This window comes from Ovis canadensis, chromosome 22, assembly GCF_042477335.2.
Source record: "Ovis canadensis isolate MfBH-ARS-UI-01 breed Bighorn chromosome 22, ARS-UI_OviCan_v2, whole genome shotgun sequence".
Lineage (NCBI taxonomy): Eukaryota > Metazoa > Chordata > Mammalia > Artiodactyla > Bovidae > Ovis > Ovis canadensis.
The window spans coordinates 38,704,942-38,847,593 of record NC_091266.1 but is presented as its reverse complement, the minus strand read 5'-3'; the positions used below and the strand labels follow the sequence as shown (position 1 = coordinate 38,847,593).

At 45.8% G+C, this 142,652-nt stretch overlaps 4 protein-coding genes, 1 long non-coding RNA gene and 1 pseudogene across 8 annotated transcripts; 3 read left to right on the top strand and 3 right to left on the bottom strand.

Moving 5' to 3' along the window:
• The first annotated feature begins 14,382 nt into the window (after nt 1-14,382).
• On the top strand, nt 14,383-21,081 carry CYP17A1 (cytochrome P450 family 17 subfamily A member 1). The gene is made up of 8 exons (XM_069566968.1): nt 14,383-14,896; nt 16,972-17,110; nt 17,311-17,540; nt 18,367-18,453; nt 18,842-19,057; nt 19,372-19,541; nt 20,034-20,137; nt 20,649-21,081. Exons 1-8 carry the CDS (start codon nt 14,600-14,602, stop codon nt 20,933-20,935), a joined length of 1,530 nt encoding a protein of 509 aa, XP_069423069.1. The 5' UTR covers nt 14,383-14,599; the 3' UTR covers nt 20,936-21,081.
• Nucleotides 21,082-27,682: 6,601 nt separating this feature from the next.
• WBP1L (WW domain binding protein 1 like) lies at nt 27,683-87,372 on the bottom strand. 2 transcript variants are annotated; one of them, XM_069566961.1, is made up of 4 exons: nt 87,137-87,372; nt 41,028-41,130; nt 32,677-32,838; nt 27,683-31,364 (listed from the first exon to the last, which is right to left on the bottom strand). In XM_069566961.1, exons 1-4 carry the CDS (start codon nt 87,224-87,226, stop codon nt 30,610-30,612), a joined length of 1,110 nt encoding a protein of 369 aa, XP_069423062.1. In that variant the 5' UTR covers nt 87,227-87,372; the 3' UTR covers nt 27,683-30,609. The 2 variants fall into 2 exon arrangements, with proteins under 2 accessions (XP_069423062.1, XP_069423063.1); XM_069566962.1 differs by lacking the exon at nt 87,137-87,372 and adding an exon at nt 63,455-63,730.
• LOC138428014 (small nucleolar RNA SNORA70) lies at nt 76,113-76,231 on the top strand (annotated as a pseudogene).
• A 4,735-nt stretch (nt 87,373-92,107) lies between the features above and the next one.
• Nucleotides 92,108-110,219, bottom strand: SFXN2 (sideroflexin 2). 3 transcript variants are annotated; one of them, XM_069566965.1, is made up of 12 exons: nt 109,978-110,219; nt 101,808-101,969; nt 101,457-101,627; nt 100,265-100,363; nt 99,455-99,530; nt 99,049-99,134; nt 97,717-97,777; nt 97,300-97,366; nt 96,665-96,714; nt 96,317-96,366; nt 94,253-94,300; nt 92,108-93,394 (listed from the first exon to the last, which is right to left on the bottom strand). In XM_069566965.1, exons 2-12 carry the CDS (start codon nt 101,966-101,968, stop codon nt 93,295-93,297), a joined length of 969 nt encoding a protein of 322 aa, XP_069423066.1. In that variant the 5' UTR covers nt 101,969; nt 109,978-110,219; the 3' UTR covers nt 92,108-93,294. The 3 variants fall into 3 exon arrangements, with proteins under 3 accessions (XP_069423066.1, XP_069423067.1, XP_069423065.1); XM_069566966.1 differs by lacking the exon at nt 109,978-110,219 and adding an exon at nt 102,289-102,683; XM_069566964.1 differs by lacking the exon at nt 109,978-110,219 and having other exon boundaries at nt 101,808-101,977.
• Nucleotides 110,110-140,485, top strand: ARL3 (ARF like GTPase 3). The gene is made up of 6 exons (XM_069566967.1): nt 110,110-110,396; nt 116,555-116,698; nt 120,051-120,167; nt 129,302-129,352; nt 130,930-131,115; nt 140,210-140,485. Exons 1-6 carry the CDS (start codon nt 110,394-110,396, stop codon nt 140,255-140,257), a joined length of 549 nt encoding a protein of 182 aa, XP_069423068.1. The 5' UTR covers nt 110,110-110,393; the 3' UTR covers nt 140,258-140,485.
• Nucleotides 136,756-142,361, bottom strand: LOC138427513 (uncharacterized). The gene is made up of 2 exons (XR_011252039.1): nt 138,651-142,361; nt 136,756-137,527 (listed from the first exon to the last, which is right to left on the bottom strand). It is a non-coding gene; the product is annotated as an uncharacterized lncRNA (long non-coding RNA).
• Between the last annotated feature and the right edge of the window lie 291 nt (nt 142,362-142,652).

The following is a 142,652-nucleotide window of genomic DNA, read 5'->3' as shown; positions in this document are numbered from 1 at the left end:
GCATGAAGACTGGGGGGAGGTGCCCCCTGCTGAGAGAGCAGCAGGGAAGAGGCTCAGAACACTGGATTAACCTGCCAGTCTTTCACCCCTGGACACTTACGAGGAAAAAAAGTTCTCCCTTGAGGTATCCTGGCAATCCCTCATCACTGGCTTCTTCTGCCATAGAATAAATGCACTGAGAAGTATGCCATCTTCAGCAAAAGTAAGTAAAGTTGCTCAGTCATGTCCAACTCTTTGCAACCCCATGGACTGTAGCCTACCAGGCTCCTCCCTCCATGGGATTCTCCAGGCAAGATAACTGGAGTGGGTTGCCATTGCCTTCTCCAGGGGATCTTCCCAACCCAGGGATCAAACCCTGGTCTCCTACATTCCAGGCAGACGCTTTAACCTCTGAGCCACCAGGGAAGCATGGTGCAAAGCTGAGGGACAAAGTAGCAGGGAGCATGTGACAAAGCAAGCGGCACTCAGAGAGCAGGAAGGCAGTTCTACTATAGTGTCTGCACAGCTGGCCAGGAGGGCAAGTCCTTTCCTTCTGTATTAGCTGTATCATTGCCCCTCCTGTTTGAAAGCAGAGATTGCAAACTGCTGGCCCATGGGCCCACTACTGAGTTCTATGTCCACGTGGTACCTTTGTTTTACAATTAAAAAAAAATGAAATTAACTGTCAATATCTTAAAATGAAAAGGATTCATACAGAAATTCTGATTTCCAGCTTTTGAAAATCCCAGGGCCATATTAGATAAGGTCACAAACATACATGGCCTCTAGCTCCACCTCAGCCTCCCCAAAACCCCTACTGTCCAAAAACCCCATCTGCTTGACTCAAGCATGTCACTGCCTAGTCCCTGTGGGCAACTGATGAGCTCCTCCTGCTCTCAAGTTCAGTAATACCCCATTCATCCTCTCACTCTGAGGTTAAGGCCTGCTCAGAGGCCCAAATATGAATGGCAGACATCTGAACTCTCTAGACCGAGGCTCCAGCTACATCTTACACGTGCCACGCAAAACAGCTACCTAGACAAAAAGGAGGGTCCCTCTTCTCTGACTGAGGAGATCTCTAGCCAGTCAGGAAAACCTCCAGCCATAGCACTCAGGAAATGAGACAGAGAGCCAAGTTCTGCCTCGTGCCTGTGTTTATCAAGCATCTGGCTAGGCGTTTTTATCCAAGTTACATATTCCTCTCTTTGTACAGGAAACCAGGAAACCGAGATTCAGAGTGATCACACAGCTAGAACAAGTTTTCTGGATCTAAAGCCTGAATTTTAGTGGGAGAAAAATCTGAATGATTAGCAGTTATCCTAAACTTTCATGCTGGATGCTGACAGGCACAAAAATGACAGATAAGACATAGACTTTGCCTTTGAGGAACTTTGCAATTAGTAAACTGTTAGGGTAAAAAAAAAAAAAAAGCTTCTGTTTGAGTTCTTATTGCTGAAAATCTTCCTAAAATATTCAGGTTCATTTTGTGCCTCAAATACAGTCTAATCAACAGAATTCATTCCTTTTTTTTTTTTCCCTCCAATAATGTGGAAAAACCTCAGGGTCATAATTTGAAGCAATGATGGTTATATATACAACACACACATATATATATAGTCAGTTTATATAATACACAGTTTTACAGGTCTCAAAAGTTTTTCAACAGTCAGTCTCGCCTTTGAGCCTGCCAGCCAGTACCCAACAAGAGATCAGAAGTGCTACCACCCTTATCTTACAAAGGAGGAACTGACACCTAGCCTAAGGCTGCAGATGACAGAATTGAGACTGTCAAAACTCGGATCTTCTGACTTTCGGTTCAGTATTCTTTCCATGACTGGGCTCTAGCTCATCAAAGTCATTGCTTTACCTTGAACATGGCTCCTGATGAAATCAAATAATCACTTTGCCCAAAAAGAGGTGCAGTTTTCAAGGGGATATGAAATATTGAAGGTACATGTTAACTTGTTGCTGATGTACTTTGAGAAAGATTCACTACAGTTTCACTGGACAGTGAAGGACACGTGGGGTCTCAGAGCCCTTCTTCACTTTAAGCAAAATTCTAAATTTAACCTCGTTTTTTCCTCAGTAGTTCCACCCCACTGCACCAGGCTTTTGTTGGGGGCAAAAGAAATATTAATAAAAATGAGACTTACCAGTCGTGTGTCTGACTGTCTAGAGACCAGTGCTCAGTCACTCACTCACATCTGACTCTTTGCGGCCCTATGGACTGTAGCCTGCGGCTCTCTGTCCATGGGATTCTCCAGGCAAGAATAGTGGAGTAGGTTACCATGCCCTCCTCCACTAGAGACCAGTACCAGAGATTTATTGCCAGTAGAAAGTTCAAGGAAACCACTGGCTTCTACCTCAACAAAGGGTTACATTAAAAATGTTACCCCTGAGCGAACGGATACAAGACTTCTTAAAATCTTCAGACTCCAGAGGCTTTCTTCAAAAGGTTGAATAAACTTAAAGAACTTTCTGAATTTTAAGACCTGACATCTAAAGATTAAAAGAGACATCAGATGATTTAGAAGAAGGGGAATTTAGTATCCCCCTTTTCTGTTATCAAAGATAGATTATAACACAGGTCAAGAAGCAATAGTTAGAACTGGGCATGGAACAATGGACTGGTACAAAATTGGGAAAGGAGTACATCAAGGTTGAATATTGTTACCCTGCTTATTTAACTTCTAAGCAGAGTACATCATGCGGAATGCCCTCCCGGATGAAGCACAAGCTGGAACCACGAGTGCTGGGAGAAATACCAACAACCTCAGATATACAGATGACACCACCTAAATGGCAGAAAAGTGAAGAGGAACTAAAGAGTCTCTTGATGAAGGTGAAAGAGGAGAATGAAAAAGCTGGCTTAAAACTCAACATTCAAAAAACGAAGATCATGGCATCCAGCCCCACTCCTTCATGACAAACAGTTGGGGAAACAATGGAAACAGGGAGATTTTATTTTCTTGAGCTCCAAAATCACTATGAATGGTGACTGCAGCCATGAAATTAAAAGACGCTTGCTCCTTGGAAGAAAAGCAATGACAAACCTGGACACCGTATTAAAAAGCAGAGACATCACTTTGCTTACAAAGGTCCATATAGTCAAAGCTATGGTTTTTCCAGTAGTCATGTATGGATATGAGAGCTGGACAATAAAAAAGCTGAGTGCCAATGAACTGATGCCTTTGAATTGTGTTGCTGGAGGAGACTCTTGAGAATCTCTTGGACTGCAAGGAGATCCAACTAGTCAACCCTAGGGAATCAATCCTGAATATTCATTGGAAAGACTGATGCTGAAGCTGAAGCTCCAATACTTTGGCCACATGATGGGAAGAGCCGACTCATTGGAAAAGACCTTGATGCTGGGAAAGACTGAAGGCAGGAGGAGACGGGGATGACAGAGGATGAGTCGGTTGGATGGCATCACCGACTCAATGGAGAGAGACAGAGTCAATGGACAGAGTTTGAGCAAACTCCAGGAAAGGGTGAAGGACAGGGAAGCCTGCAGAGCTGCAGTTCATGGGTTCATATAGTGTCAGACACAACTGAGTGACTGAACAACAATAAGGGCCACAGCAACAGGCATCCAGCTTGAAATATGGGTTGTTTTTAAAATAACTGTAGCTTAATTGTTCTTTAGGTCTCCCCAGGAGGCTCAACGGTAAAGAATCTGCCTGTCAAGCGGGAGATGCAGGTTCCATCCCTGGGTTGGGAAGATCTGGAGAAGGAATGGCAGCCCATCCCAGAATTCCTGCCTGGAAAGTCACATGGACAGAGGAGACTGGGGGGTTATAGTTAGTGGGATCACAACATTGGACATGACTGAGTAACTAAATAACCCTTGTTCTTTAAGCTGTATAAAGTTATTGATATTTGGGCAATTCTGAGATTCTACCCTTCTGGGGGTGGTTGTTCAGATTTTTCAGAGATAAAATGTCAGTTCTAAAGGGGTTTGATCTTATCTACTGGCCATAAAAAGTGAGCTCTAAACCTGTCCTTGAGAAGGCACAATTCCTGCTGATTGGGGCAACCAAGATGATAAGATTCTAAACTTCTGGGCAGATAATGCATATTGCTTAGAAAGCAGCAGGAAAAAGTACCCCTGTTTCCTTCCTCTTTATTAAAACACCTCAGCTTACCCTCCCTGAAGCCTGTGGCTTGTGACTGCCTCCTGAGCAGAGTGCCACACACTATGCAGTGGTAGTTTTCCGCCCATCCTGTCTCCACCTTGGCTCATCAGCCCTTGGTACCCGCAGGATCAATCCCAGACAAGCCAAACCCACAGATGCAGAACCTACGTGTGCTGAAAGCCAAGTGTACACAGTTATTTTACATGGAGGACTTGAGCAGCCTAAGATATTGGTTACCTGCAGGACTTGTGGAACCAAACTCTTGTGAACACTGAGGGACAACTGTACTGACATTTGGAGTCAGATAATTCAGGGACGACAGAGGAAGAGATGCTTGGATGGCATCACTGATGCAATGGACATGAGTTTGGGAGGGCTCTGGGAGTTGGTGTTGAACAGGGAGGCCTGGTGTGCTGCAGCTCATGGGGTCGCAAAGAGTCGGACACGACTGGGCAACTGAACTAACTAAACTGAATTCTTTGCTGCAGCAACCCTACTGTGCATTATAGGATGTTCAGCAGCAATCCTGGCCACTATTCACTAGATGCCAGTATCAACACCCCACTCCACCCCTGGCTACTTGTTGCGACAATCAACAACGTCCAAACACTGCTAAAAGTCCCCTGGGGAGAGGGGCAAATTGCCCTCAGTTTAGAACCACCATTCCAGCCAAACTGAACCACACAACTCAGTGCAGAATCGTGTTTCATCCAGTCTTTGTCACCTGATTGTCTTTTGGGTTCCCCAACCATTCTGTAAATTCCCTAAGAGAAGGATGAAGTCAATCTCACAAGTGCACCTATTCAGCAAAGGATTAGACACACAAAAACCTTCAGAAAATACTCATCCTTGTGACTTGATGATGAAGTATCCCCATGGGCTGTTCCTCTCCCATGTTCCCCATGCCTCTAAGCTACGCTGTACAAGCAGCAGCATGAAGGGATCCTCCAAGGATTAGGCCAGGGCTGAGGCGACATAATTTCTCATGATTACTTGAGACCGACCCACGGCTCCCTGGGCTCACAGTGACCCAGAGCAATCTGAGCCTGGTTCATCAACCCGGAATCTTACTTCCAAGGCAAGGAAATGATTGCATGTTCATATTTGCCTATTTTTGTTGGCAGCCCATCCCAGCCTATCTGAAGCTTCCTCATCACAGTCCAGAACCACATCCCAGAACCACACCCCAAAGAGTGGGAGGTCATAGGTATTCACACCACTGCCTGGGGGGTGACCCAAGGATTTCCAAACCCTTGAAGAAAACCATAGGATAGGCTGTGCAATATTTGAAACCAAGAATGAGATCATGCATCACAGTTCAGTACAAACTCCTGAGAACATGTATGTTAACCAAGAGACCAAACAATAAAGAATACTCTGAATCCCTTGATGCAATGCCCAAGGGAACCAATGTCTTCTATGCACCTCAGTCACAGCAAACAATTCACCACTTGCAAAAAAAGAAGTCACTGTGTCACACTCCAGCTGCTGGTCTTCAAAGCCTGTCTCCCTCTCTCCTGAGATGTGTATTTTCTGCCACTGTCCCTCCTAGCTCTTTCAGTTAAAAGAACAAGACAGGTCAAGCAAGTGACTTCGGATTGAATCTCCATTTTCGGCAACAGATGCCTCTCCTGAGGTAGGTCCAGGTTCAAGTCCAGTTGAGCCCTTTCCAGAGGAGCAATGGCTACAGAGCAAGCACAGAAATGGCTAAACCAGGTCAAATTTGCAGGGCGTTTCAACTCACTGTCAACAACAAACAGATCAACAAACAGAATCAAGATTAGTGTCAAGGACGAACTGTCACCCAGGCCTTAGGGAGTCAGGGCAGGGGAAGGAATTTTATAGCACAGTTTGTTTTTTATTCCCAAGTAGCCGCATATTACTCTCTTCCTAGACTAAAATTTACCTCTTCAAGGAAAAGGGGGGAGGGGTGGATCAAACTCCTGGGATATTATGGAGGAAGTGAATGTTTTCTTTGGCCCCATTCTGGATAAAAGTTTCAAAATCAGTCTTCTTTTCCACTGAGTTACTGTCCAGTCTTCTGGTTTCTCTTTGCTTTGATAACAGGAATGTGATAAAAAAACAAACAAACAAACCCATTTCTCTAAAAAAGCAGCTTCTTGCAACAGAGATGGTTGGTGGGGGGGTGGGGAGTGGGTGTTTAAAAAAGTCACCTTAAAAGCTTGGATGAGAACCACCCTTTCTGTTAGGTGACAGCAGGGAAGTGAGGTGTTCTATGGAGCTCTTGCTTGGAGTATTCACAGATTCTTACAAATCAGTTCCAATATGAATTTCAGCTTCCACCTCTGGTAGTACAAACAAGTGCTACCCTGGTGTCTGCTGCATTATATAAAGCCAGTTACCTTCCAGCAGGGTCTCGCTTACTATGTCCTAAACCTGGTATCAAGGATAAAAAGCCCACACAGGAGGGTAATGGTGACTGGGAAACTCAATCCTAGATGAGGAAGACGGCCGTGGGGAAGCAGTCTGACAGCAGATTTGCTGCAGAAACTCCCCCTATGACGTGCAACAGCAGGACAACACTGAGGACGTCTGCCTCCAGAGTTGCCACCACTGCACCAGAGCTCTGTGATCTCCAAGAGTTAACTTCTTAGTTTCAGTTGCATCATAGGAGAAAGGAGATAAGAACTCCTACCTCATGGGTGGCTGTCATGATGAAATAATCCAAGTATCATGTCTGGCAGTGTAGGGGTTAAATTAGAAGTGAGCAAATTCCCTCAGCCCTCTCCCTGGGCATGCCCTCCCCACTTGTGGCTCCCTCACAGCACTTTCAGTGTTGTCCTTGGAGTCCCGAGGATTTCTGACTGTGTCCAGGGAGTAACTAGGCTTCAACACTCTGGCTACTCTGTCATATTCAGCATCAGGCCACGCAAGGGCCTAACACAGAACTTCGCTGTGGTCTAGTGGTTAAGAATCCACCTGCCAGTGCAAGAGACATGGGTTTGATCCCTGTTCCAGGAAGGTCTCACATGATGCGGGGCAGCTAAGTCCCTGCACCACAACTATTGAGCCTGTGCTCTAGAAAGCCACGCACCACAGCGAAGAGTAGCCCCAGCTCAGCCCCACTGGAGAAAGCCCGCACAGCAACCAAGACCCAGTGCAGCTAATAAACAAATAAATCTTAAAAAAAAAAAGTAAACGGCCCCCGTGCCTCTAGCCCATACATTCCAACCTGGGAAGGGCACATTGCCCGAAAGAGCCCCAGACCCTCCACAGCTTCACTGGAGATGACTCATTTCAGTACCAGGGATCATCACACTTCATCAATGAGGACATCTCAAGGGATAATGTTCCTACAGAAAGGCAACATTCGAGGTACAGAACATAAATTATAAGTCTTGACGGATCCAGGCTGCATTCTAGCAATTAGAACTTGCACTGGTCCTTCCACACACCTACTGTGCAACAACAGAGACCACCGGACTGTGGAAAGGACCACCTGCAAAAGCCACCTTTCCACCCGTGAACCGTGCCACTCCGCTCCTAATGTCACTCGCCGCCACCTGCGTAAAGTTCCATCATCTGTGAGCTCGTTCTATGCCCCCTACCTGTGAGGATGGAGATCAAGTTTCTACCCCTTTGTATCCACAACATGCTTTGAGTAGAACAGGTGCTCAATACTTTTCAGGTAGAGATGTTGGTCACAAGAATTTCCAGCATTATACAATCAATACCTTCTGAATTAAACATGAAATAGAATTCCTTCAAATCAGCAGACCAAGATCATTCTGTTGTAATCTTGTTCTTTGAAAATCAGTAATCCATCTGCCAGGTATACAGGATAGATTCCCTCTTAACCAGAAAACTCATTTTCTGATCTTGCCAGAGAAGGAAGGGATGGCATGCTCCACTACATGTTATACCTAAAATGTGCCATGTGGTGCCACAGCCCCAAAGTACAGCAGGTGATTCTCTTCAGAACTTCAGCCCCAGTAAGCACAAAACCACTATTCTCTAGTCAACCCTGTAGCTTCCAGGGGTTGGCTTAGCTGTCCTTTAACCGGAAGAACTAACACAGCCTACGGCTTCCCTGGTGGCTCAGTGGTAAAGAATCTGCTTGCCATGCAGGAGACATGGGTTCAATCCCTGGGTTGGGAAGATCCCCTGCAGAAGGGAATGGCTACCCACTCCAGTGTTCTCATCTGGGAAATCCCATGGATAGAGGAGCCTAGTGGGCTACAGTCCATTAGGGCTGCAAGAGTCAGAGGTGCAGGATAAAACTTGGCAACTAAACAACAACAAGGCCTAGCTGCCCTTTACAGACACTGAATTCATGCCACACTCGTTGTTAGATTGAGGCCCCTCATGCTTTCCTTCCTTCTCTGTGTCACAGAGGACACCAATACTTGCTGAAGCAAGGGCCTTGTCTTATCTCAGGCATACCTAACACCAAGACTCATAGATGACAGTTTCTCATCTGCAGGAGAAAACAAAAACAACACTCCCAACCTGATCTGTCTGGAATGCTCCTTCCCAGCTCATATGTCTGGTAAACTCCTACTCATCCTTCGAGACTCAGGTCAAGTATCACTTCTCACGGAACCTTCCATGCCCATCCCACTCCCCAAGCCTGATGCTTTCCCACCCTAAGCTGTCCTAGTCCCTGGGGATCCTCTGTTTCAGGCTTAGCACACTGTCTTATAATTATATCCAAGCTACTAAAGTGCAGGGAAGGGAGTAAGGGGTGTGAGCCAAGTTGAGGCGGAATCTCTCCAAGAGTGGCCAGATATTACCAGGTCTGAACCACCTGGGGAACTTAATAGAAATGATTCTGGGCCCTGGACCCACACCTACTGAATCTATATTCTAACCACTCCACTCCTAGGTGATTTTTATGCATTTGAGAACTACTGCACTAGAGTGACCCCTCCAGTGTTCTCGCCTGGAGAATCCCAGGGCCGGGGGACCCTGGTGGCTGCCGTCTATGGGGTCACACAGAATCGGACACAACTGAAGTGACTTAGCAGCAGCAGCAGCAGCAGCACTAGAGTGATTTCTAGGAATAAGCACGGTGCTTTATTTATCCTCTGTGCCAGGTCCATGTTCATTAAGTGCAGTGGCATTATTCAGTAGATGCAATATGTATGAGAATCTTCCACAGAGTAAAATGCAAACAGGCACTCAGAGACACGTGTCTCATCTGGTACCTGGGCCACTTGGCAAGAAACTTCAGAAAACATGCCTCGGCAGGAGCAATGCATTAATCCAACTCCACTTTCATAGACACTGGTAGATAGCAAGGAAAACACCAGGGTTTGGAATCAAAATGCCTGGGTTGGAAAATTTTAAAACCAAACAAGCAAAAAAAAAAAAAACCCCATAAACAAATAAATGATAATGACTGTTTCCCTAGCTAGCTGATCAACCTTGGACAAGTGGCTTACCTTCTGTAAGCCTCAGCACACACTACCAGAGAAACAGAATCACAATCCACATAAGAAATGTGTGTTACGTGTTTTAAGAGGGAAATAATATATGAAAGCATATATATGTGTGTATGTGTGTGTGTGTGTGTATGTGTATATCGGAGATGGCAATGGCACCCCACTCCAGTATTCTTGCCTGGAAAATCCCATAGGTGGAGGAGCTTGGTAGGCTGCAGTCCATGGGGTTGCTAAGAGTCGGACACGACTGAGCGACTTCGCTTTCATGCATTGGAGAAGGAAATGGCAACCCACTCCAGTGTTCTTGCCTGGAGAATCCCAGGGCCAGGGGAGCCTGGTGGGCTGCTGTCTTTGGGGTCACACAGAGTCGGACACGACTGAAGCGACTTAGCAGCAGCATATATATATATATACATATAAAATGTATGACAAAGACTAACAGCATATCTGTTTTGTGTCATTTTCTTAAAAACAGAATTATCACCAAGTAAGTTTTAGAAGGCTGGCTTTTATAATAGCTCCAATAAAGAACACAGCTTCGCTGTCAGACACAGAAATACTGAAAATATACAAAATTATGTTACCAAAGATACACAGGGTTTTCACAGGCAAGGTATGAATCACAGAAGGCTGGGGCAGAAAGGGTCTCAGGAGGTCCTCAAGTCCAGCCCTCTACCAGGAACCCATTCAGAAACAAGAACATAGATTCACCCCTGCTGTGGCAACCAACCCAGTCCTTCACACCACGCCACCCAGCTCTGCATCCTCTCACTCAACTGTGCGGAGGTTACTGGACGTGAGCTCAGATTATAGTAATTACTATAGTACGGATTACAGTAAGCAATGGCCTCCCAAGTCGCAGTCAACAAACAATGTCCAAATTCCATGGCAAGAACTCCTGCCATTATAGCCTCCACCTCTGTCTAGAAACCCGTCTCTAGCTTCTAGTTTCCTTACGTTTTTACTAAATGCCTATTCTTAGTTAGCCAAAGTGATAGTGTTTTAAATACATTCTTCTGTCAAATTCTCCCAATAACTCTTTCAGTTCAGTTCAGTTCAGTCGCTCAGTCATGTCCGACTCTTTGCGACCCCATGAATTGCAGCATGCCAGGCCTCCCTGTCCATCACCAACTCCCAGAGTTCACTCAGATTCGCGTCCATCAAGTCAGTGATGCCATCCAGCCATCTCATCCTCAGTCTTCCCCTTCTCCTCCTGCCCCCAATCCCTCCCAGCATCAAAGTCTTTTCCAGTGAGTCAACTCTTCACATGAGGTGGCCAAAGTACTGGAGTTTCAGCTTTAGCATCATTCCTTCCAAAGAAATCCCAGGGTTGATCTCCTTCAGAATGGACTTGTTGGATCTCCTTGCAGTCCAAGGGACTCTCAAGAGTCTTCTCCAACACTAAAGTTCAAAAGCATCAATTCTTGGGTGCTCAGCCTTCTTCACAGTCCAACTCTCACATCCATACATGACCACTGGAAAAACCATAGCCTTGACTAGACGGACCTTAGTCGGCAAAGTAATATCTCTGCTTTTTAATATGCTATCTAGGTTGGTCATAACTTTTCTTCCAAGGAGTAAGCGTCTTTTAATGTCATGGCTGCAATCACCATCTGCAGAGATTTTGGAGCCCCCAAAAATAAAGTCTGACACTGTTTCCACTGTTTCTCCATCTATTTCCCATGGAGTGATGGGACCGGATGCCATGATCTTCGTTTTCTGAATGTTGAGCTTTAAGCCAACTTTTTCACTCTCCTCTTTCACTTTCATCAAGAGGCTTTTTAGTTCCTCTTCACTTTCTGCCATAAGGGTGGTGTCATCTGCATATCTGAGGTTATTGATATTTCTCCCGGCAATTTTGATTCCAGTCCAAGCGTTTCTCATGATATAATCTGCATAGAAGTTAAATAAGCAGGGTGACAATATACAGCTTTGATGTACTCCTTTTCCTGTTTGGAACCAGTCTGTTGTTCCGTGTCCAGGGCGGCGACCGGGAGGAGCAACCTAACATCCAAGGAGTGGTGGCTGTGCCGGGGCAGGAGGGCCTAGAGGAGCTATCCCACGTTGAAGGTCAGGAAGGGCGGCGGGAGGAGATACCCCTCATCCAAGATAAGGAGCAGTGGCTGTGCTTTGCTGGAGCAGAAGTGAATAGATACCCCACGCCTAAGGTAAGAGAAACCCAAGTAAGATGGTAGGTGTTGCAAGAGGGCATCAGAGGGCAGACACACTGAAACCATACTCACAGAAAACTAGTCAATCTAATCACACTAGGACCTCAGCCTTGTCTAACTCAATGAAACTAAGCAATGCCTGCAGGGCAACCCAAGACGGGGGGGTCATGGTGTAGAGGTCTGACAGAATGTGGTCCACTGGAGAAGGGAATGGCAAGCCACTTCAGTATTCTTGCCTTGAGAACCCCATGAACAGTATGAAAAGGCAAAATTATAGGATACTGAAAGAGGGACTCCCCAGGTCAGTAGGTGCCCAATATGCTACTAGAGGTCAGTGGAGAAATAACTCCAGAAAGAATGAAGGGATGGAGCCAAAAACTCTTCCAGTAGGTTCTATTATTTTCAAGATGAAGTTCAGAGCAGTTATGCAGCCTCTGAGATCCTGTGGGGGAGCCAAGATACAGAGGCAGGTCTTCTGGCTCCCCAGTCCCACTCTTTCCACTGTACCAGGCAGTTTCCAGCTGCTATCCCCCACCTGCTGACATAGCATGAGATGCTTCCTATTTCCAACACTGCTCAAAATCCTCGCCAGGGCTTACTCTGCCCACAAGTCAAAAGGACAGCCTTTCCTGAGGGACAGAGGAGGTGCTCCAATAGGGTCCCCACTCTCTCTGCCTATCTCTGCATCTAAGGAACTCTGAACAGTAACAAAAGCAGTACTAGAACATGGGGAGCTTTTCAGAAAAGCCTACTTTTAGAAGAATCTCAGGCCACCCAAGGGACACTGTAGCCCTTCTCTAAGCGTGCGGTTAAACCAGCAGTCCCTAGAAGCATATATATTTCTTTTGTAAGACTTCTGGTTTGATCACATCTGTGGCTTTTTCTCACCCAGGAACAGGCAGCAGAAGGGTGTGTGTCTGTCCCCACCCCCGCTTACAGCCACTGCTGATTACAGCTACACATTCCGATACAGACATGCCTCTCAGACCAAAGAGGGGGTGGGGGTGGCCTGAGCTCAGAAGCCCTGGAACAAATAGTTGGCAACAGCTGTGTTCTCAGAAGACCGCAGTTGGTCGCTACTGTTTTCTCATTCCACACTAGGTTCCCGGCTATAATTCAAGTGCCCCTACTTCAAACGGCAGCTCGCAAAGTAATCAAGTCTCTGCCACAGGGGTCTGCTGGCTTGGAAAATTCCATCAGGAAGACCAGAATGTGGTCAGCCCCACCCCCACCCCTCTGAGACATTCAGGACGTCCCTTGGACCCACAGCCCTGACCACAGGTTTAAAAGGAGAAAGTCTCTAAAAGGAGCCCTTCTCTTTAAAAGAAGGTCCCCCACCCCAACTCAGAATCTCTTCAGAAGCAGAGAACTGTGAAGAAATCTCTGCTAACTAACCCAATCAAAATGGAGAAGGGATAAAAGGAGTTTTGATCAGGAATCCTGCTCCGCCTCTCCCCCTCCCGGCCTCACCCTTCAACTGTTTCTTCACTAAGGCTTTGGCAATGGTTTTATGGTGTCTAACGAAAAATCAGAACAGATAATCCAGCAAGATCTCAGGGATACAGGAGGGTTAAGAACCCAGCAGTCAGGGGAGTAAGGAGCAACTAGATAGCAGGAAGAAAAGCCTGGAAAATTCTGTAAGGGAGCTGGCCTGCTGTAACTGCGAGACATTTTCTAAAAGGCTCCCTCCATCCAAAGCAGTAGTGTGATAAGTAAGCTCCCACCCTCTTCCCTTTCCCAATCCCCGGACCACCTGTCTAAGACCAAAAGGAAAGGCATCCTTCAAGAGCATCATTCACACTAACACTGGGAATGAAGGGCTTTTTAAAGTTAAGGTCTTAGAAGCCAATAGTTAAAGAATTGATTAATAAATAAATAAAGAAACATTAAACTTAAAAAGAAAAAGAAGTATATGCCACTGTTATTCCCATTATAGAGGAAGAAAGGGAAACTTAAAACAGGTAAGTAACCATAAAGTTACTATCTGACCCAGCGATTCCACTTCTAGGTATTTACCACCCCCAAAATTGAAAACAGGGACCCAAGTAGATACTATGTTCATGCTGCGGACACGTACACCCATGTCCATAGCAGCATTATTCACAGTAGCCAAAAGTGGAAACAACCTATGTGTCCATTAACTGATGAATGAACAAACAAAAGGTGGTATACCCGCTTAACAGAATGCTGTTCAGTCACAAAAAGGTTATGAAAACAGTTTTGGAAGTAGACAGTGGTGATGGCTGTACAACACTGTGAAGCATATTCAATGCAACTGATTTGTACACTCAAATGGTAAACTTCATGCTAAACCTTTTAAGTCATATAGCTAGAGAGCGGTTAAGCTAGAATTTGAGCCTAAACCCATATGACAATAGGGGCCCTGCTCTAATGCAAGGGTTTCACTCCCCCTGGCAAAAGCAGCAAACCAGGAATAAAGAGAACTGCTTCAAGCCATCATTATCTGTGTGCCTTTATATAAACCTGACCCTGGGAGGCCTCACTTTCCTCAGCTGATAAAATAGGATAGCTGTCTGTTGTTTATGATTTCATAACACAGAGAGTCCCGAGCCGTGATTCCTGACCCAGATATCATTTGCTTCTAGCCCACTCTGGAGACGTTGATGGACAGGGAGCAAGGGACAGGGACTAGCTGTCTGTGCCCTTACCTAGCCCCTCCCTTAGGGGTGTGCCCTGGTGTGGAGCCAGCTCTTGAAACAAGCCTTCTCTCCCTTCCCCATTCTGGAAGACAACTCCTGGCTGTGCTGCAGGATAAACTTCCACAAGGCGAGCAATAACATAAAGTCAAGGAGAAGGTCAGGGGAGCCCTTAAAAAGGCCTTCTTGCACCCTAAGGTGGGTGAAGCCACTCCACAGCTCTTTGTCCTGCCTGCTGCCACCCGGACACAATGTGGGTGCTCTTGGCTGTCTTTCTGCTCACCCTCGCCTATTTATTTTGGCCCAAGACCAAGCACTCTGGTGCCAGGTACCCCAGGAGCCTCCCATCCCTGCCCCTGGTGGGCAGCCTGCCGTTCCTCCCCAGACGTGGCCAGCAACACGAGAACTTCTTCAAGCTGCAGGAAAAATATGGCCCCATCTATTCCTTTCGTTTGGGTTCCAAGACTACTGTGATGATTGGACACCACCAGTTGGCCAGGGAGGTGCTTCTCAAGAAGGGCAAGGAATTCTCTGGGCGTCCCAAAGTGGTAAGTAATGCCTCTCATCCCTCCCCTCACCAGCCCCTGAGCATGTCGAGCTCTTCAGCCAAGGCCATACCTGCAATGCCCCTTCTAGTTCCAGCAACCTGTGATTCTTCCAATAACAGACTGGTGGGGTTATGGGTGGGGAGTGACCCCTCAGACCTCACCCAGGCTCTAAACTAGGCAGGAAGAAGTAAAGGAAGACTTTATTTTCTGGCTTTTTCTGGAGATGGGACAGGGTGGGGGTAGTGGTTTGAGGGGGTCAGGGAAAAAGCTGAAAAAGTGAAAGTGTGAGCCGCTCGGTCTTGACCGCCTCTCTGTGACCCCATGGACTAGCCCACCACACTCCTCGCTCCAGGCAAGCATACTAGGGTGGGTTGCCATTTCCTACTCTGGGCAATCCTCCTGACCCAGGAATCAAACCCAGGTCTCGCCCATTGCGGAGAAGTTCTTTACCATCTCAGCCACTTGGGAAGCCCAAGAGTCTAGCTCTCTGAGCCTGAAATCTGAGCTCTCATATGATTCACTGAAAGAGTGTATGTAAAGCATTTAGGCCAGTGCTGGAAGTTCTCAATAACTAGCCTTGATGAACAGAGTTCACATGGAAAACGGGTTAGTGATTCCTGTCCTCCACAAAGAGTTGTGAGGGGGAAGTACCCTGATTCTTGGAGGGCTGGGATCACTATTTTCTTGGAGCTTCCTGGAGCTGTTCCAGCCCTAGCACTTTCAAGGAGGACGCTGAAGATTCAACCTGTCGAGCTTTCTGTTTGCTCCTGGGGGCAGAAGGCAGTGGGAGCTAGTCATCCAGCAACACTGCCAGCCTCTGACACAGCACCTGGCTGCAGGGTACTCCCCTGAATGTCCTGGGCAAGGCCCCCTGGCTGCTTATCTTTGATCAGACCAAGGCTTGACTCTTCTTTGCTTGGGCCAGTCGGCCTGGTCTGTGGGCCAACTACCCTCTCCCATCTCTGCTGGGCTGGTCTCTCCAGGGCAAAGAGGAAGGAGGCGGCTAGTCTGATGGGGCCTGCAGATCCGGGGATAGAAGAGGGGAGGTCTGGGGGGACCTGTATAGTTTTGGGGGTCCTCTGGGCAGAAGCAGCTTGGCCCAAGTCCCGACCGGGTGGACAAGACATGTGCCTCTCCCGATGTGGCCCTGTAGTGCGTACACGGCTGGCAATGGAAGTGTCACGCGAGTGTATGTTCCTCAGTTCTTTGTCTCATCACAACAAAGATTTGCCGGGATGGACATTAAAGCCCTCGGCGCGTCACAGCTCTCGGGTCTTGGACAAACCGTGTTATAGCTCTTAGGCAAATCAGTGTTATAGCTCTATTTTATTTAGAAGATAGAAGGAGAATCCATCCTTGAAGTGTGAGGGCATGCCAACCCAAAGACTTGAAGAGAAGAGAGTGGAGGAGTCCATGGGGGAGGGAGAGAGCGGGAGAGGGAGTGAGAGAGGGAGAGAGAGAGGGAGAGAGAGAGAAAGAGTGCACGCACACGGGAAAGAGAGAGAGTGCTCTGGCTCTTCCTTTTATATGTTTTTGCCTTCCCCTGGGCCTGCCCCAGGCAAATTGGGCTTAGCAGGAGTGCTGTTTGTTCTACTGAAGTCTTCACTCTGGTCCTCGGACCTACCTTTGCCCTTCCTTGTTTTTTAGCCACCACCATTTTGGACTCCTTTTCCCAATTCTACCTACCTAACAGAAGGGAAAACTAAAGGGGGCTCAGCTGCTGTGCCTTTAGCAGCCCCCATCCCCAGAGGACCCAGGGAAGGGCAGGGGCCTGGTGTGTCCTCAGTCTCTGCTCCTACAAGTTTAGAGAGTCCATCCCATCACAGCTGCCTCACCCTGTCATTGATCTGAACAATCTAACTCAGGGTTCTTTCTTTCGCCTTACTCTGTCTCTCTGTTGGAGCTGGGAGTGTCAGGCCAAAGGTTCTGTCCTACCAAGGCCTTGCCGTCAGGGTGGAGTGAAGCAGGGAGCTCTACAAGGAGGCTGATGACAGGTACCAGCCTCTTTGCCCTCAGTGAGGGCAGGTGGATGGTGCCTGAGTCCTTTGTCCTATGTCCTTTCCTGCTTTCCAAAGGCCACTCTAGACATCCTGTCAGACAACCAAAAGGGCATTGCCTTTGCCGACCATGGTGCCCACTGGCAGCTGCATCGGAAGTTGGTACTGAATGCCTTTGCCCTGTTCAAGGATGGCAACCTGAAGTTAGAGAAGATCAGTGAGTGCCTGGCTGGCCCTGGGCTCAAGGAGCCTGCAGAGGGCTGGGGAAGGGGAGGGTTCTGGGTGCCTCCATTCCACATTTTCTTGGCTACCACTGCCATCTGCTGGACATCTGCTGTCTTAGATTCAGATGGAACTGGTCGAGATGGGGGTGAAGGGATGGCTCAATTCCTCCCTCACATCCCCCTCTCTGCTCAGTTAATCAGGAAGCCAACGTGCTGTGTGATTTCCTGGCTACCCAGCATGGACAGTCCATAGATCTGTCCGAGCCTCTCTCTCTGGCGGTCACCAACATAATCAGCTTTATCTGCTTCAACTTCTCCTTCAAGAATGAGGATCCTGCCCTGAAGGCCATACAAAATGTCAATGATGGCATCCTGGAGGTTCTGAGCAAGGAAGTTCTGTTAGACATATTCCCTGCGCTGAAGGTGAGGATGGGGCCAGGCCCTACGGGCAGACCTCAGCACACCCTGACAGTATCCCCAGTTCTTTCCTCTTACAGTTCACTCCAGACCCGCATTTTTTCCTGACTACCTCAATTACTGTGACCTCTGCCTCCTCTGACTCTTCAAAATCTTGCTGCTTCTCTACAGAAATAGGTTTAGCTTTTACACTGTGCCCTGTGATACTCATGGTAATGCTGGTGGTGGGGTTTAGTCACTCAGTCGTGTCTGACTTTGGCGACCCCACGAACTGTTACCCACCCGACTCCGCTGTCCATGGGATTTCCCAGGCAAGAACACCGGAGTGGGTTGCCACTTCCCTCTACAGGGCACCTTCCCAACCTAGGGATTGAACCCACGTCTCCTGCATTGCAGGCAGAGACTTTACCCACTGAGCAACTGGGAAATGCCATGTGCCAGTACCAAAGCTCCACATTCATGAATCACGCATTCCTTTTGGAAGTGGGCTTTATTATCCCCATGCAGATGAAAATACAGGCTTCAAAAAGTTAAGGAACTTAATCACGCCTTGAGACTCATGTCTGAGTCTCTGTTACTACTGTAACAGAGTTTACTGTACTGAGTTTACTCTGTTACTACTGAGTAAAGTCTCAGTCATTGCTAGATGTTCGATTGAAGGGGGAAGGGGAAGTGGAGGTGACTCCTTTCTCCCTTGTTTGGAATTGTCCTGGTTGTCACTGATGCTCCCATTCCGGGTCCCTCTCCTGCTTTCCATTCTGGCTGAAGGTTGGGGTCAGGGTGGGAACTCACCAGGGACGGCCAGGGAGAATCTAACATTTCTACTTTGCAGATTTTCCCCAGCAAAGCCATGGAAAAGATGAAGGGTTGTGTTGAAACGCGAAATGAATTGCTGAGTGAAATCCTTGAAAAATGTCAGGTAGGTGATGAAGCAGAAGAGATGACGAGTTAGGTGGAAAGTGGCAGGAGAGCAGGGTAGGGTCCGTTTTGGACAGTGTAGCAGCTCCAGCACCTAGCAGAGAGCCTGCCATGTAGTAGGTGCTCAATAAAACCTGACTTAACTAGTAAATAGGAGTAGAGACGTGAGGAACTGAAGAGGACGCTGAAGGGTCCCGTCCACCCTGCAAATTTAAAGAGGGCCCAGTGTTTTCTCCACTCCCACAAGTTCATGGGTCCTGACGAGCCTCCCTCCACTCCCTCATTCCCAAGTGGGAGAAGCCTTTGTGTCTACAGTCTGGGTGAGAGTATGGCAGGGGTTGCAGATGGGGCTCCTTCCTCTTCATCGTCTCCCAATCTCACCCAACCAGGAGAACTTCACCAGCGACTCCATCACTAACTTGCTGCACATACTGATGCAAGCCAAGGTGAATGCAGACAATAACAACACTGGCCCAGAGCAGGATTCAAAGCTGCTTTCAAACAGACACATGCTCGCTACCATAGCGGACATCTTCGGGGCTGGTGTGGAGACCACCACCTCTGTGATAAAGTGGATCGTGGCCTACCTGCTACACCATCCTTCGGTGAGTTTCTCTCCACCCGAGCCTTCCCAAGCACTCTTGACCCCAGGCACTCTCACTTCTGCTCCAGAGGAAGGGAGAGTCAGTACCTCGGGATTTCTTTGCAGGATGCCTGGGCTGAAGCACCCTTTGCCCAAGCAGTGGTTGGCTCTCGTCCTTCGGTGGAGCTGCCCCATCTTCTGCAAGCAAAGCCGGGGTTGTAGAGCCACCACTGGGAAGGGTCTTGCCCTTTTGGGTGTGACAGTAGGATTCTTCTAAGCCCTCGCTTCTCCTGGGCTGATACACCCTGGTAACATCCACCCTGTTCTGGCCCTCAGTTGAAGAAGAGGATCCAGGATAGCATTGACCAGAATATAGGTTTCAATCGCACCCCAACCATCAGTGACCGGAACCGCCTTGTCCTGCTGGAGGCGACCATCCGAGAGGTGCTCCGAATCCGGCCTGTGGCCCCTATGCTGATCCCCCACAAGGCTATCATTGACTCCAGGTGTGCCTTCCCTCCCAGGAACGTCCAACCCACCTGCACCCTCCCCCAGCATCTGACTCTTCCAGCTGGCTGGTCAACCTACAGTCAACCACTGACAACCGATCATCCTACCCATGACCCTACTGACCAGTGTGTCTTCTACCCACTGACACTCACTCACCCATCGACCTGACCTCCCTCAGAAGCTGCCTGCCACCTGGGAGACATGTGCTCCTACCCAATCCAAAACACACACGCAGCAGCTCAATATGCACACCCACAGGCCCTAACAGACACACAAGTGTTGATCCCAAGTGCTAGTCAGGAAGAGAGGGCTGGATTCACATTCAATCTGGCAGAAGCTGAGGAGAAGATGCAGGAGTGGGCATGAGGGAGTGGCATGAGGGAGCAAAGGACTCTTTTCCCCAGGGTAGGGACCACGGAGACTTGGGGCAGAGCAGGTGGGGAAGGACAATACTCCAGACCCTCTTTTCCTCTCCCTCTCTGGGGCAGCATTGGCGACCTTACCATTGACAAGGGCACAGACGTTGTGGTCAACCTGTGGGCACTGCATCACAATGAGAAGGAGTGGCAGCAGCCCGACCTGTTCATGCCCGGTGAGTCCCTGTTCTGTCCTGCCCCCTGGCCACACAGCGCCCTCTGTGCCCACCTCTCCAGCATTGCTTCCCTTCTGCCAAGCTTCCTACTAGAAGACTCCTGACTCCCACTACATGGACCTGTTGACACCCCTAGCCTACCCGACACTTACCCACATTCTTCACAGCTGGGTTTCCCACTCTCCTTCCACCAACTGCAAGCTCCTCTTCTAAGAAGGCCCATAGGCATACGTCTCCTGTGAAGTCAGCCCCCTCTCCTGTTGGATGGTGCCATTTTCATCTGTTTAATACACCTTTTCATCCTTTCTGAATATTCCATCTTCTCTGTGTGATTAAGGGCTACCTGAGAGCAGGGCATTTATCTCTCCTAAGATTGCCGCCCCCCCCAAATAAGGCTGTCCACCTTCCCAGACTGGGGCTCCCCAGGCAGGGCCTTGTCCTTCCCCAGTCCTCTACTGACCCTGGCCTGGCCCCTGGCTGATGCCTCTCCATGGCCTCCCCGTTTCCACAGAGCGCTTCTTGGACCCCACAGGGACACAACTCATCTCGCCATCGTTAAGCTACTTGCCCTTTGGAGCCGGACCCCGCTCCTGTGTAGGTGAGATGCTAGCCCGCCAGGAGCTCTTCCTCTTCATGTCCCGGCTGCTGCAGAGGTTCAACCTGGAGATCCCGGATGATGGGAAGCTACCCTCTCTGGAGGGCAATCCCAGTCTCGTCTTGCAGATCAAACCTTTCAAGGTGAAGATCGAGGTGCGCCAGGCCTGGAAGGAAGCCCAGGCTGAGGGTAGCACCTCATGACTCCACCCTATGTGACTCCCACCCCACACAATTAGAGGAGCTCCCCCACCCTCTCCCACCATTCCTTCTTCCTCCCCGCCCCGTCTGCCTTCTTTCCCAGCCTGTAGCCCTGGTAGTGATGTGCATAAAACAGGTCTTTCTCCAAAGGTCCTTGAACAGCTCCTTCGTTTGTTCACTTGTTTCTTTCAACAAGTATTTTACTGAACACCTACTACGTGCCGCTCACTCACTGTCTCTGGACCCTCAGGCTACTTGGCTTCATGAAACTTAAAATTCTAATGAGGATTGACAAATGAACATTTCAGAGACTCATAAGTGCTTTGGAGTCAATTTGGAGTCAATTATATTCAGTGCTGATGATGTAAGGGGAATGGCCGAGGTGGTGAAGGCTGCTGTGAATGAAACGGTGGGGGAGGCATGAAGACTGGGGGGAGGAGCCCCCTGCTGAGAGAGCAACAGGGAAGAGGTTCTCAAGGTAGGAGAGGCCATGCCGCAGTCTACAGCCTCTGCTCGGGCCAATGAGGGGAGGAATGGTCCCTGATGAAGTCAGACTGCAGGGAGGGCCAGGTCCCATGGAATGTTTCTAAGTGGGAGGAAGGAGTTTCAGTTTCTAGTCCAGATATGAGAGGAAGTCATAGGAGGGTTTATACATTTAGGTGGAAATATCTGATTCATATTTTTAAAAAATCATCCAAGTGGAAACTGGTCTGCAGAGAGATGAGAGTGGGGCTGGGGGAGGAGGTTGTGCTGGCCCCTGAGAGCAAAACGATGGTGGCTTACACCCTGGGGATGGCAGTGGAGATGGCAAGAAGTAGTGGGATTGAGTTTACACTTTGAAAGTAGAGCAGCAGGTCATGTTGGCTTTGATCCAGTGATTGCTGTGTGTACCTCAAAGGTTTGTCTTTGGGAGAGGTGTCTGTAATCCACAAACTCAACCCAGCACTACCCCTCCCTCTTGTCTTGTTCCCCAAAGACTGGCAGGTCTCCTTTTCCTTCTTCTCTACTGGAGTAACCACGACCAGGGAAGGGCTTCCACAGCAGCCTTCTGCTGAAGCACTGAGGCTCTGTCCCCACTCCCCACCCCCAAACCCCAGGACGTCTGTAAATGCCTTACTAGAAAACAGAACTTTCTTCAGACCTTAAAACCAGCATCTTTAAACCTTGGCCGCTCGCCAGTCTGCAAGCAAACGATGTCCTGAGATGCCCTGGGAGAAACTGGCCCTTGCTCTTTAGCCTAGACAGAGGCCCCAACCACAGCTCCCTGGCGCCAGCCAGACCAGGGTCAGATCATCAGTGACCCAATCCTTCTGACTGGAGAAGGGCTCTGGACCGGTTGGCAGGGCAAGCCTGAGACCCTCCTGGCCAAGTTCCAGACAGATGAAATCAAGGGAGCCCCACAAGGAGGGAGGGTCGTTTTCCATCACAGCAGCATCTTCTTCCTTCAAAGAGCTTTGCTAATCCAGGGGTACCTGACTCCTGGCCCCCAACTCAGTCCTAGCCTTCCCTGGCCCATGACCCTGAGGCCTTACTAAAGAGCCCAGAGGAGTCAGTGGGCAGCTGTGGCTGACTCAGCCCCGAGCACAGGCAGCCGAGAGAGATGACACCACCCGTGAGCTTATGAGAATGGGGTTAAACTGGAGATGGCCCCCTCCTTCTCCCGGGTCCCTTGACCCCATCGGCTGGTTGCTGATCCAGAGCTGAGCAACCCTCGGCTCAGAAAGTGGAGAGAGGCCCAGCTGGAGGAGGGAAGTGCTCCAATCTGCTCTGACTCTGAAAGGAACAGGTGAACAACATCCCCTTTAGAAGAGGTGGGCAAGTGTAACCGGGATGGAATCAACCACTCCCCAGCTAGATTCAGACCATTGACTGGCCGTGAAATGAGAGGTGAAGAGGAGAAACCTGAGGGCCGGGGGGGGCAGGCATGTGGGGCGATGACGTGCCCTAAGGGCAAGAACCCAGAATATTTCAGTGATGTGGAATGAGGAGCCAGCACGCTCTCCCCACAGGTCTTCTGCATCTGTGCAGAAGGGCTTGGCTGTCTGGCTGGGGAGAGAGAGTACAGAGTTGAGTGTCCTTTCAGGAAGTGACCTCTGACACCTGCCCAAACTGCCCTTCCCCTGCCTAGAAGGCCTTTTCCCAGCAACCTAAATCTTTTCAGTGCTCAGCTTCTGTTCCTTGGTGTGGAATCGCATGTGCATCTGAGCACCTGCCTGGGCTGCAAATGGGTGTGGAGACCTACAGCGACACTGTCTGCCCCAGCATCTCTGGAATTCAAGACTGAGCCCTCTTGTGTTCTTTTGGCTGAATGACAACCTGACAAGCAGAAGGTCAGACACACAAGAGAAATGAGTCAGATGCTCTACATCACTCAGCTAATTGGTCTGGTGATTAAAGAAGGAAATCCAGATCTTTGGCAAAGCTCGAAGTTCTTCATCAAGACCCTACAGCCACCTTTTCAGCCTCAGACTGCCCTTAACCAGGATAGTGGTGTGATGGCAAATAAACATTAAACAACACAAGTTACTTGGTGCTGGTGAGAGGAAACAGCCCTGATTTGCAGTGTTCCGCCGATCACGGTGGTATGAACATTTCCATCGTGACCAATTTCAAGCCATCAATATAATGTCACACAGGAGCTGGGGAAGAGACTCACAGTAGCATAACATACTATTTGCCATTATATTACACAGTTGATACCATCATACAGTATTCCCACCCTACCTCAAGGGCGCAGATAATAGCAATATAGCAAAATAATTAGGAAATGATCAGTTTTGTATATTTATTACCTTTGTTTTACATATAATTTACTCAATTGCAAGCTTATATAAGTTCTCTGATTAAATAGCTCATAAACTCCTGAAAATTTAATGATCAGTTTTTAGGAGTTGTTAAGAGCTAGCCTTCGCAGGAGAAACAGGTTGTCCCTGTCCTTCAGAAGAGTGGTTCCCCAAAGTCCCCGTTCTGTGGGGAGGAGAAGAGCCCCTCGCTGGTGACCTAGCTGTGGGGTGTGGGTGAGTGAGTGTGTGAATGTTCTGGTCGGCCTCTGATGGCCACTAAACATGCAGCATATAAAGAGCCCTCTCTCCAGGGACGCTCATGGGGACAAACACCCATCTCAGGACAGGAATCTAATCACAGAGGCTCTAGAGGGGTGGGGGGAGGCCTGCAAGAGGAGGCCCCGGGTTCTGGTCCCCAGGGATCTCAGGCTCTGACTCTTAGGCTCACTGTTGGCTTCTCGTTAGGAAAGTGGGGTAACTTACCACCTGGGCTGCCATTATCTGAGGTTCTGGTGAGGAAGAAAAGCAGAAAGGGCTGTGTGAGAAGAGAGGTCCACACTGTTGGAAGTTACAAAAGATAAGAGGTCAGGCTGCAGGAGCAAGTTCTCTGAGAGTCATCATTTATGGACCAGTGAGCATAGGCCACTGACTAGGGCTTCCTGAACCTCTGTGTTCTCATCTGTAATATGGGTGTGTAGAAATAGCACCACCTACCTCAGAGGCTTGCTAAGGACCAAATATGAATCTGCATTTCCTGTTCAGTGCCTTAATAGATTCTGGTTTTATTATCAGTGCCTATGTCCAGACCCACCAAATCAGGCCTTCTCTAAGGGTTTTACACAACCCTCCCAAAAGCTACCAGCTTCGTCAGGCCTTCGTCAGGGAGGTGAGCAGGTATCCAAATGGGTGTCTGCAGGACAGGACCACAGGAGGGCCCCCTCTTGCAGCTCCAGATGGCCTTGCCCACTGCCCCCTTTCCTGCTGGAGCCAGGGCAGGCTGGCAACTGGGAAGTGGGTGGAGACCTCAAAGACAACTTTGCAGTTCCAAAACCAGGGTGTTCTGTAATGTTTTCCAGTGGGATAAGGTTTCTTGAGACTCCTTAGATTGAAGATGCACAATGGAAAGTTAAATTGTGGCAAGGAGCAGGCTGATACAGAAAGAGGAGAAATTTTAGCTCAAACAAAAATCCTCTTCTCCCTCTCAACTGCCACAAAAGCTTTTTTTTTTTTTAATTTCCAAGGCAGAGCAAAACACTCTTGCAAGGAAGAGATACAAAGAAGGTCCAAATAACTCCTGAATCTTTTAGTGTTTCCAAGGGGTTACTGAAGCAGATACCACCTGCCATTTCAGCACTGAGGGGCTCTGTTAGGTGAAAGCTGCCTGGGTGTGGGGCCTCTGTGGGGGCTCATAAGGAGGCAAGGGGAGAGGAAGAGGGAATAAAGTAGCTCCAGAGGAAGCCTTTTCTGATTCGATTACTACCACGTTACTCCCCTGCTCAACACATCGTTCTCTGGTTCCCTCTCACCTTTGAAAATAAAAAGTTCTTCACGTGGCTTGTGAGCCCAAACGATACAACTCTCCACTCTCTGGCCAACTAGTTAAGCAGTAGTTTGGCAATCAACAGATGTGAGTTTTAATCCTGGCTCTACCACAACTCCACCAGCTGTGTGATCTTGGACCAGTTAATTAACTCCTCTGAGTGCTTCATCCCCATTAATAAAGCAGGAATAATTAACAGTCCGTACTTCAGAGGGCTGCTTTGAGGCTAAAATAATATAGGTAAGATGCTTATACTAAAGACCTGGGTTAATAAAGTCAATAAATAAGGACACATGAAAATCTTTTTATTACCGGCTTACCTCTCCAGTTTCATCTTCTGTCGCTTTCCAGAAGGCAATTACCTAGAGGGATGAAACTGCTCACAGTTTTAGACATGACACCACATTCTCTTGTTTTAGGTTTCCCACACTTTTGTGTGCTTTTCAGCACCTGGCATACAGTAGGCATTCAATAATCTGCAGACTGATTGCCTGGAATTGCCCTTACACCTTTCTTCACCTGGCAAGCTCAGTTTAGAGGTCCCGGATCCAGCAAGGCTGCCCTGAACCCTCAGGTGGGCTACATTCTCCTCTACAGCGTCCTGTGTCCACATGCTTCATGGTACTTACCATGTACTGCTAAAACTGTTCATGTGCCTTTTTCCCTTGATAGACTATTATTCGGTCTTCTGAAGAGGGGCCAGGTCTAAGGCATATTGCATCCCCAGTGCCTAGCACATGATAGGTGCTTGTAAGTGCTCAGCTCTTAAGGGTCCAGTCACCTGTCCCAGCTGGGAACTGTATCCCAAACATCTCCCAAGACCCACAGCCCTTTCCAACAAAAACCAGGTTTCCAGCAGGTTTCAACAGTCAGCCAAACCCACTTCCTGCTCCTTCTCCTGAGCTAAACCTTGATTTTTTGTCCCCGGCTGAAAATATAGGAAATTGGAAAGCAGGGGGTGTTTCTTGAAATTCTTGTTCATCAAATCTGTTTTGTGCTTTCAGAACAGGTATGGTCCCCACCTGAACTTGGTCACCAGGGGTGGTAGACAGCAAATGCTGCACCTCATTTGAGAAATCAGGATCTCAGTGACTCAGGAGCTGGGGGTGCTGTACGAGGGTCGCTAATGACCTGGGCAGTAAGAGCACACGAACAGCCTCTGGTATGCACCCTGCAATAGCTGTACCATTATGTTTTCGTGCCATTCAGACCTAAGCTTAAAAGCTAAGAACGATATGCTCTGCCACTTCCTTCTTGTACCTTCAGAATGTAACTGTCCCTAGATGCTAAATGGCTCCCCTGGGGTTACCTAGAGGAGACCAGCAGTTTAGAAGGAACTAGGCGGCAACCATCCCACCAGAGTCACTGAAGGGCCAGGGTAGTATCCTCTGGCCCAGGGTCAAATGGGGTTGGGAGCATGCCTGGCTTTACTGGACTCTCAGAAACCACATGGCTGACTGCTGGGCAAACCCAGGGGCTAGAGAAGACAACGCTCTCTGCCAGCATACCCTACTGGCCCATCACCCCACCTGGGGAGGCAAGGCCTCAAGGGAGGGTTCTGTGGGTACTCATCATCCTGCTTTGCCCACCTGCATGTGGCCCAGAGAAGTCTCGCTAGGTCGGGGTGTTCCCCCCATCTGGGTAGAGGCAGAAGCTGTTCCTTCCCAGTCTTGGAGAAGGGACTTTAATACCACTGACTCAAAGTGCTAAGAGGACAATCTTAGGCAGAGGGGAAAGTGACAGTAAGTCTGAAGGAAGGCTCATGGGCCCATGATGGCATATGTCGGCACACCAGTGGCTCCCAGCCGCCTGAAAATCAGTTCTCTGGTCCCTGCCTGGAAGGCAAGCCCTACACTACCCCCCATGCTCCTCAAGCTTCTCTGAACCTATAGTGCCCACTTCCTCTCAACCGCCCTCACATTGCTGGTTAGCTATTTCACATGAGTTTGCTTCGTCCTCTCCACTGTAACTGAACTTCCAGAAAGAGGGGCCTTGTCTTACACATTTCTTTCACATTCTCCCCAGGACCCAGCACAGTACTGAGCACAAAATAGGGGCTCCATGTTGCATTTTTTTGTGTATTAAATTCCAAGGCCAAGCACCCACCCACAGCTCTACCGTACCAATACAAGAGTTCCCCAGAAGGGCTCACTTCCTTTAAATGTCTTAGCTACGGAGTCTCTAACAAAATGTGTTTTTGCTTTTGGAGGGGTTTGCTTTTAACCTGTTTGTGGGACTTTATGAAGAACTCAGAAATATCCTCTTGGCAGAGCAAGGGGTTTGAGGGGAAGTCCTCAGGACAGAAAGTGCCCTCAGCCCAAGTGCCTGTCCTGACGGCTGTGATGTCTCTTAGCCTCTATGTGGAGAAGGTGAGGAATCTCAAGGGGAGGAGGAAAAAGGAACAAGCATTGCAAGGAAAAAGCATAATCAGGTTTTGGGGATGGATTTTATTTGGGCTTCTCACAGTGGTTAGAGCCACTCTGTCTTCAGAACAATCACAGCACAGGAAATGTGTCACCAAGACTGCCCAGAAAAGTCTGACCAGCTGAATCTTATTGCTTAAAATACACATATTCACAATAACTGACAAAGGGTGATGTGCCTCACACAGGAATGTGTTAGCAATTGCAAATCTTCCGACTGTAGCACCAAACCCTTGACCCATCCCTTTCTTCTCATTTGCCTGGAACACCAGGCTCCCTCAAATCTCCCCAACCCCTCAAGGGTCCTTCAGCTCCCTACTCCCGTGCTTCCATGTGCAGGGCAGCCTCATGTAGCAGGGGCCAGGCGGTGACACTGGACTCGAGTCCAGCTCCACCCGCCGCATTTTCGTTTTCTTCTCATGCCTTTAGGGTCAGACACTGCAGTGAAGCCAACAGTAAACCTGCAGACCAGTTCCCCACTCTGACTGGAGAAGGAATCTTCAGAGGGCCAGAATCCACCCCTTTAACCAGTTAACTCAAACAGGGTTCATTTTGGTAAAACTTGATAGCCTTTGAGACACTTCAGTGAGTTGTGTGGGATTAAAAAAAAAAGGCGTCAGGAAAGGCATCTGAGGGGGGCTGCAGGCACACTCCTGCCTGCTCTGGCCACACATCGGCCATGTGCTGGACCCTCAGCAGAGGGAGGTAAGCCCTAGGGCACTGTGGTGGCCATCAAAGCCTCCTGGCAATTCTGGGTAGGGCCGATGCCTGGGCCAAAGCCAGTCTGAGCTGGACCGTGAAGATCCAGTCAAGCTTCTGTCTGAGGTTCCACCTTGGCCCTCTGTTCCGAGGGGGTTTGGACCCTCCTGGGGGCCGATGCCGAGGGCTGGGAGCAGCTGGGGAAAGCGGACAGGTTCAGAGCGCTTTCCGCTTACAGGGAACAGGACACAGGCCTCCGCGTGTCCATGGAGCAATGTGCAAATTGCAGTGAGGGGTAGAGTAAAACCTCTACTTGGAGCACAGTATCTCTGGCAAACGTGGGGACTGCCGTCAACAGCACTGCTGACACCCAAGTGCACAGTCAGACATTTGCTCAGTAAACAGTAAATGCGTAAAATAAATTACCTTGAGAGGGCCGCGCCTGCTCCGAACGCATGGGTAATGTGAACAGAGTGGCTGCCGCTCAAAGTATATTCACAGGAAAACAGGGCTGGGGGCTCACACACAATGGACAGACACACAGGTTACTGGAAAAGTCATCGTATACAGACTGCACTTGTTCAACATGGATTTTGGTTTTGTGGACTCCAAATGCAGACACTTGTTCACCTCACAGCCTCAGCTTTGTCTATTTTGTGTGTATGTGTTTATATACATATACATATATATACACATACACATAGATACGTGTGTATTCATATATATACAGATATATGCCTTCCTTTCTTAACTAAAACATCAATGCCTACTCTGAATATCATTATTCAAGAGTGGGGGAAGAACCAAGCTCTTCATGTGAACAGGGCTGGACAGGGAATGTTAGTTTCGGCAGTTTGCTTTCTCCATTCAGATTATTCCTATCAAAGCTCACCTGGTTTCTGAAGCAAAACTACAGGAATTAAGGATCCTGTGGTCCTTCAGAAGGGCTGCCTACACCCTCCTATATGGGCCACTGAGACTCTTTACATAGGCTACAAAAATTAGATACCCCACTCAAGGGGTGCTGCGGAGCAGGCAAAGGGCATGAAAACCACAGATAACCAAGGCATTTTTTTTCCAAGTGGTCAGTTTGAAAAAACAAACAAATAAACAAAACAACTTAATTTAGAATCAAGAGAAAATACTGTGTGAGAGCCAGACTGTGGGCCTGCCCTTTCTCAGGACCCACAGCCTCATTTGTTCGTCGAGAACAGTGAGATGTGCAGGCCCGTAGACGTGTGTCTGGGATGAGGGGAGGGCACTGGTCACCCATGGGTGCAGATCAAAGGGCAGAGACAATGGGAAGTTGCACCTCCGTCCGCTGTCACACTGCAGGGCCTCCTGCTCATCCACAGGAGTTCCAGAGACAGCCCCCACCCAAGCCTGCACATTATGTATCTCCTGGCTCAACTATAGCCAGGCTCTTTGAAGGCCAAGTTGAGAAAAAGACAAACTTCCCTTTTCCATAACAGAATTCTTGCCTGCCCATTGGTCAAGTTCTTGTTTTCAGCTTGCTTTTGTTGTTTTTTTCTTTAAAAAACAAAACAAAACAAAAAAGGCAGGTATATAATCTTCCAGCCTGGAACCAGCCTGCAGCCAGCCAGATCCTGCTGAAAAGGGAGGGGCCCCTCCAGGACACCCTGGCACCGTGAGCTTGTCACCTGGAATTTGAGAGCACAAGTCCCTCACCAACCCACCACACAACTGCCAGTCAACTCTCCTCCCCACCACAGCAGAACACAATTCTGGCTCCACAGATGCTGGTAGCAAGGGGCGACAATCCCTGGGCCTCTGTTAGCTTCCTTCTTCATCCAGGGCTGAGACTAGCCACCTCCTCTGGACAGAGATGCAGCGAGGTTCTCATAAACTAACACCGGAAAGCACATCCATTCCATCACCAAGAGTCACCTCAGGGCACGGTCTCATTCCCTCCTTGGGGGCTTCTGAACACACATCTCCCTGACCCAAGCAGGTAGTGAGATGTGACTTTAAAAGAGGTAAAGGGGAATGGGGTGGGTATGAGGAATGAGTCATAGGATAACTTCTCAGCCCTCCACGGCACTGTGCTTCTGTTGGGGGCAAGCCACCCACACCCCAAACTGTACCTGGAGATGCAGGAAAATGCAGGAGCAGGGGTTGCGGGGAAAGGAACACAGTTACTTAATGCTTCTCGCATGGTTTTCCCCTACCCTGGTTGCATCGCCAAGTTCTCAGGTATAGCCAGGACCTGCTCTAGCTGGGGGAGCTGCTACTCTGGGAGTTTGGGGAGTCCTGCTCGTTGATGGTGTTCAGCAGTAGGCAGGCAGGCGGCCTTGGCAGGTGTGGATGCCCGGGCTCCCGGGCCTGCTCCTCGGAGGGCTGGCAGAGACCTTCCTCCTCGTCGCCAGGTGGCCGCACGTTGCAGCTGTCGCAGAAGTCCAGGGGCCCATCCAGAGCATCGTCGATGAGCGCATTGAACTCTTTGAGGTCATCGTCATGGTGGCCCCGGTTGCACACACACACCTCGATGCCTGAGTCACCCGTGAAGCGGCGGTGTCTGCCGGGTGTCTTGTCTTTGTTGTCAGGGAGGGCACTGCCCTGCTCGGAGCTGTACTCTTTCAGAAGCTCCTCCTTACATTCGGAATCCTTGTCCAGGAAGGCCGTGGGGTCCACCTCCCCCAGGCCAGCCACAGAGCCGCTGGGCTCCATGCCAGAGGTTTTGGTGGCTGCTGGGTCTGCTGGCACGTCAGAGGGCTCAGGGTCAGTGACGCTTGGAGGTCGCGTGCTACTTCTGCTGGGCCCGGACAAGGGGCTGCTCTGAGCCCCCTGGGAGCCCCTGGTGGGGTCGGTGCCTGGGGGGCTGCTGCCTGCAGAGCCACACTGTGCAGGCAGCTGCTGCTGCTGCTGCTGCTGCTGCTGGAGCTGGAAGGCACTGTATGGTGGGGGAGGAGTTGGAGGTCGGTTCACCACTTCCTCATAAGGAGGTAGTAAATAGTTTGGCAAAAACCCTAAAATGGGGAGGTAGGGAGGAGAAATTACTGCACTGGCAACTGTTACAGGACAGACTGCAGGCTCACACTAAACAGGTATCTCATCCCACCCGCAGCATACCCACTAAGTGACAACTCTCAGGTGCAGGCAGGACAAAGGGCTGTGAGCGACTTTGCAGAGAAAGAAGGACAGACTAAGAGTAACCTATGTTAGCTTCTTGAAATCTGAGCTCCTAAAGCTGTTTCACAGGCAAGGACTTTTGCTCATCTGGAGTTAAGGAAGAGGTTCAGCAAATGTGGTGAACGGCCAAGAGAGTTCTGTCTGGAAGGGACCTGTTTCTACATGCACCCGGGTCTCATGTTTCTGGCTCAGATTGTGTCTGCCATCTGTATCCCATAGGCCTTGGGGTCAGGGGCCCTAACTTAAAACATCCTGACACTTCTTTCTCCCACTTTGCACCCACTTCCCCGATTTTCCAGATGTTTATCATGAAGAGAGCCTTTCTCTGGGAGGCTGGAAATCTGTGTTGCCTCTCACCCTGGTACGGCTGGAAAGACACACTAAACCTCATCCTGCTTCAGACCAATAGCAGGTGGCTTACCAATGCAGGATGAGGGACCTGTCATCAAGGCTTATTAGGAATATGGCAGGTGAGTAATCTTCTGTTTTGAGACACAGATGATCTAATTTTAACAGTGATTGCTAGCATTTATTGAGCACTTACTATACACCGGCCACTGTGCTAAGCACTTAATTCTTCTAGATGAGGAATTCTAAATTCATAACTATTTTATTCTGTAGAACATACTGCAGAACGCCTTTGGACAGGCTGTACCACTGGGCCTCCACCAATCCTTTGAGAGATCAGTGGAAGGAACCCCAGGGAAGTCAGGTGAGTGTGCCCTTCAGTGAATCATTGAGTTTCTTGGTTCTCAGGAAATCCCAATATCACCTCCCATTCCTGCCCTTTTTACGGCAGCCTCTGCTTAGGCATATCACATGGCAGGAAGCAAAATGGAGAGATTTCAAGCCCACTGACCTCAAAATCTCAATTCATTCACATCATACACCATTCAACAACATGCCTAACAAAAATCTAAAGGAGTAGAGATGCAGTGAGAACCCAGCCAGTGTGGAATGGAGCGGCCCAGGGGCTACATCCACAGCCCTGGCCTCTCCGTGATCAAGGTGCACACCCTCTTGTTCCCACTTCTGAGACCCTGCTCTAGGCACAAAGAGGCCAAGCCCTGAGGCCCACAGTCTATGTGTCATACCCCCCACCCTCCCGCTCCCTCTGAGAGTGGGTTTGGTGGCTTCTGGAGTACGTACTGAAATAAAATGGCAGCGCTGAGTAATTATGGGCTTCCCGGTAGGCGATTAGGTTGATTTCATGCTGCCGCTGCTGGGCCTGAAGTCGATGCTTGGCTCGGCGGTGGTGGCAGACACAGCAGCAGCTCAGGATGATGATGATGGTCCACACGAGCCAGAACCCTGGGAGGGAAGGAAAGTCAGAGAGGGGCAGGCACACTGTGAATGCCAGTGGGACACCAGCTGGAGGGGCTGCTCACAGCACAGGGCGACTCTGGGACGGTGCGCACCTAGCCGAAGCTAGTACTTCTGAGCCTTGCCCGGCAGTTGCATTCAGAACCTGTATTCAATTTTCATAAATGTTTGTACCAGAGTGAAAGATATGTGGGATGGAAGAGGGCAAGAATGTTAAGAAAAGTGACCCTAAAAGAGGTTACTCACTCCGGGGTGCCTCCAGGCTCTTGGGAGAGGGGAGGAGTGCTGAGGTGTTTGTCTAGCACCCCAGGTTCTCCTATATTTTTGGTCTGGTGGGCATTAAGTATGCTTACCTTTCAGGACAATGTGCCCTTCCTCTCTTAAGAGATCTGAGAAAATGCTTCAGCCTCTCTTGGTGCCCATCTCCCCTCCCCAGCCCTGGCCCACAAGGATGGCTCCCAGGCTCCCCACCAAGAATGAAGAGCCCCTCAGAATCCCCACAACTCAGCAGAAAGCAGCTGCAGAGGACCCCGGAGGGACTGCCTGATAAAAGTTTTTTCCTCTACCACTTTGCCTCCATCATACAGGAGTCACGGAAGTTAGAAGTGGAAAAATTCTAATTGCCTCAGCCCATTACTTCCCTGGAGAGTATAAACAACTTCCTCTGCTCTTGACATGAGCTGGTACAATTCCATCTCACATCATCACAATCCACTCCCCTACCTCGCTTTGCCTGCAGCTGGCTTAGACTGGGAAGCATCAGTGGTCTCCCTTTCTTCCTCCTGGCTCCAGAGAGGAGTAGAGGAGCAGGGGAGAAGCCCATAGCTCTCCATTCCCCAGGTGGACTGTTTCTTTTCATTTCCCACTGATGTTCTCTTTGATCATATTTAGAGAATCCTGGCAAACCCTAATATAAGAACCCCTCTCCAATCTTCACATGTATACAGAAAAGGCTTCTAATTTGTTTAATAAATGAGGAATTTTGCTTTAAAAAATAAATACAGGTTAGAGGGGAAAAAAAGATTGGAAATAAAAACACAAAAATAGTGACATCTTTAAGTTGTGGGATTATGAGAAGAAATTTTATCCCAATTTTTATTTTCTTCTTTCAAATTATAAAACTAGAAACAAAGTAAAAGTTAAAACTTAAAAATATCTGTGACTAATTTTTATTTTTTCTGGCTTAAAAAAAATTAATACATTTCTGAATAGGCTTAAAAATTCTTCTGGGAATGTCTTCATACAATGATATGAATCATTTAAAAAATTATCCACAGAATACTATTTTTTACATAATAAGACGTTTCAAATATTAAATAGAAAAAAAGCAATTACAAAACAGCATAAAATATAACCCCAACTTTTGCTTAAAAAAAAGTATAAATATCCAGAGGGATGATAAGGAAGTTAATCATGAGATTATTCCTGGACAACAGGATTTTCTGTTACCAGTTCTTACTTTTTGCTTATCTGCAATTCCTGCATTTTCTAAGATGAATGTGTACTTCTTTGGGAAAAAAAATACTTTTTCTCAATTAAATCTGAGGAGTAATTTTAAGGTGAGTTTTTATTAAATGAGACTAGATTATTTTTCATTTGCTCCCTATTTCTGAGGAACTTCAATTTTTTCCATTATAAATGTTACATATTATTTTTAATCATCTGCTCTGTAACTATAAGTTTGTGTTTAGAACATGTTAAGTATTTCTATAACTCTTATCAGAATGAATATTTAAAAAAAAAAAAAAAAGCTTCTCTCTCTTGGTAAACAATTACAAATGAATAAATCCTTGATTTTTTTCTCCTTTTTGTACCGGAACACAATAAATTGAAAAAGCCCATTGAAATCTAGGGTGTGGCCTCTGGCAACACCCAGGGTGTTTCTTTCTGTCCCCCAGGGGTGTCCTCTCTCAGTCTACCCACAGAGCCACCCCTACAGGGTAAGACAGGGCAGCAGTACTGCCTTCCAGCCCTGACAGGCTGGCAACACCACTTGCTGCACCTTGCTGCTTTTAGCACATGTCACAGTTCAACAGAAACTTCTGCTGAGGTCTGGTGACAGAACAGGCGGAGGACAATGAGGAGAGGATCTTTTCCCCTTTTCCCATCAGCAGACAGAAAAACCCCATTCCTAACCAGAGAACACAGATGTTAAGTTTAAGTCCGAAGTCTCCCTCGTGGTCCTTCCCAGAGTCACAGCAGACATTTGCTTAATCTAACTTAAACACTTCCCTCCTTTCAATACTGGCTGACCGGAGACTGGATACTGTTAGTGGAGCTCTCAGCGAGGGGTTTTGAGGCCAGAAAGGAGCTCTGGGAGTGAACTGGCTTCCCACTGCTGCCCTGTAACATCTCCTGCCGCTACGGTCCGGTCAGCTCCCAGCCTTGCAGGGTTAGGTCACACCCAAGGGAGGTGGTGTAAGCAAGCAAAATGCACTCTGCTGAAGAGCCTTTCTCTGAGAATATTTAGAAAAAGAAAGAAAGAAAGTGAAGTTGCTCAGTCGTGTCTGACTCTTTGTGACCCTGTGGACTGTAGCCTACCAGGTTCCTCCGTCCATGGGATTTTCCAGGCAAGAGTATTAGAGTGAGTTGCCATTTCCTTCTTCAGGGGATCTTCCCAATCCAGGGATTGAACCCAGGTCTCCCACATTGCAGGTAGACGCTTTACCCTCTGAGCCACCAGGGAATATTTTAGAGTCAAGTCTAAAAGATTCTGGGCTAACCACTTTTTTTATATTACCTACATTAACTTGCCCAGCATCATATCACAATCCTTTATGCTTCTGTGTTACCTGATAATTTTAAAAGTACATTATCCCAAAAAAAAAAAAAAAAAGTACATTATCCCATGAGATAATCAGCACCTAACTCTACTTTTTGCCTCCTGTCACTTTTCCAATTGCTTCTTACCTAAAGGTAAATTAACTTGAATCCTTAATGCTGCACTATATATGATCTAAGGCAAAACTTCTTAGCTATTACAGCAGAGATTTTTTTCACGGTTTTCATGATGGCCAAATATTTCTGGTTCTCCCCCTTCTTGGCATGTGGGTAGGCTTGAATTTCCTGGCCCCATTATGATTAGGTGACATTTTGGGGCTACTTCTAACTAACAAATTGAGACTGGAAGTGACAGATGTCACTAAGAGGCCAGAACATTTCTTGCTAATGTGAGACCTTCCGTTAGATTCCCTTCTGCTATAGCAAGTCATAACATTCTAGACTGACTTCAGGGTCAGTCTGGCCCCAGAGGATAAAGAAGTAGGAACAAAGCTCCCATCCAATCTGTGATGGACAGAGTGTGAGCAATAAACCTGTTGTTTTAGGACCTCCAGGGGTTTGGACTTGTTTATTACAGAGCATAACCTCTAGCCTATCCAGACTGATCCTTTATAGGCTCTTCTGGAAGAGAAGATTGCAAACGTTCATCAGATTCTTAAGAGAATCCTTGTTCCAGAAAAAGCCTAAGTTCCACTGAACTAGAAGTATAATAGAAAAAGAGGTCTTGTCTTTTTTATTTTTTTTAAAGGAAAAATGAGGCAGGGTGGAAGGAGATTGGGGGAAGAAATGAGACAAGTAGAGGCATTTGTAACCCTTTGGCAAAGGGTTACCTTACCGCAGTCATATCTAACAGCACCAGAAAACTCGTATGTCTACTGAAATTCCATCAGTTGCTTCTTTTCTTGTGGTAGCATGGGTAGAAAAACTCTCCCTACTATGTACCATTTGTATGATATTATATAAAGTCTCAAACTGAGTTCCAATTTCTGCATTTCTAATACAGTATCACAAAGTGACAGTATGGATCAAAACTAGGGGAAAACTGATGTGGGAGCAGAAGGGGCCAAGTGGAGTAATGGGGCATTAGCATAGGTCCAGAAAAGCCCCCTAAGGACTGGTCCCACTTGATGGAGTTAATGTGGGAAGACAGAAGGCATTCTTGTCTGGCCCTCACACAACAGATCCTACTGGATTCTAGTCAAAGCCACGTCCCCACATCTTTAAAAGGGGGACCATCTAGACTAGTCCCTATGGAGCTGTGCAAACTTTTGATCTTTTCACTAGTTTTCACAAACAAGGAGGAAAGTTTTTAAAAGGGAAACCTAAAAGAAAGAGCCACACAGAGAAAGACAGAAGCATGCCCTCCTCCCCAAACACACATCTACCCACAGATTACATTCCCCAATGACCTTTGAAAGCTGTGACCTCACTGTGGGGCATGGTTGTCATGCTAAGCAAAATGGAAAACATGTTTTTAAAAACAATCACAGTCCAATGTAGGAACTGAGTCATGTGCCCCCAGAGTTCACTATAAACTTGGGAAAACACCACTCCCCAACTGGCAGGAAATTCCTCATTAGGAAGCCAAAGTATACTGTCTACTAGCTCTCCTCCTACCCCATAGGATGGTGGGTATCCTCCTTAGCCCTTGACAGCTCTTTCCACAGTGGAATCCTTTTCCACTGTGGACAAGGCCTGAATTTGGGGAATGAAGACTTCAGAGGACTTGCAACTTCATCAGAAAGACTGGACAAGTTTCATATTCTAGCTTTGTGACCCTGGTCATTTTGTCTTGACTTCCCTCATCTATAAAATGGGGAGAATAACAGTTTCTACCTACTTGGTCATTGTGAGGATAATTGAGTTAATGTCCACATGCAGAGTTCTCAAACCTCAACATTCAAGACCTTCCACAATCTGGGCCCACCACCGTCTGGCTTGGCACTTAAGAGTTCTGGAAGGGGGTAGCTTTGTGTGAGGCACACTAACCCCACGACTCAACTACAACTGACTGACTGGTGACTGAACATCCCAGATCCTGAGAAATGGGCTATGCATATCTGGCAGGATTGTCCTTAGAGCAGGCTAAGCTGACAGGTGTGCAGACTTTACTGGGTGCCCAGCCCACAGCAGAGTTTTATGCACACCAGCACCCTCATCTCCCCTGAGTGAACCCCACGATCCCAGGGAAAAGGTTAACGTGATGCATGCTCTCTTCTTTCCCATGGAGCCTTGACCTATGGTGTTTGGCGTTCCTCTGCCTGAGAAGTCATCTTATCCTTCTCCATGTGTTTAAATCCTATCCACCCTTTCTTTAAGGCCTACTTCAAATGCCACCACCTCCATGCAGCCTGCCTGAATTCTGTCCAGCGAAAGCAAATTCTTCTAGCACATACCCAGTGGTCCTGGCACACACACTCCACTTTCTACTTTGAATTAGTAGTGAGGCATGTTGTATTATTTCCTCTCTCTGCTTAGAGACTCCCTTCTTGATGGCAAGGATTCTGTCTCCCTACACATTTTAACACAGAGGAGGCCACCTCATCCAGCAGAAACTTGGTTAGAATTGCAAACTCTCAGGTCCACCTCAGAGCTACTGAATCAAAAACTCTAGGACTTGGGCCCAGAAATCCATGCTTTAATAAGCCCTCCAGGAAACGCAGACACTTGCCAAAGTCTGAAACCACTGGAATAAGAGTTTGCTGAATAAACGACTGAATGATGATTGAAAGTACAAGAGCCATAAAAACGCATGGGATGATAAGGCCAGGTCTTAAAGCCTCAAACATGGCGGTGGTAAAACAGGACTTTCACTCCTGAACTGATGCAGACCCACTAATGACAATGGCCTATGTTATGAGAGATTAAAGAGACAGTGGAGAAAGGGTGCTGGTTGAAGTTTAGGTCTCTGTGTGTTTATGATGTGCTTGTGTGTCTGTGCAAAGTGGGCTCTCATGTGTGTGTGTGCCAGTCCTCAACACACAGGAAAATTTGGCTTAGCAGTGGTATGAGGGTTGATGGAAATGGCATTTATTTTTCCCCGAGGCCTTCCCAGTAGGCAACTATGGTTAAAAAGGTACTCTGACAAAAACTCTGCCAAGGGTTTCCTGGCTGAGATCTTTTCCTTCCAAAGGAAAAAGAAAAAAGAATAACCCAAAGCCCATTATTTTCAGGCAGAGTTCAGAGGCAATTAGAGAGAACAGGGTTCAAAGTGACCAGAAGCACAGTTCTGATGAGAACTGAAAGGGCTCATTCCTACACTTGACCTCCTTCCTCTCCGCATCTGGCCGAGGCCAGGCCCTCAAGAAGGAGAAAAACCAAGAATTCCGGAGAGAGGCGGAACGCTCACTGGGCATCTTCTGACCAAAAAGCCATTTCTGGGCACAAAGAGGAAGTTGGGCTTTTAGTCTCTGTCTCTTGAGAACTTGGCAAGCAACGGCCAAGTTGTACAGGGGTGAATCTTTCCTCCCCGGCCAGACTGGTCTCTGTCTGGCCTCCTTCTTTCCCCAGCTAACCACGACTGAAGAAGTGATTAGCCACTGTGCAGCTCTTCCCCTGGCTTTCCTTAGGCCTGTGGGGTGAAGTGCCTGGTTCCCAGACCACCTGCCTCCCTGACACCTGTGTCTCGCATCTCCCTGTCCCCATCACCCCACCTCCAGCCTTGGCATTCATGACCCAACTCTGGTGGCTACTGAGTCTATTCCGCCAACACCTCAGGAGGCTCTGTCAATCTGAGATGGGGGCCATTAGCAACTCCATCCTTTCTGCAACTGACGCCGCCTGGGCCGGGTCCCAGAAAAACAAACCGCAGCTCAGTGACTTTTTGGCAGCCCAGCTTTGACTTTTGTTTTAATAAGGGGTGAGAGGGAGAATTTGAACCCTGTGGTTATCTGCGCTTTAAAACATTTAAACAGTCTGTCCACCTGCCTGGCACTTTGTGTTTCTCCAGTGAGTCCCTCAGCCCCACCCCTTCTAAAATAGCACCAACAACTCCAGGCCTGCCTGTGCTGCTGCTGCTGCTTATGTACTTGGAGGACTGATGGGGACATTTTGAACCCTGTTCTCTCCTTGGGAAGGAGTCTGCCCTTAATCACCCCTGGAATTCCTGAGAGGCAGAAGAGCCAGTCATCAAAAGGGAAGTACGAGGGTGAGGAGACGTCTTTTTTGTAGGAACCACTCCCACTGGCTACAAGATCGTTTGCATCCAGAGGGAGAAGCTTCCCAGCCAAGAGTCTAATTTCCTTTCCATTTTAAACAACAGCCGTTCTAGCTGCTTTCTGACATATACCTGATGTGGGGTGAATGGGGAGATCAGAAACGAGAAGGGAGAAAAGGGCAGAGGTGGAGGTGATGGCAAGGATGTGAAGCAAGCGGCAAAGGTTGTCTCCACATGGAGGGAGTGATGGGGGCTTATAATTCTCCGGGAAAACAATCTACTGCCCCCTGTATCAACGGACAGCTTGAGAACCACTGTAGTGCTGGTCACCTGGCAACGCTCTGCCCTCAGGACTCTCCCATTCTCCCCCCTTCTTTGTCCAGTATCCCCAGTGTCTCATCTGAGTTTCAGGAAGATCAGAGTACAAAGTACTTCAGTGAACTCTCTAAGTGTAGGTCACTCCCTGAAGCCCAGGGCAATGTCCCCATCCTTGTACAACTCAAGAAGATGCAAGTGGTCCTGGCCTCCACCGGGCCAGTGACAAGGTGGTGGAGCTGACAACTCAAAATGGCTTTGAGCTAACAGTAACAGATTAGGTGGACTGAGAAGCCTCCAGACACTTCAGTTTGCGATCTGGGGAAGGAACAAAGGGGGCTGAATCTCTATTCCTCCTCTCCAGGAGGGCTCTGTTGGCCATGACCTAAGGAAAGATTATCCCACCGAGAGGGACCCTCAGAAACAGAGGCAGCTCCTTGAGGATCTATGAGGAATTGGGAAGTCCTGGTGTTTTGTTTCTTTTTAAACAAGAAAATGGCATTACAGCTATCCAGAGAGCAGCCCAGCATCCACAGCAGCTTGACTGCTGCAAACCTTTCTTTGCAAAGATTGGGAGGCAGCTGGGCTGGCCCATGAGAGGGCATAAGTTGCTATCACTGTTTGGCACACCCTGAAGAGGGCATCCAAGAGAATCCCACTCAGAAGCTTCTGCAGCAGATCTGCTAACCATGGCCTCTTAGGAGGGGCTCAGACCATATTTTCCAGTCTTTAGCTCATGGTGTCCAAAGAGCACTGAAGCACTCCTCCTCTACAGAAGGATTGCTTCCAGAACCTAGCAGAGTCTGCTCGCCAACACTGCCACCGAGAGAGTAGGAACAAGGCTGACCAGTCTTCAGTTTCCCAATGAGCAGAGGCGGTGAACTGAGACGGCTAGACACCAAGAAACCCCCAGGCAAGGACTTACACCAGAGTTCATAGTAGTAGCTGCAGCACTGAGACTGTCCACAGCAGTGTCCTGTGTCACAGATGTAGCTCTGATTGTTGGTACCCACGCAGGTTTCCTTATCCTAAAAGAAATTCAAAATTTTAGCACATTAAATTATAGCTTTTAAATATCACCTTTCTTCTCATAGGGCTTCCCTGGTGGCTAAGTTGGTAAAGAATGTGCCTACAATGCAAGAGACCTGGGTTCAATCCCTAGGTCAGGAAGATCCCTTGGAGAAGGAAATGGCAACCCACTCCAGTATTTTTGCCTGGAGAATTCCATGCACAGAGGAGCCTGGCGGGCTACAGTCCATGGGGTCACAGAGTCAGACACGACTGAGCGACTAACACACTTTCTTCTTATCCCCATCTTTCTGGTCACCTATCCATCCTCTACCAAACAGTCTGTACCAATATTTACTCCATTGAGAAAAAAAGAAAAACCAAGCAACAACAGCAAATTTAAGAAAAATAATATTAAAGAGGGAAGAAGATTCAGTACACAAAGCCAAGTGGTAAAGAGCAGAGTTCTCAGAGAGAAAAACAGAGCAGAGTCCTCCTTGCTTGATGTCCAAGCTGAAGCACCCCATGTTCTGATGCTAATTTAGCCCATAAGATGGTCATGATTCTCCTGTAACTGGCTGTACATTTTAAATAAAACCAGCTTCTCTGTGAAAGTTCCTGGAATAATTAAGGCAGTATGTATTCTAGGATTAGCATCTGGTCAGCCAGTCCATCCTCCCTTTAAAACATATAATCTCCAAGGTTAATTACAGCGTGATTCAAAAGAAGGCTAAAAAACCTGCTACTAAAATTCTTCAGTCTTAAGAATGACTTGCTTAGGTGACCTAATGCAGTTTCAATTTGCTAGACCTTTTTTTGCTTATCAGATGATCTCTTAATAATCTTGACTGGATCTAGAATTCACACTGTCCCTTGTCAGGGACAGCTACAGAAAGGGCACTGCTGAGTAACCATCTAGCATTTTGCCAAATTCTATTCACAGCACTGGTGGATGGGAATAGAGGTGGAAAGGTTTATTTTATATTTCACAGTTAAGATATGAAACTTAAATTAACTTCAGTAAGTTTATAAATAAGCTTTATAACTTATTTATAAAAAGTTTACTATTATTTATAAATAAGTTTATAATAACTTAAATAAACTTCAGCCTCCAATGTCCTCTGGGCCACAGTACATGAGACCTATTAAGATGTGGCTTTCAACGTTTCTTTATCCTAAAGAAGCAACACAGTCATTGACTGGACACCGTCTCTGTGCCGAACACTGGGCTAGGTATGAGAGACGTGAAGATGAATAAGACACTGTCCCTAACCTCAAGAAGCACAGTTAGGAAGGGAAAAAAACCCTGCTCAGCAAAGAAACTAAAACCACAGTATTGTATTTGCTGCTACTCAGGCTGACCCTGCCCACAGTGTACATCCGGGCGGACATCTGCCAGTGGAAATTCAAGCCACATACTTGGTTCCTGTTCTCTGGGCCCTGCTCTACTATGCTGTCTACTTGGCCAAGGATATAAACAAAGCAACCCAGACACTGTCTACAGGGCTAGAGGCTGGGGACCTGAAGCCACAGGGCGAAGACAAAAGAAAGGGCACGGCTAAAACTCAGATCCCTGGCTCAGAGCGTGTTTCCACCACATCCTCAGGTGTTTCCTGGTCTTTAAGAGCCTTACACCCTGGTGCAAAGGGGTTTAGGAAGAAGGAAACATGGGCAAGATACTTGCTGATTGTGACAACGACAGTTTTGTAACAGCACTGCACACAGAATCCTATTGTTGCCGCCCCACGTCCACCGTTAAGTAAAATGGCACACCTGTAAGATGGCTGTCTGCTAGGATGTCTCCTCTGAGGCCTGATGCATGTGGAGAAAACAGATCTGTGCTTGATGCTTTTGCCAGAACACACCTCCTCTGACTTCAGAGCAAAATACTGCTTTCCTAAGGACATGAAAAATCTTCTCCCAAGTTTACCAGTTCCTGAAATGCCATTCTTCTGGCCTGGCTCACAAGAGCACAGTTCAAACTGTCCACATAGTTTCGAAAAGAGGCTGTGTTGCCTATACTTCAACACATGAAAGAATCCAGTGACACTTCTGCCTCAAAAAAATTTATCAGATGAGGTCCAGGCTTGGAATACAGGGTGGTCAACTGGTCCTCTGTGAGGCAATAAATGGAATGTGTTTGAAATCTAAACATGTGGCATCTTAATGATCTACTGGTGTCAGCTTTTCTCTTGGCTTTCCCATTCACCAAGATAGGGAGCCTGGTATAAACAGAACCCTGCTCTTTTCCCTGTTCTCCTGCCACTTTCCCACGGAGAGCAGACTGTGGCAGCATCATGTAACTCAGTTTCCCAAATACTTTTTACCTAGGATATCTCATCCCCTGTTCTCCTCTCCCCAAATAGAGTCCCCAAGTTGTCTAGGATGGTCTTGGTTATGGGAACGGTCATTTTCTGCTACAGGAGGAAGGAAAGTAGGTGGGCAGTTAAAGAACAGACATAGACTCAGGGACCTTTACAAGGAAGAAATGATGGATTTGAAGAAGGAAATGGCAATCCACTCCAGGACTATTGCCTGGAAAATCCCATGGACAGAGGAGCCTGGTAGGCTACAGTCCATGGGGTCGCAAAGAGTCGGACACGACTGAGCGACTTCACTTCACTTCAATGATGGATTAAGAGCATAGTGAGATGTGAGCATGATGAGCTCCTCCAGAGAAAGACCTACTAGTAGGAGAAGAAAATTCAGAAGCCCTGGGTTTGGTCCTAGTTCTGCCATTACCGAGGAACAGGACTCTGGGACTCTGAGTCACTCACTCAGTGGCCGAAGAGTTAGTTAAGATGCTCACTCATGTCTCCTTCAACCTGAAGAGTCTACCAGCCTACCCACCTCCCATTCCTTTCGGCAGCTGCTGCTGTTGCTGCTAAGAAGCTTCAGTCATGTCCAACTCTGTGTGACCCCATCAACGGCAGCCACCAGGCTCCCCCGTCCCTGGGATTCTCCAGGCAAGAACACAGGAGTGGGTTGCCATTTCCTTCTCCAATGCATGAAAGTGAAAAGTGAAAAGGAAGTCGCTCAGTCGTGTCCGACTCTTAGAGACCCCATGGACTGCAGCCGACCAGGCTCCTCTGTCCATGGGATTTTCCAGGCAAAAGTACTGGAGTGGGTGCCTTTTGGCAGTAGCCAATGCAAAAATTCCTGTAACCTATGTCTCCTCTCAGTCAAAGCAAAGAATAGAGGTATGCAAATGTTGCTTGGTGCTCTTCTACCCTTCCCTGTAGGAGGAAGTCACCCAGAGGACTTTCAGGGATCTCCAGGCAGCTCAAGATCCAAATGGTTAAGATTCAGTCAAATCTGGGTTCAAAGTCTGGTTCTCACACTATGCTTATTAACTGTGGTAACTTCAGTAGTAACTAAACTTCTCTGAGCTCTTAATATCAATGTTATTCTCTGAGTCATTATTGCTGGGCATGAAAGACCATTCAATAACGAGCACTTTGCATTCAATGAGAGACCATTCAATAAAGAGTACTGTGGATTCACTTAGAACTATTTCTCAGAACAGTAAAGCTCACTGCCAATGTGGGCTGCTCCAGACACATAAAGAATAGAAAAAGGAACTGAAGAGAATGCAATGGAAAGTTCAAATATGAAAAATTCTCAGCACTCTTCATAAGTATCCTTTGCTTTTCTTCCAAACATCTCCAAGGTCTATACACAAATTACATTGTTTAGGCTAAGTCTGGAGTGGGAAGTTAATATCCCACCCCTCCCCTCCCCTCCCCAAGGGTGAATGAGAGAATAAACTGTGCCCTTTCTATGGGCAAGAGCTCTGTCTCTTTAATCCCCATCCCTAACTCCAAGAATGGGCACAGTGCTGGGCACACAAAGGTTTAGTGAATGAAACAATGGCTATGCAGCCTCCATGAAGGCAGAATGAGCTGGGGTGAATAATACTGAGTACCTGCTATGTACTAGGCACTGTTCTAAATTCCTTACAAGAGGATGAAGTGGGTAGTAAAAGAGAACTGAAGTCAAGAGAGGCTAAGTAACTTGCCACGCAGATAGCTAATTCATCTGACTCCAGAGCCTGAGCTTTTAACTAATAAACTAGAACATCCTTGGTTTAAGTTATACTTCTTCACTTGCTTTTAACACTTCAGATGCCTAAATCAGTTCAGTTCAGCCTAGTCGCTCAGTCGTGTCCGACTCTTCGCGACCCCATGAATCGCAGAACGCCAGGCCTCCCTGTTCATCACCATCTTCCGGAGTTCACTCAGACTCACGTCCATCGAGTCCGTGATGCCATCCAGCCATCTCATCCTCAGTCTTCCCCTTCTCCTCCTGCCCCCAATCCCTCCCAGCATCAGAGTTTTTTCCAATGAGTCAACTCTTCTCATGAGGTGGCCAAAGTACTGGAGTTTCAGCTTTAGCATCATTCCTGCAAAGAAATCCCAGGGTTGATCTCCTTCAGAATGGACTGGTTGGATCTCCTTGCAGTCCAAGGGACCCTCAAGAGTCTTCTCCAGCACCACAGTTCAAAAGCATCAATTCTTTGGCGCTCAGCCTTCTTCACAGTCCAACTCTCACATCCATACATGACCACAGGAAAAACCATAGCCTTGACTAGACGGACCTTAGTCGGCAAAGCAATGTCTCTGCTTTTGAATATGCCTAAATAAATCCACTGAAATCCCCGAATACAATCAACATTTTGTCTTTGATGGAAAAGATAAGGTCCCTGCCCTTAAGGAGCTCTTTGACTTTGGGAACACTTTCTACTTGACAGTGAGGAAGGGCAACATGCTTGGGGCTCCTCCCTTCTTTGCTTGAAAGGTCATTATTTTCACACACAAATTTTCTGCAAAGTAAAATGGTGTTTCATTGCATTGTGGAACATGGGGCCTTCACCTGTTCCTTCAATATTTATTGAGTACCTACCCTGCACCAACACTGAAATAGCAGTGGGGCACAATGGGCAAATAAAAGGTGAAAAGTGGGACTTCCCTGGTGGACAAGTGGTTAAGAATCCACCTCCCAGTGCAGGGGACACGGGTTCAATCCTTGGTCCGAGGATTTCACATGTTGTGGGGCAACTGAGCCCATGCACTATAACTACTGAGTCTACACTCTAGAGTCTATGAGCCACAATTACTGAGCCTGCCTGCTGCAACTACTTAAATCTGAGCACCCTCGAGCCCGTGCTCTGAAACAAGAGAAGCCATTGCAATGAGAAGTCCAGGTACCACTAGAGAGTAGTCCCCACTTGCGACAACTAGAGAAAGCCTGCATGCAGCAATGAAGACCCAGCACAGGCAACAATACATAAATAAAATGTTAAAATAAAATAAAACAAGCTTAAAAATAAATAAATAACGGCCAGAACAGTCATGGTCTTTACCCTCATGGAGCTTAAAGTCTAATGAGATGATAAAGTAATCATACAGATAAAATTGCAAGTAGGAAAGAAAAACACCTCATTTGGTAAGAGTTTACAACAGAAACTAGTTAACTAGAAAGTAGTTGAGGAGGTCCAGACAGCTGTGAGGAAGGTAAGCCTGAACTGAGATTGCCAGTTTGGTTAGAAAGTTAGTAACCAAGGAAGACGGGTGGGAAGAACAGAGGAAACAGTACCAGGAAAGTCCTTCAGCTGGAGATGCTTGAAAAAGTAGGTAGCAAGTTAGGTGAGTGGGGGTGAGACGAGATTTGCATTTTAAAGCTACTTCTCAGCAATGTTCCATTTGCACAAACTCCTGGCCCAAAAATACAAGAAATGTAGACTTGTTAAAAAGGAACTTTGAGTGAATAACACATGCTCTTATGCTGAGGTCTTTCACCTCAGAATAACTGTGGTGGTGACCCTCAAATTTCTGATTTGTTATCGGTGTGACTTCTGGTAGCACAGTGACCAGCTTCTCTAAGAAACACAGGGCATATATGGTCACCAAACAAAAAGCACAGGCAGAAGAACCAGTAAGCAAGACCAATACTGAACTGGAAAGAACATTTTTTACAATGGAAAAGGATGAATAGTATGCCTTTGCACATATGCAAAAAACTATCTCATCTTTGGCGGCAGCATAAACTATGGGACTAACATCATTTTCCTTAGGAGTTTCCATGTCTTTGAGTTGCTATTCTTAGCTGAGCCACTGTAAAGGTCAATTTAATCAGTGTAAGAACTTTCAAAATGCCAGCATAAAAAGAGACACTGGGCAATAATAGTTCCCCAGGGATGGTTTTAATTTGCCAATTTATGGGGCTGGAAAACCCTGCTAGCAACTGGCAACAGCATCTTCATGCCCTTAGGAAAGCATTAACATTTAATAGTGAAAAATAGGAAAACTGAAATCCTTCACAAGTTGCTAAATCACAAACGCTAAACCTCTTGGCTGTTGGATACTAGTGAATTTGGAGTACCATCTCTGGCCTTCTCTACAGGGAAGAGGAATGGTTTCCTAACGGAAACACCCATTTCTAAAACTGAGTAACATATGTATTGATATCACTTTCTCCACAAGCCAGGCATTGTGTTAGATGCTACAGCTACTGCACTGAGCAAGAGACTCTAGGGGAAAAGATCCTGCTTCTGACGATATAGCTGAGTAGGTAACTTAAAAAATAACATATCATTTCAATTATATAGCTGAAAGCAAGAAAGAACCCCAGGGCCAAAAATGGTGGTGGTGGGGAACTAGAAACTACAGTGATAAATGAGATCAGCTGGTGTTGTTTCCAGTTGCTGTGGAAAGGAGCTGTTTTATTTTCTTGAGTCCACCTAAAACGGGCACTTGGAACTGAGTTCCAATGTAAGGTGAAGACCCTCAAAGAGAGAAAGCAGACTAGAAAAAAGAGCCCATTGGCACACAGCAACAACAAGAAAGGTCTGAATTGAGAGGGAAAAAAGTATCTCTTCTAATAATCTGTAACTACAAGCCTTTCCACAGGCTATTGAGATCTGAACTATTGAGAGCTGAGTGCCAAAGAATTGATGCTTTTGAACTGTGATGTTGGAGAAGACGCTTTTGAGAGACCCTTGAATTGCAAGGGGATCCAATCAGTCAATCCTAAAGGAAATCAGTCCTTAATATTCATTGGAAGGACTGAAGCTGAAGCTGAAACTCCAATCCTTTGGCCACCTGATGTGAAGAACTGACTCACTGGAAAAGAACCTGATGCTGGAAAAGATTGAAGGCGGGAGGAGAAGGGGATGACATCAGAGGATGAGATGGTTGGATGGCATCACCGATGCAATGGACATGAGTTTAAGCAAACTCCAGGAGCTGGTGATGGACAGGGAAGCCTAGAGTGCTGCAGTCCATGGGGTCGCAAAGAGTCGGACACGATTGAAGGACTGAACTCAATTGAGCTACATAGTCTGAGAATCCCCAGGCCAAAAGTTTAACACAAAAAGTAGTCCCAGAATGAGACATCTGGCAGAGGGAATGTAAAATTCTAAAGAGACCTACCCTCAATCACAGCATGAAAGATGCCCACAAATAAAGCTCTCTGCTGAAGATGAGCTCAAGCAAAATGTAAAAACTATGTAAAAATACAAACAAGATGTGGGAAATTCAATTAAGAGCAGGGTAAGACTCTCCAAAAAAAACCTTAACAGAACTATCAGATAAACTGTAATACATATACATATTTCAAATGATTAAAGCCAAAAAGAAAATATGAAAAACATGAGAAAAGAACATACTAAAAAAGAAACAATGACCAAATGGATTTCAGGAAAAAAAATACAACTTGTAGAAAAATAGTTATTAAAATTAAAAATTCAGCCAGTGGTTTACACAGAGATTAGACCGTGTGAAAGAGAGAATCAGTAGACGGGAAAGCAGATCTGAGAAAATTACCAGCAACTGGCTTCTACCGATTAAGAGGAAACACAGAAATGGAAAATAAGAAATGAGGTGCTAAAGAAGGAAAGAAGAAAATGGAGTCAATATTTAAAGAGACAACAGATTAAAGATGGAACTTTCAGACAATAATAAACTCACATCTGGGCATGTTGTTTGCAACTGGAGACCAACCAAGACAAAAAAGATCTTAAATATATTCCAGTGAGGGAAGACTGAAAATTAACAAGTGAAATTAGAATTTAAAGTACTGATAAGCTTCATAAAGATATTAAAACAGGATAATAGGACAAAGGCTTTCAGATGGGGCAGTCAGGAAAGGCCTCCTTAAGAAGGTGATGTCTGAGTTGAGCCCTGAATGATGAGAAGGAGCCAGCTTAAGCAAATCTGTGGGAAAGAATGTAAAGTACATGCCAAGACACCAATGCAAGAATGAAACTGGTGTGCTCTAGGAAAAGACAGAAGGCTAGCATGGCTGAGCACAGTGAATCTAGGGAAGAATAGTGTGAAAGGAAGTACTGAGAATTCAGAATGAGGCCAGACCTCATATGCCTTGTACAACAGAGAAGTACCTTTAACTCAGAATCAGCTATCTTTCTTCTATCCTAGACAGACTCTTGGAGGGCATGGCCACCCACTCCAGTATTCCTGCCTGGAGAATTCCATGGATGGAGACTGGCAGGCTACAGACCATGGGGTTACAAAGAGTTGAAGTGACTGAACACACTCGCACGCCGAGACAGAATCTTTTAAATTCTAAAAACGAAACACTTTCACGTCCTTTGCAAGTGGTCATAAAATATAAATACACTCTATAAAGTTTTGTGAATTTACCTCTATTTTTATAATAAGGAAGTTAAAATCACTTTTCTCCTACTAATAGTTTTAAGGCTGTTTGAAGAGCTGAAGGAAACAGTAACTGCTCAAAGGTCCCCCCCACCCTTTTTTTCCCCCAGCTGCTCTGTGCAGCATGCAGGATCTTAGTTCCCCAACCAGGGATGGAACCCATGCCCCCTGCACTGGAAGCAGAGTCTAAATCAATGGACCACTAGGGAAGTCCCCAAGGGTGGGAGGACATCACAGAAGAGCTGGGGATGAAGGAAAGTAAAGTGAGGCAGAGGGATGATTCTACAGGAGTCCTGGCCCATTGTTTCCCAGGTGTTACTCTAATCTCCCTTTGATGGTAGGGACTGTCACATTCTCCTTTTGTATTCTTCCCAAGGTATACTACACATGACAATTACTCCTTTAAGCTTTGCTAGCTATGGTTTTTTCCTTTCTAATAAGGGGCAAGGCCCTGCTAAGATGTAAACCATGATTCTGCTTTGTATGCACTAGGGTACTAGGAATGGATCTTTATGCTACTTTGTTGAGCTCAGTCATTTTCCGGAAGGACAAACAGCCTGGGCATGCTTCTCTAATCAAGCCAATAAATTTAATCTGGTAAGACTCAGCCTCACCCCTCAGATTTGATAGCGTGCTTTTCCCTTAAGGACTCAAAGCTCCAGCTGTCTGGCTTAGGAGCACCCAGTCTCCCATACGCTGGTTGTAAAGTACTTTAAAGGGGAAAGCTAAACCCTGGAGCTAGTGACACACTTGGAAAAAGCCTACAACCAATGTGGGAAGCTGCTTCAAGATTTGGCGGCAGTATGTGCTGCTGAAGGAGAGTTTCTGGGACCCCTGCTGCAGTAGGGATTTGGTCCCTGTATGCCAACCTGTGAGGGTCTCTTGAACAATTCTCTCTAGGACTCTCAGAGACTCTCTCCAAGAATCTGAGGTAGCACAGCACAGTGAATCAGAAAAAAACAGGGCATCTCACAAATCAGTGAATCTGCCCGCCAGTGGGCAGGAACACATTTAGACAACAAAGGCAACAAAATAGAGATGCATTTCCCAAAGTATGGTCCATAGACCCCATATCACTTGGGATGTTTGTGAAGAATGTAGACTGAGAACCTCTGGGGCTAGAGACTGAAGATTTGCCTTTTAAAATATACTCCCCTGAGTGTATACATGTATACGTACAGCTTTGCGGTCTACCTGAAACTCACAACATTGTTAATCAGCTACACTATACTACACAATAAAAAGTTTTTTAAAAAAAGCAAACTCCCCTGGTTATGCTCACATATACTTAAATTCAACAACCATTGCCCTAAATTTATAACAAATATACAGCATATGCATTTCTTTACCTCTAAAAGTGGAAGAGATAGACTTCCACTATATCTCTTTCTATAATCTTAAACACATCCCAACAGTTACCCTGAAGAGTTGTCACTTAGAAACAAAGCCCATAAAATTACTTATGCTCTCCTGCCTCATTTCATAAAAAAATACAAAGAGATCATAATCGTAATTTTTTAAAAAGGTGAAAGGTCAAGTAAGCTGCTATCCACACCAGTCCTGCTGCATTGCAACTGGAGCCTCATTAAGTAGCCCCCAAGAGAGCAGCCAGCAAAGAAATTAAAATCCATTTCCTGTGTTGGATTAGGAACCTGAATAACAAACTCAGAAAAAGCCACTTGACCCTGGTAGGAAAATCCCAGAGCAAAGATCGGAAGTTGCAACACAGACCATGGTTTTATTAAAGGCTACTTGTTGATGTCCCCATGCCTGCAGGCCTGTGGGGTCTGGCCGGTGGGAGCAGCTCAGGACACTGGGTTAACCTGCCACTCTTTCACCCCTGGACACTTACAAGGAAAAACAGTTCTCCCTTGAGGTATCCTGGCAATCCCTCATCACTGGCTTCTTCTGCCATAGAATAAATGCACCGAGAAGTATGCCATCTTCAGCAAGGGCTGGTGCAAAGCTGAGGGACAAAGTAGCAGGGAGCATGTGACAAAGCAAGCGGCACTCAGAGAGCAGGAAGGCAGTTCTACTATAGTGTCTGCACAGCTGGCCAGGAGGGCAAGTCCTTTCCTTCTGTATTAGCTGTATCATTGCCCCTCCTGTTTGAAAGCAGAGATTGCAAACTGCTGGCCCATGGGCCCACTACTGAGCTCTCTGTCCACGTGGTACCTTTGTTTTACAATTTAAAAAAAAAAAATGAAAATAACTGTCAATATCTTAAAATGAAAAGGATTCATACAGAAATTCTGATTTCCAGCTTTTGAAAATCCCAGGGCCATATTAGATAAGGTCACAAACATACATGGCCTCTAGCTCCACCTCAGCCTCCCCAAAACCCCTACTGTCCAAAAACCCCATCTGCTTGACTCAAGCATGTCACTGCCTAGTCCCTGTGGGCAACTGATGAGCTCCTCCTGCTCTCAAGTTCAGTAATACCCCATTCATCCTCTCACTCTGAGGTTAAGGCCTGCTCAGAGGCCCAAATATGAATGGCAGACATCTGAACTCTCTAGACCGAGGCTCCAGCTACATCTTACACGTGCCACGCAAAACAGCTACCTAGACAAAAAGGAGGGTCCCTCTTCTCTGACTGAGGAGATCTCTAGCCAGTCAGGAAAACCTCCAGTCACAGCACTCAGGAAATGACACAGAGAGCCAAGTTCTGCCTCGTGCCTGTGTTTATCAAGCATCTGGCTGGGCGTTTTTATCCAAGTTACATATTCCTCTCTTTGTACAGGAAACCAGGAAACCGAGATTCAGAGTGATCACACAGCTAGAACAAGTTTTCTGGATCTAAAGCTGAAATTTTAGTGGGAAAATAACCTGAATGATTAGCAGTTATCCTAAACTTTCATGCTGGATGCTGACAGGCACAAAAATGACAGATAAGACATGGACTTTGCCTTTGAGGAACTTTGTAATTAGTAAACTGTTAGGGTAAAAAAAAAAAAAAGCTTCTGTTTGAGTTCTTATTGCTGAAAATCTTCCTAAAATATTCAGGTTCATTTTGTGCCTCAAATACAGTCTAATCAACAGAATTCATTCCTTTTTTTTTTTCCCTTCAATAATGTGGAAAAACCTCAGGGTCATAATTTGAAGCAATGATGGTTATATACACAACACACACATATATCTAGTCAGTTTATATAATACACAGTTTTACAGGTCTCAAATGCTTTTCAACAGTCAGCCTCACCTTTGAGCCTGCCAGCCAGCACCCAACAAGACATCAGAAGTCCTACCACCCTTATCTTACAAAGGAGGAACTGACACCTAGCCTAAGGCTGCAGATGAATTGAGACTGTCAAACTCGGATCTTCTGACTTTCGGTTCAGTATTCTTTCCATGACTGGGCTCTAGCTCATCAAAGTCATTGCTTTACCTTGAACATGGCTCCTGATGAAATCAAATAATCACTTTGCCCAAAAAGAGGTGCAGTTTTCAAGGGGATATGAAATATTGAAGGTACATGTTAACTTGTTGCTGATATACTTTGAGAAAGACTCACTACAGTTTCACTGGACAGTGAAGGACACGTTGGGTCTCAGAGCCCTTCTTCACTTTAAGCAAAATTCTAAATTTAACCTCGTTTTTTCCTCAGTAGTTCCACCCCACTGCACCAAGCTTTTGTTGGTGGCAAAAGAAATATTAATAATAATGGGACATATCCTGTGAGCCTGACTGTCTAGAGACCAGTGCTCACTCACATCCGACTCTTTGTGGCCCAATAGACTAGCCTGCGGCTCTCTGTCCATGGGATTCTCCAGGCAAGAACATTGGAGTAGGTTACCATGCCCGGCTCCACTAGAGACCAGTACCAGAGATTTATTGCCAGTAGAAAGTTCAAGGAAACCACTGGCTTTTACCTCAACAATGGGTTACATTAAAAATGTTACCCCTGAGTGAACAGATATAAGACTTCTTAAAATCTTCAGAATCCAGAGGCTTTCTTCAAAATATTGAATAACCTTAAAGAATTTTCTGAATTTTAAGACCTGACATCTAAAGATTAAAAGAGACATCAGGTGATTTAGAAGAAGGGGAATTTAGTATCCCCTTTTTCCATTATCAAAGATAGATTATAATGCAGGTCAAGAAGCAATAGTTAGAACTGGGCATGGAACAATGGACTGGTTCAAAATTGGGAAAGGAGTACATCAAGGTTGAATACTGTCACCCTGCTTATTTAACTTTTATGCAGAGTACATCATGCGGAATGCCCTCCCGGATGAAGCACAAGCTGGAACCACGAGTGCTGGGAGAAATATCAACAACCTCAGATATACAGATGACACCACCCAAATGGCAGAAAAGTGAAGAGGAACTAAAGAGTCTCTTACTGAAGGTGAAAGAGGAGAATGAAAAAGCTGGCTTAAAACTCAACATTCAAAAAATGAAAGATTGGGGCATCCAGTCCCATCCCTTCATGACAAACAGATGGAGAAACAATGGAAACAGGGAAATTTTATTTTCTTGAGCTCCAAAATCACTGTGAATGGTGACTGCAGCCATGAAATTAAAAGACGCTTGCTCCTTGGAAGAAAAGCAATGACAAACCTGGACACCGTATTAAAAAGCAGAGACATCACTTTGCTTACAAAGGTCCATATAGTCAAAGCTATGGTTTTTCCAGTAGTCATGTATGGATATGAGAGCTGGACAATAAAAAAGGCTGAGTGCTGAAGAATTGATGCCTTCGGGGAGACTCTTGAGAGTCCCTTGGACTGCAAGGAGATCCAACTAGTCAATCCTAAGGAAATCAATCCTGGATATTCATCGGAAGGACTGATGCTGAAGCTGAAACTCCAATACTCTGGCCACCTGATGGGAAGAGCCGACTCATTGGAAAAGACCTTGATGCTGGGAAAGACTGAAGGCAGGAGGAGACGGGGATGACAGAGGATGAGTCGGTTGGATGGCATCACCGATTCAATGGAGAGAGACAGAGTCAATGGACAGAGTTTGAGCAAACTCCAGGAGAGGGTGAAGGACAGGGAAGCCTGCAGAGCTGCAGTTCATGGGTTCATATAGTGTCAGACACAACTGAGTGACTGAACAACAAGGGCCACAGCAATAGGCATCCAGCTTGAAATATGGGTTGTTTTTAAAATAACTGTAGCTTAATTGTTCTTTAGGTCTCCCCAGGAGGCTCAACGGTAAAGAATCTGCCTGTCAAGCGGGAGATGCAGGTTCCATCCCTGGGTTGGGAAGATCTGGAGAAGGAATGGCAGCCCATCCCAGAATTCCTGCCTGGAAAGTCACATGGACAGAGGAGACTGGGGGGTTATAGTTAGTGGGATCACAACATTGGACATGACTGAGTAACTAAATAACCCTTGTTCTTTAAGCTGTATAAAGTTATTGATATTTGGGCAATTCTGAGATTCTACCCTTCTGGGGGTGGTTGTTCAGATTTTTCAGAGATAAAATGTTAGTTCTAAAGGGGTTTGATCTTATCTACTGGCCATAAAAAGTGAGCTCTAAACCTGTCCTTGAGAAGGCACAGTTCCTGCTGATTGGGGCAACCAAGATGTTAAGATTCTAAACTTCTGGGTAGATAATGCATATTGCTTAGAAAGCAGCAGGAAAAAGTACCCCTGTTTCCTTCCTCTTTATTAAAACATCTCAGCTTACCCTCCCTGAAGCCTGTGGCTTGTGACTGCCTCCTGAGCAGAGTGCCACGCACTATGTAGCAGTAGTTTTCTGCCCATCCTGTCTCCACCTTGGCTCATCAGCCCTTTGTACCCGCAGGATCAATCCCAGATGAGCTGAACCCACAGATGCAGAACCTACGTGTGCTGAAAGCCAAGTGTACACAGTTATTTTACATGGAGGACTTGAGCAGCCTAAGATATTGGTTACCTGCAGGACTTGTGGAACCAAACTCTTGTGAACACTGAGGGACAACTGTACTGACATTTGGAGTCAGATAATTCTTTGCTGCAGCGACCCTCCTGTGCATTACAGGATGTTAAGCAGCATCCCTGGCCACTATCCACTAGATGCCAGTATCAACACCCCACTCCACCCCTGGCTACTTGTTGCGACAATCAACAAAGTCCAAACACTGCTAAAAGTCCCCTGGGGAGGGGGACAAATTGCCCTTAGTTTAGAACCACCCTTCCAGCCAAACTGAACCACACAACTCAGTGCAGACGCGTGTCTCATCCAGTCTTTGTCACCTGACTGTCCTTTGGGTTCCCCAACCACTCTGTAAATTCCCTAAGAGAAGGATGAGGTCAATCTCACAAGTGCACCTATTCAGCAAAGGATTAGACACACAAAAACCCTGAGAAAGTATTCATCCTGTTGACTTGACAATGAAGTGACCCCACAGGCTGTTCCTCCCCCATGTTCCCCATGCCTCTTAGCTACCCTGTACAAGCAGCAGCCCGAAGGGATCCTCCAAGGGTTAGGCCAGGGCTGTAGCAACATAATTTCACATGATAACTTGACACCAACCCACGGCTCCCTGGGATTACAGTAACCCAGTACAATCTGAGCCTGGTTCATCAACCCGGAATCTTACTTCCAAGACAGGGAAATGACTGCACGTTCATATTTGCATATTTTTGTTGGCAGCCCATCCAGCCTATCTGAGGCTGCCTCACCACACTCCAGAATCACACCACAAGGAGTGGGAGGTCGTAAGTATTCACACCACTGCCTGGGGGACAGGAAACCCAAGGATTTCCAAACCCTTGAAGAAAACCATAGGATAGGCTGTGCAATATTTGAAACCAAGAACGAGACCATGCGTCACAGTTCAGTGGAAGCTCCTGAGAACATGTATGTTAACCAAGAGACCAAACAATAAAGAATACTCTGAATCCCTTGATGCAATGCCCAAGGGAACCAATGTCTTCTATGCACCTCAGTCGCAGCAAACAATTCACCACTTGCAAAAAAAGAAGTCACTGTGTCACACTCCAGCTGCTGGTCTTCAAGGCCTGTCTCCCTCTCTCCTGAGATGTGTATTTTCTGCCACTGTCCCTCCTAGCTCTTTCAGTTAAAAGAACAAGACAGGTCAAGCAAGTGACTTCGGATTGAATCTCCATTTTCGGCAACAGATGCCTCTCCTGAGGTAGGTCCAGGTTCAAGTCCAGTTGAGCCCTTCCCAGAGGAGCAATGGCTATAGAGCAAGCACAGAAATGGCTAAACCAGGTCAAATTTGCAGGGCGTTTCAACTCACTGTCAACAACAAACAGATCAACAAACAGAATCAAGATTAGTGTCAAGGACGAACTGTCACCCAGGCCTTAGGGAGTCAGGGCAGGGGAAGGAATTTTATAGCACAGTTTGTTTTTTATTCCCAAGTAGCCGCATATTACTCTCTTCCTAGACTAAAATTTACCTCTTCAAGGAAAAGGGGGGAGGGGTGGATCAAACTCCTGGGATATTATGGAGGAAGTGAATGTTTTCTTTGGCCCCATTCTGGATTAAAGTTTCAAAATCAGCAGATACAGTCTTCTTTTCCACTGAGTTACTGTCCAGTCTTCTGGTTTCTCTTTGCTTTGATAACAGGAATGCGATGAAAAACAAGCACATTCCTCTAAAAAAGCCGCTTCTTGCAACAGAGACGGTTGTTGGGGGGAGTGGGGTGTGCTTTTAAAAAGTCACCTGAAAGGCTTGGATGAGAACCACCCTTTCTGTTAGGTGACAGCAGGGAAGTGAGGTGTTCTATGGAGCTCTCACTTGTAGTATTCACAGATTTTTACAAATCGGTTCCAATACGAATTTCAGCTTCCACCTCTGGTAGTACAAACAAGTGCTACTTTGGTGTCTGCTGAATTATATAAAGCCAGTTCCCTTCCAGCAGGGTCTCGCTTACTATGTGCTAAACCTGATTCGGTTCAGTTCAGTCGCTCAGTCGGGTCCAACTCTTTCCGACCCCATGAATTGCAGCACGCCAGGCCTCCCTGTCCATCACCAACTCCCAGAGTTCAGTCAAACTCATGTCCATCGAGTTGGTGATGCCATCCAGCCATCTCATCCTCTGTCGTCCCCTTCTCCTCCTGCCCCCAATCCCTCCCAGCATCAGAGTCTTTTCCAATAAGTCAACTCTTCACATGAGGTGGCCAAAGTATTGGAGTTTCAGTCTTTCCAATGAACACCCAGGACTGGTCACCTTTAGGATGGACTGGTTGGATCTCCTTGCAGTCCAAGGGACTCTCAAGAGATTTCTCCAGCACCACAGTTCAAAAGCATCAATTCTTCAGCGCTCAGCTTTCTTCACAGTCCAACTCTCACATCCATACATGACCACTGAAAAAACCATAGCCTTGACTAGACGGACCTTTGTTGGAAAAGTAATATCTCTGCCTTTTAATATGCTATCTAGGTTGGTCATAACTTTCAAGGATAAAAACCCCACACAGGAGGGTAATGGTGACTGGGAAACAATCCTAGATGAGGAAGACGGCCGTGGGGAAGCAGTCTGACAGCAGATTTGCTGCAGAAACTCCCCCTATGACGTGCAACAGCAGGACAACACTGAGGACGTCTGCCTCCAGAGTTGCCACCACTGCACCAGAGCTCTGTGATCTCCAAGAGTTAACTTCTTAGTTTCAGTTGCATCATAGGAGAAAGGAGATAAGAACTCCTACCTCATGGGTGGCTGTCATGATGAAATAATCCAAGAATCATGTCCGGCAGTGTAGGGGTTAAATTAGAAGTGAGCAAATTCCCTCAGCCCTCTCCCTGGGCATGCCCTCCCCACTTGTGGCTCCCTCACAGCACTTTCAGTGTTGTCCTTGGAGTCCCGAGGATTTCTGACTGTGTCCAGGGAGTAACTAGGCTTCAACACTCTGGCTACTCTGTCATATTCAGCATCAGGCCACGCAAGGGCCTAACACAGAACTTCGCTGTGGTCTAGTGGTTAAGAATCCACCTGCCAGTGCAAGAGACATGGGTTTGATCCCTGTTCCAGGAAGGTCTCACATGATGCGGGGCAGCTAAGTCCCTGCACCACAACTATTGAGCCTGTGCTCTAGAAAGCCACGCACCACAGCGAAGAGTAGCCCCAGCTCAGCCCCACTGGAGAAAGCCCGCGCAGCAACCAAGACCCAGTGCAGCTAATAAACAAATAAATCTTAAAAAAAAAAAAAAAAAGTAAACGGCCCCCGTGCCTCTAGCCCATACATTCCAACCTGGGAAGGGCACATTGCCCGAAAGAGCCCCAGACCCACCACAGCTTCACTGGAGATGACTCATTTCAGTACCAGGGATCATCACACTTCATCAATGAGGACATCTCAAGGGATAATGTTCCTACAGAAAGGCAACATTCGAGGTACAGAACATAAATTATAAGTCTTGACGGATCCAGGCTGCATTCTAGCAATTAGAACTTGCACTGGTCCTTCCACACACCTACTGTGCAACAACAGAGACCACCGGACTGTGGAAAGGACCACCTGCAAAAGCCACCTTTCCACCCGTGAACCGTGCCACTCCGCTCCTAATGTCACTCGCCGCCACCTGCGTAAAGTTCCATCATCTGTGAGCTCGTTCTATGCCCCCTACCTGTGAGGATGGAGATCAAGTTTCTACCCCTTTGTATCCACAACATGCTTTGAGTAGAACAGGTGCTCAATACTTTTCAGGTAGAGATGTTGGTCACAAGAATTTCCAGCATTATACAATCAATACCTTCTGAATTAAACATGAAATAGAATTCCTTCAAATCAGCAGACCAAGATCATTCTGTTGTAATCTTGTTCTTTGAAAATCAGTAATCCATCTGCCAGGTATACAGGATAGATTCCCTCTTAACCAGAAAACTCATTTTCTGATCTTGCCAGAGAAGGAAGGGATGGCATGCTCCACTACATGTTATACCTAAAATGTGCCATGTGGTGCCACAGCCCCAAAGTACAGCAGGTGATTCTCTTCAGAACTTCAGCCCCAGTAAGCACAAAACCACTATTCTCTAGTCAACCCTGTAGCTTCCAGGGGTTGGCTTAGCTGTCCTTTAACCGGAAGAACTAACACAGCCTACGGCTTCCCTGGTGGCTCAGTGGTAAAGAATCTGCTTGCCATGCAGGAGACATGGGTTCAATCCCTGGGTTGGGAAGATCCCCTGCAGAAGGGAATGGCTACCCACTCCAGTGTTCTCATCTGGGAAATCCCATGGATAGAGGAGCCTAGTGGGCTACAGTCCATTAGGGCTGCAAGAGTCAGAGGTACAGGATAAAACTTGGCAACTAAACAACAACAAGGCCTAGCTGCCCTTTACAGACACTGAATTCATGCCACACTCGTTATTAGATTGAGGCCCCTCATGCTTTCCTTCCTTCTCTGTGTCACAGAGGACACCAATACTTGCTGAAGCAAGGGCCTTGTCTTATCTCAGGCATACCTAACACCAAGACTCATAGATGACAGTTTCTCATCTGCAGGAGAAAACAAAAACAACACTCCCAACCTGATCTGTCTGGAATGCTCCTTCCCAGCTCATATGTCTGGTAAACTCCTACTCATCCTTCGAGACTCAGGTCAAGTATCACTTCTCACGGAACCTTCCATGCCCATCCCACTCCCCAAGCCTGATGCTTTCCCACCCTAAGCTGTCCTAGTCCCTGGGGATCCTCTGTTTCAGGCTTAGCACACTGTCTTATAATTATATCCAAGCTACTAAAGTGCAGGGAAGGGAGTAAGGGGTGTGAGCCAAGTTGAGGCGGAATCTCTCCAAGTGTGGCCAGATATTACCAGGTCTGAACCACCTGGGGAACTTAATAGAAATGATCCTGGGCCCTGGACCCACACCTACTGAATCTATATTCTAATCACTCCACTCCTAGGTGATTTTTATGCATTTGAGAACTATTGCACTAGAGTGATTTCTAGGAATAAGCACGGTGCTTTATTTATCCTCTGTGCCAGGTCCACATTCATTAAGTACAGTGGCATTATTCAGTAGATGCAATATGCATGAGAATCTTCCACAGAGTAAAATGCAAAAGGGTACTCAGAGACACGTGTCTCATCTGGTACCTGGGCCACTTAGAAATAAACTTCAGGATACACGCCTCGGCGCGAGCAATGCGTTAATCCAACTCCACTTTCATAGACACCAGTAGATAGCGAAGAAAACACCAGGCTTTGGAATCAAAATGCCTCGGTTTGAAAATTTTAAAACAAAACCAACCAAACAAAAGAAGTCAAAAACAAATAAACATTAATGACCTAGCTAGTTTCCCTAGCTAGTTGATCAACCTTGGACAAGTGGCTTACCTTCTGTAAGCCTCAGCACAACTATCAGAGAAACAGAATCACAATCCACATAAGATAGGTGTGTCACGTGTATTAAGAGGGAAATAATATACGAAAGCGTGCGTGTGTGTGTGTGTGTGTGTGTGTGTGTCTGTGTGTGTGAAGGCAATGGTACCCCACTCCAGTACTCTTGCCTGGAAGGCTGTAGTCCATGGGGTCACTACGAGTTGGACACGACTGACTGACTTCACTTTCATGTATTGGAGAAGGAAACGGCAGCCCACTCTAGTGTTCTTGCCTGGAGAAACCCAGGGACGGGGGAGCCTGGTGGCTGCCGTCTATGGGGTTGCACAGAGTCGGACATGACTGAAGCAACTTAGCAGCAGCGCATATATATATATATATATATATACACACACACATATAAAATGTATGATAAAGACCAACAGCATATCTGTTTTGTGTCATTTTCTTAAAAACAGAATTATCACCAAGTAAGTTTTAGAAGGCTGGCTTTTACAATAGCTCCAATAAAGAACACAGCTTCGCTGTCAGACACAGAAATACTGAAAATATACAAAATTATGTTACCAAAGATACACAGGGTTTTCACAGGCAAGGTATGAATCACAGAAGGCTGGGGCAGAAAGAGCTTCAGGAGGTCCTCAAGTCCAGCCCTCTAACAGGAACCCATTCAGAAACAAGAACGTAGATTCACCCCTGCTGTGCAGCCTCTGAGATACTCCCCCCAACCAACCCAGTCCTTCACGCCACGCCACCCAGCTCTGCATCCTCTCACTCAACTGTGCGGAGGTTACTGGACGTGAGCTCAGATTATAGTAATTACTATAGTACGGATTACAGTAAGCAAAGGCCTCCCAAGTCGCAGTCAACAAACAATGTCCAAATCCCAGGGCAAGAGCTCCTGCCATTATAGCCTCCACCTCTGTCTAGAAACCAGTCCTCTAGCTTCTAGTTTCCTAACATTTTTACTAAATGCCTATTCTAATTTAGCCAAAGTGCTAGTGTTTCAAATACATTTTTCCGTCAAATTCTCCCAATAACTCTTCCAGTAGATTATATTATTTTTAAGACCAGGTTCAGAGCAGTTATGCAGCCTCTGAGACCCTGCGGGGGAGCCAAGATACAGAGGCAGGTCTTCTGGCTCCCCAGTCCCACTCTTTCCACTGTACCAGGCAGTTTCCAGCTGCTATTCCCCACCTGCTGACATAGCATGAGATGCTTCCTATTTCCAACACTGCTCAAAATCCTCGCCAGGGCTTACTCTGCCCACAAATCAAAAGGACAGCCTTTCCTGAGGGACAGAGGAGGTGCTCCAATAGGGTCCCCACTCTCTCTGCCTATCTCTGCATCTAAGGAACTCTGAACAGTAACAAAAGCAGTACTAGAACATGGGGAGCTTTTCAGAAAAGCCTACTTTTAGAAGAATTTCAGGCCACCCAAGGGACATTCTAGCCCTTTTCTAAGCGTGCGGTTAAACCAGCAGTCCCTAGAAGCATATATATTTCTTTTGTAAGACTTCTGGTTTGATCACATCTGTGGCTTTTTCTCACCCAGGAACAGGCAGCAGAAGGGTGTGTGTCTGTCCCCACCCCCGCTTACAGCCACTGCTGATTACAGCTACACATTCCGATACAGACATGCCTCTCAGACCAAAGAGGGGGTGGGGGTGGCCTGAGCTCAGAAGCCCTGGAACAAATAGTTGGCAACAGCTGTGTTCTCAGAAGACCGCAGTTGGTCGCTACTGTTTTCTCATTCCACACTAGGTTCCCGGCTATAATTCAAGTGCCCCTACTTCAAACGGCAGCTCGCAAAGTAATCAAGTCTCTGCCACAGGGGTCTGCTAGCTTGGAAAATTCCATCAGGAAGACCAGAATGTGGTCAGTCCCACCCCCACCCCTCTGAGACATTCAGGACGTCCCTTGGACCCACAGCCCTGACCACAGGCTTAAAAGGAGAAAGTCTCTAAAAGGAGCCCTTCTCTTTAACAGAAGGCCCCCCACCCCAACTCAGAATCTCTTCAGAAGCAGAGAACTGTGGTCTCTGCTAACTAACCCAATCAAAATGGAGAAGGAATAAAAGGGGTTTTGATCAGGAATCCTGCTCTGCCTCTCTCCCTCCAGGCCTCACCCCTCAACTGTTTCCTCACTAAGGGCTTGGCAATGGTTTTACGGTGTCTAATGGAAAATCAGAACAGACACCCCAGCAAGATCTCAGGGATACAGGGGGGTTAAGAACCCGGTGGCCAGGGGAGTTAAGGAGCAACTAGATAGCAGGAAGAAAAGCCTGGAAAATTCTGTGAGGGAGCTGGCCTGCTGCAACTGCGAGACATTTTCTAAAAGGTTCCCTCCACCCAAAGCAGGAGTAGGATAAGTAAGCTCCCACCCTCTTCCCTTTCGGAACCCAGTTCCCGGACCACCCGTTCCATTACCTGTCTAAGACCCAAAAGGAAAGGCATCCTGCAAGAGCATCGTCCACACTAACGCTGGGAACAAAGGGCTTTTGAAAAGTTAAGGTCTTGGAAGGAGCATTTCCCCTGGCGGGTCTGGTGCTCAGCGTTCCCGGTTACCCGGCCTTCCTTAGCAAAGAAGGAAAAGTAAACAGAGTCCTGGGACCAAGCGGGCACTCTTCCTCCGGCTCTCCTGGCTGCTCCCCGAGCCTGGCTCTGACCCACCCCCACCTTCTCGTGACATATCTCAGACGCAGCAAAGCTGAAGCTGTCTGCCAAGGGGGAAATGACATCAGTTCAGGCACGGCAGAAAAAACTCCAGACAGCTGCTGGAGAATACTAAGAAGGATGTGCCGCAAACCCATGAAGTCCAGCCCTGGACCCACCTAGGGCTGGAGCCGACAGTGAGGTGGGACAAGGCCGCTGCCCGCTCCCCTTTGCTCCCCTCGGCTCTGAGCAGGCTGGACTGTACATAAATCAAGGCTTTAATGCTGCAAAGAGCTACATTTCTCTGAATAATGATGGGATTCTAAGAGCTCCCAGGGAATTGTTTCTCCTCCTTAGTTAAGAAAACAGGGCCCAGGAGCTGTCAGTTTCACAGAAATTTTCCCACCCCACCTCTGCCAGAACCGACAGTGCTCCGTGCCTGGCTGTTCCAACTTTCTCAAGGGACGGATGCAATTCAGAGAGGGCTGGGAGAGGCACCTCTTTCCCAGTGAAGGTAGGACATGTTACCTTGGGTACTGACCTCTCGAGCCCTCGCTCTGACAGGAGAGTTTATGTTTCATAAACAGACTGCATGTACAGGTGCCAACATCTTTCCTCACTTGTCTTACAAAAGGTACAACAAGTCCCACCGCAGCCTCCAAGTTGCCAGTGAAACAGATCTCTATATTTAAACCGACTCTTGCTTCTGAAAAGTTCACTACCTTAGGTTTGTCAGACTTTCTTCTCTAAGTGCAGTTTACGGAGAAATGGCTCTCTAAGGTAAGCTTTTGTACAGGAAGCAAAGGCCCCGGGGTTGGCGTCCTCACCTGACTTTTCCCAGTCAGCGGTGTAAGCCAGCTCTTGTCTGGCTAGTGTTCCCTTAACAGCAGGTCACACTCCCTCCCTCCAGCCATGAAACCTTTAGCAAAGACAATAGTAGCAAGCATTTGTGTTTGGATTTGGACTTGCAGAAATGACTCACAATGAGAACAATCTTCAGAGGAACACTGTAAACCCAAAGTTACTTTCTAATAACTTCCTAGGCTGCAGATTAATGATATTTCCATCACTCAAAGCAAGTATATCTCATCTTTTTATTTTCTGCAACAGTTTTCTTTCAGTGATACTCAGCAAAGGCCCCCGTGGGACTGGCACTGTGCTGGGCAGACCCAGGTAAATCAGAAATGATTCTTGCAAATTATTTTTCACCTCTATTTTCTTTCACCTCTACTGAGGACAATAAATTAGCAGTATATAACACTTACAGCAAGGTGACTTGCCAAAAGTACTTTTCAATCATTAGCGAATCCAGCCAGACACACAATGTACTTGCTACAGGTCTCCCACTGACGGTCAAGGTCACATCGACTTTCCGGACAAGGAAATGAATAAGCCAAGACAGCTGGGCCATTTCCTGGAGTCTCACAAAGAAATGACTAGCAGCCCCATTGCTATGGAGAAGGGAAGAGGGGTGAAGTGGCTTCTGCCACTGCAGGTGTTTGGGGACTAGGAAGCCATTCTTCAGCGAATATGTCCCCTCAAGACGCGGTCATCTAGTCTAGCCCATGCCTTGCTTCTACCCTCACACATAGGATGAACTGCCAGCCAGGCAGGCAGGCCTGGACACTCAGACACATCCCTCTGGGCAAGAGAGAAGAGACAGCTTTCTACACCCTCTTTTCATTTCCTCGAACGTAGACCATCCTCAAACACACCCAGCATTATTAACTTTGACAATAAAACTAGTGGAAAAGGCATCCTCAACTCCTCCTGGGCAACTCCGCTCTGAACCTACCTGACAAGACAGCATGACACCCACAGCTCTATGGAAAGAGTACATGGCGTAGGCATACTATCCATTCATTCATTCCACACCTACTGAACACCCACAGTATGCCAGGCACTGGTATAGGAGCTGGAGGTACCTCTGTGAGCAAGACAGTCAAGAATCCTTGCTCTAATGGACAAAGGAAACTTTCCACATTTCTAAATAATATTTATCAGCAGTCATCTCTGATTAAGTGGAACTGCAACAAGATTACTAGAAATTCAAAAATAATTTTGTCAAAGTTCAATCTCAATGATCAAAATTGCAACACAGGCTTCCCAATTTCCTTGCAACCTAATAAATTATTCTATTAAGGATGCTACTCAAGACAGTGTTTCTAATCAGCATTTGCCAACTTTTATCTTCTTACAAGACTATAAGATTCTGTGTACCAGGCAACATTAAACCGAAAACAACATCATACACTCTAACAAAGTGACTACTAAGAATGGTATCTTCCTCACTGATCTACTTTTCCTTGCCCCTAGTCCCTGACCAACCCTCACTGAGTTCTAAAATTTGGAGGATGAGAAGAAAGAGCAGCTGAAATGGCAAATGCAGGCATTCCCAGGAAGGCAAGTTCACTTTTTGCCATGACTTACAAATATTACCACAACCCAGGGACAAAGTAGTCAGTTTGGGGATTTAAGAAGCAAAATGATAATCAGTAGTTTCTACTAGTCTGAAAAAAGATTCTTTTATATAAATGATCCAGGTTCATACATGGTAGACCAAAGCTAAGTCAAATCCATCTTCAAACCATTTTAGTCATCTCCCTGACACAATGTAGAATTTGATTCAATGCTGAATTCACCAACTTAAAAAAAGGTGGGGAGGGGGAATTCTCTGGTGGTCCAGTGGTTAGGATTCTGTGCTTCCACTGCCAAGGGGTATGGGTTCCATCCCTGGTCAGGGAACTAAGATCCTACATGCTGCAAATCACACTAAACCAGAACTGACCAGGATTATGCTGTCAAAATATTCAGTTTAATAACTGTTTATGGCCCTGAGTAGTGACAAAGATAATGCTGAAACCGTTTGGATTAATTTATTAAAGAAGACACACTGCAACAGCTATACTTCCCTGATAGCTCAGTTGGTAAAGAATTCGCCTGCAATGCAGGAGACCCTGGTTCGAGTCATGGGTTGGGAAGATCCGCCGGAGGAGGGATAAGCTACTCACTCCAGTATTCTTGGGCTTCCCTTGTGGCTCAGCTGGTGAAGAATCCACCTGCAATGTGGGAGACCTGGGTTCAATTCCTGGGTTGAGAGGATCCCCTGGGGAAGGGAACGGCTACCCACTCCAGTATTCTGGCCTGGAGAATTCCAGGGACTGTATAATCCATGCAGTCACAAAGAGTTGGACACAACTTAGCGACTTTCACTCACTCACTCATTACAACATAATACATGTTCAAAGCTAGTGAAATTCATTCCTTTACTATAGTTGATTTAAGAATCTTTTGGCAACATTTTCCTAGGCAGCCTATGCATTTATAATCCTTAAATTCTGAGAAAGGGCTTCCCTGGTTGTTCAGTGGTAAAGAATCCACCTGTCAATGTAGCAGACACAGGTTCGATCCCTGCTCCAGGAAGATTCCACATGCCAAGGGGCAACTAAGCCTGTGCACCACAACTACTGAGCCTGTGCTCTAGAGCCTGGGAGCCGCAGACACTGAACCCATGAGCTGCAACTACTGAGGTCTGCACACTAAAAGCGTGTGCTCATCAACAAGAGAAGTTTCCTCAATGAGCAGCTCATGTACAGCAGCTATAGAGCAGCCCCTGCTCACTGCAACTAGAGAATGCCTGCACAGCAACCAAGACCCAGCACAGCCAAAACCAAATAAATAAAACTTTAAAAATAAATATTAAAAAGAAATTCTGGGAAAGAGGCAGAGCGAGAGAAGTTATTTGCTAGTACTGACAATGAAACCAGCCTTTATGTTAAGAACTTTCATTTAACCAACATCTCATGATCATCATGTAGGTATTAATATCCTTACTGCTCAGCTGTAGAAACTGAGGCATATGGAGACCTGCCCAAGGTCACAGAGCAGGCAGAGTAAGAGCAAGGATCTGAATGACATCTCTGGCTCCAGACTCTTTCCTTTACAATAATACAGGAGTCATGATATTAAACCAGAAGTTACCGGTAAAGCAAAAACTGGAACTGACGGTCAGCTAAACGCTAAGCAGACACTCATGTCCCTAGTCAGTGCTCTAGAACCCTATCTGTAAGACTGTCACTTAACAATGAATCTGACAGTGGTGTTCCCAAGGATAGGGTCAGGGCCTCTCATTCTGACCAACTTTGGGGCCTGAGCTCCATGAAGTAAAAGACTAGGACAGTCCTAAAGTTCTCATAAGTTCCCAACACGGAACCGGTCCCCACACAAGGAGCAAGGTGGCATGGAAGGTCTTCCATGCCTTGGATCTCAGGTAATCTGGTGAAGTGTTCATCGGCCAGCAGAGGCTAAAGGAGACTAGGGCTGAGGGCTCTGAGTTTCTCATTTCGCAATCAAGGAATCTGAAGAAAGAAGGTTTTGTCAGAACAGGATAGCAACTGCCAGCTTCCAGGGCAAGAGGTAATCTCCAGACCTAAAGCCTTTTATTTCCAGATGCTTTGAGTAGAGGCTGCAACACAGATACAGAACATCTAAGATAAAAATAAAAGACCTTTCTTTTCACTCGCAGGCTGTGCACAAGCACATTTAAATGCCTTCAAGTTCTGACTCAAAAAATGCAGACATGAATACTAACCCAAACCCCAGATTGACAGGAGTGCCACAATCAGTCAAACCAAGACATCATGTCATAAATGCAAGGCTGGGCATCAATAAAAGGATCCTGAAGTAATTATTTTGGGGAATGCCATAGGAAGAATTCCAAGCCCAGAACAAAGACTGGCAGAACCTTGCCAAGTAGAAATGTTAAAGACTGCTCAGCTGCCAGAAACCAAGAATACTAACTTATCTGTGTCCTGGGACTGGACAAAGGCAGACGAGGAGCAAGCCTGCTGAGGCAAGGTAACACACCTCTCCTGGGTTCCAAAAGGGACAAGGAGGTCTACAAGGCACAGGGCTTGTTTCTTCTACAAGGCCTCCATGAAAACCTGGGGATGCTCTCCTACTCCTTTCCTGAGTCTTCCCAGAAACTGGCTGGGTAAACAGCCCTCAACTACAGTACACAGTCACTTGTTAAACATCAGATGATATATTTCAGAGAGGGAGAACCCGAACCTATATTGCTATCTCATATTTAACAGATGAAAAACATGCGCTTCAGTGTAGTTAGGTAATTCATTCAAAAACACACACCTAGTAGGCAGTTGGAGCCAGCATTTCAGCCAGACCTGTGTGGTTGGACAAAATGGCTTGAACAAGCATGGACACAGTGTTTTGATATTACACCCGTCACTTCCCCCTCTTCTGTGACATGATAATCACAGTCACGTCCAGCCACCAGGATAGACCACGGGGATGAGAAAGATCACTACTGGATGAACTGGCCTTGCCCTGAAGGAGTGACTTACTCAGTTACACAGTGAGGGAGCAAAGACCTCAGGGAGAAACAAATGGCACCCTATAATAAAAGCGAGGGAAGGGGTAGAGCCAGAAGTGTAAGAAGAGCTTGAAGAAAGGAAGCTGTTGAGGGACAGACTGGCCAAAAAAGTGTCACTGTGAGATGGCTAACTAAAAAAAAAGTAGGGTTTGGGGGAGAAGATGAAAGCGCTAAGCAAGGCCAAGCACGACCAAAAGCATGAAAACAAGGACACACGGGGCATTCAAGAAAGGCTGAAGATGAAGCAAAGATCAGCTGGCGGTATAGAGCAGAGGCCAGCACGTATGTGTTTGTTTACTGAGTACCTGTAAGTGGCACATTTTTTCTTTCTGATGACTATGGTAGCACTATAAATGTCAAGGGCAGGAATTTCTATTTTGTTAAGTATCTTGGTTCTCTTGCTGTTTAATTATATTTACTCCTAAAATATGATAAATCTTGAATCTGATTGGGGGGGGGGGGGATGTGGAAGGTGCACGGAAGATATCCATGCAATGGTACAGCCTTAATCTTTTAAATAGAGAAGTCAAAGTAGCAGAAGCTGAAACTGGTTTACAACAGCCTCCTAAGGTTTCTGCCTCCTGCTTATCTGCCCCTTAACAAGAAAATCCGTTTCTGTTGACAATCAATCACTCTGTTGGTATTTATTACCTTCATGGATAAATATTTACTGCCTCCTCTGGAGAGTCTAGGGGTCTCTGAAACTCACCACTAACCAGGAGCTGTCACTGATGGTTAATGAGCTGCTGCTGGGTCTACAGTTTTAGCTTTATCAAGTACAACAGCAGCCTTGTTTGTTTCTATACCAAAATGCTAGGTTCATTCTTCCTGCTCTGAAAACAGTTCAACCTCAACCAAACTGGCAAGTAGCCAAGAATTACATGAAAATCAGCAAGCTACAACTCAGGGCTGTCCCCAGAAAGATTTCATGTCTCCTCACAAACTGCTCTCTAAACCAAAGATCAGAATAAGAAAAAAGGGGGGACCTAGGTCACACCAAATACGTGATACACACACACATGTGACCTGGAAAGAGAACCTCATTTAGGAAAATTAGTCTTCAAGGCCTCCACTAAATCTGATTTCAGCTTCCACTTAGGGGCAGGACAAAGAGAGACTCAACCCACTTTTGGTGAAATGGTGGCAGGCCCCTGGAAGGGCCAACAGCATGTCATTTTATTCACGATACCTCAACTCTGAGGACCTGCAAGCAGCTCTGGGCTCTCTGGGTGCAAAGTCATAAGAGCAACTGTGCAGACTCTCCAAAGTAAGATCTTGGTTGTGCTTTATAAGAAGATCCGCTCCCTTGTCTATGTGTCAGCAAAGTCGTTTATTCTCAGGCCTATGTCCTCTTGTACAGTATAAGCAATGAAAGGCCAAGGTACATAACGTTCATTTCTGTGTCCCTCACAGTACCAAGCAATGCATCGCACAAAGCAGGCCTTCAAGAAAAGATGGTCACATGGATGAAGGAATTGACAACTACAGAGAAAATGGTAAAAATGAAGTTAATACAGCTAAACCTGAAACATTAGGGCAGGTGACTTTTTCCTGGTCACAGAAACCTGAAAAACAGCTGAGAGATAAGGAGAGCACCTGGACGGTACTCTGAGCTCATAAGGCTTGATGAAGGGATTGGGAAACCCTCTGGTTATCCACCTCCAATTTTCTCAGCTGAGGAATTTAAAGCACTTAAGCCATCTCAAAAGCCAAAATCCCTTTCTCAAGGTACAGCTGGAACATGACTGAACGCCCCAGCAATAGTTTTTCAGTTATGGGGAATGGGATGAAGTGGGTCCTGGTTTTGTCTCCCATTCACCAGAAATTCCATTAGCAACACCAGGAAGTCACCTTTTCTGCTTCAAGGACTATGAGACTTAATAAGGCCTAGCTGGAAACACAGCTCCTGGCACCAAGCCTTTTCTCATTTCCTAGATCTTATGTAAATCAAATATTACTTCCTCCTTCCTTAGGCTATTCGGTAACCAAACTTTCTTCAGGTCTAAGATTTCATGGTCAAAAACACCAGCAGAAAACTTTAAGACAACTTATCCTTCCCAGAAGATGTAGGGAGTGCAGAAACTTCTGGAACACGCACATCCATAGCCCAAGTAAGATGATGACTGAAGGTGGTGAAACTGGAGAGGGAATCACACTAGATGCCAAGGATGCTGGACCTTTCATCACATTATGGCCAGCCAAGGCCACACCTGAACCCTGTGGATTCCCAGGCCACAAAGGAGGAAGCAACACAGGATGACAGCAGTATGTAAACCGACTTCAAAGACATTTTGACCATGGGCCCAAATCATGAAACAAGCATGAGAGCAAAGCAAAGGTGGGCAGGCAGGCCCTACTCTCTATGCCTAATGACTAGGGGAGAAAACGCTGGAAGGGCCTTTGAGAAAGCATCCCATCACAGCAAGAAGTCAGTGCAGGCTACTGTACCTCTCGGGGAAAAAAAGCAGCAGGTACCAATATCCTATTTTATATTCACCATTCCAAAGTCCTTCACTTTGCTCAAGATGCATATCCTTGGCAAGGTGTGCTCAGTATTATAGAAAAGGAGGCACTGACCACTGAGAGACACAATAAAGCATCATTCTTGCAAAGAATTCAAGGTTTATAAACTACTTTCACATCTTTTCATTGTTCCTTACATCAGCTGATGATGGGGCCAGGCAGTTATTACCGCTCCCGCTTGCCGGACCGTACACCGAAGGTCTGAAAATGCCAGGTGACTTAGGGCTAGACCGACGGTTTCTAACTGAAGGGGCAGAGGTCTTCCCGTAGAATCCCAGTGAGTGACCGCCTACAGGCAGATTTCCCTGCAAGCTAGACTCTGTCAGGGATCTGGCACTCTACCACTCATCCTCATGACCTTGGGCCAGTTACTTCACCTCTCTGAGCCTTCATTACTTCTATCAGCATCACCCAGAGGCCGCTCCAAGGCAGCTATCTCTGTGATAAGATGCTCACATGGTTGAAGACGTTTATGGTCTCTCTTAGAGATTCACGGTGCATGTGCTTCACAGTTAAGCCTCTGAAGGGTCCCACAGTTAAGCAGCTTCTTTAACCCTAAGCCTCCCACACTTCAAACAGCACAGCCTTTCTTATTGAACATCTGTTCATAGAATCATTATCTTATCGCATCTTTCAGCCTCCAAATTCTATTTTCCATCTCTGCTCATCAGTCGTGAACTGCCCCGCCATACTGTACCCTGAGGGCAGGCGTTGTCAGGCTCTGGATGGGGGACACTGTGCTCTGGACAGCTGAAAGAGAAGCCATGCGGGCTGGTCTCCTCTATTCCCTGGGTTTCTCTGAACCTCTGTGCAACCTCTGATAAGAACAGGATTTCCCCAAAACCTCTCCCTACACTAGAAATTGAGGGCAAAAGTTAATCAGAAGTTAATCTTTCACTTTATATACTGGGCAGAGGCTAGAAATGGATGCATGTGTCCCCCACCCCCTAAAAAAAAGACAAAGATTTCAGAGGGATAAAGGAGAGGACTGCCATGATTAAAACTTACCACTAGAGCCGTTCAAGTCAAAAAAGAAAGACCTGTGGTTGGAAGAGCACTTTTTGATACTCATAGGACTTAAGGGTGTCGCTGGGTAGTTTAACTTTTTTAAAGTGGTATAACTCTTCTGGATAATTCCTTATGAAAACAGAAGAACTGTCATAATTAGCTGAATTTTCTCATTGGATTTTTACCTCTAGATCCAAATTAAATTTTCACATGCAAGATCCTCTCTTGTAATGTTAAGGAATTATTGTCAAGTTTTTAGGGTGTGGTATGGGAGAGCGGTTATGTTCTGGAACAAAGTCCTTTTATCTTTTAGAGATTCAAACGGAACTATTTATGGTTGAGATGATAGAAGTCTGCAACTTGCTTCAAAATAATTGCAGTGGGGATGAATGGAAGTGAAAGTAGATATAGGTAAAAACAAGACTGGCCAAAATGCTAAACTGCTGAAGTTAGGAGGTAGGTACATAGGCGCGTCATTGTATTATACCATTCTCTTTAGCATTATTTTTGTAAATGTTTAAAATGCTCCACAGTAAATTGAGGATCTTATTCTGAATAATGTCCATTTTTTACCCTAAAAACATTGTTTAGAAAGCCCTACAAGAACTAGGGAACACCAAAAGCTTAAGTAACAAAAGAAGAACATAAAGTGACATTGATCAAAATTTAAAACAGCTGTATTTTAAAGGACACCATCAACAAAGTGGGGAAAAAACAATCAACGGGGGGGAGGGCGGGGAAATATTTGCAAACCATTTATCTGATAAGATATTAGATAATGATTTCTGATAAGTGTTAACTGTGGAATTCTTCAGAGGCTTAACTGTAGAACACATGCATCATGAATCTCCACAAGAGATGGTAGAAGACTCTGACCAAGAGAAGGCACACTCTGTGGGCCTCTTACAGCAGAAATGATTGTCTCAGAGCCAGCTCTAAGCGAGCTCAAGTAATTGGCCCCGGGTCATGAGAATCAGAGGTAATATAGCTAGGTGTAGAGTGCCAGAAACCTAACGAAGTCTGGTTTTAAAGGAAAATCTCTCCTTGAGCAGTCACTCACTGGGATTCCATGGGAAGACTGCTGTCCCTTCAGTCAGATTAAGACTGCTTATTTTAAGATAAGCAAAGGACTGAACAGGCATTTCTCCAAAGAATATATGCAAATGACCAATAACAACACAAAGAGATGCTCAGCATCACTAGTTATTAGGGAAACGCAAATCAGAACCACAGTGGGATGCACCCACCAGGATGGTTATGATTATTGAAAAAAAAAAAAAAAGGGCAACAGTGTTAAAGAGTATGTGGAGAAGCTAAAATCCTCACAAACTGGTAGTAGGGATATATAATGGTGCAGCCACTATGAAAAACAGTTCCTCAAAAGTTAAACAGAGTGATCATATGACTTAGCAATTCCACTTCAAGGTATATAACCAAGAGAGAGAAAACACACGTCCACTCAAAACTTGTATATTCATGTTCAAAGCAGCATTACTCATAATAAATCAAAGTGGAAAGAGCCCAAATGTCCATCAGTTAAGAACTAAATGTGTTACATACATACAATGGAATATTAATTGGCCATAAAACAGGAATGACATATGGAAGCAACATGGATGGAGCTAAAGATCGGCATACTGAGTAAAGTCAGAGGCAAACATCATACATCACTTATATGCGGAATCTAAAAAATTGGTACAAATGAACTTATTTGCAAAACAGAAATAGTCACAGATGCAGAAAACAAACTTATGGTTACCAGCAGGAAATACACTGGAAGATTAGGACTGGCAAATACACACTACTATATATAAAATAGATAGCTAATAAGGACCTACTGTATAGCACAGGGAAATTGTCTCAATATTCTGTAATGACCTACATGGGAAAAAAATCTAAAAAAGGAGTGGATATAGGTATCTGTATAACTGGTTTGCTTTGCTGTACAGCAGAAATGAACACCAGCTTCCCTGATGGCTCAGCAGTAACGAATCCATCTGCAATGCAGGAGTCATGGGTTCAATCCCTGGATCGGGAAGCTCCCCTGGAGGAGGAAATGGCAACCCACTCCAGTATTCTTGCCTAGAAATATGCCATAGACAGAGGAGCCTGGCAGTCCATGGGGTCACAAAGAGTCAGACACAACTGAGCAACTAAGCACACACGCACGGAGAAACACATTGTAAATCAACTATACTCCAATAAAAAATTTTTTAAAAGGAGTGACTTATTGACACGTTACAACAGATGAACCTTGAAAACATGATGCCAAGTGAAAGAAGCCAGTCATAAAATAGCACGTGGTATAAGATTCCATTTACATGAACTGATCAGAATGGACAAGTCCACAGAGACAGAAGGTCAATTAGTGGTTGTCAGGGATTTGGGGGAATCTTGGAAGGAGGGGTGGGAATGACTGCTTGTAACAGCACTTCTTTTGTGATTGATGAAAATGTTCTGAAATTAGATAGTGGTGATGGTGGCCCAAACTTGTGAATACACTAGAATTATCTCACTGAATTGTATATTCCAAAAGAGTGAATTGTATGGTATGTGAATTACATCTCAATAAAGCTGTATTAGGTCTGGCATCCTGCAGTCCATGGGGTCGTAAAGAGTTGGACGCGACTGAGTGACTCAACAACAAAAGCTGTATTACAGAAATAAAATAAAAGCAAGCCTCAGAAAGCATTCTCAACTCAGAAAAGGAAGCACCAAATGGAGGTTGGGGACTGGTGTCAAGAAGCTTCAAGGAACCCCTCAGCTCAGTACAGTACACTGTGAGCTGAGAGCAGCCCGATCTGCAAGTGGCAGTGCTGGGGACAGAATGAACGATGATCCAAAACCCCCCACTCTTTTCCTCGCCCAAGAGGGTACAGTTCAGTTCAGTCGCTCAGTCGTGTCTGACTCTTTGCAACCCCATGAATCGCAGCACGCCAGGCCTCCCTGTCCATCACCAACTCCCGGAGTTCACTCAGACTCACGTCCATCGAGTCAGTGATGCCATCCAGTCATCTCATCCTCTATCGTCCCCTTCTCCTCCTGCCCTCAATCCCTCCCAGCATCAGAGTCTTTTCCAATGAGTCAACTCTTCGCATGAGGTGGCCAAAGTACTGGAGTTTCAGCTTTAGCATCATTCCCTCCAAAGAAATCCCAGGGCTGATCTCCTTTAGAATGGACTGGTTGGATCTCCTTGCAGTCCAAGGGACTCTCAAGGGTCTTCTCCAATACCACAGTTCAAAAGCATCAATTCTTCGGCGCTCAGCTTTCTTCACAGTCCAACTCTCACATCCATACGTGACCACTGGCAAAACCATAGCCCTGACTAGACGGACCTTTGTTGGCAAAGTAATGTCTCTGCTTTTGAATATGCTATCTAGGTTGGCCGTAACTTTTCTTCCAAGGAGTAAGGGGGTACAATGGTGTGTATATCAGAATAACAGCATATATCCTAACTTACCTGCTCTAAGAATAAATAATTTCACACATTACTACTAGAAACCAATTGTTTTGCAGCCAGTTAAGCTGATCATGGGGGCCTGGTGCAATGGCTGCTAACAGCAGCCTCCTCGGCAGTGTACGCAGCCTGTTGCCTGTGCAGGTTGCTCAAAGGGATCCTGGAGACAACCCTTTCCAGGACCTTCAAGACTGGCATGCTGTCTGCAATCAAGGTTCCAGACAGGTAGGCTCAGTGTCTTTGGAAGGCCCCAGTGGCCTTCCAAAGGGCACAGTGGTCAGGGTCCACGTTGGCCAAATTATAACGTCTATCTGCACCAAGCAGCAGAACAAGGAGCATGTGACTGAAGCCCTCCTCAGGGCCAAATTCAAGCTCCCTGGCCATCAGAAGATCCACATCTCCAAGAAGTGAGGATTTACTAAGTTTAATGAGGATGACAACACGGGCACAGAAGAGCGGCTCACCCCAGACGGCCGTAGGGTCAAATACACCCCTAATCATGGTCCCCTGGACAAACGGCAGCCCCTGCGCTCGTGAGAGCCATGGCACTGTCTCCTCCTTACTCATACCCACCAGTAAGTCCTACTTCCCTGTCCAAAATAAAACTGCGAAAAAACACCTCTCACCTGATTGCCAAGGGGGATGATATGTAAAGTGATTCATGTTCATTTTGGACAAGGAGTAAACCAAAATGTATTCTTAAATCCCTCCACCGAAAATAAGTCTTGGGTCAGTAAGGGAATAGGGAAGCCTTAATGTTCACCAGAGCTAAAATAATTAATAATAACAACAACAAAGGTTAATATTTGCCTAGTAATTACTATGTGGCGGGTATTGCCTATAGGCTAGCTAGGTGCTAATATCCCATTTTACAGATGAGGATACTGAGTTAACTAACTAACCCAAGGTTATATGGAAGTAATCTGGCTCTAGAGTCTGCACTCTTCAACAACGCCAGTTTCAAGCATCTCTTCTTCTGGGATACTACCATGCAAGGGTGGTAGTTTGGGCTTGAAATTAAACTTGTGTGCCTCACAGCAACTGGCCAACAGCTCCAGGCCACCTGCCTGACATTCTTGAGGGGACCACAAACCACTTCTTTTAGCAGATGGGCAGGCATTTCTACCCTCCTCTGGCTACAGGCTCACTGCCCTTGGGTAAATCCTGCTCCACAGCAAAGGGAGCAACCAGTTTGCAGACAGGGAGGAGACCTCTACACCTTTGAGGAAGTAAACTGAAATGTTCTCCAGGAGCCTGTGTTAAGAATCAGAAGACATATCTTCAAGGATAAGCAGAAGGTGCAGGTGAAGAAATGATACTCATGTGCGTGGGGAAGTAAGCCCTACTAATGGGAATGTGAACTGATACAACCATGTTGGGAAGCAACTTGGCACTCTTGGCCCTGAATTCCAAATGTCCACACGTTATAACCCCATAACCCCCAATTCCACTTGAAGGAATCTAGCAAACTGCAGACAGAAATAAGTGCAACAATGGTCACTATAGCACAGTGTGAAAATGCAGAACCTTGGACACAATGCACGTTCATTAATGGAGGGGTGGTTAAATAACTTATGATCTCAAGCTGTAACATACAGGCATTAAAAAAAAAATCACAAGGCATAAAGAAGTCTATAGTATATGAAGGTTTGAAAGAAGTGCATATTGTTAAAATACTATATGTAAAGTATCCATTTTTGTTTCAAAAACAAATGAAAGATTCTATTCAATACTCTAATGGCTCACATGGGAAAAGAGTCTAAAAAATGGTGGATATATGTATTTGTAAAACTGATTTGCTCTGCTATACACCTGAAACTAACACAATATTGTAAATTCAATAAAATTACATACTCCAATAAAATTTAAAAAACAAATGAAAGAAAACAAAGAATACTACCCATACCAACAATTTCATGTATTTTATGTGTATGTAACTTTATACATAGGAGTTACATTACTGTATCTATAAACATGCAGCATAAGCAGAAAAACCACCAAAAATACACACCAAACCACAAACTTTCAATTTCTCCTCCAAGTATTTTTGTATTTCTCTGTTACTTACCATTGTTATGAGCCATTGTTATTTTTGTATAATTAAAAACTGATATGAAAAGGTAACTTAAAGTCCAAAGAAAAGCAGCAATCAGGTCTAAGAAAGGCAATGGAGAGACAGCCAGAGTGGACCTTCTGCCACATCAGGTTTTCTGCTCCTTGCCCCATCCACCGCAGCAGCAGCAGCAGCAAGGGGATTTGCATATTTAAAAACAAGGGACCTAAGAAAATAGAAAGAAGTATTCTTACACTATTTAACTCTATATTCAAGTCCCAAAGAGCTACAGTGCTCCAACATCCCAGTGCAGAAAGCCACATATTAACTTTCTCTCCCAAATAAACCACAAATATGTAAATCCAAACTAAGCTATGGTGCTTTCATTCTGTGTTTGATTGGTTTTTAACACAACCAGAGTGAAATCGCCAGGTGAAATCTTAGGTGAACAATATAATTTTTAAATGGCGAACAAAGAACAGTTATGAAAAGTGATTTTCTCCATGAAAGGCACATATAAGAATGTATACATTCTATAAGAATGTATAATAAAAGTGTTACAACACAATCTGTCTTGCTCCATATTTAAAAATCAAAACAGATATTTTTTCATAACTTCTCCCTAAGATCCACGCTTCCAAGCCACAAATATTCCTACAACATCTTACATTCACTCTCATCTCTTCAAACACAAATTTAAATTCTTTAAAACACCTAAGATCATGAATCAAAACTGAGCCGTGACACTATGAGAGTGACGACGGCACCAGGAATAGAAGATACACAGCTCATCTGCTGTCCCACAGATGAAAGTATGGAAAGATGAAAACCAAAAGTAAATAAATCCGGCTATGGGAATGCAGCTGAGTGAGTGAGAGGATCCAAAAAAACCCCATCCAGGCAAGACTCACAAATATGAGAGGATGACGGACTTTAATTCCCACACTGGGAAAGCCCAGAACTGTATCAACAAGCTGCAGAATTCAATAGAATGAGATTTGTTTCCCTTTTCCTTACCTCCCAGGTTGCAGTATTCTGGATTTATTTGTATTTCTTTGTTTGTGGTTTCCACATTGCATGTGGGTTTTTGGCCAGACTTTGCTCCACCTAGTGGATCTGTAAAGGATGGGCCAAAAGGGCGGTGCCCACGGCTGTCTGTTGTCTGCTGCTGAGCAGACAGGCCACCCAGATCCACTGTCACCACTCCTCGTCCCCCAGTGGCCACGCTGTGTGGTCAGAGTAGGCTTGGTGGCCCCAACAAAGCCTACCATTGAGGCTGCAGGGCAAGGAATGAACTCGCGTCACTGGACTACCCGGTCTTCACGGTCCCTCAAACATCAGTCCAGCGGCTTAGGCAAGAAAGGAGGAGGTGCGTGACCTGGTCAGGCATTCTATCGGAGTTGGAATTTTAAATCCAAACCCATCTAAGTTCCCCACAGCACCCACAGAGTAGTCAGCCTGTGCCCAGTATCCACAGATGAGCTGCGTCCTGGGGCCTGGCAAAAAGGACTCTCCTCCAGACACAGCCCCGCTGAGGTCACGGACCGTGAGCTTCCATTGTGGTGACCGGAGGACATCTAATGGTTTCTGCAGGCTGAGCGTGTGTGAGAACTAATATTTGTGAAGCCAAAAATGAGAGGAAAGCGAAGACTTGGAATGAGCAAAGGAAAAAGTTCTAAGAACATGACTCAGTTCAGAGTGATTACGGGACCATGGAGGACACAGAAAAGGAAGTAACTGGCCATCCCGCTTTCACTGGGGCGAAAACAAACATGTTCTTAAAGTGAAACCACAAGGGTAGACCAAAGTGAGAGGAAAGAAAGTTCAAGATGGGGTGACTGAGGGAGGCTCACCTGCTTACTGAACCACAGACTGAAAAAAATGTGCTTCTGTCAAAGCTGTTGATGCTGGCTGATAAAGCGAAGCTGACTGGTAAGGCACGTCAACACGACAGAGTAATCAAGATTCAGGACATCAAAGCTTTAAACTGTCCCACCTGAAATTTGTCAGAGGTTATTTTACACACATCTCTTCATAGGAAAACTGACCTCAAAAACCCCAAGATTCTGAACAGGAGCCGGTAAGGGGACAGCAGGTACCACACAAGGGTCCCTCCACCTTGGCACCACTGACATTTTGGGCCAAACAATTCTCTGTTGTGGGGGGACTACCCTCAATGTTTAGCAGCACCCCTGGCCTTCACACAACAGATGCCAGTAGCGCTCCTGAGTTATGACAATCACATGCTTCCAGGGACTTTCCTGGTGGTTCAGTGGTTAAGAAACTCATGCGGTGCTGGGTCTGTGGGTTCCATTCCTGGTCAGGGAACTAAGATCCCACATGCCCTGGAGCAAGCCCACATACCACAATAACTGAGTCTGAGTACTTCAACAAGAAAGCCAGAGTGCCACAACTAGGGCTCGATGCAGCCAAATATAAATACTTAAAAAAAAAAAAAGATTCCAAACACTGACAAATGTCCTCAGGAAAAATTGTTCCCAGTTGAGAATACTACTCTACACAGGTTCACCATGAAAAGTTACCTACACAAGTAAAAGATCAGAATCAAACTTAAATTCAGATAAAGAACAGGATCAAGGAAGTCACTTCAAACTCCCCAAATCTCAGTTTCTGAACCTAGTTTGAGAGGTAACAGCAACTTACCAATCACAATGAACTCTGAGGACCCTCAAACATAACAGCAGTGGTGAAGTGAAGTCACTCAGTCATGTCCGACTCTTTGCAACCCCATGGACTGTAGCCTACCAGGGTCCTCTGTCCATGGGATAAGTATTATTATATTTAATAACCATTAAGTATACTCCAAAAGCTTTACATACAGTATGTCTTTTCACCTCCCAACAAATCTATAAGGTATATGCTATTACTATCCCCATTTTACAGATGAGGAAACTAAGGCACAAAGAAGTTAAATACTTTGCTCAAGGATAGTAAGTGGAAGAATCAAGTCTGGAACTCACGTAGTCTGCCCCCACAGCCCATGACTCCACCACTACATTAGACCATATTCCAGCTCCACACTGGAAAACTGTTAGATCTGCATTATCAAATAGGTGGTCAGTGACCACAATATCATACCATATCAATCCAGACTTCTGGAAAACAGTCTGGCAGTTCCTCAAAAGGTTACACAAAGACTTATTAGACCCAGCAATTTCACTATTAGGTATATACCCAAGAGAAATGAAAACATATCTACATAAAAACGTGTTCATGCATGTACACAGCAGCATTATTCATAATAGCCCAAAAGGGGAAACAGCCCAAATGTCCATCAACTGATGAATGGACAAATAAAATGTGGTACATTCATACAACTGACTATTGGCCATACAAAAGGGAATGAAATGCAGATACATGCAAAGAAATACCAATACATCAACATGGAAGAAACTTGAAAACATGATGCCAAGTGAAAGAAGCCAGTTACAAAGGACCACATGGTATATGACTGTATTTATACAGAATGTCCACAATGGGCAAATCCAACAGACAGAAGGTAGATTAGCAGTTGCAGGGGCCGGAGGAGGAAGGGGTGTAATGGGGAAGGGGTGCTAATGGTTATGGAGTTTTTGCGTGGAGCGATGAAAATGTTCTAAAATTACATAGTAGAGATGCTTACACAACCCTGTGACTTACTGAAAAAAATATATTTTCTGTACCCTTTAAAAGGATGGAATCCTTTGCCGAGTGAATTATCTCTCAATAAAGTTGATATGAAAAAATTAAATGTCTTTAAAAATTCAGTTTCTCAGTTATCCTAGTCACATTTTAACTGTTTAGTAGCCACACATGGATAGCACAGATACAGATGATTTCCAACATCATATAAGTTCTACTGGACAGCACTGCTTCAACAATGGATAAAAGGCCTCCTTACCATCTAACTGCAGCCCACAAGTCTCAACCTACTCTCACAGTCCTCTGCACACCCACAGGCAAAGCTTCCACCACAGACTGTGTGCCTCTTCAAAAAACTCCATTCCCACTCTTTCATACTGGAATAACCACCACCAGCCCCCACCTCCTGGTCCACAGACATCCTACTTAATGTTATCAACCTAGAAAGCCCTGTCCAAATGCCTCTCCCTCTATGAAGCACTCCCTAAATCCCCACCTTCGCCCAGTCCTAGCCATGGTTCCCATAGTCCTTTGCATGTACTCCCATTATAGGGACTCGTTACATTCCTTAAGACCCTTGGACAGCAAGGAGATCAAACCAGTTGATCCTAAAGGAAATCAGTCCTGAATAGTCACTGGAAGGACTGATGCTGAAGCTCCAATACTTTGGCCACCTGATGCAAAGAGCTGATTCATTGGAAAAGACCCTGATGCTGGGAAAAACTGAAGGCAGGAAGAGAAGGGGGTGACAGAGGATGAGATGGCTGGATGGCATCACTGATTCAATGGACATGAGTTGGGGCCAACTCTGGGAGACAGCGAAGGACAGGGAAGCCTAGCATGCTGCAGTCCACGGGGTCGCAGAGTCGGATATGACTGAGCAACTGAACAACCATTACAGCACTGATCCCTCCAGATTACAAATCAGTGTTTGTTATCTGTCTTTCTCACAAGATTATCATCTCCTTGAGGACAGGGCGCTGGTTACTCATTTGAGGGTTCTCAGTGCCCAGCGGCACCCCACTCCAGTACTCTTGCCTGGAAAATCCCATGGGCAGGGGAGCCTGGTAGGCTGCAGTCAATGGGGTCGCTAAGAGTCGGACACGACTGAGCAACTTCACTTTCACTTTTCACTTTCATGCACTGGAAAAGGAAATGGCACCCCACTCCTGTACTCTTGCCTGGAGAATCCCAGGGACAGGGAAGCCTGGTGGGCTGCAGTCCATGGGGTCGCACAGAGTCAGACACGACTGAAGCGACTTAGCGGCAGCAGCAGCAGTGCCTAGGAATAATAGCCTGCTGCAAAGAGCGAACGTTTCAGTAAATGTTTGCTGGAGTCTACTGAAAGGATTTACATAAGCAACTCATGGTGTTGATTTTAGACAACTGCTCACTTTGGTGTATAAAATAGGCTAAGAAAGAGAAAGAAACAGGATAAGAATTTGAAAGTCTCATAACTCACTATTCTACAAGAAGGAATGAGTGTGGTCACACTATAATGCTGTAGTTAGGAAAGAAGAGTGGAGCAGGGCTTCTGTACTGAGAACTAGGGCAGCAGAGATAAATAAAGGTGGGGGGAAGGGATACATTATTGCGGGGTGTGGTGGGAAAAAACAAATCATGAGCTAGGGCCCCTGTCCAACTCAAAGTTTGAAGCATGGTAGAGGGAAGGTAAGGACCACATCTCTACAGATTTGTGCCCAATCCATCAGTTGGATCACTTTATGGAAAAAGACATTTCTACTAAAACTTTAAATACTACAGTCAGATTTTTCCAGTTGAATCTAACCAACAAGAGAAAGAAACTCTGTATCTCCATCATAATTCAACTGAAAAAGACAAATGTCAAGGCCTTTCTGTTTGGAGACTCCATGGCTTTTTTTATCCTTTATAGATTCACAGAATCACATCTGAATTGCAAGGATCTACAGGAAAATTAAGTCTAAGTTCCTAATCACAGAGGGACTTAAACCGATGAACTTATCTGGGCCAGGATGGCAGGAAATAATTGTTCCAGTGCAGAGCTGGAACCAGAGAAAGAAAGCTGCCAAATATTATCTGATATGAAATGCAAGTTTTTTTAAAAAGATTGTATTATGAAAAACAATTTATCTGTATATACATATATGCTTATATACATGTAGGTATATACACATGTGTACACACAAATGTACATACACGTTTATGTGTGTATATATGCACATGTTTCTATACACAGATATGTGTGTGTGTTAATCACTCAGTCTTGTCTGACTCTCTGCGATCCTATGAACTGTAGCCCGCCAGGCTCCTCTGTCCATGGAATTCTCCAGGCAAGAATACTGGAGTGGGTGGCCATTTCCTTCTCCAGGGATCTTCCTGATCCAGGGACTTGGGTCTCCTGCATTGCAGGCAGATTCTTTACTGTCTGAGCAACCAGGGAACACACACATATATACATAATTGAATCACTTTGCTGTACACCAGAAACTAACACAACATTGTAAATACGTTCAGCTCAGTCATGTCCGACTCTTTGCGACCCCATGAATCGCAGCACACCAGGCCTCCCTGTCCATCACCAACTCCCGGAGTTCACTCAAACTCATGTCCATCGATCCAGTCGGTGATGCCATCCAACCATCTCATCCTCTGTCGACCCCTTCTCCTCCTGCCGCCAATCCCTCCCAGCATCAGAGTTTTTTCCAATGAGTCAACTCTTCGCATGAGGTGGCCAAAGTATTGGAGTTTCAGCTTTAGCATCAGTCCTTCCAGTGAACACCCAGGACTGATCTCCTTTAGAATGGACTTCAATTAAAAAGACTGTATCTGATAAAGCCATGTCAAGAGAAAAAAAATGCCATGAGGTACCCATACCACTTTCAATACGGAAAGAGTACAGAGAGTCCTCCTCAATTCAGAGCTAGCCAGAAGCTACTTGTTGAAACAAGGACAGCGAGTACCTGAAGTACATTCTATACCAAGTGGTCTCTAATTTTTTTTTCTTCACTTATTTCTGTAAACCAAAAAAAAAAAATCAACAAAAACCAAAAACTAAATTGACTAAATTGTGGGGGATTCAGAGTTAATTATTATAGAGTAACTTCCATTTCAAAGGTTAAAATTCACAAAACAATTCTCACCATAGATACTGAGAAAGAGAGTCTATAAGATGAAGGCATGAGTGTTAGGGGGAAAGGGTCAGGGGGATAGACTACTCATTTCAGAAATTTCCTCTTCTCTGCAGGACCTGTAACAACCTAGTAGCTGCCGTCCAGTGTTAGCATCCATCCAAACGGAACAAAGTACAAAAGCCGCCCTGTCCCTCAAGTAAGTATCGGAAGTGCCAGAGAGATGATAAGCAAACAGCCTGTGATCCACAAATGGCAACTAGGACATTACACTGAGGATCCCTCCCACGTCTTCTCTCCACCTCCTAGGCTTCCATGACCTGGGAAGGAACCTTCATTTTCCATCCGGTTAAAGAAATGGATCTGGTTCCCACCAGATGCCAATCACTGCTCTCCACTAGGGAGATGCAGTTCACAGGCCCAGGGAACCCAGCTCCAAAGCCTGCACTGTTCCTAAATCAACCCCCTAGTAATGCTAATTACTGGTTATTGGGAACAGTCTTTAGAGATATTTAAGTGCAGGTGTAAAGGAAAAGCAACAGTTTGTTCTATATTTTGCTCCCTCAATATCTACATTTCTTGACCAGTCCTAAGGGCAGTAACTTTTCTAATAAAGAAAACTTATTTCTCCTGCCAGCTTATGATTTTAACTGAGAAAAGAAAGAACCCCAACAAAGCCTAGAACAGAAGAGTCCCAGCCCAAGAAAAGGGAATGTGCTGGGCCAGAAAATGAGCTCTACTCCTTTCATACGTTATTTCTAATATACAAAATATAGTCTTTGAGAAGAGCAGATGATATTTCCACAGACAGATGAAACAACAAATTCTGGAAGAGCCACAGAATGGAGTATTATTCACCCATAAAAAAGGAAAGAAATACATGCTACAATGTGAATAATCCTTGAAAATTTTATGCTAAGGGAAAGAAGCCAGATACAAAAGGTCATATATTGTAAGATTCCATTTACATGGAATATCCTGAATAGATAAATCTATAGATACACAAAGTAGACTGATGTTTTCCAGGGGCTGCGGGGAGGCAAAACAGGGAGGAACTGCTTAATGATAGAGGGTTTTCTTCCCAGGTGATGAAAATACTCTGGAACTAGATCGAGGCAGTGGTTGCTTAACACTGTGAATATACTAAATACCACTGAATTGTTCATCTTAAAATGGTCAAATGGTTTTAAACGATTTATGTTATATAAATTTTACCTCACTTTAAAAAAAATTAATGTTTTAAATAGAGGATACTAATGGGCATAACAGGATGCTCATAAATTCCTAGGAAAAATGATAAGCATTTTTGCTGGCATTCTGCTTCTACTCTTGACCACACCAAGTTCAAGTGCTAAGCTATACTATATAGATTCTGTCATCTTGCTCTGTGTTTGTAGGCCTTTCTGAAGAGACAGAGAAAACAGAACGGTAAAGCCTTGCCAAATGCAAAGAAGGGAAGGAGGGTGATTCCCCCCACTGCACCCCACCCAACTTGGCACCAAGAGTAACGCTCCCATTTAGAGTTTCGAAATGCCAGCAGCGGCTGAAATCTGCACAAGCCACCTAGCAAGAAAATCTAGGGTGCTCCATTTGTTGACCATATTGGCATCAGCACCACCCTTTGCTCAAAACTCTGAGCTGGCCCAGGACAGCATCAGTCACTGGCTTCCCCAGTCCAGTCAACCTAATAGTAAGAACTTGTTACAGCTCAGGTGTGCGCTGCTGCTGAGGGATCCCAGGCTACTTCATCCCACCTGCCTTCCCAGAGTCCCGCCTCCAACACCACTTAAAATGGGGTAAGAGGCCCCTAGAACATACCCCGATCCAGCTGGAAATAGATATCCTCTCAGCCCCTCTCAGGCCGGCTCAATAACCCACGGACCCCTACCCGCACCGACGGACACGCGGCACCGCTGCCTCACAGACCTGCTCCACTGGAGGACACGAATGCGCACCCCACACACGCCCCGCTGGATACTACTATCCATTCACAATCATTCCCGGCCCACCTGACTGAACTGCCGCCTCAAACGCCCCTCAACTCACTTGGCAGCATGCCTCTGCCGCCTCCCCGATACCAAAACCGTCACAGGTGCTCCTCGGCTAAACACCAACGCCCCCCTCAGATCCTGTCCACTCAAGCATGGGTGACCGTCTCAGGAGCCTGCAACTCTTGGTGACAATGTTCCTTCAGGCCCTCTCCAGCCACGCCTCGACGACCCCGAGGCCCCCAGCCTGGCCCCTCAGGCCGCAACACGACCCTCCCCCTTACCTGCGGGGGTTCAGCCCTGACTGACAGGGGGCCGGGCAGCGCCTGGAGGAGCAGGAGCGCCATGCCACCCAGGAGCCTTCTCCTCGCCATCCCCCTCCTGCTCCTGCTCCTCCACCACGGCGCCGCCACCTCCCTCCTCCTCCCTCTCCTCCTCTTCCCTGGTCTTCCTTCTTCCCTTCTTTTCCTGTTTCACTCTCCCCTCCCGTTTCCGGCTCCGCTTCACCCCGCCCCAGCCCAAACGCCCTCCCAGACAACTGGGGTGGTTCTCCAGTTCCTACGCGTCATTGGCCCTTGCCCTTCGCCCATTGGTTAAAAAAGCTGTCGATCAAGTCGAAGTTCCGCCTCCTTATGAAGACGGAAAATCGGAGAAATTCAGCCAATGGAAAGTAGGAGGAAGCTGGGCCATCTTGGGGGCTGGGAGGCGGTATAAATACGTCCGCTCCGCAGAGCGTGGCGGAAGTACCTCCGACGAGGGGCGGGACCGTCCAAAACGTGGGTTGAAAAGTCTAAGTCTGGTGTTTACCATCTTGAGTGTGGCGGAAGTACTAGGTTTCCACGGTTTAGTAAAGAGAAGAGGTTTGGTAATTCTAAAGGGTGTTGGAAAATAAGTTACTTTTAGAAAGTAACCGGGTGCTCTCGAAGAAGGCTGCTGTAATCTAAAAATGTCTTGATGTCTTTTGTCTTTAAGCACAGCCCCAGTACCAGGGTCGGTCTCTCTCTTGGTGTCAAATTGCTCAAGCAGCAGCTTGGGTCAATTTGAATTCCATGTCAGATAGTATCTTTACCTAAGGCACAGTGCTTTGTCAACCCAAGTTCTCAAGGGAGGAAATTCTATTGACTCTACCTCAGAAATAGCTCCAGTGTTTCAACCTGTTTTCTCATTTTCTGGCTAAATACAGACAGGCTTCCTGCTGCCCAGCCAGTTGCTAATTCTTCCTTCTTGAATATCTTTCACAGGTCAGAACACGGGTGCTCTACTACCTAAAAGCCATTGTCTCAGTGCTTCCCCTCTCAAAATATTTCAACTACCTACAGAATTTATCATCCAAACTTACCAGTATGGTCCTTTCTGTGTCCTGGCCCCTGCATACTTCTTTATCTCACCTACTGCCATTGCGTTTTCTGCACGCTCTGCTCACTCCCCACAGTTAAGAGATCCTCAGCGTACTGTGCTAGACAGTACACTTAACTTCATTTGCACATTCAGTTCAGTTCAGTTGCTCAGTCGTGTCCAACTCTTTGCGACCCCATGAATCGCAGCATGCCAGGCCTCCCTGTCCATCACCAACTCCCAGAGTTCACTCAGACTCACGTCCATCGAGTCAGCGATGCCATCCAGCCATCTCATCCTCTGTCGGACCCTTCTCCTCCTGACCCCAATCCCTCCCAGCATCAGTCTTTTCCAATGAGTCAACTCTTCGCATGAGGTGGCCAAAGTATTGGAGTTTCAGCTTTAGCATCATTCCTTCCAAAGAAATCCCAGGGCTGATCTCCTTCAGAATGGACTGGTTGGATCTCCTTGCAGTCCAAGGGACCCTCAAGAGTCTTCTCCAACACCACAGTTCAAAAGCATCAATTCTTCGGCACTCAGCCTTCTTCACAGTCCAACTCTCACATCCATACCTGACTACTGGAAAAACCATAGCCTTGACTAGACGGACCTTAGTCGGCAAAGTCATGTCTCTGCTTTTGAATATGCTCTCTAGGTTGGTCATAACTTTTCTTCCAAGGAGTAAGCGTCTTTTAATTTCATGGCTGCAGTCACCATCTGAAGTGATTTTGGAGCCCCAAAAAATAAAGTCTGACACTGTTTCCACTGTTTCTCCATCTATTTCCCATGAAGTGATGGGACCGGATGCCATGATCTTTGTTTTCTGAATGTTGAGCTTTAAGCCAACTTTTTCACTCTCCACTTTCACTTGCTGTGCTTATTAGCTCAGTGGTGTCCCCCTCTTTGGGACCCCATGGACTATAGCCCCCCAGGCTCCTTTGTCCATGAGGATTCTCCAGGCAAGAATACTGGACTGGGTTGCCATGCCTTCCTCCAGGGCATCTTCCCAACTCAGGGATGGAAGCCAGGTCTCCTGTGTTGTGGGCTCATTCTTTACTATCTGAGCCACCAGGGAAGCCCAAATACACATACAGTTTCCCCTTTATAAATTCCCAGTTCCCGCCCTCTTGTTTCTTCTGAATTTACAAAACCCCACACAGTGTATCTACAGTTTCTACCTGCCTGACCCATCCCACTAAATTTATAGCTTTTTGTATGGCCATACCATGTCTTACTCATTTTCCTTTTTTTTAAAAGAAATCTCTATAACCACGTACAGGGCCCAACCATGAGCTCAATCAATATTGGGAAAATAAACAAATGAAGACTCACAGCAGACAAGCCAGCTTCCTTTAGCTGACAATTTCCTCTCAAAAGCCTGCCAAAGCATTTTAGAGCCTGGCTGCTTCTAGCCCACAGCTGAGCCCAAGGGAGTTTGTTCTTGGCTTAAATGGCGGCAAAGCAGGAAACAAGTAAGTGAAGAAATTGGTTCCGTCTCTATGTTGATCCTACTTTCCCAAGTGCTGCAAAGAGTGACAAGTATTTTTGCCAATCTTAAATTTCTTAGAAATGCATCCATTCCACAATCAAACTCCCTAGAGGAGAAGAAAAGATCGAATAACAGGCAGGGGCCATATTATTCTCTTAGCACAGAGTCTCAATCCCGGCCTCAAGGAGTTTTAAGTCCTCCACAAAAAAGCCAGATATCATGGGTGGCCAAAAAGCACACAAAAAGATGCCTGACATCACTAATTGTTAGAGAAATGCAAATCAAAACTACAATGAGGTATTCCCTCACACCAGTCAGAATGATCATCCAAAAAAAAAAACCAAAAAATTTACAAACAAAAAATGATGGAGAAGCTGTGGAGAAAAGGGAACCCTCCTATACTGTTGGTGGGAATGTAAATTTGTACAGCTGTTATGGAGAACAACATGAAGGTTCCTTAAAAAACTAGAACAAAATAATGCCACTTGCAGCAACATGGATGGATCGAGAGATTGTCATATTCAGTGAAATAAGTCAGACACAGAAAGACAAATACCATATGATATCACTTATAGTAGAATCTTAAAAAAAAAAAAAAAAAGAAGGGTCCAAATACTTATTCACAAAACAGAAGTAGAGTGACAGATGCAGAAACAAACTTATGATCAATAGGGAATATGCAGGGGAAGGGATAAATTGGGGGATTGGGATTGACATATACATATTAGTATATATAAAACAGATAACTAATAAGGTCCCACTGTATAGCAGAGGGAACTCGACTCAATACTCTATAATGACCTATATGGGAAAAGAACCTTAAAAAAGAGTAGATACATGTATAACTGATTGACTTTGCTGGACTCCTGAAACTAACACAACACTATAAATCAACTATACTTCAACAAAATTTTAATTAAAAAAAAAAAAAAAGGCCAAACATCATTATCAATAGGCAACTCCAAAGGTTCCAATTTGACAAACAGAAAGGAATTCTGTCCTTTCTCAACTTCCTTTTCTCTCTTTACCTGAGCTTGAACTGAGCTCCAGGACAGGACAAACATGACACCCTGCCCAATTTGAACTAGAACTTCTCACCCTGAGACATTTTAGTCACCCTCATCACCTCGTTCCACACCTATAGGAGCCAACTCAAAGAAATGGGAGGCTTTTACAAGATAGAATTGAGATGCAGTTTGAATGAACTTTTTAATCTGCCTCTAAACAGCAGTAACTCTCTACTCCAGACTTTTCCAAGAGTAATCATCTATGAAGAAAGGAGGAATGCCAGGAGGCTTAAGGAACTCGAAAAGTAAGACGGCTGCAGATTCTTGAAAGAACCTCAGCTCAGAATTGCTGCCGAGTTCCGGCCAGCTCTGGTAATGTTTTTCCTATTTGCCTTTGGAACTGAGCAAAGCTGAAGGCAAATCTCCTGCCCCAAGGAAGCCAGCTCCAAAGACATAGGCTTTTCTGCTCAGATATCAGCCCAAATTAAGTTGCACATGTTACAGAAGAGCTGAACTTTGAAAATACTGAGTGAAAGAAGTCAGACACAGAAGACCACATACTGTATGAGTCCATCTATATGAAATGTCCAGAATAGGTTAATCCATAGTGACAGAAGATAGATGAGAGGTTGCCAGGGACTAGGGGATGAGGATGTAATGAATGACTACTAATGAGTACAGAGCTTCTTTCAGGAATAACGAAAATATTCTGGAATTAGAGAGTAATGACAGTTGCATGACATTATGAGTATGTTAAAAACCACTAACTGTATCTTTCAAAGGATGAATTTCATGTTTTGTGAATTGTATTTTAATTTTTTTTAACAGGGGAAAAATCAAACTGCTGTCAGTACTTTGACCTCAAGGAGGAGGCCCTTTCTCTTCAGAGCAGGGGTCCTTCAAAGTGGTCTGCAAACTAACAGCATCAGCATCACAATTACCAGACACACAAAGCCACAGGCTCCGTCCCAGCCCCACAGAATTAGAAGTTCTAGGGAGGGTGCCCTATAACCTGTGTTTTGAGAAGCCCTGCGGATGAATCTCAGACATGTTTCTTCGGAACCATTACTCCAGAGTAGGGGACACTGTGTAGGGGCCCAAATAGTAAATATTTTCGGTTTTGCATGCCACCCCCTCAGGGTCTTACACATTCTTCTTTTTTCACAACCTTTCAAAAATTTAAAAGCCATTCTCAGCTCCCAGGAACACAAAAACAGGCAGATCTGGCCCCCCAAGCCATGGTTTGCCAGCTCTCGCCCTCAAGCAACACTTCCAGCCCAGCGAACACTCTAGAGCCTCCAGCAAAGGCAGGTAGATTTTTCCTCCATAATAACAGGGACAAACAATGGCCTCTCAGCACCAGACAGGTTCCCCTTAGAGTTGTGATACCCTCCTCCATGCCAAGGCCAAAGTAAGAACAGATCTTGCTTTCCGTCTGGGTTTTATTAACTCAGTGTGCAGACAGTTCATCGTGCTCTTTCAAGAAATGTATTCGATTGACAGTGATACCCTCTGATCAATCAGTAAATTCTACTAGACAAAACTCATAGACATTGGCCCCAGGTTGGCTACAGCAGCCCCCTCTCCCTCAAACGCTTCCAAAATAACCTAGAGCACCCTGGCAGGGAAGGGTGAGTGGCTGCACTTAGCTGTGTGTCCTTTAAGGCTCTTTGGTCCTGGTTGGTTTCCTCTCAGAGGCGTCCAAATAAAACTTCCCTTTCCTATTCAGTCCACACCAGTCTTTCTTTGGTGTTTAACCAAATAGGCTGAGGAAGGGAGGCAGCCAGGAAATTATACCCACTAAAACATGCAGTTAATGCTTACCTACGTCCTTTTTACTCACAGTCAGTGGTTTTATCTTTCAGACACAGAGAAGCAGAATCAGATATGATTTTAGGAGAACAAAGCCAGTGTCAACAGACAGGGTTTGAAGCACCATGAAAACTCTGTTGCCTCACTATGTCCTGGTTTTTTTTTGGGGGGGGGGGTGGGGAGGGCGGTACGTTACACTAAAAACTCCTGGGTGCCTGATAAAAACTCTCAAGTTTAGCAAGACTCCCAAAGAAGCTTTCTGCCCAGGGGACCCTGGGGAGGAAAGTGGGCAAGAGCAAAGAGGAGGTCCAAGGTGGCCCAGCCTCTCCCCTCCTTCTTCCTGAGGGAGCCAGAACCACACCCCCTCCTGGCGGGAAGGGTGCCCTTGACTGAGAACAGACAAGGAGGAAGAGAAAGGGGGCCCTTCCTCAACCCCAGCTGGAACCAGAATCCCAGGTTTCCTAATTTTTCCAAATGGTTTACTTGAGTGTCACCCTCAGGACCTAATACCTTCTCCCTGAGCAGGGGTCTTAGCTCCTGGTCTCCAGGAGATGGGGGTTCGGGGAGAGCAGATAGAAGCCTTGGCCTCTCTCCCCTTGGTTGCTTTTATCCCCTGGAGTCCAATAAACCCAGGTACCTGGGTAGAAGCATGAGGCATCCTCCCACTGCCAGCCTCCCCCGCCCCCCCCGAATCCACGCTGGCCTGCAGGCCCTGTCGGCAAAGAGGAATGAGGTACAGGAATCCACAGCAGTTGAGGAGGAGCTGGTGTATGGACTGGTCCGTACTGGGGTAAGGCCTTCAGAGGCCCTTATTGAAGTAGACATAAGGCACAGGTTCTCTGTACTTGGCCTTGATGGTGTCCTGGAGCTCGGGTTCCAGATAGGAAACCGGCAATTCACTGAGAAGAGAGAAGGGTGTTATGAGCCTGCCACCTGGACGAACAGCAAATAACCCTGAGATAAAATCCAACATAGTTGCCACCTCTAAGAAGCCCTTGCCCATTTTTTCCATCAGAATTACAAATGGTTTCTATACAGCACAGTATGTTGCTTTTTACTTTTTCTTGCTTTTTACTTCTGTTGAGCTCTGACTTCATTCTCCCTAGTGCCAAACATCTACCTTCTCAAAGACTGTGTTCTGTGATCAGAACACAGGAGAGGTGTAGGTGACTACTGAGTTGGGAGTACTAGGAGAAGGGAGACGGGCACCTTCTCTGTATCCATTCAGGCTACGTCTGGTCTCCTGGAGTCAGTCCTCTCCACCACCCTGCCCCCTGCCACCTGTCTAATGCTTCCCTGTCCCTTTGCCATCATCTCTTCTCACCCACCCCCTGCACCCTTCCCAGGACACACAAGGGAAGCTGAGAGGTCCAAGGCATCCACCCTTCAGCAAACATCAGCCAGAGTAAGTACCTACCCTCTTGTTCGATTTCAAAGACCAGATCCAGCCAGGGGAGATGGGTCTAACAACTCAACCAGCAGGGACAGGAAGTCTCTTACTGTTCCCCTACCATCTTTCCAAGGCAGCCTGTGCTCCACTGGGAGTGAGTGACATCCCTCTGCCCCTTGGAGCTCTGTTTTGGTTTCCCATTCAACTGGAGGCAAGAGGCCCAGAGTTCACACAGACAGAGTTCACACTTGTCCCCGAACAGATGCTGCCCTGCCTGCCGCTCCCTCTCCTTCAGGAGAGTGGGCAGGTCAGGAAGAGCAGGGACAGGCAATTCAGTAAAAACAAGTGGGTAATGAACAGCTGATACCATTGCTGCGGGAACAGCCCACACGCCACTGGCACCATGAAGATGAGACTGGAAGAAAGGAGAAACCAAAGCATTAGGGGGTGTCTGGCATCTCACAGACTCATCCACACCCTGTGGCTGAGATTCCCCAAAGGATGGGGGAGCTGAACCCAAAGTTCCTCTCCCTCCAACCCTGTTCCTGGTCTCTTGGCGCCTGGAGACTCACTCCAGCACAGGATAAAACCAGCCCCCTGCACCCCTCACCCCCATCCATCCATCATTCTCACAGATGAAGATGGGAATGGAGACACCAGGAGAGTGTGAGCAGCGGCGCTCATAGCCACAGGCGCCCTCTGGTGTTCAGGGAAAGCAGGAGGGGTGTGAACTCGGGGTCAGGCTCCTGTACTTGCTGAACCCCAGGTTGTTGGAGAACAGTGAGGGCAGAGCCTCTGGAACTTCATGGGGCACACAAGGAATTCTAGGAGCTTGTTCAAACGTAGTGCTAATTCAGCAGGTCCAGGAAAGGGCTTGAATCTTTATTCTCACAAGTTCTCAGAGGATGTGGGCACAGGACTGTATTTTACAGAATCTGGGATTCTAACAGACCTGGGTTCGAGTCCCAGCTCTGCCACTTCTTAGTTGTGCCATCTGGGGCAAGCCCCCTCTGAGCCAGCGGAGGGAGGGCAAGAGTCCCTACTCGGCAGGGTTACTGCAAGGGTTAAACAAGTTAACACACGGGACACATTCAGCCCATGGTATGTAACCACTCCCTCAGTGGCAAATCAATTCACAGAAGACACTCTGGCGGGGACTTCTCTGGTGGTTCAGTGGTAAAGAATCTGCCAGCCAGCGTAGGAGACATGGGTTTGATCCTTGATCCAGGAAGATCCCACATGCCTTGGAACGACTAAGCCCAGGCACCTCTGACTACCAAACCTGTGCTCTAGAGCCCGGGAGTCGTAACTACTGAGCCCGCTCACCCTCGAGCCTGTGCTCCGTAACAAGAGGAGCCACTGCCGTGAGAAGCCCGTGCACTGCAACTAGAGAGTAGCCCCTGCTCACTGCAACTAGAGAAAAGCCTGCACAGCAGGAAAAAAAAGGAGACAGTCTGCCATAATGTTAGACTTACTAAGGATCCAATCTCAGCTCCAGAAATTACCAACTAGAGATGCTTGGGCAAGTCTCTTCATCTGGGAAAGGAGACGCTGACAGTATGTATACCTCGAGGGCTCAGGGAATCAGGTGAAACTATAGACGTGAAACATCAGCACAGTGGGGGCACACAGGAAACATCCAATACACATGAGCTTAGGTTGTGGTCATTAGCTCACGGCCTCACAAAGCACGATGAATGCTGGGACTTGTCCAGTCCAGGGCAGGCACCTAAGACCGCTGCCGGGAGTCATGGTGCTTTCTGCCCATGCGAGCCTGGGACACGTGACGGGCCCAGGCTGTGTCACTTTTCATCTCACCGTATTCAGATGTATTGAGATATAACTGACATGTGCATGAGTGCATGCTAAGTCACTTCAGTCATGTGCAACTTTTTGCAACCCTATGGACTGTAGCCCACCAGGCTCCTCTGTCCATGGGATTCTCCAGGCAAGAATCCTGGAGTGGGTTGCCATGCCTTCCCCTCCAGGGGACCTTCCCGACCCAGGGATTGAACCCGCATCTCTTATGTCTCCTGCACTGGCGGGCAAGTCCTTCACCACTGGTGTCACCTAAATTCACCACTGGTGTGAGCTGACCCTTCTGTCACCTCACATAATTCTTATTTCCCTTTTGTGGTGGGATGATCTTATCATTGTTGTCTCTCCTCTAAAATTACTGCAGACCTAAGGTTGGAGGGGAGACCCCGGGGATCGGAGGACATCCAAGGGTTCTCCTTTCCACCCCAGTGTGTGCACAGGGCCAGCCCAGTGCCCTTGGAAAGATGGGACAAGTCAGAGGGGCCACAGGTGTTCAAGCCTGGGTGCTTTTGAAGTCAGGTAAAGGAGTACATGTCTTCCCACATGGGTGACACAGGAAGACAGATTTTGAGTGCCCCACCACAGACGCCTACTAAGAAAACACGTTACTCACAAGCATCCAGACAGCACAACCTGCAAAGGCGCGTGCAGAACCCGGATTCTCTGTGCAGAAACAAAACAAAAGAGAGACCCACGTGACTTACATACTTAGAGGTGAACCCCATCGGCAAGCCAGCTAGAAACCCACAGGCAGGAAACCCTGGCTCTGCAGCGGAGGTGGGAGTTTCCTTGCTCTTAGCAGACAAGGCTGAGAATCAGACAGCCAGGGTACTGGGAGGGGCCTTCCTGGAGTGCAGTGCGGGGATGGGAACGAGATAGAAGGGTGAGAGGGTCAGGAACCCCCAGCACAGGTGTGGTTGGGGCCACCGGGCAGTGAAGGTGCAAAGCAGAGTCCACTCACCTGCACGAAGCGCAGCTTCTCCAGTCTTTCCATGAGGACCGGCAGCAGAACTAGAAGAGGTAGAGGAAAGGCTGTGATGCTTGCCCTTCTGAAGTCGGATCACAGACTGAGTGGTTCCCCCTCCTCACCCGGAAGTTCCAGAAAATACTTTTCACTGGGGAGAAGGATGTATAGGCATGGCCACACCCACTTCTTCCCCAAGTCCCAGAAGAAGGTGCTTCCCAGACTCCTCAACGTGCAGCCCTATAACCACAGGAGGATGGGTAGCATGGGCCCAGAGCACCCTTCTTACAATCAACCATCTTTCAAGCAAGTTTTGTATCCTGCTCCGTAACCTGTTCCTGCTGGAGGCAAAACCAGGACAGGGAACTTATTTTCTCTACCACTATCTCCCCAACACATTGAAGGAACTTAAGGAATATTTGTTAAATGAAAACAACTTTCTCCATCAAATCTTGATTAACTGACATTCCAGGATTTACGGTGTGACTCTCCAGTGGCTCTCGACACTCAAGCAAACCAGTCTGAGAAGAATGCCTATAGAGGCTGGGGTCCCACCCCCCACCCCAAGTGTGGCTGAGGTCTCCATCACATGAGCCAGGGTCCCCCAGGATGGGAGGGCTTCCCCGTCTTACTCATGCCAGGGGCTGCCATGGTGATCCGAGAAATAACCACTTGAGTGATGCCTATGGCTGCAGCTCTCTGAGGACAGAAAAAAGTTAGCTGTCAGTTATGACTTTATGTGGAATCCACAGGCTGCACCAGAGGGCTGGGCCAGGGTCAAAGTCACGGTCAAGTCTGAGCTGGTAAATGGGAAGGGATGGACCTGTCAGGGGTTAAGTGACCATACCTGACCCTCTCCCACCCAGCCAAATTCTTACGGCTTCAGGACCAGAAATGATATGAGCAGAGATACAGAAGGAAAATCGATGAAGAAGGAGGATGGCTCCAGGGAAAAGGTTTTTAGCCCAGGCCTGCTCTGAGCGCTAAGAACAGGACAGGGTCTGAGAGGGAACTCCCTCCTCCCACCCCCAGGGCAGGCCTCTGCTCACCCGGGAATGACCGATCTCATTGTGGTTCCTGTCCTTCACACAGATTCCCCGGATGAGTTCCCTAAACACAGACAGGAGGTGCTGGATGCGGGAAAGGGGTGTGTTGGAAGCCCGCCAGTGATGTGATACACGAGAGGACCGGGGCCAGGCCATTCCAGCTCTAGGGAGCCACCTCCTGCAGCCTGGCCCTTGGAGCGGCCTTCCCCACTCCAGAGAGTGATACCGCTTTCTAGGGGAGAGGCTCAGAGAGCGAGAGCCAGGTCTCAGCTGCCTAGGCTGGATCTGGAAGCTGCAGAGCAAGTGTATGCTCCTAAGCGAGTTCCCTAGTCCTTCTGAAGACAGTTACCCTCATCTGCAAAATGGGGATAATCATGGCGCCCCTTCATAGGACTCAGTGAGGATTAAACAGGATGATGCCTGCCAAGTGCTGGGTCCAGTGCCTGACTCTATGACCCACCCAGAAACAGGAGCCGCTCTGGCTGTTATATTCAAGCCAGCACTCCATCCAAGACCAGGTGGGTGGTGGGGACTCATTCATTCGTTGGAAGGAGCAACTGGATGGGGGAGGGGAAGAGGAGTCAAGTAGAGGGTATGCGTGGCTCTTCCGTGGTGTGCTCTTTCTGCAAGGGTGATTGTGATCACTTTCCATTGACTACTAGTCCTAAGAAAATGTGCCTTACGACATCAGTGATGACCAGGAAGGCATCGATGGCAACTGTGGCAACAGTAGCTAACACTTAATATTACATTCCAGGCACTATTTTGAGCGTTTTACATCTATTACATCATTAAATTTTATAGTAGGGGAACATCTTCGCTTTCTCTAGTCAAGGAACAAAAACTGTGAGACATAGTGGGTTTCTCCTTTCCCCTTTCCTGCTGTGAAGTTTAGAGTCTGGCAGCTGGAAAACATCTATCTACCCCTCTGGCTTCCCTCAGAGCCTCTTGGTTCTGTTTTATCTTTGGATACCTTGCTCTACTGCGTTTCATTCTGTGAGCCATCCCCAGGGCTCTGGAAGTAGGCCAAGTTCACGACTTAAATACAGTTGTAGTTGAAAGGACGTGAGCTGGTGCCAAACCCCGCAGGTCCACACTAAACCTCCAAATCCATTCAGAGAATGACTCCCACAGCATTCATCACAGACGAAACCCAGGTTACCTGTCCCTCCTGCAGCCATCACTGTTGGAGCCGCCTGTCCTCGGAGAACCTCTGAAAGTGCAGCCCTGCCCACCCCCACCTCAGCCGCCAAAGCCACCCTCTGCCTTGGTCTCCTGCCCTTTCCCTGCTGGCCCTTGCGGCTTACAGGGAGGAAAAGGGCTCCCTGTACTCACTGCTGGCGCATCATGGGGATGTTGACACAGTTGGCTGCAGCCACGGCAGCAAAGGGCACCCAGCGGCCCACCAGGGGTGGAGCTCTCTGTGGGGGAAGAGGACAAGGGGAGTAGGTCAGGTCCCTGGAAGATGGGGGTGGAAGGGGCTTTAGGACGATAAAATAAGAAATCAGACCTCACTACCGCCACATATCCTGACACCCAGCCAGGGCACCCAAAGTCCCTCAAAGGCCCGAGAAAAACCAATGTGGGACAGCCCTGCTGAACTTCCCACTGCTTGGCTAGGCTCTGACCCAAACCCAGCTCTTCCAGTCTGGGAAACCACCCATACCTGGGGAAAAAAGTTTTCCCTAGGACTTTGCTGCCCCCTTGTGACCACCATGTCCATAGCAGCCCCAGACCGTACCTTTGTCAACATGTTCATGCCCACAGCAGTGGCCACTGCAGTGGTGGTGGCTGTGATGTAGGAAACACCCATCTGCCTAGTGGAGGAGAGAGACGTTTGGGAGTGGGGACTCCAGGTGCCTGAGGGCAGGACCAAAGCTTGAGTGATAAAGGCTGGAATTGTGGCTTCTTGCCTGAAAACCTTGGCTTCAGCTTGGGATCTCCCTCCAACTCATTCAGATTCTCCTTTCAGTATGTTAAACACACCAAGTGCCTGCCTGCTCAGAACCTCGGCACACTGCCCCTCCCTCTCCTGGGAATCTTTCCCCGGGCTCTTGCATGGCTAAATCCTTACCTTTCAAAACTCAGCTGAAATGTCAGCTCTGCAGAAAGGACTTCCCTGACCGGCCTATCTGTACAGAGGCCCTTCTGCTGTTCTCCAGCATGTCATCTATTTATTTCCTTAATGGCAGCTATCACAGACTGAGATCATTATGCTTATTTTCCTAAAAAGACCTTAAACTCCAGAGACCACACGTCTTACTCAAATGTATCCCCCGCCCCTAGAACCCTACCCAACACCTAATACACACTCTAGACATGATTGTAGCATGAATGAATGAGTGAATGTTGAATTCATCTAGGAAGAAGATACTCTCCTAGTCCGCCTAATACTTCCAAACCCTGAAAAGAAACCTGGTCACCCAAACCAGCGCAGGCCCCACCCAGGGAGGACAGACAGCCCCGGAACCCCTTAAGAAGGGCTGCTCCCCCTCAAGGCAAGAAGGCAGCTCCAGGCCCACACAGACAGCCAGGGGTTCAGGCCTCCTACCTGACCGATGTGGGGGAAGCCGCATTCCTGTTGGTATAGTTGACTAAGGCATTGAAGGACTGGTTCACCCACTGCCAGAAGATCACTGCCGGCATCGTCCTACCAGGAGAGAGGCCGGGAGAGGCAAAGAGGTGGGAGGGCTTGGGGACACCAATCAAACCTGCCACTCCCCAGGCCGTTCCCATGCTGTTTCCTGCTCTTCTGCACTGGCTGCCCCTCTGCCTGGAACATCCACACCCCCAGCCTCTTGGTATATGGCTGAATCCTGCTCTCTGGAGAGATCTCTTCTTCCTTGGAACCTTCCTGACCCTTCCCCTGTCCTTTCTGAGACACAGTTAGTCATTCTATGATGTCTGATCCCACCACCCCATATCCTGCCCCCAGCCTACCACTCCGCAAGCTAGACCAACTGTTTCCTTCTTGGTTTCAACAAAACTGGGTGCTCCTTGAGGGGTGGGCTTCCCTGGTAGCTCAGACAGTAAAGAATCTGTTTGCCGTCCGGGAACCCCAGGTTCTATCCCTGGGTCAGGAAGATCCCCTGGAAGAGGGCATGGCAACCCACTCCAGTATTCTTGCCTTGAGAAGTCTATGGACAGAGGAGCCTGGTGACCTACAGTTCATGGTGTCACAAAGAGTCGGACACCACTGAGAGACTAACATTTTTACTTTCTATCTGGTCCAAGGTCTGGCTCGACAATTGGCTAACCAAATGCATTAGGGAGGGAAGAGGGGCAGGGAAAAGAGGAAGGGGAACAGAGAAAGTGTTCTTTCTCCAACTGGACTGAAAGTGTCTTCCCATTTTTTAATTTTTTGGATATTATGTTATAAAAATACACTAAATTCATTGTTGAATAAGTACTTTTTAAAGGAACAGAAGAGTTCAGTCATTAAGTCCTAGAGAAAACTGCCTCAGTTCATATAACCAGGCACCACTATTTCCTGGCTGGTGCACTTGGGCAAGTTACATAACCTCTGTAGAACTGCAGGTCTTCATCTGTAAAATGAAGATGAAAACAGTACCTCTCTGTAGGGCTGCTGAGACTAAATGAGGTGATATATGCGAACAATTGAACACAGTGTCTGGTATCTGGTAAGGAATCAATAAAGACGGCTATTACTATGATCCTACTATGGCTCCCTCCCTAGCAGGTCTAAGTGGTGCCCCTGGTGCTGCCTTGCTCCCCAGTCGCACCTGTAGAACTGCAGCATGAAGCCCGTGATGATCATGCCACCGGGGACCTGGAAGGACATCCGCCCAATGACGTTCATCTTGTCCCCAGTGTCAGGGTGGAAGGCTGAGTCGTACAGCTTCTTAGCATAGAAAAGCTGCTCCACCTGGGTGCCCGGGGGCACAGTCCCCATCCTGTCACCCAAAGACAATAGGCCGGTGTTACCTCCCAACCTCCACCCTGAGGCATCCTGCTCTTGGCTCCCCCACCTCCCTGAGCTCTCTGACTATCCCCTCATCTTCCATTTCCACCTCTCCCCTAGGGCACCCACCGATGCTGCCCCAGTGCACCCGGCCTGTCCCCCAGCCGCTCACCTGCTCTGCTCCACCATCACTTTGGCCCAGTCTAGCTCCCGCTCTGGTACCAGGATCGTGCGGGGGTCCGTGATATTGAAGAAGTGCTTCACCCGCCCCAGGAAAGTGCATTGGTCCCAACGGGGGGCATCGATGTTAAAGTCAGACAGATCAGCCTCCATCCTGCCCATACACAAAATTGTGAACTTCAGAACAGAGGAAAAACGAAGACTGTCCCCCCAGTCAAAACCTTCCCCAGAGGCCCTTAGCACCTCCCACTATAGGAGACGGACAGCTCACCCCAGCCGCTAGCATCATCCCACTCAGGTCAGGAAGAGCCCAGTGAACTTTCACCCATCTGGGCCACTAGACACCAAATGTTTCCTGAGTGCCTGCCAGTGGCCAGCCCAGGGCATGATCATGCTGGGGGCAAGACAGGGGGAAGGGACAATACAGGGTCTGTCCTTGGGGAGCTGAGTCTGACTAGGGAACAAGAGCCCACCTGTGGAACAGCAGATAACACAGAGGGCTACGATGAACACAAGATGAGAGGAGGCTGAGTTGGGGACGGGATCACAAAAATCAAGGGGGTGCTTCCCAAAAGAGGTGGAATGTGGGTGAAGCCCCAGAAGGTAGGAGAGATCTATCTGCAGGAGAAGAGGCATGGGGTCACTTCAAAAGTTGAAACAGTCACAGATAAAGACAGAAATGGGGTCTTCCCTGGTGGTCCAGTGACTAAGACTCCTAAGGCAGGGAGTCCGTTTTTGTTTCCTGGTCAGGAATTGGATCCCACATGCCACGAAGAGTTTGTACTTCACAATGAAAAGTCCTGAGTGCCACAACTGAAGATCCCACATGGTGCAAAGATCCACATGCCACAATGAAGACCCAGCACAGCTGAATAAATAAATAAACACGTATTTTGAAAAACTGAATGGTTTCCCTGGTGGTCCAGTGGTTAAAAGTCCCCCTGACAATGCAGAGGATACAGGTTCAATCCCTGCTAAGGGAAGACCTCATATGCTATGGGGCAACTAAGCCCATGCGCTGTTAACTACTGAGCCCACATGCCTTATAGCCCGTGCTCCACAATGGCACAGCAATAAGAAGTCAGTGCACCACAGCTAGAGAGTAGCCCCTGCTTGTCACAACCAGAGAAAGCCTGTACACAGCAATAAAGACCCAGTGCAGCCAAAAATAAAATAAATAAATCTTTACCTAAAAAAAAAAAAAAAATGAAGGAATGACAACAATGCTATATAGATGGGATGGAGAAGCTGGGAAGACTCTAAGGTACTTGGACTACCCGTGATGTAGGACAGTATAATTTGAAAGTGGGCTTGGATTAGTTGTAAATATATACGGCAAACTTTTGGGCAACTGCTAAAAAAAACTTTCAAAAGACATATGATCTATATGCCAGAGAGGAGAAAAAAGTAGAGTCATGTAAAAAAGCTATGGCTTTTGAACTTCTGCCTGAAAGTTTCAGGAAGCCACTAACAAATTTTTGGAAGAGTGATAAGATTAGATGTGTAGTTTAGATAGATCAGTCTAGGCAACTACATGGAAGTAAACAGGGTGTGGCAAGACCTCAGGGGACACAGAGACCAGCTGGAAGGGAACCCCCAATAATCCAGGCAAGAAGAAATGGGGCTCAAGTGAACCCAGACACACCAGAACTGGAAGGAAGACCAAAAGAAGAGAAGCTTTTAAAGTAGCCAGATCTGAGGATATGCCAAGTGGTTGGGTATAGCAGGAATTCTATCAGTCAGGGCTCAACAGAAACAGAATCAGTAGGAGATCTACCTATCTGTCTGTCTACCTACCTCTTAGAATTCCTAACCTCAGGTAGGAGGGGGCCCAGCCCTTTTTTAAAGGGATTCCATCTGATTAAGTCAGGCCACCCAGGATAATCTCCCTTCACATCAATTCAAAGCCAACCAATTAGGGACTTTAATTACTTCTGCAAGATCCCTTCGCCACAGTATGTGAATCAGCACAGTGTGTGAATCAGCATTTGGTCTAATAACCAAAAGAAGGCATGGGGATGTTCAAAGTGACTACTTCTCCCTCAGCAGCCCCTCAAACTGGAAGCGGAGCAGAGAGGGAGTCCTGGTGAGTTCCTCTGGCCATCCCAAATACCTAAAGTGATACCAGGGTTTCTGATTGCTACAGTAACACGCTGAGAATACAGAAAAACTGGCTTTAAGGGAGAAAACATTCAGTTAGACTGTCCTCATGTTGAGTTTCAAGTGCTACGAGACTTCCTCAAACGCAAGAGGCTGCCATCTGTCTCAGAAAGTGAAGTCGCTCAGTCGTGTCCAACTCTGCGACCTCATGGACTGTAGCCTACCAGGGTCCTCCATCCATGGGATTTTCCAGGCCAGAATACTGGAGTGAGTGGCCATTTCCTTTCCAAGAGATCTTCCCAACCCAGGGACTGAACCTGGGTCTCCCTCAGCAGGCAGACACTCTACCGTCTGAGCCACAAGGGAAGTCCTCATGCTTCTTCTTTGCAAATGCCGGTCCAGGATGCTCTTCCTCTCCCTCTTCACTAAATAATACCTGCTCATCTGTTTTGTTTTGTTTTTTGTTTTTCCTTAAGGAATACTTTTGAGACTTAACTTCTATATCTTCTTCACTATGTCTTTGTCTTTTTTCTTGGAAAAAAAAATCACCTGACAATCTTCCATATATATTGAATTACAAGTTCACAGGCATGCCTTGAGCAAGATTTAAAAAGCAGTCTTCTTCAAAGTTTGCTGAGGTACTGCCCCCTGAAGGGCTGGCAGGCAGGAAACTGGATGCGCTGGAATGCTGAGTCGGAGGGCTGATGAAACTCACCAGGAAGCCACTGAGATTCTGGGAAGCTGCGAACAGGGATGCTGAGGGAACTCAACAGGAAGCTGCCAGGTGGGGTGTTGTTGAAACTTGACAGGAGGCAAGCACCCAGGCACTGGGAAGACTACCCCTTCCTCATCGGTGCTCCTCCAGCGCCCTCTACTGGTAGAGCTTAAAATCATATCAGAGGGCAAAGGAAAAAGGTTTACAACGTCCAGGATCACAAGACACGATGAAGAAGGGTAGATTCGGAGCTAAGGAGCAATAAACTAACTGGCACTGATACACAACTGACTTTTTTTGCTTCACATCTTAGAGAATTTTCCATTTTATATATACAGCTCCATCTCATTCTTTTATATTATTACATACTATTCCATGTGCCTTGAATTCATCCTTTGGTAGACATTTGGGTTATTCTCAGTTTTTCCACTGCTGAGAGTATCCTTATACACATTACTTTGTGTATATGGCAACTATATCTTTTTTTTTTTTTGCACTATGCATCATGTTGGATCTTAGTTCCCTAGTGTACGTGGGAAGTTGCTTCAGTCTTGTCCGACTCTGCAAGCCCATGACCTGTAATCCACCAAGCTCCTCTGTCTGTGGGATTCTCCAGGCAAGAATACTGAGTGGGTTGCTATGCCCTCCTCCAGGGAGTCTTCCCAACCCAAGGATCAAACCCACATCTCTTATGTCTCCTGCACTGGCAGGCAGGTTCTTTACCACTAGCACCACCGGGGAAACCCCTTGGTTCCCTCCCAGACCAGGGATCAAATCTGCATCCCCTGCTTCGGAGGTGTAGTCTTAACCACTAGACAATCGGGTAAGTGCCACAACTATACCTTTAAGATAGATTTCTAGAAGTGAAATTGCTGGATCAAAGGACGTACATGTTTTAAATGAAATCTTTATAAATATAATTCAAATTGATTTTTCCACCAATTGTATATGATAATGGTCCTTTAGTCAAACTTTTACCAAAATGGATAAATAAATCTTTTCTTTCTTTCTAATATGATGGGCAGAAACAATATTGTTATTTTCATTTATGTTTCTTTCTAAAATTTACTAAAAAAATTTGGGGGGCAGCACTGTGCAACATATTGGATCTTAGTTCCCTTCCTAGGAATCGAACCTGTGCCCCCTGCAGTGGAAGTACAGAATCTAAACCACTGGACCATAACAGATGCTCCTAAATTGTATTTTCTTGATTCTTAATGAGATTAAGCATCTACTCATATGCTTTTGGCCATTTGTTTTTCTCATTCTGAAAACTTTAAGTTATAGAATTTTTGTAATAATTCAGTGCCAAAGTATATAAAGTGAAAATGATAGTGGTTAACATGTTTTGTTTTTTTTTTTAAAAAAAACCTAGGTGGACTTCCCTGGTGGTTCAGTCTAAGGCTTCACACTTCCACTGCAGGGGGTGCGAGTTCAACTCTTGGTTGGAGAACCAAGATCCCGCATGCCACGTAGTGTGGCCAAAAGAAAATAATTAAAAAACAAAAGCTATCTTCTTGAGTTATACAATCATGTAGATCCAAGGCACTCACAACAAAGCCAGGATTTCATATTAGAGAAAGGAAACATATGGCTGACGGAAGCCACAGACCTAATAAAGAATAAATGTTTTATATTATATCATAGAATGAAAGGGAATTTCTACTCAAGACATCACCTCAGTAAAGACCCATGGGTTATTACAGCTGCAAGGGAAGTTACAGCCAAGTCACCTCAGAATAAATAGCAGCCTTAAAAACAGGTGCATTAGCAAGTAATCTCAAGGACGCCCCAGCCCTCCCCCAAAAGTAGCCTTTTGCTCTGCAGAGACAGTCTGAATGATGAGCACCTACCCATCCTTCAGATCTTGGTTGAAACCTCCTTTGCTCAGAGAAGTCTCTGAAGGACCCCTTCCTCCCTCTCATGCACTGCTATGAGTTCCTGGCTCTGTACTTGTCTTTCAGAGCCATGCCATGTGTGATACGCTGTGGTTTTACCTGAATTAATGCCCACCATCCCCCACTAGGCCATAAGCTCCTTGAAGCCAGGAATGTGTCCATTGCTCACCACCGTTGCCTCAATGCCTAGCATAGCAATTCGAGTATTTGCTAAAGAAGAGGTCTAGTCAGTAGACAACTGGATATTTAGGCTTAAAACCCAGCATGGAGATCAGGGTTAGAAGTAAAACAGTGAGGGAGCAACATGGGGGTGGGTTAAGATAAAGTTTTCCAAAGAGAAAATGCAGACTGGGAAGAGCAGTGATCTTCCAGGAAATATCCAGGAAGACCACTATATTTAAAAGGTAACCCATCAAAAATCTGAGAACAACTAGAGAGGGAGCAGGCAGAAGCAGCCAACAGATGAGGCAGAGCGAGAGCAGACATCAACTTTTAGACTGTTCGTTAAGGTTGGGGAGACGTCCCCCTCTCACACCCTACCAGAGCCCAGGAGAAGCTCCAGGCTCTGTCCTTTAAGGACAGGCTGACGTGGCTCCTGCAGGGGGGCTGGTCCAAAGACCAAAGGCATTTCACCCAGTCCCAGCTGAAGCCAGGAGGGGGAAAGAGTTCCCTTTATTCTAGAGGAAAGAAAAACAGTAAGCCTTGACTTATAGAGCCCCACACTTGTACCAGATGGAGACAGTCCCAATGCTATGCCTCCCCTTCAACACACACACACACAACACACACACTTCTCAGCCATCCCTCTCCACTCTCAACTGAACAATCCAACACTGGAAAATCCTCTTTCTTTCACAGTGAAAGCACTTCTACCATGAAGGGGTAAACATTTGCTAAGTCATGTAAGAATCTTTGCCTTCATTACCAAGGAACATCCCTGTCCTGTCTTATGTAAAACATAAAAGGAAAAAAATTTAAATTCTATGTCTTAACATTTTTTCCCATTCCATTGGCCCCCATAGGGGACAGTTCTGTGATTCCTTCAGGGCAAACTCAAGCCCTTCGGGTACATAATCCCATAGTATCCTGACCTCGTTTGCAGCATGTGGGGCTTTTGTAATTGTCACTTTCTTGATGTTTATTAGTGTAAAATCTGCATCCCCTGACAGACAGTAAGGTGCACGCTATAGTCCTCATCTACCCTCTAAAAACACTTACTGCCTGCCTGGAATGCATTCCAACTTATTCTTGGGTTCTCCAGGCATCAAGGATGTCCCCTACATCTTGTCTTTTTTTGTCAAACTCAGAACCTGCCTTCTTTACAAAAGTAATAACAGGCTTTCTTTCATGAAGATGCAAACTGTCTACCCTTCCTATACTGAGTCCTACTGGTCGCTGAGTTTTCAGCAGTTACATTCCCTCTTCCTATACAAGCCATATCTAATACTTCCTAAAAAGATGACTATGATATGATATCCAGGGTTCCCCTACAGGGAATGGCGGGAAGGTGGAAATCAAACAGGTGACTGACCAATACTTCCCTTTCCTTCCAGGATTAGAGAATATCACAGCTCAAAAACATTAGGGATCCAAGATCTCAGCTTACAGATGAAGAAACTGATGCTGAGGAGGTTCCCATGCATTGAGCTAGCATGGTGAGCGTTTATGGCATACATGGTCCTGCACTGTGGCAGATACAAATGTGAGCAGGAAACACATCTAGTCCTATTTATCCAATAATTCAAACATTACAGCTAGGGCCATATTTTCCCAAGGTTATAAGACTTAGACAGGAATTCCTTGACGGTCCAGCAGTTAGGACTCCACCCTTCACTGCCGAGGGGGCAGTGCAGAGTGGACCAAAAAAAAAAAAAAAGAGAGAGAGAGACCACAAAGTCACAAGGCTTAGTCACCTAGACAGGTCCTCTTATCCACTAAAAGGTGTTTGTCTCAAGAAAGAGAAAAGGAGGGAAGAGGGGAAAATATTGAAAAAATTATGTAACCTACTACCTCTCCTTAAGCAATGCTCGTCCTTCCAGGGAGAGCTGATTTTCTCAAGCAGATAGTATCAGAGTTTGGGAAACAGGCTTTCCAAACTCTTCTAGAGTATCCTTTTGCAAGGGTAGGGGAAGCACCCAAGATCTCCTATTTGAATCCCCTACTAGGGGAAAAAACAAAACATCATTGCTAGTACTCCCATCAGAGGAAGATCAAGGCAGTCCAAGACTCAAACAGTTCAAACACAAAGTCCACTAAGATGTCAAGGGCTGGTGTCAAGGCTACCTAGCTCAACCTGGAGAATGAGACTAATAATTAAACCAGCAGGCCCTGGTAGTATATGCCTATGTACAATCAAATGACCCCCTGGCAGCCATGATGTTAGACTCCAGGCAATTTTGGAAGAGAAGTCTGCTTTGCCTTTTTCACAGAAGAACCAGCAGGCTAGAGATAGGTGGAAACTTTACTTGAATGCATAAAATGTTAAGAACCATTCAGGGAAAATCTGCCTTCATTCCAACGATCTTAACTAGGCTGAAAACCTGCTGGTCTTAAAAGCAGCAAAGCCCAAAACCTGGAGGAAACTATTAACAATAGCTAAGCCCAAGGACTTTCCAGGCATTCCAGTGGTGAAGACTCTGCTTCCACTGCAAGGGCACAGGTTCGATCCCTGCTTGGGAAACAAAGATCCCCACATGCCACGCATGGAGCAGCCAAAAATAATAATTCCTCAAGAGTCAGAAAGTACTGGATTCAGGTCCCCACTCTAACCCTTAAAATAATCAATTTCTAGGGCTGTGAGAATGAAGTGAAATCTTGTATGAAAACCATCTCACTAGGAAGGATGTGATTTCCATGAGGGCCGATTTAGCCCCCTGCTGTGTCTCCAGAGTCTAGACTAAGAGCTGGCACAAATATGGTAATTCTTCTCTGCATGGGGAAGGGGTGGGAAATAGCACCCACAATCTCTCTCATTCTTTCTTGTCTAGAAGTGGAGGCCCATTTTTGCCTCCTTCAGGGCTGCAGACGGCGCACCGACCCTGCCAACTTAGTTCAGCAAAACCATCCATTCCAAACACCTTTCACCCCCGTAAGCGATCACCTCATCCCAGCCCTCACGGCCAGTCCTCAGGCAGCTTCTTGCCCTCCGGTAGGCAGCCTCCCACCACCAGGACTCCTCCAGCCTGGATTCTAACACGGATGTGTGCAGACGAGCGAGCAACCCATGACGCCCCCGCTCCTCAGCCTGGCACACGAAGGTACTGGAGGCCATAAGGGGTCCACAGGTAGCTCCTTCTCTTGCCACGTGGCTTTGGCAGGTGCAAGCCCAGCCCGCGCCGCAGCCTCGCCTGGGCAGAGTCAAGACAGAAATGCAAACTCCCTCCTGGGATCTGGGGAATAAAACCTGGCACAGGTAGATGTTGCAGGAGGCGTCCTCTCAAGATCCTTACCTGGACCCGGGAGAAACAGACTGACACAGCTGCTTCCAGAAGCAGCCCGCTTTGGCAGCCAAGCCAGGATGCACTTCTGGCCTCCGCCCGGGAACCTCCCCTCGCCCCGCCCGCACGCCCTCCCTCTGGACCAATCACAAGCCGGGTGGCCCCCGGCAGCCACGTGGGCGAGGTTTCACCATTCCCCAGGTCTGTGCAGCCCGCCGCCTTCTCCCGCCTCTCCAGCAGCCCGCCTGCGCAGTGGGAGGGCACACTGACGCGCTTGCGCACATTGGGGAAAGCGGAGCTGGACCCCGCCCCGTTCTGCTGCTTTGCTCCTCTGCCGTGCGTACGGGGGACGTCGGGGGCGGCGCCGTCGCAGTTGCCCCTGGTAACGGGGGAGGCAGGAGGAGGAGGAGGAGGGACTCGGCGGGAGGATGGTGAGTGTGAGGGCCTGGGTCCCTCCGGAGCTGGTCGGTCACCTGCTTCCCTTCCCCTGGCCCAAGGCAGGGCACTGCGCTTAAAGACAGGAGGGAACGGACTGGCGCTCAGCCTGATGTCCGGGTCCTGGATTGGTTTCGGGGGGCGGCAGGGAGTCCCGAGTGTGGGCCCTGGAGAGAATCTGGGCCTGGGGAGGAAGGCGGAGCTTGCAACCTGTCCGAAACTAGGGGAAGGGGCTGGAAGGGTGCTGGGTTGTCGCGGTACGGAGCCAGGGCTCCATCATTACTCTGGGGATTGGGATGAGGGCGGATCCGAGGAGCTGCGGAGAGCAGCTTCTGCACGCAGGATTAAATCTTCCCAAGGAATCGGCCTCCCAGTGCCGCAGGAGAGTGGGGTTCACCAGTGCCCGGCTAGAAGCGGGGAGAAGGGCCAGCGCTGCTGTCTTTGAGGTCGCGCTGGCGGTACCAGGGGAGATGGTAGCCTAGCTCTCCTGTTCCTCGCGGTGTGAGGGCCTCTGGGGGGTAAGGGTGTAAATCCCCGGACACAAAGAGGTGCCGCTTGGAAGGGATGTCTGGTGTATTGTAAGCCGTCTCGGTGTCTGAGTGGCGGGCGCGCTTCTGCAGTCCCGAGTTTTTTATTTCCTGAGGGTTCTGCAAGGTCTGGTTGTTGGTGATAGCCAGTCTCCTGTTCAATACGTGTTGGTGGAGACAGATTTGCTGCCCGATCCTTAGTATTTACTTCGGACCTGTTGCCACCTTCCTTTGCATATGACCACACCAGAAGCAAAGGCCTTAATCTCAGTTTGGAGTAGATTAAAAAAGGAGAGTGGCCATCAATTTGGGGCTAGCCTTGTCTCTGTCAGGCCAGAATAAAGCTTTCCCAAATACGTAAATTATGTGACGTATTTGACGCTTGACACTGTTCCTTGTTGATTTCTCTGCACTTAATTGGAGGGTATTAAAATGAAATTGAGTGGTTTTAAAACTAGTGGGAGAAACAATTTATTTCGGAGCGTTTGGAGCAGGCTGATAAATTTATCAGCTGCAGAAAGCTAGCACTCAAGCTTACAGTTCCTTCCCTGTCCCAACTCCAGTCCCTTTTTGACTTTTAGAACTGTTGAACCACTTCTATTGATTTATGAAGTAAGAAAAAGCTAGATGTCCAGAAGGAAAAAAAAAACACATGTACACTTGGTTAGATTATCCAGTGAGTAAATTTTGATAGGAAAAATTTATTTCAATTGATTTAAAATTGTCACATTGTTAAAGAAGTAGCATTATTGGATCTGAAGTTGCCAATCACATTTCAACACTTGCTACACTGCAGTTTTATTAACCTCAGGCTAAACAGATTTTTAAATGTTTGCTTTTTATTAATCGTTTATACATGAGCTGTCCATTTAAAGGCTAAGTTTTTCTCAACAAATGAGTACAAACATAAATATTTACACAGAAAATAACTAGAATTGAAATGAAAAAGGCATGCCAAACCAACAGAGAAAGGCATGGCATCATAAAGGAGAAACGCATGAGAGCGGGCTAACTTTTCCCAGTTTGTTTATCAGTGAAGTGGACTGTGTAATTTCATGATTGTTTAATTTATAATTACAAGCCACAATAAATTAACCACTGTTTATGTTTCCAGGTACAGATTGACACTTTATACAACAAATTGACAGTGTACACAACACTATTGTATACAACTGTTGTATTCAGTGATCAAGACAGATTTTGTTTTTCTTTTTTTAATTTTTTTTCCTACAATAAATAATAAGGAATTAGGGCAGATTATTCAGGAGTCTTCATCTGGTTTCCAAAATACACTTTTTTTCTATCTCCAAAAGTATGAGCTATTTTTAGAACTCGATAAGTGGAACACGGAATTTAAAGGGTCAGTGGTATGATTAAGTATGTCATATCTGATACCCATGGGTCCCCATAGTAACTCTTCAGGAGTTCCAGGTTTATTTATTGTCTTAATCCTTCAGCTATGACTAATACATATTTATTCTTTTAAAATTTGGAATACAGCAACAAAAACCCATTATTGATTTCTCTGAACCCCTAGAAGTTCAGCTATTTTACCCCTACCTTAGGATGCCAAGTCCTTGGTGAAATACTAAATTGACCGTAATTTTTGTGCATAACTAATCACTCTTGCCTGGAAAGTCCCATGGACGGAGGAGCCTGGTGGGCTGCCATCTATGGGGTCGCACAGAGTCGGACACGACTGAAGCGACTTAGCAACAGCAGCAATCACTGTTAGGAGAAGGCAATGGCATCCCACTCCAGTACTCTTGCCTGGAAAATCCCATGGACAGAGGAGCCTGGTAGGCTATAGTCCATGGGGTCGCTAAGAGTCAGACACGACTGAGCGACTTCACTTTCTCTTTTCACCTTCATGCATTGGAGAAGGAAATGGCAACCCACTCCAGAGTTCTTACCTGGAGAATCCCAGGGACGGGGGAGCCTGGTGGGCTGCGGTCTATGGGGTCGCACAGAGTAGGACACGACTGAAGCGACTTAGCAGCAGCAGCAGCAATCACTGTTATTTAATAGATGAGTCCTCCATTCAGGAATTATTTATGGAGTAATTTCTGAATATATAAAGCTAGTGATATTTATCAAGCATGTTTGACATTTGAAGATTGTTCCCAAGATTATGTTTTCTGGTCAAAAATGGTCGGTGAAAAGTAGAAACATAAACACAACAACTGTTTTGAGTTCCCTCTATGTGCATGCTTCACATATCATCTGATTTAATCTTCATAGCATTCTTCTTGAGATATAAGTATTGTTCCCATTTTCTAGATGAAACTATGCTGGAGGTTACCCATCAGGATGTTGAATAAAAGTCTGTGAAACTCTAAAGCCCATAATGTATTTTTCATTAAGACTCTGATGAAGTAAGAACCCACTCTAGCTGAGGAGATGCCAGTATTTTGTTCCTCAGGGAACATTGTATTTATTTAGTAGAGAGATGAGAAAAAAGATTTGGGTGAAGTTCTCCCTAACAAAGCTATAGGAGTTCCTGGAAATTAACAAGCCCTCATTGGGCAGCACCAATGTTTTTTTGGTGAGGTAAAAATAAACTGAAGTCTGTTCCATTTAAGCCAGTTATGAGGAGTGCATGTACTTGCCAGTTGGCTTACTAATTTTAATACTTTAACTTTTAGCTGCTCCTCACAGCCACATATTATTTTCCATGTACCAACATATTCCTCTCTCCCTCTCCATCATCCCAGTTTTCTTTGAATGACCTAGTTTGTGTCATTTTAGGTCAGCACACCAGGCCTCTGCCAGTTGCTGAGTTTAAACTGAGGCAGATAAAATATCCATCGTCAACGCATATCTGTTCATGATTTGCCTATAGAAAACTGTTCAAATGTTTTGTGGCTGAGTCAGACCACTTCTGTCTACCAGGGTGCAGGTAACTTGTGTGGATACATTGCTGATAACCCACAATACCCAATTAACTAAAATTCCTCTTTCTTAAATTGCCTTTATTTCATGTCATAGGAGTATACATCCTACACAGAGATCCTATCTCTGTTGCTCGCCATTGCACTGGAAGCACCTTATGGGTGTTTAAGATAAATGAATGAATAGATTATATTGACCAAAAGTACACTAAAAATTCATTTCCTTGTATTTCAAGTTGGTAATGGAGAGGGAGGCCTGGTGTGCTACAGTCCATGGCGTCGCAGAGTCGGACACGACTGAGCAACTGAACTGAACTGAGTACCTTGAAACTCAGCCCCATAATAAAATTAACTTATAATGGCTGTTTCCTTTTGTTTGACATTAAAATATAGATATATATGAATAGAAGCACAGAGTAGACTTATTCTTCACTGTTGTCCAATCTCTTAAATCAGCTTACTTTGTCCCTTTCAGGCAGAACCCTGATATCTATAAATACCCTCTTCCCTATTTAGCAAACCCTGATAATCCTGTGATCCCCTGTCCTCAGGAGTTGGGTTAATATGATGCTGTATTGTATTTGCATTTGTCTTGCTGAGACCATGCTTGAGATGCCATTTGTCATTTGCTGGAAGAAAATATTAGCGAACTTTCCATTTCTCTATAATTTCATTTAAAAGTGAAACGTGAAGTTATTGTCTTCTGATGAAGAAAAATTGCTCATTGGAAATGTAAAGATATTTTTTTATACCATTAGATTAATAATGCTTAGCTGTAGTTGAAATGTTTTCTTTCTCACCCATGCTTTGCTTCTCTCCTTTCAAGATGAATAGAAATTATATTTTTATTTTAATCATTCAATTCAAACATAATAAGTGTGTAAAAGCTCTCAGCCTATAGAAAGCAGTATTTGTATTTAGTGATTTTTTTGGAAAAAGACACATGAGGAAAAACAAAACATTTACTTTGAACCTTGAAAATATTTTATAGAAAACATACCTTTTTTCACAATTTCTTCACTAGTAAATGATGCATGAGAAGAACTTTCTTTTCTTATACTGTTGTTTAATGCACCAATGTGATAAATTGCAGCTATTTTAGAATTTTATTGGAAGGGGTAATGAGGACATCTAATCAGGAACTCAGAAGGAATAGTACAATGTATTTTCCCTGTTCTTAGCCTTTTTATATCACCAGTCCCCTGAGGATCTCAGAATTCTAATTTTAACTGTTCTGAAAGGTGGTATTATAAATGAGTGATTGTAATATAGCTAATAGAAGCTAGGGAGATTGCTCATAAATAGAGTTTTTAAAAAGGAATAGTGTCAAATAATTCAAGGCTGGATTAGATGAAAAGAAAAGAAAAAAACATGCCATTAAAAAAAAACAACTTGCTTTTCTTTGTTTGTTTCAAATCTGTTCATTCTCTATTCTCAAAATCTTGTGGGATAGAATTTGTCTCTTAAACTAAACCTTACATTTTATTGCTGGTAAAAATTGAGGCATGGAGAGATTAATGTGATCAGTTTGAATACAAGACTAGAAGTGGTAAACAAAGTGTATCTGAAGCAGAAAGGAATTCTTTATAATTATGCATATTTGCATATCATTGTCCAAAGTCTCAACTGTGGAAAATTATTTCACAGAATTAACATTTGATCTTAGTGAACTGACTGGTTTGAGTTATTTCCTGATCCAAAGTGGATAAAAACATAACCATTTTATATAATTTTAAGACTCAGTTTGAAGGAATTTCCACTTGGGCTCGGAGATTAGATTATATGCCCTTTAAACTCTGGGGTTCTTTGATTCTTGATATAACTATGCCTCACTGGAAAATGATTGTCAGCTGCAAGACACAACAAATAACTATCTTATAAGAGTTTCCTTATGTTTTTAGCTAAAAAGCAACGTGACTTATTTCCATCCATTAAAAGAATAATAACAAAACCCAGAAACGAAAATATTAGATAACTAATCAAAAATATCCTGGTTAAATTTTGATATTTTTTGTTTCCAAAATGACCTTTCAATTCCTCAATGTCTCTGTTGTATTAAATATTAGATTCTTCATCTGAAGAACATAGATAAATCTGTACTGTGCAGGTATCCTATAAGGGTCATGTGAAAGTTAGAAGATGATAGAGTATTTTGAATGATGAAGGCTTAAACAAGAACTGAAACAAAGTCTTTTTTCTAAAAAGCCCAAGTACAATTTTCTACGACTTTTGAAATAGTGCCTTGAAATCATGCATTAACTTGGGTGGGTAATTCTGTTTAGTTCAGCAACTATCATGGTGTCTAATAAGTGCCAGGCACTGGGGAGATGAAAGCTATAGTTCTTACCCACGAGAAACTTCACTCTAGTATAAAGGAGAAAAATACAAAAATCAGTTTCCTACAGTCAGATATGGTGAATGCTGTACTCTTAAGTGTATGTAAAGGGCTTCAGGAATATGAGTTGGTTACAAGTACACACTGTCAGGAGATCTAGGGTAACTGCTAAGCTGGATTAATAAGAGGAACAAGAATAAGCTAAGCTATTTATTAAGTTGCTGAATTCACTAAAGTGCTTCTGCCAAAAACGTGTAAGCAAATGGAATAAATCATGTTAAAGTGGGTAACAATAAGCTCTCTACAACCAAGAACTCTTGTCAAGAAGAAGACGTTCAGATACCCAGTAATATCAAAGTCACTGCCCCCAAAGTAATCTCTGTTCTTCATGGTTGTTCAAGGGCTTACTCTCAATTCTGCGCAAATTGAAAAGTGCACCAGACCAGGAGGTGAGAATCCTTCTCCTGGGCTTGGATAATGCTGGCAAGACCACTCTTCTGAAGCAGCTGGCATCTGAAGACATCAGCCACATCACACCGACACAGGTGAGCTCTGCCTCGCCCCCATGCTTGCGTGACACATGGAAGATGCTAGTAGCAAGTGAAAGACAAAATGGGGAATAGAGTTGTGTCCGTTTGTAAGTTTTGTTGCTGAGAAAAGTCTATGCAATTTCAAAATAACCTCATATTTCAAAAACATATCAAGAGATTCTATTTATATGAGATAGTTAAAGTAGTCAAATTCATAGAGACAGGAAAGAGAACAGTGGTGATTAGTGGGCTGGAGATGCGGAGGGATGGGGAGTTATTGTCTAATGGGCATAGAGAGTCAGAGTTGCAAGATGATGGATGGATGGCAGTGATGGTTACACAACAGTAAACCAAACTTAAAAATGGTTAAAATGGTAAATTTCATGTTATGTATATTTTACAACGATTTTTTAAAAAGAAATCATTTAAATGTATATGTCTATACATATCAAGACACATCAGTTCCCTCAGATCTAAGTGATTCCTTTTTAGAAATAGCCTTATCTTCTCTGATTTCGAAATCAGTACATATGGAAAATACAGAGAGCACATAAAGAAAAAAAAAACAGAGTACCCTGAGAAAAACCACTTTTAGTATATATTTTTCAGACTTCATAAATACAAACGTATGTCAATTTTTAAAAGAAAAAACCCAATTACTTTTATTTTTTTAAGCTTACCTCTTATTTTATTTTTATTATTTATTCAGCTGCTCTGGTTCTTAATTGCAATATGTGGGATCTACTTCCCTGATCAGGGAATGAACCCGGGCTCTCTGCATTGAGAGCACAGAGTCTTAGCCAGTGGACCACCAGGGGAGACCCTACCCATATTTTAAAATCCAGTCTCATCAACCCTCCTCTTTCCTAAGGCTAAGCAAGCAAAAGCCAAGGCTGGTGGTACTCCCAGCATAGATGTTGCAGATGAGTCCTGCCTGGAAGAATCCTCGTAGGTTTCTTTAGGGCTCCTCTCCTACAAGGAATCCTGAGAAAACTTGACCTTTGGCCAGGCCTTTGGGCTTCCTAACTAACGACATCCCTGTTGGTCTTACTTTGCAGCGTTTGAACAAGAGGTTTTAGCAAAACCAGAGTTGTTTAGCAACTCTGTTGCTGTTCCTGTTGCTGTCCTGCGATGAGCTCAATGTCCTGTTTGAATGGCCATGCTGGTGTGTATACTTGATGGCCAGTGAGTCTTACTGATTCGCAGCTCTTTACAGAAAAGTCATTTCAACTGCTACCAAATGAGCAATTTTACAGCTTCTGAACAAATTTAATGTATAGCCTGAGGAGGAGCAAATTACAGTAGTCTAGCCTAGACAAGCTGAGAACACCTATTAGGGTGTCAGGATTTCTGCCAGAAAAAGAAGAACTAAGTTGTTGTTGGATTTTTTTAAGTATTAGAGATAGGCTGGCTCTCTCAAGAGCACCACTGAAATGAGGAGGTCAACACTGAGAGCAGGAACATGAAGTCCTAGTTATGGACCCCAAGTTCCAGTTCTAATTTTCAGGCTCTGTTTGATGTATTACTATATTACATCAAGGTTTTGTATTTAGAACAAATGTATTTTTGTATTTAGTCTTAAAACATACCTATGATGTGTTTTTTTTTCATATTAGAAAAAATAATAGATGCTCATGGTAGTAAATTTAAAATATGTAAATATGTAAAATCGAGAAACTAGATATCACCTATAATGCCCAGTCAGACATAACCACTGTTAACATTTGAAATTGTATCCTTTCAGGCTTTTTCTTTCCCCATTTATGGTGGGTATGTTGAAAATAAAAAGTGAAAAATGGCTCATACAGAGTATACTATTTTGTATCATCTGTTTCACTTCATAATAACGTCTTGAACATCTTTCTACGTTGTTCTGTGTGTCAGTACTAAGACAGTACATGTCTCTAAATGTTTGCACCCGTTCATTATTATTTCTTTAGAATAATTTCTAGTAGATTTGTTAGGTTTGGTGACTTACAGACTTTTAAGGCAGTTAACATATGGTCAAATTCCAGGATCTACTCTTATTTATTCCCTCATTCCAGAAAGGAGTCATTGTTACTGGGTCTGACATTTAATAACGTAGTTAAGTGTAGGATTTTTAAATGCATAAAAGTGGTTTTGTCAGTGAGTCAGAATGAAGCTGCCTCTTACAATAAGCATAAGCCACTTCCCCTAAGAGTTCTAACACTTCTAATTTACCCAGTCATTGGCATTTTCGAGGAGCTGTAGTCAACATCATCCCCGGTTGTCCTCCAGTGACTGACTATCCTTGGTGGAAATTGGGTGGCTGTGTTCCCCTACCCTTGCCTGTGCCTTGTCCTTCTGTGGTGGCAAGTTGCCAGGAGAGGCAAATGTTTGTGGAGGCATCTCCAGACCCACCTAACTCCAGCTCTTTTGGATGAAATGTCACTTCCATGGGAGCAAGCTGTTGATCGGGTTTTTCAAATCCTGATTTCACGATGTCGTTCTTGCCAGAAGATTTTTTTTCTTTTTTTATTCTTGCTTATAAAATGCCTTCTCTTCAAACCCCAAAGTTCTTGTTAGTTTGTTTCTCTGCACCCAAACTCCCAGCTCACCATTCTGTCTGCCCCTGATTGGTTCACTGGCCCCAAAGTTCCACCTGGCATCACTGTCCTGAAAATGAATCCTTTCAAGTTCATCAGAGATAACCTACTAAAGAACAGTTTCATATGCTCATCACCACCCGCACGAGGGCTACTACTCCAGTTACAAACCAGCCTCCCCCTCTGTGTCCTGAGTTCAGCTCTTTCCTTTTCCTGATCAGTTCATATGAGAGAATTTTCTTTCATTTTGGATTGTTCTTGAAGAATCCAGTCTTCCAGGGTGTAGCTCTTGACTCTTTTTAAATTTCGCATTTGTTCTGTTCTGTTGAGCCTGCAGATTCGTCTTTGTTTGTTAGTTACATGTAATATCCTGTTAAATGTTACCGTCTTGAGGACTGATGGGGATTGAAGGTGGTTTGTGTTGATCATCTGAGTAATTCTCATTCTCAGTAGTGGCACGTGTGTGTGCACTCAGCATGATGTCATGAGCACCGACTCCGCCCCGAGTGATGGGAACATGTGTAAATACATTTTTCTTCCCTATCAGAGCAAACTGTTTTCAATATCATCTGTTTCTTATCCTGCAGAGTATCTCAGAATTAATAAATAACATAGCTGGTAAATGTACCTTTGTCAGAAATGTGATCTCAAAGTCTAGTAAAACTTGGTGTGTGTTTTTTTTAATTGAAGGATAATTGCTTTACAGAATTTTGTTGTTTTCTGTCAAACCGCAACATGAAGCAACCATAGGTATACATATACCCCCTCCATTTTGAAAAAACTTGGTGTTTTTGTTTCAGGGTTTTAACATCAAAAGTGTACAATCACAAGGTTTTAAACTGAATGTCTGGGACATTGGCGGACAGAGGAAAATCAGACCATACTGGAGGAATTATTTTGAAAACACTGATATTCTTGTAAGTACTCCTTCAGATTCATCAGTTCATAATCTCTTCTGCCCTGTCCTACTAACATTTACCCTGTGATGATCTATCCTGTCAATAATTCCATCGCCACAACATTGCTGTCTGCCACAATGAATTTAGGGCTAGCAGACAGATTGTGGAGCTTTGTGTAAGATATTTTGTTGTCGCTCGGTAACAGTGTAGTGCCCACACCCACGCTGGCAAATAAAAGTATTTACTAATTACCATAGTGATTGGAACACAGAAAAGTCAGAGGAGTGAGCCACTGACTCTGTCACTCCAAGAAAATCAGTAAGTCAGGTATATCCCAAAGAGAGCAATCAAGACAGTGAAGGTCCGAGAAACCAGGATGTATGAGAAATGGTTGAAAGACCTGAAGATGTCCTTCCTGGAAGAGAAAGTGCTTAGAACTGTTTCCAGTTAGTTTCATTGTGACTAGTTCTAGAGGACCGGGCAAGGAGCACTTTGGGGATTGTTAGGGTTTAACGCAGAATAAGGACAAAGTTTCCTATAATTGTGACTGTCCAGAAGTAGAAGAAGCTGCTCACACACTGGGATTCCTAGCTCAGGCAGCATTCACGCAGGCAGAGGCTGAGTCGAGCTCCCTGCTCACTGCCAAGTTCTCTAGAACTACTGTTTTAGGATTCTTGGAAATTTCACTATGTATGATTTATCCGACACTTCAGTCTCAGCTCCTTCAGCTCCCCTCCAGTGAGCTTGTCACCCACCCCACCTCAGCCACTCACTCTCATGGTCATACCCTAAAACCAGGGCCTCTCGTGAGCTTGGGTAGGAAAAATGTTGCATAATATTTCCTTTAACCTCTGACTGAAAGCTTGAATTTAATTATGATGAGGGACAATAAGCTGCAAAACACATTGATATCTTCAGAGCCAACAGAACTCGCCTTGCATCTCAGACAGCTTCCCTCTGTAAGACTGCTTCCTAACAGGTCTCTTTCTACCAGCTCGTTCCTATCAGTGTGCACACATCCTGTAGTTGCTCATGTTTAAAACAAAGAACTCGTCTTCCTGTACATCCCCCCTCTAGATAATGTCCCATTCCTCAGCCTCTCTTTATAACAAACTCCTTCAAAGAGTTTTCTGTGCTCTCTGTCTTCACTTCCTCTCCCTGCAGGCACCCGGAACCCTCCATTCAGGCTCACTGAGAATCCTTAGTGTCGAGTCCCATGTTCAGGTTTCATTACTTATCTCACTTGAACTGTCAACCCATGAAACAGAGCTGGAATGCTGTCCTTGAAGCACTGTCTTTCTTTGGCTTACAGAATTCCATTCTGTCTTGGTTTTTCTCTTGTCTCACTGGCTTCTTGTTGTTGTTCAGCTGCCCAGTTGTGTCTGACTCTTTTCGACCCCATGGACTGCAGCACGCCAGGCCTCCCTGTCCCTCACCATCTCCTGGAGTTTGCCCAAGTTCATGTCCATTTCATTGATGATGCTGTCCAGCCATCTCATCCTCTGACACCCACTGCTACCCCTCCTCGGTCTCCATCACTGTCTTTTCCTTATCTCCCAGCCTCCAAATGTTGGAGTGCCCAAGTTCAGGCCTGTGCTTTTCTTCTCTAAGTCTCAGCTTAGGTGACCTCATCCACTTCCAAGGTGTGAATCACCACCTACGTGCTGCTGAGTCCCAAACTGTTCTCTCCAACCCGCAACTCAGTTTCATATACAGCCAGCTAACTATTTGACATCTGCACACCAGTGGCTAGTAAGTCACTTCAATCTCAGTGTATCGAAAGCCAAATTCCCCTCTTCATCCGCCTGTTCCCAAACCTGCTTCTCCTCCAGTCTTCTCAGTGAATGGCAGTCCCATTCATCCCAAAACATTGGACTTATCCTGGGCCCCTTTTCCTCACTTCCCGCCTCTGCTCTGTCAGCCAAACCTGTCAGTTCTACCTTCAGAGCATTTCTGGAATCTGCCCACTTCTCACCACCTCCACTGCTAGCTCGCAATGGTTGCTGCAGTTTCATTCTAACTAGTTTCCTAAGTTGTGCCTCGCCTCCCCAAAGTCTCTCCTCAACACCATAGCTGTAGTGATCCTATCAAAACACATGCTTCCCAGCTCAGAGGAGAAGCCAAAGTTCTTGCAGTGGCCCACAAAGCGCCCACCCAGCTGCTGGCTTCTCTTCCCCTCTCACGTGGTACAGCCACACTGGCCTCCTTGCCATTCCTAGAAGACAGGCATGCTCCCACCTCCAGGCCTTTGTCATCACTGTTTCCAATGGTAGAATTCTTTTTCCTTAGATATTCTCATGGCATGGTCCCTCACCTCAGGCACATCTTTATATATTGCCTTTCTCCCCCACTGGAATGTAAGCTCCATGAAGACAGGAACTTTGCCTTTTTTTTTTTCCCCAACTATTATATCCCCAATGCTTAGAAAAGTACCAAATAAATGAAATGGATTATCGTTATAGATGGATTCTGACATTAGGTAGAATGTGGAGGTCTATAACTTCTAAATTCCCTTTCAGCTCTCCGGTTCTGTGGTTCTGTATCATTGTGGTCAAGTCCAGGGGCTTATTAATTCTGTGAACTGGATGGAGCATCTGCTTCACAGAGGGTTTATGAGAAGTAGTAAATTCATTTATTTATCACAATTCTTAAATGGGAAATAATACCAAAATGTAAAATTGAACTATCATCAAATCAGTAAACTCAGTTGAGGTACTATGGGCATCACAAAGGCTCATCATATTTCTGGTCTGTGGTGAAGATAAGTTCCAGTATATTCCTGGTGCCAAGTTGAAGATTTAAATGGATAAGAAGAAGATGAGACATATCCATCCATCCATTTATCCATCTATTCAGCCAACTATTCTTCTAAAATGTATTATATACCTTCTAGGAAAACAGAAGAGAAATGTTGGGGGGAAAAGAAAAATTTTCCCTGTAATACAGAAAGAGACTTCTTCTGTAATCTCAAATAATGTATCTGGCTTTGAAATATCATTTTAGAAATTTTCAAATTTATGTAGAGGTCAAAAAAGTAATGTAATGAAACCCTTAATTTCACGTCTGACAATTTTGTTTCATCTCCCTTACCACCACTTTATTTTTTTAAGTATTTTAAAGCAAATACAAGCCATCATATTATTTCACTTACAAATACCTGAAATGTAGAAATCAGTCTTTAAATTGTGATACGAAACTATATGTTAGAAAAACTAAACATTCAGTCTTTCAAATCCCAAAACTCAACAAGGAAACTCCTGGAACTACTAAGTGATTATAGCAAGTTTGCAGGATATAAGGCTAGTTTAAAAAAAGCTATAGATTCAAGTCAAATCATTATACCATACACCTTAAAGAGTGCTCTATGCCAATCATATCACAATAAAACTGGAGGGAAGAAAAAGCTATAGATTCTCTTCTGCTTTTTTGAGTCAAGAGTAGGGGAAGAGCAGGTGATTGAGAGAAATCACAGTTCTATCTGTTCACCTGCTCCATTAGGTACTTTGAAAGAAATGTCCAAATAAGAGCTCTATATAAGGACGTTAATGTCTGCAAGGCTCCATGAAAAGGTCTCAGAAACTTCTAGGTCAGAGTAACTTTAAATTATTCTAACACCTTGAGGATAGACTGCAAGGGAGTTGTGATATGATCCTGTATTCTGCACTCCCCATTAGCTGAGAGAGCATCTGGGAATTATCGTAAAGTCAGTTCAGAATAACCCTACAGGAGCTTTCTCCAGCTATACCACACTGCCAGTATCCGACAATATTTTGGATTCAGAGTCAAACCTTTTGTTATTTTCCAGTGTCGTTTGAGATTAAACAAGTCTTGAGGAGCAGCTGAGTCCCCAGGGTTAGATTCTAAGGCCCTGTAACTCTTAGCCTGTCTGGTCGTTTTGTAGCAGCTTGGAGTGGCAGTGGTGATGGGTTATATTGGTTGTTTGTATTTAATAGTCTTCCACTGTTGGTTGAAAAGACCTATTATCCTAGACTCCACGCTGCCTAGAAGAGCAGGGTTGAGGCTTGACACATTTCGTTGCCTGGTTAACTCTTTTCAATTCTTTCTAGAGTGCCATAATAGATTCTTGCTTTAGAGCAGGTGTCAACAAAGTGATCCAGCCTGCCTCTTGTTATTGTATAGCTCGTGAGCTAAGAATGGTTTTCACATTTTAAATTATTGGGGGAAAAAATCAAAAGAATAAGATTTCGTGACACTTGAAAATGATATGAAGTTCAAATTTCAGTGCCCATAAATAAAGTTCTTAGAACACAGCCATGTCCATTTTTTTTTTTCTTTACACACTTTTTGTGGTTGCTTTTGCACTGCAACAGCAAAGTTCAATAGTTGTGAAAGGTTATATGGGCCACAAAGCCGAAAATATTTACTACCTGACCCCTACAGAAAGAGTGCCAACTCTCACTTTCGAACATTGTATGTTTCTCTGGAGGTTTGAAAGAATCAGAGCAACTCCTAAAAGTACAGAGTTATTCTCAGGAATGATGACACTGAGAACATCTGACTTCAGCTTTATTAATTTGGGGGAAGTGACTAAGAAATTAACCCTGAGGTATGACAGAAGGGAGGGTATAGGATGCCTTCCCTTTCTCTCATGCCAGGAAATAACAGCCTTTTGATAGGTTAAAAGCACATCACTTTTTTTCAAGGTATATGTTAATATTACTACCAAACTTCATTTACTTTATCATTATTAGTCTTATGTTTAAGCACATTATTAGTCTTATGTTTAAGCACAACATAGTTTATAAAATTTGTCATCGTTTTCATATCCAAATGACATCAAGTGAAATAGAGCTCCACAACCGTCTCTTGTATTATCTCTGTCATATCAATGCTCACACTTTGAGCGTCAGTACTACTAGAGCACATAGAACTGAAAACCACAGATTATCCAGATTATTATTAACCACAGATTATTATTAACCACAGATTATTCCTTGCCAGTCAGGTTCAGCCTCCTCTTAGACTTTTGCTCAGGCTATCAATAAAAAGCCACACTTTTTAGTGTCATCTCTTCTTGTCTCCGCCTACCCCTCTGGTGGAGAAATACTTAGGAGCAATAACTTGGCCAAAAGGTGGCAGCAGGAGGGAGGAGGCCCAGAAGCAAGAGGAGAAACACAGAGCCCTCCATTCACATACTGGATAATCAGTCTCCAGATAATGCAGAGTTGGCTGAACTTCCATCCAGAAGAAAATCTTTTCCTCTAGGTGATCTTCCCTCAACCAAATAAAAATGTCAAAGTCGTTGCCAATGAAGGTGTGAATTGGCTTTGCTTAAAGCATCATTCTCATTCTGAGTGCCATGGATTATAAGTTTTGGAGTAGGTTTATGACAGTTTTTGAAGATCCATAGTGTTTTATAAGATCAATTAAAAGCACTGTATTTAACTTTCTCTGATACTGAGTGTTTTTTGATTATCTGTTTTTGGATTAAATTTAAATATATATATATATAGCATGACTAGCTTAACACCTATGTTATTTTTTTTAATACCTATGGTATTAATGAAAAAAAGAAAGGAAGAAAAAGAGGCTCTTCATAACCATAGCGGGGAGCTTCCCTGATGGCTCAGACAGTAAAGAATCTCCCTGCAGGAGACCTGGATTCAATCCCTGGGTCAGAGAAGATCCCCTGAAAAGGGAATGGCAACCTACTCCAGTATTCTTGCTTGGAGAATCACAGGAACAGAGAAGCCTCTGTCCACAGGGTCGCAAAGCATCAGACACAGCTGAACAGCTAACACTTATCCTTAGCTATTGCCCAGAAACACACTTCCATGAAGAAACCAGACAGTGCTGGGGAGGGGGTTACTAGGAGAAGCATGTGCCACCACAGAAAAATAGATTTGTGGGATCATTAGAGACCGGCTTGTGCTTATGACTTTTTCACTTGGCCCTTTTAATAAATGGGGCAGTGTTTTATAGCCTTCCTCCTGGAATTATGGTATGGTAGTTTTCAAATTTCATAAAAGTTATGTGAGAAAAATGCTAAATGATAGGGAGAATTTATGTACAGCTTAGGAAAATCCTCCTTTTGAATCTTTTAATGAAAATGTTTTTGTGAAATTTCATGTCAAAGCAATAAATAGTAATTTGAAAGTGAAAGTCGCTCAGTCATTTCCGACTCTTTGCAACCCCATGAACTATACAGTCCATGGCGTTCTCCAGGCCAGAGTACTGGAATGGGTAGCCTTTCCCTTCTCCAGGGGAACTTGCCGACCCAGGAATCGAACTGGGTTCTCTTGTATTTCAGGTGGATTCTTTACCAACTGAGTTATCAGGGAAGCCCAAGAAGTAATTTAGCACATAATTAAAACTTCCTTCTTATTGACTTTAAGCCTCTGAATTCTATGGTATTTGACTGGTCATTTTTCTTTGTCTACTGTTAAAACTCTTTTCGGTTTCTGATTATTCTCTCCCATCTGTCTGTTTTTAATCTTATCAAACATTAATTTTTTTTTTAAAGTTTATTTATTTATTTGACTCGGAGAAGGCAATGGCACCCCACTCCAGTGTTCTTGCCTGGAGATTCCCAGGGACGGGGGAGCCTGGTGGGCTGCCGTCTCTGGGGTCGCACAGAGTCGGACACGGCTGAAGCGATAGCAGCAGCATTTATTTGACTGCATCAGGTCTTAGTTTTGGCATGCGAACTCTTAGTTGCAGCATGTGGAATCTAGTTCTCTGACCAGGGATCGAACCCAGACCCCCTGCTTTGGAAGTGTAGTGTTAGATACTGGACCTGACTGTATCTTTTTTTTTTTTTTTTTGGCCTCACCGCACAGCTTGCGAGATCTTAGTTCCCTGACCAGAAATTGAACCTAGGCCCAGGCAGTAAAAGCCTTGAATCCTAACCCCTAGACACCAGTGAATTCCCATTAACTGTATCTTTAGTTGTATTCTCAGGCTCTTCTACTGTTACCTTCTTGCTCACACTTTTTGCTCCCAAGCACATGTTTTCCTGCTTTGTAATCTGAGCCCAGATCTCCCTCCCAGGCATCACCTGACCCTTCTCCCCTCCCAGACATCATCTTCTCCTTCTCTTGTCTGAATATCCTTTTAATCCACTCTAGACTCCCAAGTAGTTCTCATCAGATCTTTTGTATTGAGGTTCACCCTCCCATTGCATTCCTTCTTTCTACATCTGTGTTTATACTGTGTGTGCTACTTTGAAAATATGAGACACACCAGTGGAGAAATAAGCTACCAGCATGTTCTGCAAAGTGAATTATCACACAGTATCAAATTTTGTATCTCCGTGGTATGCACTGACATTGAGTCAGAATAATATTAACAATAACAATAATAAGACTACAAATAAGTACTGAGACCAAACACATCCATCCTTCCTCTTCCTGTAATTCTCCATGAAGGAAACACAAGTGAAAACATAGGGTAGTCTTCAGAGAAAAGGCTGAACCTGGTCCCTGGCATAATGTTTAACACTAGCGACTCGAAATGAGAGTGCGGCCTGGCAGGCTACAGTCCATGGGGTTGCAAAGAGTCGGACAGGACTTAGAGACTAAACAACAATAACTTAAGCAAAGGAATTTTAATTTTTTTTTTTCTTTTAAGAGAGTGCAAGTTTTCAGAGTAGCACAGAATTATAAGCCTCGTAAAGGTGGGAGCTGAAGATTGTTTTTCATTGTGTTTTTAAATGAATATGTTATTTAAAAAGGATGTTTCCATTATGCCTTTAGTTTAATAACAATTCTAACTTCCTTAAAGAGAGTTTGAAATTTTGATAACTTTTAAGATTAGCAACTGGGAGAACATTTAATACTCTGATTTAAAAAAGGACTACAAAATTATATACCTAATTTTCTTCTTAAATTTCCATATGAAGAAGAATTAGAAGGGAACTTTCATAGGAAATTAAAATAATGAATGTTCTTGGGTTCTGTAACTATAGGTAATTTTTCTTTCTTTTTTGGTCTTACCTAATTTCCCTTATTGTTATATTGATATTATTTATGCAATAAATAAAATACAGTGATGGGCGAGAAAGCTTGGGATTTGTGATTTACAGTAAATCTCAAAACTTCTCTTACTTTGGCAAAGCCTCTATACCTGCTGTTTCCAGTATTTGATCTGAACCTCCCAGCCTCTGAAGGTGGGAATGGGAGGGACATCACTGGAACCTGAAGACAGCTTACAGCTCATAATTAAAATGGCACTTCCAGAAGGACGACGTTCGAGCACTACAGGATTCGTAAATGCCTCCAAGCACTGTCCCTTCCTTTTTGGGACACAGAACAGCAGAGTGTTTGAGAACAACTGAGGGGACTTCCCTGGTGGTCCAGTTGAAAGACCCTGTGCTCCCTACGCAAGGGGCCCAGGGTTTGATCCCTGGTCAGGGAGCTAGATCCCACATGCTGCCACTAAGAGTTTGCATGCTGCAACTAAATGTTGCACATGCTGCAACTAAAAATTCCGAAACTAAGATGCGGCACAACCAAATAAATAATTTTTTTAAAAACTGGGTACTTTACTGTCACGTATGCTTGAGTTTGAATCTCCTTTTTGTCATGTACTAGATGTGACTTGGGCCAAGTTACTTAACTTCTTTGGGCTTGCGTTTATTTACATATAAAATGGGATAAAAATGAAATCTAGGGACTTCCCTGGTTGGCTGAGTAATTAAGACTCCACACTCCCAATGCAGGGGCCTCAGGTTCATTCCCTAGTCGAGGAACTAGATCCCAAATGCTGCAACTAAGAGTTTGCATGTTGCAACTAAAGATGCTGCATTTCACAATACAAGTAGACCTGGCATATACAAATAAATAAAAATAGATATTAAATGAAACATATCTCATGGAGTGATAATGAGGATTAATAAAGTAAATCTAGGATAAAGAATGCTTAGTGAATTCCCATTAAATGTAGCTATTTTTATCCTGCTTGGCTCCCCTTACTTCTTACTTTGGAGCCTTGCCGGAGGTATCTTCTGGGCATCTTAATTAATTAATCAGTTTATTTTGTGTCCACTGTTGACACGAGTGACCAGCTCAGCTTCTGTATGCTGTGCTAACATGAACTCTGCCGATGAGGAATCATCTGCTCCTTCGCTAGAAACTGCCCTGTCTTTTTTCCATATCTGCTCATTGAAATAACCTTCTTCTTTCACTTTACAGATATATGTAATTGACAGCGCAGACAGAAAAAGATTTGAAGAGACAGGTCAGGTAAATAATTGTTCTGTTGAGATATTTCCCAAACAACTGGGTATTCATTAATTGACTTTGTAAATGTATAAGAGTGAGGAAAAGTATTTTTTGTTTAACCTTTGCAGTTTAAACAAGACAGTCATTCTGGCAAGCAGGCAAAATACCACTTGCCTAAAAAGAAATTAGTTGAGAATTCTTTAAACAATTTTTCATTTAAAGGCTTTTAGTTTTAATCAAATTAAATAAACAAGATATAAGCAAATGGAACTTAACACCATGCCCAAAAGCTCTCCAGGTTTCTTCCCAGGCCACAGAGAAGTGAACCCAAAGGACAGTTCACCTACCATTTCTATGTGCATTTTTTTCAATACCAACTTAATTGATCTGAGGGTAACTTGGATAAATTAGAAGGTATGGGAAGAAATATGCAAGCCAAGACTAAGCTGCTCTTCTTTCCAAGCCAAGAGATAGGTATACTTTGAATATTGCTTCTAGTGCAGGGTGCATGTCAGTGTGATTACATGATACGATTAGCAAATGCAATTTTACATAGAGACACAATGGATATAGACCATTTTACCCAGGCTGACTACTAAGTGAGCAATAGCATGGACGTCTTTGTGGAAGCGTACTTATATTTTTACTTTTTAGTAGAGCCCTTGGCCATTGACCTAAACTACCACACGTGGCCTTCCAAAGGTAGCAGAGTCCCCATGTTTAGGTTCCTTTTCCCTGGAAATTAGTTTGAGAACTCGCCTGGAGACAGCCCTTCTCCCTTCCATACCTTGATGATTTCTGGACCATCACTCATGTGAACCAACGCTACACATGAACTTGGGGCTGAAAGGTGTCAGACAGAGATCTGCCCGTCAAACCATCCAGTTCTCTCTGACAGCTCCAGTGTTTTAAGTGGCTAAAGTGTGGGTCGAGGGAGGAAGGGATGGGTCCTGGCTTTTAGTAAGTATATACCTTCTCCCGGACTTGTTGCAGACAGAATTAACATACAGTTTAGATCCCAAACAATCACCTAAAACTCAGAGACCTTGTCAGATAGACTAATGCAGTTACTTTAGGATGTGGATTTGAGGAAATGTAATGCACATGCATGCATGTTTTGGAGATAGAGATTGATGAACCAGAATTATAGTCTCTAAATCGACTGTCATTTTTATTCAAGTTTTAAAAAATATATATGTATCTGTACATATATACGTATGTATATGTGTATATATATATGCATTGAAAGTTATTTGCATATAATAACCTTGGGTAAGTTTTAAATGTCTAACCACAACTTTTGTTCTCCCTTGAGTCTCTCTAAGTATGATTTATGAATCCCCCTATAACAGAACTACCTTATTAGTAGGAGCATATGTAGATTCCTGGGCCCTGGCCTAGACTTTCCAAAGTCAGCATCTTTGGGTTGGGCCCAGAAATCTGCCAGGGGATTCTTCCACATGCTCAAGTTTGAGAACCACTGCCCTTGAAAGTTGCTAATTGATCAGCTTAACTTTTATTTAGTTTCAATTCAAAGTGCATGGTTAAATATCATAGATTTCCTCCCCCCCCCCCCATCTATTCCCCAAATGATCCAGGAACTAGCTGAATTACTGGAGGAGGAAAAGCTAAGTTGCGTGCCCGTGCTCATCTTTGCTAACAAGCAGGATCTGCTCACAGCAGCCCCTGCCTCTGAAATTGCAGAAGGACTGAACCTGCACACCATCCGCGACCGGTTCTGGCAGATCCAGTCCTGCTCAGCTCTCACGGGAGAGGGCGTTCAGGTGAGGTTACTGGAGGGCTCGGTCACCTGGCAACCCAGGTAGCCTGTCTCATTGGTTGCGCGGATCTAGATAGAAAAAGATGTAAAACAAATAGCCTTTGATGGGCAGATGAACCATTCCAGGATGTGGAGGGCCTGGAGGCGTCTGATTCTTTCCTACTTAGCAACCAATCTGATATCATTAACTGGTCCAGGAAAGCCAGAGATAAACCACCCCACACAAGCAACAAGCTGCCCCATTGGGGAGGAGGTCGGAACAGAAGATTTCGAAACTGCTTTCCCAACTCTGGGATTCTCTGATGACTGGGCTGAGGGTTTTGTGTTGCATCTGGTATTATGGATGCCAACACCAATGCTCTGTTACCTGGCACTCTCAAGGTAGCAGAGCCATCAGTCACACACTAGTTATCCTAGAAGTGTTTTGTTTTTTTCTGTTGGCTGTCTCCACTGCCCTCAGGGTTGGTATCTATTTCCTGCTGCTTTGGGTTGGCATCCCACAGCGAGACTTCTGCCGCCTAAAAGCCTTACGCTTTACACCGAGGAACTGTGTACTGGAAGAGCAGGCTCCCCTTCATTTGATATTAATTTGGGACAGAACACGATGGTAACCCAGACACCAGAGAGGCAGTATCCTCAAAGAATGATCAACCGTTGCAGCTCCCATGTGTCCTACCAAGCAACCTCAAGCCAGCCAACCCTTGAGTCAGCCCTCTAGGACTACTTCTTGATTCTGAAGCCCCCAGCACGCCCCATATGCCCCATTTTCAACATCTGGTATACCTGCCAGGGTGGTGACGCAGTGCCGTGATAACGGGACAGTACCGCTCCAGGGTGCTGTGAGGGAGCAACAGTGTCTAGAGAGATGGCGTCTCCCCGCATTGCCGTAGGGCACGTGTCTCTGGTAGTGTGGCCAGTTTGCTTTTCTGTAATCTTGGTGTGTTGGGTTTGGTTCTCCATCATTGTCTGGCAGCCTCTTTCCATTTCCCTCCTAACACTCTTCTTCCCTTTCCCTGCAGATATTTGACAAATTTGATCGCTTTTATCTCCAGCAAATAATCACTTCCTAGAGTTATCCCCTGGAGAAGGAAATGGCAACCCACTCCAGTATTCTTGCCTGGAGAATCCCATGGACGGAGGAGCCTGGTGGGCTATGTCCACGGGGTCGCAAAGAGTCGGACACGACTGAGCGATTTCACTTCACTTCACTTAGAGTTATCTCACTTGTTCCATCTGTGCGCTGCCTGTTTTTTCCCCTTTGTGTTACATAGACTGCCGGGGACCCTTCTGTGCTTTGCCGCTGGGTCTGAGGGCAGACCAGTTAGCGCAAGACAAGCGCCCCTGCTCCAAACCCTTCCATCCCTGCTCTCAGAAGCTCTTGCTGTGTGTGTGTGTGTGTGTGTGTGTGTGTGTCAGAAGCTCTTGGTGTGTGTGTGTGTGTGTGTATGTGTCAGAAGCTCTTGGTGTGTGTATGTCAGAAGCTCTTGGTGGGTGGGGGTGTGTGTGTGTGTGTGTGTGTGTGTGTGTGTAGGTGTGTGTGATGTAGCCAGAGGTTGTTTCAGCTATGTCCCCAAAAGGGAAGCTGGAGCTCTGTGAGGCTCTGTGAGTCTCTGTGAGATTTTAGGTTTGGGGAGGGAGCAAGTGTTAAGTCTCATCTATTTCCTTTCTTCTTTACTAGATTGTGGTTATAAAGCAATATATCCTTGGGAATTCCTTGGTGGTCCAGTGGTTAGGACTCTGTATAGGGGGCCCAGGTTTGATCCCTGAGCAGGGAACTAAGATCCCACAAGCCCCACAGTGTGTTCAAAAATATGGAAAGCAATATATTCTCATTGTTAATCATATCAAAGTACTACATAAAATTAAAAACTAAAAAGTTCTTTAATTTCCTCTAATCCCACTCAGCAATGAAATGATCATTGATAGTTTTATTCTTCTCAGGTCTCCTCTATAAAATTACAGTCACATATATGGTTGTATGTATCTATCAGGTTTTGAATTAACTGGTCACTTTTCAGCTTAATTTACAAGTTGGTCCAACAAGTCTGTTACAACCCAGGATGTTTTTGAATAGGTAAATTCTGATCATTTTATTTAGCTTTTCACTTTTAAACAAAAATCAAGTTTTACCTAAAGTATTTCTCTCAGTTGTGCATAAGATGGCGCTCATGGGGCCTAGGGTTATTTTGGTGAGGGTAAGGCCCAGGAAAAGAAACAGCTTTCTTGTGTTTGTACAGACCACTTCAGCAAGAGGACTATGCCCCTCTAAAATTGTTTAGAGCCCAAATATAGAAAGGAGAGGATCTTGAGTTTGGGGATTCTAAAGGTGGAGGTTAAGAAAAGAAATGCATTTTGTATGCATTCTCCTAAGAAAGTGGGAATTGACAGCGGTGTGATCTTTTTTCACTTGTCCAGAGTGTCAAAAGGAAGAAAAACCAAAGCTGGAATTAGCAGCGAGGCTCTTGTTTCTTCAGCCAGCCTTAGGGATATGAAAAGGAGGAACTAGGGTCCCCTCAAATCAGTCTTTAGAGGAGCGGCATTCAGGTCAAGGGCTTCCTCGGAGGAGGTGGGAAGACGCGGTGGTCATTGTCTTCCCACCCTACACCCCTCCCGCCCTGGCTAGGCAGAGTTGAGAATGGACTCCCTGCTCCCAGCGGTCAACTGCCATAGAAAGGGAGTTCCCTTTAAGCCACAGGATCTTCAGGCTGGGAAAGAGGCCTGAGCTACCAGACAGAGAGTGGGGGCAGGCAGGAATCAAGTCAGACAGTCCTGTATGGTTTGATTTTGTTATAAAGTTCTTCCCAGATCAGGGACTTTCAGCAACTGTGTTCACAGGAAGTGAGAGATCATGAGAGATCCAGCAAAGAACCATGAGCAAGAAAAATAATGATCTGATATGGAGGAGAAATAGTTTGAAGGTCACTTAATTAGTTTAGTAGATAGTACCATGGTGTATAGAATTGGGTAGTTAAGACTGGGATTTCAAGGTTAATGAGATTAGATTATGGTTAATAGAATGATATAAATTTAGAGAATTTAACCATTATTTGAAATGGGTTATTTAATAAAAATGTTAATTAAGAAGGGAATCTGCTGTCTATTGTCCTCTAATGGCAACCTTTGGGGACTGGAGAAAGGTCGTGGAATTTTCTGTGGAAACAACATTCATTGTGAGGCACTGATGACCACGTCCCTCTTAGGTAATACCTTTGACCTAAGCTCTTGCCCACTCAGCCAATTTCTTGTTTTTCATTTGAAAAAGAGTTACCTAGAATTCTTTTCCCTGTATTGCTTAGTTCAAGAGCAGGCCTTTTAATGACTCGTACTAATTAAGGCTTTAAGTATTCCTAAAAATGAAAGACTTTACTTTCAGACAGAGATTCTGTGAAAAAGTTACTTAAAATTCCTTAACTTCCTATCTCATCTTCCCATTCTACCCTCCCCACCCATGGCCCCCCTGAAAGCTGGTCTGCAATGGGGAGAGCTACCAAAATGCTCAGTCGTGATGGGGGTCAAGCAACTGGGACCACAGCGCTAATGACCCTGAAAGAAAATATACAGAAGTCAAAAAAAAAAAAAACCTGGAATTTCTGTTACTGTTCCAGATATTTAAAAACAAGTATCTTTTTACATTGTGTTTAAGTGTATGCCTGATCAAATGCATTTGCGAAACCTGTCCTGTGCTGATAAATAACCCTTGAGTGGGTGAGTCGGGGGAACAGATCTGCTAGGTGAGGAGACTGCTCGGGCAGGGACCTCATTTCTCCTTAGCCAAGCAGCTTAAATACATGATTCGAGATTGTGGAAGTTAGTGATTCCTGAGATGGATTTTGGATTCTTGTTCTACCTGATATTCTGATGGCAAATACGTGCAGTAGTTATAAGGAGGACAGGCAGTCCCTGGCTCTAGATGTGGAAATTGGCTTTTGCGGGCTTCTAGAGAGTTGCACGGAGAAGGCAATGGCACCCCACTCCAGTACTCTTGCCTGGAAAATTCTATGGATGGAGGAGCCTGGTAGGCTGCAGTCCATGGGGTCACAAAGAGTCGGACGGGACTGAGAGACTTCACTTTCACTTTCCACTTTCATGCATTGGAGAAGGAAATGGCAACCCACTCCAGTGTTCTTGCCTGAAGAATCCCAGGGACAGGGGAGCCTGGTGGGCTGCTGTCTCTGGGGTCGCACAGAGTCGGACACGACTGAAGCGACTTAGCAGCAGCAGCAGCAGCAGAGAGTTAGGAAACGGTCTTTGTTTGCCTGACTGATGGTGATGAGGAGGCAGCCCATCACGTAATTAAAGCAGGTTTTCAGGGGAAGCTGTCGAGAGCAGAGGCAGGTAAGGGGCACTAAAAGCTGAAGGAGAGCATCAGTCTTGGAAACGCTGTCAGGGAGAGCCCCGTAATCCAGAGGAGTGGTCAGAGAGACCTAGTTATGTCAAGCAGATGAAGGCAGGGCAAAGAGAAACTGAACTGTGTCCGGGAGGGAAAAGCCACGGCCCCCTCCGGCAGACCCCCTTGCAAACACGGGGCAGCCTCCATCTGCATCCAGGGTTGCCAGGGCTTCTCGTAAACAACACCTAACCCTGGGACTCTTCTCTGCTTTTCCCTGGGTGTCTGGAAAATAGTGAACAAAGGATCTGGCTGAGAGTCAGAGAAAGGTGTAGAGAAATCAGTCCCTCTTCCACCTGCAGACCTGAATGTGAATCCCAAACCACACCTCTCCCTGGCAGTGGTAGTTTCAGGTGTTTGGAGACATTGCCTCCACAGAACATTGTGTGTGTGTGTGTGTTTAATTAAAACTATACTGCTTTAGAATTTCCTTTCAAAGCAGAGATCAGCAGTTTCAACCTGGGCTCTAACCTTAGTCATAACAGAGATCTGCCTACACCAATAGCTTCAAGCTAGCAGAAGGTTCTCCTGGGTATCGCTCTGCATGCCCCCACCTCACGTCCATACCTTCTTTTCACATCACTCCCACATGCCCTGTCTTCCTTCTCTGAGCAGAGCCGTAATCCGGCTCACAGAGCTCTCACCTTCACAGAAAGGGCCTCTAGCCATCTGAGTCCTGACGTGCGAGCTGGCCTTCAGAGTGCTTCACAGATGAACCCTAAATATTCACTAGCCCAGGTTCTTGTTCTTTGTTTCTTTTTCCTTGATCTGAGGGAACCTTTTTTTTAATATGCCAACAGAATTTCAATATTTTTTTAAAAATAACATTTACAACTTCTTTCTAGGCCTGGTTCAGTTATTTTTGACTCCCAGGGTGTATGGAACTCCTTATCTGCAAGTCAGACCTCAGGTTTATTTTTAAATTTTCAACCCTGTCTGTAGACTAAGAAAGCAAACTTGGGCCATGCAATTTTGCTACCTCTCTGGGGCAGTGCCTTTTGTCACCAGAAAAAGTATTAATAGCAAGCAATATTTTATGTATGCTGCCTCCAGCTGCTCCTTGACCCTGGGGGCCCAGTGGCACAAAGGAATAGGCTGCATTGCTCAGCATGGGCCTGAGCAATTACTGATGTGACGGTGTAGTCCTCGTGGCATTAAACAACCAGACCCACCCAACCATGGCTGCCACTGCTCCCTTCCTACCACTGAGCAGTGACAGATGCATTGCAGAGAGATCAGAGTATGAGGGGTGCACTCTTCCCATAGAAAGGGCATCACGCCTTTAATCCCGAAATGGAGAGATCTGTGATCAAGCAGGTTTCCACCCATGTGGTTAGGGGCCACCTTCCATTTTTCCCAGTGGTTAGTAGGGAATAATCCCATGACATGGTAGAAGTTATTTCCTCTGCAAGAGGCCAGAGAAAACTCAGTATTTGAGGTTCAGTGTCTCTCCTTAGTCTCTAGTATTGAATTGAAGCCAATCAATTCAAATTCATTTTCAGCAAGGTTGGTCGGGGGGAGGTGCAGTGGAGGAAGAAAGGGAGGACTATACCATGAGATTGTCAGCCCTGTGAGGAAGATCCAGTTTGCAGAAATTTGGTCAAACCAGTTGACAGTAAAGGTTCAGCCCTTAAACAAACCTACGAGTTCATGTCCTTCTTTGGAAGCAGAGCAGTAACCTGCCTCAGGTAGACTATCACCTTTTTCTCAGTCGTCTGTTTAAAAGAAAATCAAAGCCTTGCTAAATTAAGGCCAGAGTGATGTGGCTGCTGATTTAAGGTTCCTCCTCTTGCAATGATGTTGTCTTTAAAGAGAGAGATTCCGCTGGAGATGGCAGGCTTGCAGAGAGTTAATATGCTGGGATCATGCTGCGAGATAAAAATGTAGGATTCCACAAGTATCAGTACGTGGCAACCTAGGAATCTTGAGAGGTGAGTGGCCAGAAACAGCTCCTGGCACCTTCAGAGCTGCAGTAGAGCCACGCCGGGTGCTTGTCTGGGGCTGTTCCATCTCATGCCCCTGTGTTCAGCTGAAAGTCATAAGAAAAAAACGCAGTTGCACCTTCTGCCAGCTTGAGGGTAAGCTCAGCTTCTCCCTGAGCCTGAGGCAGAGCCCCTCCCCCGGCACTTGCCCACAGTCATTGAGAAACCGTCAGCGGTGCACTAGTGTGGGTGCTGGGGCTGGATTGCCTGGGTTCACAGCCCGCCTCTGCCACGCATTCTTCTGTGCCACCATTTCCTCATCTCTAAGTACCTACTTCACAGGGTTGTTACAGGAATTAAAAGAGATCAATTAAGTGTCTGCTACTGGGTTGGGAAGATCCCCTGGAGGAGGACCATGGCAACCCATTCCAGTATTCTTGCCTGGAGAATCCCATGGACAGAGGAGCCTGGCAGGCTATGGTCCATAGGGTCGCAAAGAGTCGGACAGGACTGAAGTGACTTAGCAGGCAGGCAGGCCAGCCATCATGCGAAGTTCTGTAAACACCACCCCAAGCCAGTCTGGCATGGACCCTCCCCTCAGGAATCTTTCCCTGCCAGTGGGCACCTTAGAGGTAATATCCTTGTTGACTGTTGCCTCCCTGACACCTCCCAGCTCCAGTTCAGGTTCTCCTCTGGGCAGTAACAGGAAAGGCACAAACCCCCAGCCTCCAAACACTTTAGATGGGACAGCCTTTCCAAACCAGAGCAGAGTTAAGTCTTCCAGCTTCCCACACTCCAAGTTGCAGGCAGCAGCTATGGAACGTGCCCCGCCCGCTGGCCCTCTGCCAGCAGGTCAGCTGGTGGGGCCCGACCTCTGAGCGCCCTCTGCTGGCAGGACTGGAGCTCTCACACACATCTGGAGGACACTGCCCCTCAGCAGGGCTCCCCATTTAAATCCCCTCTGCCTCCATAACAGATACCCAATAGAAATCTGCCCCTCACCCTCCACATTCTGCCTTGGGTTCCTGCAGCTGAGTAAATATTTTTCCTATCTCTTTGAGTGCATTCATGTTGAGTTACATACAATAAAAGACGCCCAGCCCCCTCTGTAATCAGCCATAAAATAAGAGGGAAGACAGTATTCAGTGGGAACACTGCTCTTGATTTCTCTAAGATGATTTGATAAAATAGTGCAAGTCTCTATAGAGCAGGAAATATTGAGGTACGCACCTTTGATGGTGTTTGTGCGGGTTCCTACAGATGGAAAGTGCCACGTAAGTGCTGAGCTATTCACCTTTGAAGGCAAAGAGAAGATGGTTATCTTATTCATCCCTCTTTTATTTGTAAAATCTTTTTTGTCTCCTGGCAGGTGATCTTTTTTTTTTTTCCTGGAAACCAATTAGCTCCTAAAATTAAACATCCTTCTCTTTAAATTAGTCCTTTTCATAAAAATGGTCTTAAAATTGGCCTCAGCTTTTCAGAGTAAGCAGCTGACCCACTTGTAATTGGAGTCCACCTTCTCTCCCCTCGCCTCCTCCCCACCCTGGTCCCTGCTGCTGCCAGGTGCTATCCACCTTTGTGTGGTTTTGTGCAGAGGGCCATGGCCAGCCTCCCCAAAGGTCTGCTCTGGGACAGCCATCAGATATTCTGCTTCTCCCAACCAAGTGCTCTGATGGCAACTGGCGGAGTTTTAATCACTGTAAATTCAGGTTATGGTGAGATTAGCCAGGAGATAGGATGCCGGCTGGTTGTGTTGCCGTGATGTATTGTTTATGGGATTAATGCTCCGAATGGCCTAGGGTGTCAGCTGATATTTATTGCTTTAAGCTGTCTCAGCTGTTCAGGTTCAACGGCTAGCTCCCTGGTCACAGGAAATGCAGGGCTCTGAATGTCATGTATGCCCTGGGATGTCCATGTGTGACAGAAGCAGGGGAAAAAGAGGGGGGCGCCTTGCAGGAGCCTCCTTCGATTTTATTCTGGGCTTCTGAGAATTCCGCGCAACTCTTGGGGTCACAGAGATTCTGGGGAAAGAGTGAGAGTTCAGGGATGGGTGGGCCTGGCATCCACAAGATACGCCACCTGCCAGGTGGCTGTACGTAGACATTGTGTGGATTTTACCTCTGTCCTCCTCCAGCCTTCTAAGAGAGGACACGTTCAAGGTTACTGTGCCTTTAAGGGAACCTTCTCCCCAGTCCCTCTGCTTGGTACTGCTTAAAGCTGCAAGAACTAGGCCAGGCCTCTTTAAACCTTCCCTGGTGCTGCACAGAGAGAAATGAATACACATTGCCCCAGTGTGTGTCTAGTAACGCACACTGCAGTCAGTTTGTTTTTCCAAAAAGAAATTTAATTTAGGCCAAGTGTACACTGTCACACTGTAAACACACCGGGGCACCAGAAGGGTGGCTTATTATTGAATTTAATGCCCTAGCAAAGGTCAGCTTTTAGAAAAAGCCAAAAATGGCTGGAATCTGTCCTGATAGCTCCTCAATCAGGCCTGGGATCCAGGCAGATGTGTTTATTTTTTCAGAGGGAGTTCCTGAGGACCCATCTCAAGTTCAGGCTCTTGACACTTCCCCTCCCATCTCCCTTCAAGCTCTTAGAGGCCTCCCCACTCCTCCCTAGGAGGTCACTGTCCCTGGTCACCCAGGTGGGCCCCTGGGCAGGCAAGTGCCATTGAGCCCGTGGTTGGGGACGGAGGCCCCAGGACCCTCTCTCTTTCCGCCCGAAGGCTGGAGTGTGTGGTGCCTTACTTAAAACTAACACTGCCTCTCTACCCCTTTCCCTCAAAGGACGGCATGAACTGGGTCTGCAAAAATGTCAGCGCAAAGAAGAAGTAAAATCTCAACAAATGGAGATGCGGGAGCTGCGGGAGCTGAATTCTGTCCTGAAAAACACTAATTTGCTGCTTTCTGACCAAATGTTTTTCCATCTGTGTACAGCTACAGCTGTATGAAGAGAAGGAGCAACATCATTTAAAAAGAATCCCCATTCCAGCCGTAGATTTAACTGATCTCTGAGGTTCAGTATCATTTTTCAAATAAAGGAATTATATTATTTCTTCTGCATCATTGAAATAGTATTAAATGTCTCAAAGCACATGATTAGAAAATGAGATCTTTTAAATGAGCAAGAGATTGCATTGCAGTTTACACAATTCCAGTGGGCTTTTTTCTTTCAAAAAAAAAAAAAAAACGGTGGGGGAGAGAGGAAGAGGACCACAGGCTGTGGTCATTTATTTCCTGACCTGTCCTTACTTTCCCCTGTGGTTTTGAAGCCAAGATAGTGTTTGCTCGCACTGGTCAGTGATTTCTACCATCACCCATTACCAGGGCTGCAGCCTGTCTGGGTGGGAAGCTGCAGGGGCCAGGGAGAGGAGGGGGAGGTGAGAAACAGCAGATGATTAAACCACCTTGTCATGCAGGTAAGAGACTATGTAATCCTCACCCTTTGGAAGGGGGGAAAAAAAGCCTTTCTTGCAGACAAGTCACCACAGAAACATAGCCCGTCCCCAACCCCCCAGCCAGCCACACAGGGAAGCAAATTCTTACCACTTTTGACTGTAATGACATCTGGAATGTAAGGAGAGGTGGGAGGTTTAATTCCAGAAAAATTACAAGGTCCTTAAAAAGCCCTCACATGGAGGGCTCCGGCTAGCGTAAACAGGCTTTCTCCAGTTCAATGGAGCAGTGAGCAGCTGACTCCGAGATTAGCTGCCTTCTCCACGGCCGTCCCATAGAAGGGATTTCTAAAGCTCAAAGAATTCTATGTTTAAATGATCACAATAGGCCGCTGCTATCAGATTTTAAAAATAAATGCAGCTTCACCACGAACCTGCTCCACTGAGAAAAGCCAGGCAGATCGATCTTCAGAAGAGATCAATTTTTACAGTGCTGGCAACTTGGTGGTGTGGGCTGCTCAAGGGTGAAGAGGGCTTGCTGCCGGGAGGCACTTGGGTGGGTAGGGTTGTGGGGGCCTTGCCCAGAGAAGCCAGAGTCACCCCAGCTCCTGGTCCCCTCAGCCTCTCTCTAGCAAAATGTGTCCTCTGTTGATTGATCAGAGAGGAATGGCAGGAGATTTCTCCTGCCCTGTGTTGCAAAAAGAGCTTGTTTCCTTGAGCCTTAAGAAATCCCCAGCTTCAGACAAGGGAAGGTGGGCCAGAGCATCCCTTGGCTTCCCAAGCGAGCTCTGTTCTGGTGCCTGGCCTCCAGGGTTTTCAGAGAATGAATAAGAGACCGTCCAGTAGCTGATAGGTCCCAGGCCAGCTGGTTTTCACATCACAGGAGGCAGCCCTTTCCAAACCCACCAAGGCATGTGAGCAGACTGAAGGGGTTGCTCCAGCCCCTGGCCCTCAGTTCTCAGCCTTTCTGGACCAAGTTGTGCCCATGAGGCTGAGGCATGGCCCGCTTCAAAGGCGGTCTGGGGTGAAAGTCATTAACAAGGCCAGACATGAAAAGGTGCCCTGGGGTGGCTATGGACAGACCTGTGAGGACTTGCAAAACAAAAGGTGAGGGTTTTTAAACCACTGTGAGCTGGCTGTTCCCTGCAGCCTCCATAGGGTTGTCTGTCTTACCCAAATGCCTTTAAAAGGAGGCAAAACAGAATTACAAGGGACCAGAAATCCCCCTTCTATCCGGCTGCAAATATGGCTCTAACACGTGAAAATGTTTTTTCCCTCCGAATAGTGCAGCACGGATGTTATCTGAGGGGCAAAATGCCTGCTTTGAGGTCTGCGATTTGCGAACACAGCTATATGGAACTTGGACTCTAGCAGTGGATAATCTGTGAAATATTTTTGTCCTTTTACCACCAACTTAGGGAACTGTTTGAAAGGGCACCACCCCGCCCAGGGCCTCGGCCAGCAGGCAGAAGCCACTTGCCTTCGTCTGATAACAGCCTCTGTGAATGTTCAGCTTTGCTTTTCAGCTAAAGACATTGTGGATGTCACAGGCTTTCATCTTCCCTCTGAGCCCTACCAAACCCTCCCGGGGCTCACAGGGTAGATGAGAGGAGCCTAAAAATCGCAGAGTTTGAAAGCTCGCATTTGTGAAAACAAAATGCTTCTAAAGTCCCCTTTCCTCTCTCCCTAGTACCCACCTGCCCGCCCCTCGCTGTGGAGGACAAAATTGGAAGCTAGAGGGGGATGCTGGGTGTTTCCACTCCCAGGGAGTCTCAGTGGTGAGACTGGCTCTGGGCACGACTGCATCTGAATGTGCAGAGGGAGGGGAGAGGGGT

Coding starts and splice junctions, on each gene's coding strand:
- SFXN2 (XM_069566964.1), bottom strand. CDS start 101,977: ATGGGCAGGATGGAGGCTGATCTGTCTGACTTTAACATCGATGCCCCC. Junction 99,135..99,454: donor GCATGAACATGTTGACAAAG/GTACGGTCTGGG, acceptor CTTCCCCCACAG/AGAGCTCCACCCCTGGTGGG. Junction 97,367..97,716: donor ATGAGATCGGTCATTCCCGG/GTGAGCAGAGGC, acceptor TTCTGTCCTCAG/AGAGCTGCAGCCATAGGCAT.
- WBP1L (XM_069566961.1), bottom strand. CDS start 87,226: ATGGCGAGGAGAAGGCTCCTGGGTGGCATGGCGCTCCTGCTCCTCCAG. Junction 32,839..41,027: donor CTACTACTATGAACTCTGGT/GTAAGTCCTTGC, acceptor CTTCCCTCCCAG/GGTTCTGGCTCGTGTGGACC. Junction 31,365..32,676: donor AGCGCTGCCATTTTATTTCA/GTACGTACTCCA, acceptor TCCCCATTTTAG/GGTTTTTGCCAAACTATTTA.
- CYP17A1 (XM_069566968.1), top strand. CDS start 14,600: ATGTGGGTGCTCTTGGCTGTCTTTCTGCTCACCCTCGCCTATTTATTT. Junction 17,541..18,366: donor ACATATTCCCTGCGCTGAAG/GTGAGGATGGGG, acceptor TCTACTTTGCAG/ATTTTCCCCAGCAAAGCCAT. Junction 19,058..19,371: donor ACCTGCTACACCATCCTTCG/GTGAGTTTCTCT, acceptor TCTGGCCCTCAG/TTGAAGAAGAGGATCCAGGA.
- ARL3 (XM_069566967.1), top strand. Junction 129,353..130,929: donor GATTTGAAGAGACAGGTCAG/GTAAATAATTGT, acceptor CAAATGATCCAG/GAACTAGCTGAATTACTGGA. Junction 131,116..140,209: donor TCACGGGAGAGGGCGTTCAG/GTGAGGTTACTG, acceptor TTTCCCTCAAAG/GACGGCATGAACTGGGTCTG.